The sequence below is a fragment of the Ornithorhynchus anatinus genome, chromosome 5, assembly GCF_004115215.2.
Source record: "Ornithorhynchus anatinus isolate Pmale09 chromosome 5, mOrnAna1.pri.v4, whole genome shotgun sequence".
NCBI classification, from domain to species: Eukaryota; Metazoa; Chordata; class Mammalia; order Monotremata; family Ornithorhynchidae; genus Ornithorhynchus; species Ornithorhynchus anatinus.
Genome location: NC_041732.1, coordinates 4012844 through 4153518, shown reverse-complemented (window position 1 = coordinate 4153518; position 140675 = coordinate 4012844). Strand labels below are relative to the sequence as shown.

General features: G+C 49.6%; 5 protein-coding genes, 1 long non-coding RNA gene and 1 other non-coding gene across 9 annotated transcripts; 5 read left to right on the top strand and 2 right to left on the bottom strand.

The window, feature by feature from the left end:
- Positions 1 to 23422: 23422 nt before the first annotated feature.
- LOC103167934 (carcinoembryonic antigen-related cell adhesion molecule 1-like) lies at positions 23423 to 47237 on the bottom strand. Of its 3 annotated transcripts, XM_029066858.2 has the most exons (10): positions 47040 to 47237; positions 46278 to 46625; positions 35385 to 35663; positions 34747 to 35004; positions 30318 to 30587; positions 29938 to 30219; positions 28684 to 28819; positions 27720 to 27772; positions 26929 to 26960; positions 23423 to 25921 (listed from the first exon to the last, which is right to left on the bottom strand). In XM_029066858.2, exons 1-10 carry the CDS (start codon positions 47110 to 47112, stop codon positions 25805 to 25807), a joined length of 1848 nt encoding a protein of 615 aa, XP_028922691.1. In that variant the 5' UTR covers positions 47113 to 47237; the 3' UTR covers positions 23423 to 25804. The 3 variants fall into 3 exon arrangements, with proteins under 3 accessions (XP_028922691.1, XP_028922694.1, XP_028922692.1); XM_029066859.2 differs by lacking the exon at positions 27720 to 27772 and having other exon boundaries at positions 25834 to 25921; XM_029066861.1 differs by lacking the exons at positions 34747 to 35004; positions 35385 to 35663 and having other exon boundaries at positions 47040 to 47235.
- Positions 47238 to 53788: 6551 nt separating this feature from the next.
- On the top strand, positions 53789 to 87245 carry LOC100089723 (carcinoembryonic antigen-related cell adhesion molecule 1-like). The gene is made up of 14 exons (XM_039912180.1): positions 53789 to 55154; positions 57821 to 57956; positions 58167 to 58231; positions 58533 to 58651; positions 58901 to 58944; positions 59397 to 59585; positions 71557 to 71654; positions 72965 to 73309; positions 81935 to 82213; positions 82595 to 82852; positions 85109 to 85366; positions 85464 to 85739; positions 86363 to 86528; positions 87230 to 87245. The coding sequence occupies exons 1-14, from the start codon at positions 54998 to 55000 to the stop codon at positions 87243 to 87245; spliced, it is 2406 nt and encodes an 801-aa protein (XP_039768114.1). The 5' UTR covers positions 53789 to 54997.
- A 627-nt stretch (positions 87246 to 87872) lies between these two features.
- On the top strand, positions 87873 to 89954 carry LOC114812298. Its single transcript, XR_003759956.2, has 3 exons — positions 87873 to 87929; positions 88281 to 88331; positions 89415 to 89954. It is a non-coding gene; the product is annotated as an uncharacterized LOC114812298 (long non-coding RNA).
- A 1288-nt stretch (positions 89955 to 91242) lies between these two features.
- Positions 91243 to 91380, top strand: LOC114812694. Its single transcript, XR_003760345.1, has one exon. It is a non-coding gene; the product is annotated as a small nucleolar RNA SNORA7 (small nucleolar RNA).
- Positions 91381 to 92183: 803 nt separating this feature from the next.
- LOC103167452 (carcinoembryonic antigen-related cell adhesion molecule 6) lies at positions 92184 to 98922 on the bottom strand. The gene is made up of 9 exons (XM_039912179.1): positions 98850 to 98922; positions 98205 to 98576; positions 97514 to 97585; positions 96899 to 97177; positions 94917 to 95180; positions 93902 to 94037; positions 93617 to 93681; positions 93186 to 93304; positions 92184 to 92977 (listed from the first exon to the last, which is right to left on the bottom strand). Exons 1-9 carry the CDS (start codon positions 98920 to 98922, stop codon positions 92924 to 92926), a joined length of 1434 nt encoding a protein of 477 aa, XP_039768113.1. The 3' UTR covers positions 92184 to 92923.
- A 12553-nt stretch (positions 98923 to 111475) lies between these two features.
- On the top strand, positions 111476 to 122259 carry LOC100085528 (carcinoembryonic antigen-related cell adhesion molecule 7-like). The gene is made up of 8 exons (XM_029066863.2): positions 111476 to 111705; positions 113092 to 113439; positions 118883 to 119161; positions 120314 to 120434; positions 120634 to 120698; positions 120998 to 121059; positions 121408 to 121449; positions 121822 to 122259. Exons 1-8 carry the CDS (start codon positions 111618 to 111620, stop codon positions 121873 to 121875), a joined length of 1059 nt encoding a protein of 352 aa, XP_028922696.1. The 5' UTR covers positions 111476 to 111617; the 3' UTR covers positions 121876 to 122259.
- A 5928-nt stretch (positions 122260 to 128187) lies between these two features.
- Positions 128188 to 136550, top strand: LOC100089672 (nectin-2-like). The gene is made up of 8 exons (XM_029066862.1): positions 128188 to 128367; positions 129249 to 129626; positions 130040 to 130330; positions 131340 to 131457; positions 132120 to 132268; positions 132602 to 132724; positions 134690 to 134715; positions 135738 to 136550. The coding sequence occupies exons 1-8, from the start codon at positions 128313 to 128315 to the stop codon at positions 135867 to 135869; spliced, it is 1272 nt and encodes a 423-aa protein (XP_028922695.1). The 5' UTR covers positions 128188 to 128312; the 3' UTR covers positions 135870 to 136550.
- The last annotated feature ends 4125 nt before the right edge of the window (positions 136551 to 140675 follow it).

Below are 140675 nucleotides of genomic sequence, written 5' to 3'. Positions count from 1 at the left end.
GGGACCCAAATGGAGCTCTGTGTGTGTGTGTGTCTGTGTGTGCCTGGCTGTTTCGTTCTCACATCCTGCATGTACGTGTGTGGGTGTCTGTGTGCTCGTGTGCCTGCCTGGCCATTTTGTTCTCACATCCTGTGTGTATGTGTGTGCCTGGCCTTTTTGCTCTCATACCTTATGTGTGTACGTCTCTGTGTGTGTGTGTGTGCATTCACCTGGCCATTTTGCTTTCATACCCTGTGTGTGTATCTCTGTGTGTGTGTGTGTGTGTGTCTGTGTGTGCATTTGCTCTCACCCTGCGTTTTCTCCCAACCACCATCCAGGTGGTCAGCGCAGACATCTGTCCTGCTTCCCCTCCTTCTCCCCCCTTAGAATACAAGCGCCTTGAGGGCAGGGATTACATCTCCCAACCGTGGGGTACTCTCCAAGCCTTCAAAGTCAGCGCTCAGTGAAGACCATAGATGGATGGACCCCAATCCCCACCCCGCATGAGCCCCCACGGAGACCTCACCCCCTTCTAGTAGCATTATGGCGTCCCTTCCTCCGTCCCACACTGACCCGGTGGGCTACTGTGGAATCTGTTATATCTGTCACCGCACTCAGCATGGGGCAAGCAACGGATGGCCCCCCGTGCCCCCCGAGTACTTCAGGATTCACGTGTGTTGGCGCTATCTGCTTCTGAGATGGCGCATCCGGGCTCATGAGGGCTTTGTGGGAAGCCGTGGGCCAACGGCAGTTGTGTGTGGAGAGAAAGTCATTCAGGTGGAAAGGGGTGCCCTCTCGGCTTCTCTGCAATATACCAGGGCCTTGTGCCCTTCCAAGTCTGAGCAAACAAGACTCTTCCTCTCCCCACATGAGTCACGGGGGCCCTCACCCTCTTGCAGCAGTGGCGATCAGGAATATCCTTATGGGGCCCTTTCCTCTCCCCACCTTCCCCCACACCCCTTCCACCCGGAGGTGGACTCTTGTGGAATCTGTCGTATCTGCCACCCTATTCAAGAAACTCCAGGGGTTGTCCATCTACCTCTGCATCAAGCAGAAACTCCTCACCATTGAAGTGACTTGCCCAAGGTCACACAGCAGACAAGCGGCAGAGCCGGGACTAGGACCCAGGTTCTTCTGACTCCCCAGTCTGTGGAGTCACTAGACCATATCACAATTACTGTTATTATTAACTCATTTAGGGGCAAGAGGATGCCCTCTCAGTTTTGTGCAAGCACGCCATGGCTTGTGCTTCATAGCCCGAACAAGTAAAGACTCTTCTCCTCCACGAGTCATAGGGACCTTTACCCCCTTCAGGAATGTCATCTTGGGGCCCCTTCCTTCCCCTCCAAGTCTCTGAGGTGGGGTCTCGTGGAATTGGTCATGCTTCCCTCCCACTCAACGTGGTTCTTCCGGATGAGCAATGCATGGGGTGGCCCCCACCCTTCCCCTGTACATGTCAGCATTCATGCGTATCGGCACCATCTGCGTCTGAGACCGTAAGTCCCGGGCTGGTGAGCGGGTAGTGGGGAGCTGGGGCTGATAGCAGCTGAGCGTGGAGAGGAAATCATTCAGGTGCAAGCGGGGGCCTTCTCGGCTTTTGTGCAACGCACCAGGGCTTTTCATAGCCTGAGCAAACAAGGCTCAGAGAAATTCCCTTAATCCATACGAAAATCCACCTGGTTTCTTTCCTGGTTGGGTGTGTGTGGGTGTGGAGCCAGGGGAGGGGACAGAGTGCTCTGTCCTTCCTCCTCCATCTCCTGACTGTTCTCTGAAACTGACAGCTGCGGTCCTAGGTGGTTCCTCTGGAGTTTAGGCTCCACAATTTATATATATATAGTATAAATTACTTATTTATTCATAATAACGTCTGTCTCCCCCTCTAGACTGTAAGTCTGTATGGGCAGGGAACGTGTCTGCTGATTCTGTTGATGATGATAGTATTTGTTAGGCACTTACCATGTGCCAAGCACTGTTCTAAGCCCTGGGGTATTTACAAGGAAATCAGGTTGTCCCACGTGGGGCTCAAGCAGCGTGGCTCAGTGGAAAGAGCCCAGGCTCTGGAGCCAGAGGTCATGGGTTCGAATCCCGGCTCTGCCACTTGTCAGCTGTGTGACTGTGGGCAAGTCACTTCACTTCTCTGGGCCTCAGTTACCTCATCTGTAAAATGGGGATTAATTGTGAGTCCCACGGGGGATAACCTCATTACCCTGTATCTCCCCCAGCACTTAGAACAGTGTTCTGCACATAGTAAGTGCTTAATAAATACCAACATTATTATGATTATTATTAATCCCCATTTTACAGATGAGGTAACTGAGACACAGGGAAACTAAGTGACTCACCCAAAGTCACGCAGGTGATAAGTGGCGGACCCGGATTTAGACCCCACAACCTCTGACTCCCAAGCCTGTGTTCTTTCTGCTAAGACACGCTGCTTCTCTGTTTCTGATTCTGATTTCTGATTTCTGCTTCAGTTGTATTGTACTTGTGGAAACAGCATGGTGTAGTGGATAGAGCACTGGTCTGGGACTCAGAAGGTGATGGGTTCTCATCCTGGCTCCATTACTTGTCTGCTATGTGTCCTTGGGCAAGTCACTTCAGTTCTCTGGGCCTCAGTTACTGCATCCGTAAACAAGAGGGATTAAGAGTGTGAGCCCAATGTGGGACGGATTGTGTCCAACCTGATTAACTTCTATCTACCCCAGAGCTTAGAACAGTGCTTGGCGCATAGTAAGCAAGTAATAAGTGCCATAATTATTATTATTACTCTCCCAAGCGCTTAATACAGATACTCTGCACGTAGTGAGCACTCAATAAAAACATTGATTGATTGACTTGGGGGGATCAGATAGGGGAGATCCAGGGATCCAGTGGGAGGATTTGAGGAGAGGAGAGATGAGGACTGAGTGATGACAGTGGTAAAAGATCTGTGCAGCAGCAGAGAAGGGAGAGAAGCTGGAGGTTGGGAGGCCAGAGAGGAAGCCGATGCAAGTTGTCTGTCCCGTGGTGATAAATCCAGAGAGATTTCCGTGTGAGCCCAGATGTCTCACTTCTTTTTCAAATGCCGTGGAATCTTTTCCCACCCATAGAGACTTCATGGACACACCCTCTTCAGAACATCCCATCTTCTGTCATAAAGTCCTTTTGGCATATGTATTCAGAGTTTTCTTAGTAAAGACACAGAAGTAGTTTACCATTGCCTCTGCCACGCTGTAATAACTTGAGTCTCTGCCGTTGTCTTTGATCAACATTTTGATCACTTGATTATCTGCCTCTGACTTTTTACCAGGTCGCTGCTGTCCATCACAGGTCAGTCGACTTTGTCTGATGCCTCGACTTACACCTTTCCATTCTGGGTAGTCCTATATGGCATGAATCTAAGCTTCATCAGCTTACGCAAACTCTCCTGCTACGATAAGCTGTCGATTCTTAGGTTACCCACATCCCTCCCCACATTCTGGAATTCTGCCCCCGGCAGAATGCAGTCAGATGAGACATCTTAAATCCGCTCTCTCGCCTCAGTGTCCCTCCCCTCACAGTTCACTCATTCCTTAATTCAGTCATTTTTATTGAGTGCTCACTGTTTGCAAAGCACTGTACTAAGAGCTCGGAACCAGACTGTCTTTAAGACCGTTATTTGTGAAATGCAACCGATTTCGAATAAACCGTGTTGTAGATTGACGCCGATCTCTTCACCGGTAGCAAGGTGAGTTGTTCGCTTCTGGTCATTCCCTGTCCATGCTCGGATACCAGTTTTCACATCCAGAACTGCCTTAAAAGCAAATGGGTCAGGTGTCTACGTAACAAAGTCAGCATTGTGCTTAGATGCCACCAAAACAGTCCCAGCTTTTCTGTTTGTTTTAGCTACACTCATAAGATTAAGGAGATTGACGGGTGCCCTTTTACCAAACACATTCATTTTCTAAAGCTGTCTGTGGATTTACCCTTTTCTTCAAGGGGTGTGAGGCAAACACCACCTTTCAGTATTTGCTTAAATAAAAGTCGGACATTTCTCCAAACCTCTGGTTGGCTGGGGAAATGGAGGGGGAATGTAGCAGCGAGAAGCAGTGTGGCCTAATGGATAGAGCAAGGGCCACGGAAACAGAAGGATCTAGATTCTGAACCCAGTTCTGCCATGTGACTGCTTGTGTGATCTTGGTCAAGTCACTCAACTTTTCTGTCTCGGTAACCTCATCTGTAAAATGGGGATTAAGATTGCGAGCCCCATTTGGGACAGGGATTGTGTCCTATCCTATTTGCTTATATCCACCCCTGCGCTTAGATGTGACAATTGTTATTGTTATTATTATTAATTATTAAGTGGCAGATCTGGGCTTAGAACCCAAATCCTCTGATTAAAAAGCTCTTCCAAAAGTACTAAAAAGAAGTGGTAGATTCTGATGAAGGAAGTGAAAGTCTCTATTTAAATAGAACTACAGTCTTTCTGCAGATTGTAAGCTCCTTGTGGTTAATAATAACTGGTACTTATTAAGCGCTTACAATGTGCCAGGCACTATACTCAACACTGGGGTGGATGCAAGCAAATGGGGTTGGACGCAGTCCCTGTCCCACGTGGGGCTCATTCTCTCCATCCCCATTTTACAAATGAGGAAATGGAGGCCCAGAGAACTAAAGTGACTTGCCCAAGTCACTTGCCCCTTTTATCTACCCAGTGCTTAGAACAGTTCTTGCCACATAGCGCTTAACAAATACCACCGTTATTATTATTATAACCTTGTATCTACCCCAGCGCTTAGAACAGTGTCTGGCAAAAAGTAAGTGCTTCACAAATAGCATTAAGAAAAAATAAAGGCTGTTTTCCTGCCAAAGGTCTCTAGTGGCGGAGCCTTGTGACCCAGTAGACACCCGATTCAGTGCTCCACATGCAGCAGGTGCTCAGAACATTCATTTGTTCATTCAATCGTATTTATTGAGTGCTTTCTGTGTGCAAAGCACTATACTAAACTCTTGGGAGAGTACAATACAGCAGAACCGTGCAGCACTGCTGGGTCCAGTCATTAGGATAGATGACAACCGTTACTCCGACCAGCTCGTTGTGAGCAGGGAATGTGTCTGTTTATTGTCTTATCATCCTCTCTCAACCGTGCTTTGCACACAGTAAACGCTCAAATGTGATTGACCAACTGACTTCCTCCAATTTTTACTCCCCACTCATCTTCATCCAATCAGCTTCTCTTATTAGGTATTCGGTGTAAAGGATGACTAGATAAGGTGATAAGATATGTCCTGATCTTATTCCCTTACTAATGGGAAACCAATCTGTTTCTCCCAATTCTGGTCTTATTGTAGCCTCCTGCTTGTCATACAGGTTCCGTATTAATGCAATTAAGTGGTCTGGTATGTCCATTTTCCTTAATGTTCTCCATACTTTCTCATGGTCCAGGTACTAAAATGCCTTACTATGACCAATAAAGCACATGCTGACTTCCTTTTGATAATAATAGTAATAATAATAGTAGTAATAATAATTATGGTTTTTGTTAAGCACTTTCTGTGTACCAAGCACTATATTCATTCAGTTGTATTTATCGAGTGCTTACTGTATGCAGAGCACCGTACTGAGCGCTTGAGAGAGTACAATAGAACAATAAACAGACATAATCCCTGCCCAAAATGAATTAACAATCTAGAGGGGGAGACAGACATTAATATATATTAAATCCTGAGAGGAGATAAGTGCTGGGGGAGAAGTAGTATGGTCTAGTGGACAGAGCAGGGGCCTGCGAGTCAGAAGGACCTGGTTTCTAACCCTGATCCCCCACTTGTCTGTTGTGTGACTTAACTCTCTGTGGCTCATCTGTAAAATGGGGATTAAGACTGTGGGCCCTATGTGGGATAGGACCTGTGTCCAACCCTTTCATCTTGAATCTACTCCAGTGCTTAAACAGTGCCTGGCACATAGTAAGTGCTTAACAAATACCACAATTATTATTATTAATTATTATTACAAGATAATTAGGTCCCACATGGGGCTTACAGCCTAAGCAGCAGAGAGAACAGATATTGAATCCCCATTCTGCAAATGAGGGAACTGAGGCACAGAAAAGTTAAACGACTTGCCCAAGATCACACAGCAGTTATATGGTGGAGCAAGGATTAGAATCTAGGTCTTTTGACTCCTAGGACCCTACTCTATCCACTAAATCGTGCTGCTTCTCCCCCAGCACTTATCTCCTGATAAATGGATTAGATTAGATCCCTGGATTAGAATCCAGGTCCTCTGACTCCCAGACCTGTGCTTTTTTCTATAGGCCAAGCTGCTTCATTTGCACATTCAAATGTTTGTTTTGACTACTGCAGGTGCAAATATTTTTAAATTTGTTTCTCTTTTTAGAATGCAAATTTCATGCACAAGGAATTTCTCATTTATTTTGTTCTTCCCAAGTGCCTCATTGAGTGTCCTGCAGCAAGTGGATAATCAGTAAATACTATTACTGTATGCTTATATTATTACCATTATTGCTTCTCTCATCTCCCGTCACTGGGCAGGGATTGTCTCTATCTTTTGCCGAATTGTATATTCCAAGTGCTTAGTACAGTGCTCTGCACATAGTAAGCGCTCAATAAATACTATTGAATGAATCTCTCTCCCCGCCTGCACACTAAAATACTCATCAGTTCTTTCAAGACTTCTCAGTTTGAGAAGCAATGTCTTGTCTTATGCTGTCAAAACTAGTGGAAAGCACACAGGCCTGGGAATCAGAATACCTGGATTCTAATCCCAGCTCTACCACTTGTCTGCTTTGTGATCTCCAAGTCACTTAACTTCTCAGTGCCTCAGTTTCCTCATCTCTAAAATTCATTTATTCATTCAATAGTATTTATTGAGCACTTACTATGGGCAGAGCACTGTACTAAGCCCTTGGAATGTACAATTCGGCAACAGATAGAGGCAATCCCTGCCCAATGATGGGCTCACAGTCTAATGGGGGGAGATAGGCAGCAAAGCAAACCAGAACAAAACAAAAACAAGACAACATTATCATGATAAAGAGAATCAAGGGGATGTGCATCTCATTAACAGAATAAATAGGGTATTAATCTGGGAATTCACTAGTGATTGAATGCTTTAAAGTCAATAGTGAGGAGTTTCTGTTTGATGCAGAGGTGGATGGGCAACCCTGGAGGTTTTTGAGGATTGGGAAAAATCATCCTGAATGTATTTGTAGAAAAATGATCCAGGCAGCAGAATGAAATATGGACTGGATTGGGGTGAGACGGGAGTCATGGAGGTCAGCAAGGAGTTTGATACCAGTAATCAAGTTGGGTTGATTAACATAGTAGCAGTTTGGATGGAGAGGAAAGGGCAGATTTTAGTGATGCCATGAAAGTGGAATCGACAGGATATAGTGATGGAATCAGTATGTGGGTTAAATGAGAGAGAGGAGTCAAGGATAATGCAAAGGTTACAGGCTTGTGAGCAGGAAGGATGGTGGTGCCATCTACAGTAATAGGAAAGTCTGGGGGTGGATAAGACTTGAGAGGGAAGATAAGTTCTATTTCTGACACGTTAGGTTTGAGGTGATGGGAGGACGTATAAGTAGGGATGTCTTGAAGGCAGAAGGAAACTTGAGACTGAAGAGGGGGAGAGAGATCAAGACTGAAGATGTAGATTTGGGTGTTATTCATTCATTCATTCAATCAATCACATTTATTAAGCGCTGTACTAAGAGCACTGTACTAAGCACTTGGAATGTACAATTTGGCAACAGATAGAGACAATCCCTGCCCAACAACGGGCTCACAGTCTAAAAGGGGGAGACAGGAAAACAAAACAAGTAGGCAACAAAATAGGGATGTGTGGTTCCGTGCATAAATTTCTAAAATGTGTTCATTTCCTTCACTTAACTATCTCTTATCTCTATGTCTTTCTCCTCGTCTTGCTCCCTGTTTAGACTGGAAGTTCCCCAAGAATGGGACCTGTGTTTTCAATCAGTTGTTATCTATTGAGTATCTACTTTGTGCAGATCACCGTACTAAGAATTTGAGACAGTCAGTAGAATTAGTAGCAGCGAAGGATTGTGGCCTAGTAAAAATGCACAGGACTGTAAATCATGAGATCTAGCTTATTTATAGCATTTGTTAAATGTTTACTATGTCACTCTGTGAGTCAATTGTATTTATTGAGAGATTACTGTGTGCTTGGGAGAGTACAATATAACAATGTAATAGACACATTCCCTGCTCACAGTGAGCTTACAGTCTAGAGGGGGAGACGGACATTCATATAAATAAATTACTAAGTGCTGTAGGTCTGGAGGGGGGATGAATAAAGGAAACAAGTCAGGGAGACACAGTAAGGAGTGGGAGAAGAGGAAAGGGAGGCTTAGTCGGGAAAGGCGTCTTGGAGGAAATGTGCCTTCGATAAGGTTTTGAAGGCGGGGAGAGTAATTGTCTGTCAGATATGAGGAGGGCCTTCCAGGCCAGAGGGAAAAAGTGTGCAAGAGGTTGGAGTGAGATAAATGAGATGAGGTATAGTGAGAAGGTTAGCACTAGAGAAGTCAAGTGTGTGGGCTGGGTTGTAGAAGGAGAGTAGTGAGATGAGGTAGGAGGGGGCAAGGTAATTGAGTGCTTTAAAGCCAATGGTGAGGAGTTTCTGTTTGATGAAGAGGTGAATGGCAACCACTGGAGTATCTTGAGGAGTGGGGAAACATGCCCTGAACATTTTTGTTGAAAAATGATCTGGGCAGCAGAGTGAAGTATAGACTGGAGTGAGGAGGGACAGGAGGCTGGGAGGTCAGCAAGGAAGCTAATACAGTAATCAAAGCGGGATAGGATACTATGTGCCACTCACTGTACTCAGCTCTGGGGTAGATATAGCTAATAGGGTTGGACACAGTCCCTGTACTACACGGGGCTCACGGTCTTAATCCCCGTTTTACAGATGAGGTAACTGAGGTACCGAGAACCAAAGTGACTTGTCCAAGGTCATACAGCGGACAAGTGGTGGAGTCAGGATTAGAACCCAGGTCCTCTGACCCCCAGGCCTTGGGCCCTTTCCACTAGGCCTCGCTGGTCCCGCTCCACCATTTGCCTACTGGGAGACCTTGGGCAAGTTACTTAACTTCTCTATTCCTCAGTTTCTTCATCTGTAAAATGGCGATCAAAGACCTGTACTCTCTCCCCCTTAGACTGTGGACTCCATGTGGGGCAGGGACTGTATCTAATCTGTTTGTACCCACAGCCAAGTCCAGTGGTTGGTACATAGCGAGCACTTCACAAGAACCAATTCTCAGTCTTAATGGACGTGATCCCTGTCCTTGAGAAATTTACAGTCGAGCTGGGTAGACAGACACTAAAATAATTTGCAGCTAAAAGGAAGAAGGACAAGAGAATACACACAGGAGTCAGGGTTTAAGAAATACGGTACGAGACATACATACGTCAGCATTCCAGGAGGTTGGGACACCGAAAGGCCGAAGTGGCAGATTGGGGGCTGTACCCTGGGGTGGTTCAAAATGAGTTTAAATGTTTTCTCCCTTTCACCCATCGCCTCTGCCCACCTTGGGTGCCCTGGCAATGCTCTTAAATCATTGGGGCTCTCTTTGGTGCCAGGAGGGCCTATAATAGCTGGGAAGAAGGGCATATCATAGCCTCTCCATATTTTTCCTTCAGCACAGGCACCAGATCGCAAACTGTCCTCCCTCTAACTGGTTCTTCTTGTTTGGTTTTAGGAAGAACAGCTGGAAGAGTTTTGGAAGTGGTGTCTCGAACCAGTCCTTAATCACAATAACAGTGGTATTTGTAAAGCAATTACTATGTTGCAAGAACTGAACCAAGAGTCAGGTAGATACACAATAAACAGACACTAAGTTCCTGTCCCCTTAGTAAATCCCATGTGAGGGAGAAGGAGAACAGTCATCTGCTCTACATTTTCCCATCTGGGGAAACGGAGTTTCGTAAAAGTGAAGTGACTCACCTGAGATCACTCAGCAGTCAAAGGGAGGAGCTGGGATTAGAACCCAGGTCTCCAGATTCCCTGACCTGGGAGCTATCCACTAGACCACGCTTCTGGCTGGTTCCCAGCCTGACCATTGTGGGTGGCATAAGGGTAGCCCGAACCTGCTGTCATGGCAGCATATAGGACTCCTCAAGCTGAAAAACACAGAATTGAGTCAGTAATGTCAACCTCCTGCAGAAGAACTTTCCATCATCCAACCCCAAACCCCTGAACTTTGGTGATAACAATAATAATAATAATGATGTGGTACTTGTTAAGCACTTAATATGCATCAGGTGCTGTATTAATCTCTGGGGTAAATACAAGGTGATTGGGTTGGACACAGCCCCTGTCCCACATAGGGCTCACAGGCTTAATCCCCATTTTACAGATCAGGTAACTGAGGCCCAGAGAAGTGAAGTGACTTGCCCAGGGTCACACAGCAAAGTGGCAGAATCGAGATTAGAACCCATGGCGTTTTGATTCCTAAGCCCGTGCTCTATCCATTATGCCATGCTGCATCCCGAGGGCTTACTTGCAGATCCCTATACTAAGCACTAGGGAGAGTAAAATACATCAATAAACAGTTACATTCCCTGTCCACAACATGCTTACGGTCTAGAGCTGGGGAGGCGGACATCAACACAAATAAATAAAATGACAGATATGTACAGAAGTGCTGTGGGGCTGGGATGGGGGAAGAGCAAAGGGAGCATGTCCGGTTGATGCAGAAGGGAGTGGGAGATGAGAAAAAGTGGGGCTTAGTTTGGGAAGGCCTCTTGGATGAGATGTGCCTTCAATAAGGCTTTGAAGCCGGGGAGTGTAATTTTCTGTCAGATTTGAGGAGAGAGAGCGTTCCAGGAAAGAGGCAGGATGTGGGCTAATGGTTGGTGGTGAGACACGTGAGATGGAGGCAGAGTAAGAAGGTTAATGCTGGAGGAGCAAAATGTGTGGGCTGGGTTGTAGAAAGAGAAGTGAGGTGAGGAAGAGGGCAAAGTGGCAGACTGCTTTAAAGCCAATGGTGAGGAGTTTTTGATTGATGCGGAGGTGGATGGGCAAGCATTGGAGTTTTTTGAGGAGCGGGGGACATGTTCATTCATTCATTCAATAGTATTTATTGAGCGCTTACTATGTGCAGAGCACTGTACTAAGCGCTTGGGATGAACAAGTCGGCAACAGATAGAGACAGTCCCTGCCGTTTGACGGGCTTACAGTCTAATCGGGGGAGACGGACAGACGAGAACAATGGCACTAAACAGCGTCAAGGGGAAGAACATCTCGTAAAAACAATGGCAACTAAATAGAATCAAGGCGATGTACAATTCATTAACAAAATAAATAGGGTAATGAAAATATATACAGTTGAGCGGACGAGTACAGTGCTGTGGGGATGGGAAGGGAGAGGTGGAGGAGCAGAGGGAAAAGGGGAAAATGAGGCTTTAGCTGCGGGTCCTGAGCGTTTTTGTAGAGAAAGTGATCCGAGTAGCAGAGTGAAGTACGGCCTGGAGTCGGGAGAGACAGGAGGCTGGTAGGTAAATAAGGAGGCTGATGCAGTAATCCAGGAGGGATAGGATGTGTGATTGTACTAACTTGGTAGCGGTTTGAATGGCGAGGAAAGGGTGGATTTTAGCCATATTGTGAAGGTGGGTCCGACAGGGTTTAGTATTGGATTGAATGTAATGTTGGTATTTGTTAAGCGCTTACTATGTGCAGAGCACTGTTCTAAGCGCTGGGGTAGATACGGGGTAATCAGGTTGTCCCACGTGAGGCTCACAGTCTTCATCCCCATTTTCCAGATGAGGGAACGAGGCACAGAGAAGTGAAGTGACTTGCCCACAGTCACACAGCTGACAAGTGGCAGAGCAGGGTTGAATGACAAAGAAAAGTCAAGGACACAGTCCCTGCCTCACATGGGGCTCCCAGTCTCAATCCCCATTTTTCAGAAAGGTAACTAGAGGAGCAGCATGGCTCAGTGGAAAGAGCATGGGCTTTGGAGTCAGGGCTTATGAGTTCGAATCCCAGCTCTGCCACTTGTCGGCTGTGTGACTGTGGGCAAGTCACTTAACTTCTCTGTGCCTCAGTTCCCTCATCTGTAAAATGGGGATTAAGACTGTGAGCCCCACGTGGGACAACCTGATTCCCCTATGTCTACCCCAGCGCTTAGAACAGTGCTTGGCACATAGTAAGTGCTTAACAAATACCAATATTATTATTATTATTATTATTAACTGAGGCCCAGAGAAGTGAAGTGACTTGCCCAAGGTCACAGAGTAGACAAGCGGCGGAACCTGGATTAGAACCCAGGTCCTTCTGACTTCCAGGCCCGTGCTCTATACACTAGGCCACGCTCCTTCCCTCCTCCTTCCACGGGGGCAATGTCAGGGGCTGCAGGAAGAAGAGTAACATGGGCAGACTCGGCATTAAGCAAGCGGCGAGCCCTGCCCGGCTCAACTGGGCGGGAGGAGTTGTTGACCTTTTGGTTCAGCTTTTTGGCTGCCCCTCAGAGCAGGGTCCTTGGCATGGCCAGTAAGAGTTTCCTGAGCTCCCATTTACTCTGGCTATGGTTCAGAGCCAGTTAAACATAAACAGTTCTAGGTCAGCAGGGCTGGGATCACCTCAGGAGGCAGGATTGGCTCATATCCCCCCCCCTCCACCGCTGGGGCTGGTCTGGGGATCCAGTGGGGGGCTGGGCTGGAGGCTGGGCTGGGTGCACTGGCTCCATTCCTGTCAAGGAGGCCTGGGCAGGGGCGGGGGGATTCTGTTCAAGAGGTAGCTAAAAAGAGGACGACACTAGAAGAAGAAAGAAGATGGTCAGCCAAGCAAACACTAACAGATGAGTAGAGTAAATAAAGCATTTTCATTACCAGGAAGGAAAGTAAAGAAAGGGAGAGGTAGAAATTATGTCAGAGTAAGTGCTGTGTGTGTGGTTGGGGGATGGATGGGCCTGGGCGTTGGTCTCATCACTTCCTGTTAGAGAAGGCTTCATGAAAGAGGTGGGATTCCCATCCCAACCCAACTGAGTACTGGTTTGGCTTTCAGGCTTCCTCCTGCCCACATTCCCATTTAGACAGGGGAGGGACCAGCAGGGTGGAAGTTGGGAAGTGGACACTGGAAATCGGGGGAGAGGGGGAGGTTGTTGCAATGACGTGGCAACCAGGGTCACCCACCACCGAGGCCAGGTCAGCCGGAAAGGGGAAGAGAACAGAGCAGCCAGCCCCCAGGCCCCACATACAGCCCGGATCCTGAAGCCGGGAGTGGGGCTTTTAGCTTTTAGGACCTTTTTTTGCCCCTTTCCTGTTTGGCCAGAGTTTCCAGAAATGTCAGTAAATCACATGTTCTCCTGCTCGGCTCCATCGGGACCCATCGAATCTGTTCTTTTCCACCAGCCTCGGTTCCTCTCCTCCCATTGCGGGCCTCCCTCCTGCTCCTCTGACCTCACCCCGGGGTATACCATGTTGCCCTCCTGGGATCTCCTGGCCACTTCCAGTTCTGTTCCACCTTTCCCACTCTCCTCTCCGGGCTCTCGGGGGGAGGCTGCAGAGGGAGGGACACAAATGGTGGCGGAGAGTGAGCCAGCGTGACACCCAACTTGACTTTGACCTTCTGGTGGGAAGGAGAGGATAGCAGACAGAGTGGCTCCTTTTTCTGCTCCATTTCTCCCATAGGCAGGAGTCTGTCAGTAAGTCATTTGTATTTACTGACTTTTACTCTGTGCAGAGAACTGTACTAAGCACTAGAGAGAGTCCAATATAACAATACACTGACACATTCCCTGCCCACAACGAGCTTACAGCCTAAAGGGGGAGTCGGACATGAATAGAAATATTCTAATGCAACAGATTTACAATACATTCTAAAACAAACTATAATTCTCACAAGCAGGCTCTTTCAAGAGGTCTCTGGGAGACCCCAGGTTCCTACTTTCTCCGGTCAATCCATCTATCAATCGGATTTTTTTATGGTATTTGTAAAGCACTTAATATGTCCCAGTCACTGTACTAAGGGATGAGAACAGATACAAACTAACCGGGTTGGACACAGTCCATATGCCACATGGGGCTCATAGTCTTATTCCCCATTTTATAGATGAGGTAACTGAAGCACAGAGCGGTTAAATGACTTGCCTAAGGTCACACAGCAGACAAATGGCAGAGTCAGAATTAGAACACAAGTCCTTCTGACTTCCAGGTCTGTGCCCTATCCATCAAGCCACACTGCTTCTCATTTACTGAGTACTAACTACGTGGGGAGCACTGTATTAAGCACCTGGGAGAGGGCAATATAACCGAGTCCAACTGGCCAGTGAGTTAATGTTCCACCAATAGAATCTGCTCTCAGGAAAAAGGAAAAAAGGAGGGGTGGATGGAGAGGAGAGAACACATTGTAAAAAAAGTTTCATCCCACCCCTGCATTACTTCACTTTTTTCAGTTTTCAGTGGTATTTAAGTGCTTGTTCCGGGCACTGTAGTAATCACTCTGATAGATTTTTTTTTTAATGGTACTTGTTAAGTGCTTACTATGTGCCAGGCCCGATACTACTCTCTGGGGTAGCTACAATGTAATCAGGTGGGACAAAGTAAAAAAGTTTGAGATTTGCAAGTTTAACCTTCTTGCCCTCCCCACTCCCCTACCCGACTCAACAGCCGAGCTGTCTGATTGTGCAAACACACTCACAGAGACCGGGCAGAATTTGGGAGAAAAATGTCCCTCAATCTCACTTTTCCTCTCTGACTCATGAGTTCTGTTCCCCTTTCTCACTTAAAGGAGCATTTTTCTCCCCCTTCACCGGATCAGTAAGAAGGGTCAGAGTGTCCTCGATCGTTTGGTGTGCGTGTGATGTGACTCTGCCTCTGGGCATTGGCTAGCCGAGAAGAAATGTGTTTCCCGAATTTGTTCTCTCCTCTCCCCAACCCAGGGTCTCGTAGTCATGAGATTGTAGCCACCCTCATCCTGAGCTTCTTGCTGCAGAGCAGAGGCGGACAGGGAAGTTCCAGGTAGAAACGGGGCATCTATGGGCCCAGATCTGCCTGTGGAGCTGTCACCATTCATTCATTCGATCGTATTGATGGAGCGCTTACTGTGTGCAGAGCACTGTACTACGCACTTAGGAGAGTACAATATAACAGTAAACAAACACATTCCCTGCCCACAATGAGCTTACGGTCTAGAGCCGGGGAGTCAGACATTATTAGAAATAAATAAATGACAGATAGGGACATAAAGGCAGTAGGGCTGGGAATGGGGATGAATAAAGGGAGCAAACCAGAGTGCCACAGGAGTGGAGGAAGAGGAAATGCGGGGGGCTTAGTCAGGGAAGGCCTTTTGGAGGAGATGTGTCTTCAGTAAGGCTTTGAAGCAGGATTTGTCGGATTTAAAGAGGGAGGGAGTTCCAGGCCAGGGGCAAGATGAGGGTGAGAGATAGGAAATAGATGAGATTAAGGAACAGTGTGAAGGTTAGCATTAGAGGAGCGAAGCATGGGGGCCGGGTTGTAGTAAAAGAGTAACATGGTGAGGTAGGAGGGGGCAAGGTGATTGAGTGCTGGAGTCTTGAAGACTCCACCCTGGAGTCTTGAAGTTGCTTTGTTTATTTATGTATTGGGCACATGGGGTGCTGAGAGCAGGACAAAGCTGGCCTTGTAAAGAGTGAAGGTGGAGGTGCAGTGTGGCCTAACGGAAGGAGCGTGGGTCTGAGAGTCAGAAGGACTTGGGTTCTAATCCCAGTTCTGCCACTTGTCTGCTGTGTGACCTTTGGTAAGTCACTTCACTTCTCTGGGCCTCAGTTACCTCATTTGTAAAATGAGGATTATGACTGTGAACCCCACATGGGACATGGACTGTGTCCAACCTGATTAGCTTGTGTGTACCCCAGTGCTTAGTGCAGTGACTGGCACATAGTTGGCGCTTAACAAATATCATAAAAAGTACAAAGATAGGTTGAAAACTTCACGTAGGCAGGGATTGGATCCCCTACACCTGTTGTAATAATAATATTCATAATGGTATTTATTAAACACTTGCCATGCTGAAGTAGAGACAAGATTATGAAATTGAACAAGGTCTCTGTCCCACAAGAGGCTCCTGGTTTATTTAACCCTCCTTTTAAGGATGAGGAAACTGAGGTCCAGCAAGTTTCAGGGACTTGTCCAAAACCACCCAGTAGGCCAGTGATGAGAGTTGGGACTAGAATCTGGGTTTCCTGACTCCCAGTCTCATGCTCTTCCCACTAGGCCATGCTGTCTCCCTCTTCCAACGGCTTAGTTCAGTAGGCACTTAAGTACTATCGATTGTTTGCAATTTCCAGTGCTTAGAGTAGTGCTCAGTGTTTAGACGGTGCTTGACACATAGTAAGTGCTTAACAAATGCCAAAATCAAATAATAATGCATAATAAACCTAGGCCCATTTCTTGTTTGAGCAGAATTTTTTAATGATATTTGTTGGATGCTTATTATATACCAGGCATTGTACTAAGCGCTGTGCTGGATACAAGCAAAGCAGGTTGGATGTTCCTGTCCCATGTGGGGCTCACAGTCTCAATCCCCATTTTACAGGGAAGTGAGGCACAGAGAAGTGAAGAGACTTGCCCAAGATCTTATAGTGGACAAGTGGCGGAGCCAGGATTAGAACCCATGACCTTCAGCCTCTCAGTCCCATGCTCTAACCACTACGCCATGCTGTTTCAGATACAAACTAATCAGGTCGGACTCAGTCCATGTTCCACATGGGGCTTACAGTCATTCATTCAATAGTATTTATTGAGCGCTTACTATATGGGCAGAGCACTGTACTAAGCGCTTGGAATGTACAATTCAGCAACAGATAGAGACAATCCCTGCCCAATAACGGGCTCACAGTCTAAACGGGGAAGACAGCAAAGTAAAATAGGACAAAATAACGGGCTCATGGTATTAATCCCCATTTTACAGATGATGGAGTTGAGGCACAGAGAAGATAAATGACTTAACCAAGGTCACACATTAGACAAGTGGTGGTGGCCGGAATTAGAACCCAGGTCCTTTGACTCCCAGCCCTGGGCTCTATCCACTCTGCCAGGCTGAGTGCATCAACTAAGGCATACAGGATGGACAATAGCCGGCAGTTGGATTCCATTCTCTTGTTGACGCGTTTCTCCGTCAGGGAGTCAGATTCAGAGGCTTTGCTTGTTGATTTTGTTGTGTAGGCAGGTGAGCTGCCTTCACTCCCTCTTTTCTTTCTGGCTCTCCCTTCCAGGAATCTGGGGGAGATTTTTTGGAGGAGTTGAGGTGAAGTGAAAGAGGTGGGAGGAGGTTATTCTCAGTACAAGTAGTGTTGAAGGAAGAGGCGGGGGTGGAATGTGAAAAGGAAGAAAGCATACCGAGAGCAGTTTTGTTGATTGGGGAGAGGGAGCAGGAGAGTAAGGAGTAAAGAAAGAGATGATGTGTCAGAAAGGTGGAGAGTTGAAAGCCCCGGGTGAGTAATTTGAGTTGGAGAAGGGGTGTGTCGGGGGAGCCTGTTAAGGTAGGGAATGATGATGTCAGAGAACCTGAAGGTGCAGTAGCCAGATAGGGTGGGTGCGCTGCTAAAGGGTAGGGCTGCTCTGCCTGGCCCCTCCTTTGTGGATAGAGCCTGGTCCTGGAAGTCTAAAAGACCTGGGTTCCACTCCCAGTTCCGCCACTTGTCTGTTGTGTGACCTTGGGCAAATCACATAACTTCTCTGGGCTTCAGTTACCTCATCGATAGAATGAGAATTAAGACTGTGAGTCCCATGTGGGACAGGAACTGTGCCCAACCCGATTAACTTGTATCTACTCCAGGGCTTAGAACAGTGCTTGGCACAGAGTAAGTGCTTAATCATAATCATCATCATCATGATTATAATTAGGCACACATTACAGACTTCTCATATCACCCCAGTTAGAATCAGCTTCTGCAACTAATGGCTCTGGCAGATGGGACAGGGGGTGGGGTGGGCTAGGAGCTTCAGAACAGCAGTGGCCAATTACTGCAGGGGGTGGAAAACTAGGAATTTAGAACCCCTCTCCCCACCATCACCCCCATATTCCTAATAATGAGCGCATGCCTGGGAGTCAGAAGGTCAAGGGTTCTATTCCTGGCTCTGCCACTTTTCTGCTGTGGAGCCTTGGGCGAGTCACTTCATTTCTCTGGGCCTCATTTCCCTCATCTGTAAAGTGAGGATTAAGACTGGGAGCCCTATGCAGGTCAGGGACTGTGTCCAACCAGAATTGCTTGTCTCCATCCAGGCACTTAGTACAGTACCTGGCACATAGCAAGCGTTTAACAAGTACCATAATTATTAAGTACTGTGGCCTAGTGAAGAGAGCATAGGCCTGGAGGGCAGAAGACCTGGGTTCTGACCCCAACTCCACCTCTTGTCGGCTGTGTGATCTTGGGCAAGTCACTTAACTTCTCTGTCTTCAGTTACCTCATCTGGAAAATGCAGATTACGACTGTGAGGGACTTGGTCTGTGTCCAACCTGGTTATTTGTATCTACTTCGTTGCTCCTCTAGACCGTATGCTCATTTTGTGCAGAGAACATGTCTGGTAATTCTGTTGTATTCTTCCAAGCAGTTAGTACAGTGCTCTGCACATAATGATAATAATAATAATAATAATGTTGGTATTTGTTAAGCGCTTACTATGTGCCGAGCACTGTTCTAAGCGCTGGGGTAGACATAGGGGAATCAGGTTGTCCCACGTGGGGCTCACAGTCTTAATCCCCATTTTACAGATGAGGGAACTGAGGCACAGAGAAGTTAAGTGATTTGCCCACAGTCACACAGCCGACAAGTGGCAGAGCTGGGATTCGAACTCATGAGCCCTGACTCCAAAGCCCATGCTCTTTCCACTGAGCCATGCTGCTTCTCTAATGAGCACTTAATAAATACTATTGATTGATTAGCACTGTACCTGGCACAATAGTAAATGCTTCACAATTATCAGGTAACAATAATAATAATCGTATTTATTAAGTGCTCATTATATATTAAGGACTGGAATAGTTATTCAGTCAATCATATTTATTGAGCACTTACTGCATGCAGAGTACTGTACTACTAATAATAATGTTGGTATTTGTTAAGCACTTACTATGTGCAGAGCACTGTTTTAAGCGCCAGGGTAGATACAGGGTAATCAGGTTGTCCCACGTGAGGCTCACAGTTAATCCCCATTTTACAGATGAGGGAACTAAGGCACAGAGAAGTTAAGTGACTTGCCCACAGTCACCCAGCTGAGAAGTGGCAGAGCTGGGAGTCGAACCCATGACCTCTGACTCCCAAGCCCAGGCTCTTTCCACTGAGCCACGCTGCTTCCCCTACTAAGCGTTTGGGAGAGTACAATAGAGCAATATAATAGACACATTTCCTGCCCACAGTGAATTTACAGGCCCTGGAACCACAGTCTCCAAGGGAGGGAGAACAGTTATTTCATCCCCATTTTACAGATGGCAAAACTGAGGCTCAAAGAAGTTGAGCAACTTGCCTAGGGTTACAGAGCAGACAAGTGGCAGAGCTGGGATTAAGAACTCAGGTCTCCTGACTCCCAGTCCTGTGCTTTATCCGGCAGGCAACACTGCTTACCCCTCACAGAGGTCTCTTAAGTCCCTGGGCGGTGATCAGTTCTCAGGATATTATGCAAGGCAAGGATTTTGGCACCTTCTGGAGGGAAATATGGTTGATTTTCACTAATACTAATTGTGGTATTTGTTAAAAGAAGCAGCATGGCTCAGTGGAAAGAGCATGGGCTTTGGAGTCAGAGGTCATGAGTTCAAATCCCAGCTCTGCCACTTGTCAGCTGTGTGACTGTGGGCAAGTCACTTAACTTCTCTGTGCCCCAGTTACCTCATCTGTAAAATGGGGATTAAGACTGTGAGCCCCACGTGGGGCACCCTGATTTCCCTGTGTCTACCCCAGTGCTTAGAACAGTGCTCTGCACATAGTAAGCGCTTAACAAATACATTATTATTAAGCCCTAACTATGTACCAAGCACTGAGCTGAGCGCTGGGGTAGATACAAGGTAATCAGGTCCCGCATGGAGCTCACAGTCTAAGTTGGAGGAAGAACAAGTGTGAAATCCCCATTTTGCAGATGAGGGAACTGAAGCCCCAAGGAGTGAAGTGACTTGCCCAAGGTCATATAGCAGGCATATGGTAGGGCCAATCATTCATTCAACTGTATTAAGTGAGCACTTACTCTGTGCTGAGCACTGTATTAAGAGCTTGGGAGAGTACAATAGAACAATAAACAGAAACATTCCCTGCCCACAACGATCTCATAATCTAGAGGGGGGAGACAGGCATTAATTTGAATAAATAAATTACAGATACATACATTAACAATAATAATAATGTTGGTATTTGTTAAGCACTTACTATGTGCAGAGCACTGTTCTAAGTGCTGGGGTAGACACAGGGGAATCAGGTTGTCCCACGTGGGGCTCACAGTCTTAATCCCCATTTTACAGATGAGGTAACTGAGGCACAGAGAAGTTAAGTGACTTGCCCAGAGTCACACAGCTGACAAGTGGCAGAGCCGGGATTCGAACCCATGCTCTCTGACTCCAAAGCCCGTGCTCTTTCCACTGAGCCACGCTGCTTCTCACATTAAGTGCTGAGTTGGCTGGGAGGAAGGATGAATAAAAGGAGCAAGTCAGAGCAATGCAGAAGGGAGTGGGAGAAGAGGAGAAGTGGCTTAGGGAAGCCTTCTTGGAGGAGATGTGCCATCAATACAAGGCTTTGAGGGTGGGGAAAGTAATTGTCTGTCAGATAGAAGAGGGGTTGTGTTCCAGGCCAGAGGCAGGATGTGGGTGAGATGGATGAGACTGAAGTACATTGGGAAAGTTGGCATTAGAGGAATGAAGCAGGCTGGATTTTAATAGGAGAAAAGTGAAGTGAGGTAGGAGGGGGCAAGGTGATTGAGTGCTTTAAAGCTGATAGTAAGGAGTTTCTGTTTGATGTGGAAGTGGTTGGGCAACCACTGGAAGTTCTTGAGAAGTGGGGAAACATGGTCTGAACGTCTTTGTAGAAAAATGATCCAGGTAACAGAGTGAAGTATATACTGGAGTGGGAAGAGAAAGAAGGAAGGGAGATCAGCAAGGAGACTGATAGAGTAATCCAGGCAGGGTAGGATAAGTGATTGGAATATCTGTTGGCAGTTTGGATGGAGAGGAAAGGGCAGATTTTAGCGATGTTGTCAAGGTAGAACCAACAGGTTACAGTGATGGATTGAATACGTGGGTTGAATGAGAGAGAAGAGTCAAGGATAACCCCAAGGTTATGGGCTTGTGAGACAGGAAGGAAGGTGGTGCTGTCTACAGTGATGGAAAAGACAGGGAGAGGACAGGCTTTAGGTGGGAAGATAAGTTCTGTTTTACACATATTAAGTTTGAGATGATGGGAAGACATCCAAGTAGAGATATCCTGAAGGCAGGAGAAAATATGAGACTGCAGAGAGAGAGAGATCAGGGCTGGAAATGTAGATTTAGGTCACATGTAGATCATCCATATAGATGTGTTAGCTGAAGCCATGTGAGCAAATGAATTCTCCAAGGGATTGGGTGTAGATGGAGAATAGAAGGGGACCCAGAACTTAACTTTGAGGAAGTTCCACAGTTAGGCAGTGGGAGGCAGAGGAAGAGCCCATGAAGGAGACTGAGAATGAACAGCCAGAGAGATAGGAGGAGGAGAACAAGGAGAGGACAGCGTCAGTGAAGCCGAGGTTGGATAATGTTTCCAGGAGAAGCAGGTGGTCAACAGGGTCGATGGCAGCTGAGAGGTTGAGGAGGACTAAGGGGGAGTGGAGGCTGTTGGGTTTAACAAGAAGGAGATCACCTTTGAGAGGGTGGTTTCTATGGATGGAAGGGGTTAGACGCCAGACTGGAGAGTGTCAAGGAGACATTTGGAGGAGAGGAACTTGAGAAAGTGGGTGGAGACAACTCACTCGAGGAGTTTGGAAAGGAATGGTAGAAGGGAGTTGGGGCAATAACTGGAGGGAGCCGTGGGGTCAAGGATGGGTTTCTTTAGGTTAGAAGAGACAAGGGCATGTTTGAAAGCAGTGGGAGGAAGCCACTGGAAAGCCAACAGTTGAAGATAGCAGTCAGGGAGGGAAGAAGGGAAGGGGCAAATGTTTTGATAAGGTGCAGAGGAATGGTATTGGAGCGCAAGTGGAGGGGGTGGATTTTGAGAGAAGGTGGGAGATCTCCTCTAGAGATATTGCCGGGAAAGATGAGAGAGGTGAAAAGGGACAGGAAGGGGGAGGGAATGAGGAGAGCATGGGAGAATTTAGGGAGTTGACACCTAATAATGTCAATTTTCTCAGTAAGGTAGGTGGCCAGGTCATTAAGATCAAGGATGGGAGAGGCGGGGGGGGCGGACAGGGAGTTTGAGGAGAGAGTTTAATGTGTGGAACCTAAACTAGAACCCAGATCCTCTGACTACCAGGCCCGGGCTCTTTCCATCAGGAGATGGTGGAGAGGAGTGGGAGAAAGGATGATGGGAGTGCTGTGCCCAAAGAGGAAGAATTCTTGGTGCTAGTGACTACTTATCAGAGGGAACCACCCTAGTCCTGCTTTTCTGACAGGCTGGTGGGGTAGGGGAGGGAGTATTTCTCATTGTACCTCATCTAATTAGGCCACCCCTGGCCAGTGAGATCTCCTTTCTTGTTGAAACGTTCTCCCCTCTCACACACCCTGTCTCAATCAATCAATCAATGATATTTATTGTTGGGAGGAGCAACGTGGATAAGGATGGGCCCGGGAGTAGAAGGACCTGGGTTGCAATCCCCGCTCTGCCACTTGTCTGCCATATGACCTCGGGAGAATCACTTCACTACTCTGTGCCTCAGTTCCCTCATCTGTAAAATGGGAATTAAGACTGTGAGCCCCATATAGTACAGGGACTGTGTCCAACCCAATTTGTTTGTATCCATCCCAGAGCTTAGTACAATGGTTGGCACAGAGTAAGCGCTTAACAAATGCCACAATCTTTATTATTACTAAGCACTTACTGTGTGTAGAGCACTGTACTAAGGACTTGGGAAAGTACAACACAACAATGTAACAGGCACAACAGGCTTACAGTCTAGAGAATGAGGCAGATATAAATAAATAAATAAATAAATAAATAAATAAATAAATAAATGACATATGCGTAAGTGCTGTGGGATGGTGAGTAAAGGGAGCTAGTCAGGGCGATGCAGAAGGGAGTGAGAAAAGAGGAAATGAGGGTTTAGTCAGGGAAGGCCTTTTGGAGGACATGTGCCTTCAGTAAGTCTTTTCAATAAATCTCTTTGAGGGGGCCAGAAGTTGGAGCCAGTTTGGGGGACTGGAGGTTGTCCCCATCAGCAGGAATTCAGATGAAGCTGTGCCAATCCCAAGACTGAAGTGTTGGATGGGTGGAGTGAGCAGCGTTCTTCTTACAACTTCCGGATGTTTTCTCCACCCCCATCCCCTGGAAATGGGTAACCATAGAGAACTATAGGCAGGGTGTTTGGTTTGAAATGTCAATTTTATTATAAATATAGAGCAAATCAATTTTACAAACCATTCATTTGCCAATAAGATCAAAAGGAGGCACTGGCCACACACGATTAAATATCACAGGGGGAGTTTGAGGAAAAGGCGGAACCTGAGTTTGTCATAGTGGAACGGTCATGGGAGAGGTGATTCAATGGAGAGGGCTCCCCTGATGGGTGCCTACTACAGAGGCCTCTCAGTCCGGTGTCGGATCAAGTATTGACCCCAGAACTTTCTCCACAGTGGCCCTTGGAAAAACCCATCACCTTCAGAGCCAGAGAACACTGGGCTGGGAATAGAGGTCTCGCTCTCTCCTCTTCCCCCATCTCCCATTCTGACATTCTGATTGGTCAGGGGGAGGGATTGGTCAGGCGTCCCGGCCTCCTCCAGTCCTAGTGTGTCGGAGAGAGTGAGCACCAGTGCAAGTTCCTGGGGGTAGAATCCCCCGCCCACCTCGTGTGAGTGGTAGTGCAAACACAGCCCCTCGGGGGGCTCCCAGGGACCAAACCCACCCACGCGGAGGCTGAGGCTTCCCAAGAGAAGGAGAGGAACAGACAGACCTTGAGGGAGGGGCAGAGGGGGGCTGGAGGGGAGGGGGAATCTGCAGCGCCCACCTTGGGTCTCTGGGCAGCCCCTGGGAGTCCTGTGACTGAGTCTGGTGGGAGAGGGGAAGGAACTGGGGGAAAGTTCAGTATTTCTCCCCGCCGGTGAGAGGGAGGTTGGAGTGGCTGGAGAGCTGTGGGCAAGTCAACTGATGCTGCACAGCAGGAAGCGGAAGAAATACCAAAAGGTCAAAAGGGGCAAAATCGTCCCCCACCCCCACTCAGTGTTGCCTGGGAAAAGGAGAAATTCACAAGCTTGGCACTTGGACAAGCTGTCCATTAGGTCCTCTCCCAAACTTCCTCTCGGCAGGGCACTGGTTCCCCCCCTGCATGGGGTTTCCTAGAGATGAGAACCTTCCCTTGAACGGTGCCCTCATCTAGTCATGATTTTCCACAAGCAGGGAGCTCTCCCAGCAGAAAAGTGAGAGTCCTGGGGTGTTTGCTCCTGTGAACTGCCCAGACAGGAAAAGTGCTAGCTAAAGTCCAGAAGGTCAGACTCTGTCACTGGGGACAAATGGTCCCTGCTCAAAAACAAGGCTCTGGTCTTCCTGCACTCTGCCCTCCTGCTGAAGTTATTCATTTCTCCCCCACCCCCGGAGTCTCTGCTTTCCTTTCCCCCTCCCCCTCCCCAGAGAAGGAACTAATCTTCTCACACTCACCCCTCTTAATACCCCAGTGCCCTACCTTGGGAAAGTCAATTCCCATTCAGACAACAGGGTAAAAGAGAAAAAAGATTCACCTTCTTTTCTTTGGAACCACTCACTTGTTGGGAGGGGAATAGAGACTGCACCTTTTCTAGTGGTCTTCTGCTGGCTGGGGGTCATGGAGAAATGCACATCCAAAACCAGAGCTGGGATAGAACAGATCCGGGGTGGAGGTGGGGAAGTGGTGGGGAGGTGGTGGGGAGGATCCAGGAAAAAATGAAAGGACCTCCACCTTTCTCATGCTAGATTTCAACAAGGAGGGAGATGGATTTTGGCGAGGTATTTGGATGCATCTGTTGACTATGAACCATTGCTAAGGTAAGGTCCCACTTGGGACAATTTCCCCGATCCAGCACCCTGGGAAGGAACCTCACCTCCAAGACACAGAACTCCCCAGAACTGCCATGGCATGGGTAAAGAGGAAGTGGCTGTGAGCACAGGACACACTGGGCCACCTTGCTTCCTCACACCCTGGCCCACTGCCCTGGACACCAACATAGTCCCATTTTGATCAAAGAGGTGTCCTCTAGGGCTGAGGCTGAGCCTGAGGCTAGCAAACCCCTGCCAGTTAGGCAGTGGGTCAAAGATGAGGAAAGAGGGAGGAGAGGGGAGAATTCACTCCTGTCTCCCCCGAAGGGACTCTGGTCTGGCTTCTCCAACCATTCCCAAGGGGACTCTGGGCAGCCTAAGAGTGCCGCTCACTGCTGGGTATGGAGAGGAGGTAGCGCACGGAGCTTTGGGCTGGGGCAAAGAGAAAATTTAGGGGTATAACGTCTCTTCCTTAATCACCCCCAGTCACCCCCATCTTGTGCTGATGAGGCCTGGTATTGGGATAGTTGCCTCAGGCTCCACACTCCCTAGGGCTGATTCTCATGAGAGGGATCAGGGAGCTTGGAGGGGCAAATGATATTGGAGGGAAGGATCAAGGCACATCTTCCTCTGTTCCTCCTTGAAGTGAGAAAAGAGCTGCCCAGGCCTGGAGCTGGGGGCAGGAGCATAAGGGGAATTAGAATAAATATATCAGGAGAGCAGGGTGCCGAACGTGTGAGTTACTTTTTGATTTCAGAGTAGATGATTTCTGTAGTTTGAGAGGCCAGGGGTTCGGAGGGTGGTATCAGGACAGCGTTAGCATTGAATTTCACGGTGGCGTATGGGACTTCCTCAACCTGCAAAACACAGAACCGAGTAAGTAATGTAACCTCCTGCAGAAGAGCTTTCTCTCATCTTACCCCAAACCCCCGAACTTTGGTGATAATAATAATAATAATGTGGTACTTGTTAAGCACTTACTATGTGTCAGGCGCTGTATTAATCGCTGGGGTAGATATAAGGTGATTGGGTTGGACACAGCCCCTGTCCCACATAGGGCTCACAGTTTTAATCCCCGTTCCACAGGTGAGGTAAATGAGGCACAGAGAAGTGAAATGACTTGCCCAAGGTCACACAGCAATCAAGTGGCAGAGCCAGGATTATGATCCAGGTCCTTCTGCCTCCCAGGCCCGTGCTCTATCTATCTAGGCCATGCTGCTTTCCCCTCTGTTATTCTGTTATATTGTACTCATCCAAGCACTTAGTACAGTGCTCTGCACACAATAAGCGTTTGATAAATACTCATAACTGATCGATTGATTGATTGACCACTGTCAGCATCCAGGTAGCCCCCATACAGAACCTGGGGTCCATCAGGGAATGCAGGACCCGGGTCCTCAAAGAGGAGAGTGGTATCCAAGTCAGGAGATGCCTTGTTTGCAGGCCAGCCGAGAAAGTCCAGGGTAGGGTCAGTTGACCCCAGAGTATCCAAGAGGATGGAGATTTCATCAAACAGGTCAATCAATCCATCAATGATTTTTATTGAGTATTTACTTTGGGCAGAGTATTGTACCAAGCTACACTGTAGCAGAGTTGGTAGACCTGTTCCTTGCCTATAAGCATCAGGAATCCCTATTCTTCCTTCTGCTTAGACTGTGAGCCCCACATAGGACAGGGACTGTGTCCACCTGATCCACTTGTCTTCCCCCCAGCACTTAGAATAGTGCTTGACACGGCAAAAGAGCTTAACCTATACTTTAATAATATTAATAATAAACACGTGACCTCAAAGGTCAACAAGAGCACGGATGGGAGGAGGAGGAATCTTCCATTCTTCGAGGAAGGGGAGCGCTGCCGGGCTTACCTTGTTAGCTGTGGCATCAGGATAGCCGTGATCTGGGGAGCAGAGAGAAATGAGTTAGGAAAAAAGGACAGGCAGGACGGCCGCTCTGGACAGACTTCCCTGTTCTGGATTAGTGGCTTCTCTGGGCCTCAGTCCGCAAGACGGTAGAAGCCCAAAGTCGCCCACCTCACATGGAGGACAGAAGGGAGAGGAACCAGGGGACCACCACCTTCTATGGTTTAGTAGCCCAAGAGGGCCATGGAGAGATCATTACCCCCAGGAGATCCGGGCGTCCCTGCTCCCCCCAGTGCTGAAGAATGAACTCTGCCCCACAGCCCCAGCTTCAGCATGAGCAGAGGTTAGGGAAGAAGGGACACACCAGAAAGCACAAGTTCACCAATTGCAGATTTCCCCTGAGCCCCTAAAGACTCCGATCTCCTGAGTCAGAGGAGAGGAGAAGGTCTAACCCAGCTCCCAGAGCAAACAGGAGAGCGTGAGAGCCCCCGCCCCCACAATAGAGGAGAACACTCAAATGCCAATCCCAGAGGCAGGAAGTTGGAGAAGGACAAGGTAAATTGATTGCCTCCTGGAAACAAGCCCATCGTACTGGGGCCCTGACCTGGCCCACATTTGAGAGTGAAGTCGGGGGTTAGTAGGGGGCTCTCCCCCACTGGGGCCTGGGAACCTTACGTGCTATGGGGCAACTGGGAGTGGGGTCTTTCCCTCAGGAAGTCAGAGGCTCCTCTCACTTCAGGACCCAGAGGGACTCCCTGGCAGAACCCGCCGGCTGCTCCAGCAGCGCCTCTACTTACTGTTGTTGTTGGCCGAGGACCAGGGCTCGGTATGATCGAATTGGTCACTCTTCCTAGATAAATATCAGACACCGTGTGACTGAGATTCCCCAGCAAAGGAACTCGGCTGGGGACAGATTAGGGGAAACAGGTCCTTCCCTGGGATTTCTCGGATTCCACTGCTGCTGTTGCTGGGTCCCTTTTGGTGTCTCTTTCCTCTCTTTCCCTCTCTCAGTCTGTCGTCTTTCTCTCTGATCTGCTCACTCACTTTTGCCGAACAGCTCAGTTCACCTCTAGACTTTCCTTCATTTTTCAGTGTATATGATGCCCATGTTCCCTTTGCTTTTCCTTTCCAGGGACCTCCAGGGTTCTGAACACTGATTTTCATTTCTCTATACTTTATCCCTTCCACTCTTCCAGGCACTTAGTACAGTGCTCTGCACATAGAAGCATTCAATCGATCAATCAATCAATGGTATTTACTGAGCACTTGGGAGAGTACAATACAATAGATTTGGAAGACAAGATCCCTGCCCACAAGGATCTTACCAATGATTGATTGATTGATCAATCCCTTTTGAGCCATTCCCTGCTTACTTTTGGGGCCCTATCTTTGGTTATGATGCTCTCTCCCACTCTCACCTGAACACCTAGTCTCCTGACTTTGGAGGTCAGTGGAAATTCTAGATCTCTGAATGAATTTCACATTGACAAAATCTCCCCCTCTTTCCTTCCCTGCCATCACCACCCAAGACCAATTGGGATGTGAACTGCTGTTTCCAAGAGACAGTCGGGGTGCAGAGGGGACCCACAGCCAGGAGGAAACCCAAGGAAATTAGTACTGAGCAGCAGTTATGCCCCAGATGGAAGGGAGAACCTGGCCCAGAGCTGGGGGTAGGCAAAGGGGGAGGGAGGAGTCTCACTATTCTCCTCCAGTAAAGGAGGCATACTACAGACAGAGGGGGGCCAGAGGAAATGCTGTTACCCTCCAGTATTCCTGAAGAACAGGAAATACACCAGCCCTCCGATGAGAGCCACCCCAGCGAGGACTCCAATCACGATGCCGGCAATTGCCCCAGGGGAGAGCTGGGAGCCTCCACCATTGTCTGGAGAATTCGGATCTGACAATGGAAAAGAGGCAGGAGAAAGTCCACATGTTACTGAAGTCAAGGCCTGAGTGGAATCAGCATTCTGATAGGTTGTATGCTTAAATACGGCTCCAAAAACACTGTCCTATTTGACACTTGTTGATATGTCTTCACCAAGAATCAACTCTTCCCCACATTTGGCCTATTTCTTATAGTATTTAATGTCTTTATAGTATTTAACTATTTACATACTCTCTTCTCTTCTGGTTAATGTTTGTCTCCACTGCTAACTTGTAAGGTCCTGGCAGGCAGGAATCTTGTCTACTAACTCAAGAAGCAGTATGGCCTACTGGATAGAGCATGGGCCTTGGAATCAGAAGAACTTGGGTTCTAGTTCCAACCCTATCACTTGTCTGCTGTGTGATCTTGGGCAAATGACTTTACTTCTCCGTGGTTCAGTTAACTCATCTGTAAAATGGTGAGGAGGGGTGTTTTCCTTTCCTTTCTAGTCCTCTACTACCCTGGTCAGATTGTTCTAGTTGTCCTCTGTATAGCTGTTCATTTGTCACTGTTTTTTTTCATTTATATCTATGGTCTTATACATTTCCTGTTTGAATATTTAGAAATTTATGTTTATCCCCACCATTAGACTGTGGGTCCAGTCTGCTACTCCTAATGATGCTCCTAAGATCAAATAGGTACTTGATAAATGCTCTTGTTGATGATGATGAAGATAATATGCCCTATGGGAGTAGATAGCCAAATAAATAATAATAATTGTGGTATTTTTTAAGGGCTTACTATGCACCAAGCACTGTTCTAAGCAGTGGGGTAGATACAAGGTAATCAGGTTGTCCCACTTGGAGTTCAAAGTCTTAATCCCCATTTTACAGGTCAGGTCACTGAGGCACAGAAAAGTTAAGTGGCTTGCCCAAGATCACTGAGCAGACAAGTGGCAGAGCCAGGATTAGAACCCACATCCTCTGACTCCCAAGCCTGTGCTCTTTACACTTAGCCATGCTGCTTCCTCAGGAGAATTATCAGGAAGGTGTTGACCATGCATTACAAGCTGCCTTTCCATGCCCCGCTACCCCCCGCAACCTTTTTTCTTCTCAAAGTGCATCTGGACTTGATAGGACCCCTTGACTTACCCAAAAGCTTGACCAGGACAGAAGTGGAATTAGATATATTGGTCACATTGTTCTGAGCTTTGCAAGTGTAGGTCCCCTCCTTCTCCTGGGACATATTGTGTATAACATGACTGCTTCCTGAGGTTCTCAGGTTGATGGTATCATTGAGAAACCACTCATACTGTGGAGCCGGGTGAGACTCAGCCTGGCACTTTAGAGTCACGGAGGAATTGTGTTTGACCACTATGGGGTTGGTTGGGCTGGATTCAGAGTCTCGAGTAATAGCCATGTGATCTGGACCATCTATAAAAAGAGGAAAGGAAGCAAAATTCCATACTCTGCCTGCAGTAAGAGAGGCGGGATGAGGATGCAAGGAGGAAGAGGAAACTGGAGGTACTTACAGTTTACAGTCAGGGTGACCGTATTGCTCCTGTTTCTACTGACAGGATTCCAGACTTCACACTGATATTCCCCCGCATCCTTTCGAATGGCATTGAGTATAGTGAGAGACTTCATCCCCTGGAGCAGCATCCCATTGCCGATGGTAAGGTTCTTGTTGTTGAAAATCCACAAAATGTTCGTAGCAGGGGTATCGCATGTAAATGCCACAGATCCTTCACCCTCTGTGATGTTAGTTCTGTTGCCAGTTAGGCTTGGCTCTGTTAGCAATTCTAGTGGGAAAGAGAGAGATGGTGACTGTGTCTGTCCCATTTCTGCCACCAGCCCCAGGCTCAGGGCAGCCTCGGTCAGCCCCAGGTCCTAGGAAAAGGCAGCCAATATAGGGCTCAGGCTGGGCCCTGGCCTAATAATAATAATAGTGATAATGACAGTAATAATAGTGATGGTATTTGTTAAATGCTTATTATGTGTCAAGCCCTGATCTAAGCACTGGGTTAGATACAAGCTAATCAGGTTGGACACAGTCCCTGTCCCACATGGGGCTCGCAGCCTTCACCCCCGTTTTACAGATGAGGGAACTGAGACTCAGAGAAGTGAACTGACTTCCCCAAGGTCATGCAGCAGACAAGTGGCAGAGTCAGGATTAGAATCCAGGTCCTTCCGACTCCCAGGACCATGCTCTATCCTCTAGATAATGCTGCTTCGGCTTCTCTAGCCCACACTGCCTCCTCACATAGCAACCATGCTGCAGAGAAGGACTGCGAATTGGCTCCAAGAATTAGGATTTGAGATGTTTCCCTGCCTGGGTTCCTCTCCAAAAGCTTCACCATCTTCCCCTGGGGACAACCATCAAAATTATACCAATTAAAGTTCTCAAGAGTCATACTGTACCAGGCCCTTTCAAAGCATATGGAAATCATGGACCTTGTCCTCATGGCCCTCACGTGGCTGTCTCTAGTGGATGAGATTTTTTTTTCATCTCTCTGCACCAATAGACACATTTACAGATTGCATTTGTACAGAGGTGGGTTCATCATGATTTACTTTTTAACCATTTTGAAACCTGTGGAGACTCTGTCACAGCTCAGAGACCCTGGTGATTTAGGAATTGCAGAACTGTGATTTAGGAATTAAACTCAGTCTGTGCCCCTTCAAAATCATCGACACATTTTCCCTGGCCCCATGTCTCTTTGCCAGGTCCTCCCCTCCCTCACACTCCCCTCCCTCACACTCCCCTCTGCTTCTCCCAGTCCCCTGTCTCTGGTTTAAGAATCAAAACTTCAGAGTTGCCCATCTAAAACCAAACAATGGAAAGGAAAATGCCACATATTGAATTTCTTTGATGCCTATTGCCTAATATTATTTAGACCCAGCCTGATCCCTTGTAGATTCTAGGTAGATGGATCCTTGCTTGTTACAAGCAGGTTTAGAGCTATTTCTACTCCATGTTTGAATAAGATCCAGATGATTCCCTGTCACAATAACAACAGATTTGGCACAAACCACTGGCTTGGGCCCTTATTCCTGCTTGAAACTCTCTCTCTCTTCAAATCTGCCAGATCTCAGCTCTCCCTTTCTTTAAAGCTTTCTGAAATCCCACCAGGAATGTTTCCCTTGGTCCTTCTCAAATATCATCTTAGCACTTCTGCACCACTTAGGCAAATCTACTAACTATACTATAGATTGTAAACTCCTTGACCACAGGGATTGTGTCCTTTACCTTTGTTTTCTACCAAGCACTTAGAAAAATACTCTTCACTCAGTAGAAACCAGAGAAATGCTACTGTTTGATTGATTTTTCTCTGCAATCTACACTGCAGTAAAGGTGCCATTCTATGCCACAGTCATTCTTGTGGCTGTCAGGTTGTCAGCATCAGAAGTCAGTGAGCCAAAAGAACAAGAAAGGTACTCCTTTGAGGATATGATAGCCCTGAACAAGATGATGGAGTCTAGAATGAAATTCTAGAATCAAGTCAGTCACTTAGTGTTGAAGCTATGCCCACTTCAATAGAGCAATGTTGAGTGGGATATGGAGAAAAATGAGAGTCTGCTGAATACCCAAACTGCCATATGGAGAGCTAAAACTGTGAACCTGAAAGCAAGGAAGGCAGAGGAAATGTTTCAAAGGTACACTGAAATAGCTGGAAACTGGAAGTCAATTGCCAAAGATAGATTGGCATGATGTGCTGCTATTAAAGAAACAGGTCTTTCTGAGCTAAAGCTTCATAAAGAATATATATATATATATACACACACACACTTATATATACACACATACCTATATGTGTATTTGTATGTATAATATACACATACATACCTATATAATATACATATATACCCTTGTCTTTCAGTATACACACACACTCCAGAATTATATACATATATTAATATATATAATATACATATACACACATATGTACAATATACATATACACACATATGTACATATACACTTATATAATATAAATATATACTTATATATGTATACATATCTATCTATCTAGTTCTGGAAGAACTCAGTGCCCCAGCCAAGGACACCCACACATTACCAGAAAGTTCCTCTCTTCAGGGTTGAAGACTTTATTGCAGAGGTACTAGAAGTCTTACTCTGAATGCCAGACTTCATTAGCTCCACTACTTGCTTTCAAACTCCCATTATGAGCTGCCTCAGGGCTTCCCTTTTGGACAGGCCTTCTTCTGGGCAATCTCCGCTGCTTATTAGCCCTTGGTGCCTGAAACCACATTCACTAGGAAAGGATCTTGAACTCATTACCAATCCCTTTCATCTCATTCTGAATGATGTCTTGATTTGATAGACCCAATCACCATCTACCTGAGGGATTGGTGTAGGGAGGGCAGATGATGGCCCCAAGATAGTCCCTGAAGCCAACTTTAAGTCAAAGGATACTCAGTTGTAGAGGACCCTGGGTTTTTTTTTTTCAGTTTTGGGATCTGGGATGGACCCAAGTTAGAATTCCCCTCTCCACTGGAGGCTGAACCCATTTTAGAGTCACACTAAGATATTGGAATACTCCTGGCTCACTCAGGCTGACTTTAGGAGCCCATTTTGGGTCCCCTGCTCTCTCCTCCAAAGGAAGATAAATCTCCAAGGCAGCCCAGAGTGGATTGAGCTTCTACACATCCTTTCAACCAGCTATATCCACCCATCAATTGATGGTATTTATTATACACTTAATAAGTGCAGAGCTTGGGACAATGCTTGGAGAGTAATAATAATAATAATTGTGTTATTTGTTCAGTGCTTTCTATGTGCCAGACACTGGACTAAGCGCTAAGGTGGATACAAAAAAATTTGGGTTGGATGCTGTCCCTGTCCCACATAGGGCTCACAGTCTTAAACCCCATTTTACAGATTAGGTAACTGAGGCCCAGAGAAGTTAAGTGACTTGCCCAAGGTCACACGGCAGACAAGTGGCAGAGCTGGGATTAGAACCTGGGTCCTTCTGTCTCCCAGACCCGTGCTGTATCCACTAGGCCAGACTGCTTCTCATATAACAGAGTTGGTAGACACATTCCGTGTCCACACAAGCTTGCAGTGTACAGGTGGAGAAAGACATTGACATAAATAAATAGATAAATTTGCCTTGGTAGACCATCCATCCATCCATCCATCCATCCATCAGTCCATCCATCCCCTGGACCCCCAGGTCCATTCAATCTAGGGCCATGTTCCTGAGGCTTCCCTGAAGCCCTGGTCTCACATTTGCCTCGCTGTCTTTCTATTGCAGAACTGAACAAAGGTAGGTCTAGGCTCAGATGCCTGAAGTAGAGATCTAGAATTCATTTCGGTCAGACCCCACACCAAGAATGAGCCTGCCCAGCTGGTTAAAGGAGCAAGAAGAGGAGGATGCTAGAGAATATCCTCTGGAAAAGAGCTCTTTCCCATTTTCCTCCCACTCAGCTATTTCATCCTCTTGTGGAAACAGATGGCTCAGACCCGTCTGTAAGCCCTGGGAGCATCAGTGGAACATATAAATTTGTTTAATAAATTGGTAAAGTCAAGAGAGGAGGTGATGCAAATGTGGTTTCTGAGGAAGAGCGAGGGGTGGTCCCTGCTTAGGGGACTCTAGAGTGAAACAAAGAGCAGCTCCCCACTTCAGAACAAGACCAAACCCTGACCCAGGCCACAAGGAACCACTACAATCACCTGAGGGAGGGACAAGCAACAACCTGCCCAACTCGAGTCTCCAGGCTGGAAGGACCTGGAAGCCAAAAGGGAGTATTTGTGTCCCTGTGATATAAAACAGAAGGATAATTTCCCTAAGTTTCCATCACTGCAGAGACTACACAGCTTGGTGCTGAGCACTAGTGCACTGGATGCCTAATTCCCACCTCTGTATTTTCTCTCAGTGCTTAGTACACTGCTCTGCACACAGTACGTGCTTAATAAATACTGTCACTCCTACTTACCAATCACTGTGATTGTGACATCTTTGGTGCTGTGGAGACCTGTGACTGGGTTGGAGGCATTACAGGTGTATTGTCCAGAGTGATTCCCGTGGATATTAGGGATAAAGAGGGCTGGAGTGGATTGTGCCAAGCTTCCATTGAAATACCAAGTGAACTGTGCAGGTGGGTTTGAGTCAGCAGAGCAGGTGAGATTGAGGTTTGCCCCTGCACTGTAAGAAGGAGGGTCTGAGGGGGCTATCGAGGGGACATCAGGACCATCTGGAGCAAACAGAGTAAAGTCACACGGTGATTAAGTCAGAGAGAAGGGGAATGTCCCATTCTATTACCCATCACCAAGGACCACTGGGTCACCCTGCCCCATGCCATTGTGGTCTTTTGTGCGTCTTAACTCTTTCTGAGATTGCAGTCTCTCAGTTTAAGTCTGGTATCTTCTCCTTCCCCCACCACACCTGCCCTTCCATTTGTAGGCTCCTGGAGTCAATTCTAATAGGCAAATCCCAGTAAAACCTTGTAGGAGACTGGGAGCCTTTAAGACACACAGGCCTCTACCCAGCAGCTGGGTAAATGAAATATTCCCTTTTGAAGAAGTGGAATCAGGAGTATGAGAATTCCCCCTTATAGGAACAGAGATTACTCACAGGTCACATTCAGGAGGAATGGATCACTCATATTGGAATTAACTGGGTTTCTGACTTCACACCGATATGGTCCTCTGTCCTTCCTTGTGACATTGTATATAATGAGGGTCCTGTTCTTCGCAGTCAGCTCCACTCTGTCACTGACCAGTATTTCCTGGTCATTTACGAACCATAGAATCGTTTCAACATTACCCTTGGTTTCACATGTTAGTACTATCAAGTCCTTGTTCTCCATTGGGGCAGAGTTGTTGGTTGTGATATGGGGTGGGGACAGCTTCTCTGTACAGGAATAAAAATAAAATTATTGTAAAGATTCTATTTTGTTTCTTACAGTCACAGGTAGAGTCTCTTAGGAGCTCTTAGGTCCCAGGAGAAGAGGACAAGGGGTTAAACAAGAGGAAGCATTGTGGCCTACTGGAAAGAACATGGGCCTGAGTGTCATAGGATCTGGTTCTAATCCTGCTTCCACTACTTGTCTGCTGGGTGACCTCAGGCAAGTCACTTAACTTTTGTGTACCTTCGTGTCCTCAACTGTAAAATGGGGATTTAATACCTGTTCTCTCTCCTACTTAGAATGTGAGAACCATGTGGGACAGGGACTGTTGTCTGACTTGACTGATTTGTATCTCTCCAAGTGCTTAAAACAGTGCTTGACATTCAGTAAGCACTTAACAAGTAACAAAAAATTTCAGCATCAGCAACAACATTTGGTTGGAGACAAAGAAAACCTTCTTGAGTGCCCAGGTCACTAGACGTGGTAACAATCTCCTGATGGCATCTGGAGAGCTTTAAAAATTTAACAGATTTAATTTGGTCCATTTCAGACCTAGAGATGGGGGGCTGGATGAGATGACCTTTCAAGGTCTCTTCCAGTTAGTTCTAAGATTCTAACGTAATTTGAGTCTCTGATGCCAAGGCTTAGGGAAGGGGTCATGACCAGGGAGAAAACAGTGTTTTCCTCCTGAACATTGCCACAGCTGAGAAGGGCTCACCTGTTTGTTTGGTTTTTTGTTTATTTTAAATTATATATGTTTGGCACTTACTATGTTGCAGGCACTGTACTAGGTGCTGGAGTAGGTACAAACTAATTAGGTTGGACGCATCCATGTCCCCATGGGGCTCACAGTCTTAATCCCCATTTTACAGATGAGATAACTGAGGCACAGAGAATTTAAGTGATTTGCCCAAGATGACACAGCAGAATTAGAACTCGGGTTCTCTGACTCCCAGGCCCATGCTCTATCCGGTAGGCATTGTGCAAGTTCTCCACTCTGAAAGTATCATAGCTGAGGTTTGGAGAGTCAGTCTCCCAGGGAGCGCCCTGAAGGTGGGAAAGCAGATTTGAATCTGCAGTGAATGGGGTTTTCTTGTCTCTCATCTCTTCTGTCTTCCCTCCATGCCTGCCCAATTCCAGATAGAATAGGCAGAGATTTTGTATCCAAGGATAATATTTGGAGATGATGAAAGCCCAGATTGCCATTCTCCTTTATGGGAAAGGAAAGGAATGAAGAGGAACCACTTCCCCTATCTAGGTGCTCCCTTAAGGGGCTGGGAAGAACAAGTTGAAAGATGGATATGTCAGAGTCTACCTAGGGAACCTAATGCTTGAAGCCCATTTAGTTGGAATCATTTCCTAGAGGGGCAGAAACCCATTCAACATGTGCATCCAGGTCTCTTATTATATGGCTACCTCCCCTCGATGAACAAATTGATGCTCTCAACACCACCCGCTCTACTAAACTCAACCCACTCACTCCCCTACCCCTTCACTGATCTCATCCCACTAACCCACAGCCCTATATTATCTCCAGTCTGCTGCTGGTGGAAATCTAGATATCAGACCTACCTTGTCCATTACTAGCTTATCCTTGTGTGCTTGAATTCTGCCTTCTCCTCTGCCTGGCAAAATTATTTCTCCATCTTAATCGACACCAATGCCCATTGCCCTCGCCAGCTGTTCCAGATATTTAACTTCCTCCTCAAACACCCTGCCCCCCACCTCCCCATCCTGTGCCCCTAATGACCTGGCCACCTACTTTATTGAGAAAATTGAAACTATCAGGTGTGATCTCCATAAAATTTCCCTGCCCCTCCCCAGTCCCTTCCCCTTCCTGCCCCTTCTTCAACTCTCCCACCTTTCCCAGCAGTCTCTAGAGGAGATCTCCTGCCTTCTCTCAAAATCCACCCTCTCTACTTGCACCTCCAACCCCATTCCTTCATACCTTATCAAAATTCCTTGCCCCTTCCCTTCTTCCCTCCCTAACTGCCATCTTCAACTCTTTTCTCTCCAGTGGCTTCTTCCCCACTGCTTTCAAACATGCCCATGTCTCTCCTATCCTAAAGAAACCCATCCTTGACCCCCAGGGCTCCCTCCAGTTATCCCATCTCCCTCCTACCATTCCTCTCCAAACTTCTTGGGTGAGTTGTCTGTACCCCCTGTCTCAACTTTTCCTCCTCCAAGTGTCTCCTTGACCCCCTCTAATCTGGCTCTGTCCCCTTCACTCCAGAGAAACCGCTTTCTCAAAGGTCTCGCTTTCTCAAAGGTCACAGATGATCTTCAGATGATGCCAAATTCAACAGTTTCTATTCCATCCTAATCCTCCTTGACCTTTCAGCTGCCTTTGACACCATCGACCATCCCCTTCTCCTGGAACGATTATCCAGTCTCAGCTTCACTGACACCACCTTCTTCTGGTTCTCTTCCTATCTCTCTGGCAACTCATTCTCAGTCTCTTTTGTAGACTCGTCCTCTGCCGCCCACTCCTAACTGCGGGTCTCCCTCAAGATTCAGTTCTGGGTCCCTTTCTATTCTCTATCTACACCCATTCCCTTGGAGAACTCATTCACTCCCATGGCTTCTACTACCACCTCTATGTAGATGATTCCCAAATCTACATTTCCGGCCCTGATCTGTCTCCCTCTCTGTAGTCTCACATTTCCTCCTGCCTTCAAGACATCTCCACTGGGATGTCCTCCCATCACCTAAAACTTATCAGGTCCAAAACAGAATTCAAGCACTTAGTACAGTGCTCTGCACATAGTAAGCGTTCAATAAATACTATTAAATGAATGAATTCCTTATCTTCCCCCCTAAACCCTGTTCTGCCCCTGACTTTCCCCTCACTGTAGATGGCACCACCATCCTTCCTGTCTCACAAGCCTGTAACTTTGGCGTTATCTTTGATTCCTCTCTCTCATTCAACCCACATATCCAATCCATCACTAAATCCTGTTGGTTTGACCTTCACAGTATTGGTAAAATCCCCCCATCCTCTCCATCCAAACTGCTACTACATTAATCACAAAACAAATCCTATCCCGCCTTGATTTCTGTACCAGCCTCCTTGCTGACGTCCCAACCTCCTGTATCTCCCCACTCCAGTCCATACTTCACTCTGTTGCCTGGATCATTTTTCTACAAATGATCTTTTAGGCCATGTTTCTCCACTCTTCAAGAACCTCCACTGGTTGCCCATCCACCTCTGCACCCAACAGAAACTCCTTACCATCGACTTTAAAGACTGAATCACCTCACCCCTCCTGCCTCACCTCACTACTCCCCTACTACAATACACAGCATACACTTTACTCCTCTAATAACCTTCTCACTATACCTTGATCTCATCTATTTCACCACCAACATCTCTCCCCTGTCCTGACTCTGGCCTGGAATGCCCTCCCTCCTCATATCTGACAATTACTCTCCCCAACTTCAGGGTGTTATCGAAACCATATCTCCTTCAAAAGGCCTTCCCTGACAAAGCCCTCTTTTCCTTTTCTTCCACTCCCTTCTGCATCGCCTTGACTTGCTCCTTTTATTTATCCCTCTGCCCAGCCCCAGTACATATCTGTAATCTTATTTATATAAACGTCTGTCTCCCTCTCTAGATTGTAAACTCATTGTGGGCAGGGAATGCATCTCTTAAGTTGCTATATTTGTACTCTGTATATTTGGAGAAGCTGTATAAGCTGTATATTTGGAGAAACAGCATGGCTCAGTGGAAAGAGCATGGGCTTTGGAGTCAGGGCTCATGAGTTCGAATCCCAGCTCTGCCACTTGTTGGCTGTGTGACTGTGGGCAAGTCACTTAACTTCTCTATGCCTCAGTTCCCTCATCTGTAAAATGGGGATTAAGACTGTGAGCCCCACGTGGGACAACCTGATTCCCCTATGTCTACCCCAGCACTTAGAACAGTGCTCGGCACATAGTAAGCGCTTAACAAATACCAACATTATTATTATTATTACTCTCCCAAGTGCTTAGTACAGTTCTCTGCACACAGTAAGTGCTCAATATAAATATGATTGACAGACTTGACTGACTGATGACTGGTAGGATAAACTGAACAGGCCCACCACAAATCCCTGCTCTATTCCATTAGTAGTGGAGAATGGATCAGACAGGTCCCCCTCCGCTCTGATTCAGCCAGTGCCAGCTGTGCCATCATGACATAGTCTGAGGACCTTCATAAACTTTTCAGTCCCTGCCCAAAATGGGGCTCACAGTCATTCCGATTCCCAGGTTACAGATGAGGAAATTGAGGCCCAGAAAGGATAAGTAATTGCCCAAAGTGTCCACGGGCATTGTTAGGATTAGAACCCCAGTTTCCTAACTCCCAGTCCCATGCTCTTTCTGGTTTAGGTTTGTTGCTAGTGCTCAAACTAAGAATTTGAGTACTAATTGTTTATTATTCGTGAGAAGCAGTATGGCTTAGTGGAAAGAGCCCCATCTTGGGAGTCAGAGGTGGTGAGTTCTAATCCTGGCTCTGCTATTTATCAGCTGTGTGACTTTGGGCAAGTCACTTAACTTCTCTGTGCCTCAGTTACCTCATCTGTAAAATGGGGATTAAGATAACCCAATTACCTTGTATCTACCCCCAGGGCTTAAAACAGTGCTTGGCACATAGTAAGTGATTAACAAATACCATTATTATTATTATTATTGTTATTATTTCCTCCTTTAGACTGTAAATTCCTGTGCTCAGGGAATGTGTCTACCAACTCTGTTGTATTGTACTCTCCCAAGTGTTTAGAACAGGGCTCTGCACACAGTAAGTGCTCAATAAATATGATTGATTGATTAATCACTTACTATGTGTCAAGCGTGGTTGTAAGCGCTGATGTAGATACAAGTTCATCAAGTTTGGCATAGTCCCTGTCCCACTTGGGGTTCACAGTCTAAGTAGGAGGTCCTTAATCCCCATTTTACAGTTGAGAAAATTTAGGCACAGAGAAGTTAAGTGACTTGCCCAGGGTTACACAAGCAAGCAATTGGCAGAGTCAGGATTAGAACCCAGGTCCCCAAACTCCCAGGTCCCCAAACTCCCAGGTCCATGCTCTTTCCACTAGGCCTAGCTGCTTCTATTGATTAAGAATATGCTGCCTAATCTCTGGATTGCCCATGGAAAACAGTGCTACCTGTAGCTATCTGAAGCAGGCCCCCAGGATAGCCACACGAGGAACTTGAGATAGCTGCCTAATGTTAAATGGGCCAATTAGGCCAGAGTTCAGGAAAGATGACAGAAAACTGACCAAAAACTTGGCCAATTTGGCATTTGTATAATGCAGTCTTTTTCTCCTACCCAAGTTCCTTTGCCTTTCTCATGCATTATCTGCAGCCAAGGGAAGTTGCAAGATGGGCTACTCATGTATAAACTACAGTAGTAGGAAGAAATAAAATGTGGAATAAATGCAGAGAATGGGAATTCACCCTAATGAATGAAACTGCAGTTGTTTAAATTGGTCAGAGAGGATCTAATCCCGGCTCTGCCGCTTGTCAGCTGTGTGACGTTGGGCAAGTCACTTAACTTCTCTGTGCCTCAGTTTCCTCATCTGTAAAATGGGGTTTAAAACTGTGAGCCCCACATGGGACAACCTGATCACCTTATAACCCCCCAGCGCTTAGAACAATGCTTTGCACATAGTAAGCGCTTAACAAATGCCATTATTATTATTATTATTATATTTTTGTTGGATTTAATTGAGATGAAAAGTGTGGGAAAGGGAATTAAGGACCCAAAGGGCCATAAATAAGTTATTTAGCAAACTCCCTTGCAATAGCTTTATCCAGGTCACTTTGTTAACTCGGGAAGAGATGCTTAAGTGCTACTTTTGTCAGAGACTCCTGGAGCAGTCTTATTATGTGGTGAGGGTAACAAAACCTTTCCATGTCCTCAATTGTAATGGAGGGTTGGGTGGTGATAGAGTTGGGAAGAGCTATCCTTCAGGTCAAACATGAACCTGCTGACAGTGGCCTGCATCCCTATGAGAACCAGCATTGCCTAATAGATAGAGCACGGGCCTGGAAATCCAGAAGCACGTGGGTTATAATCCCAACTCTGCCACTTATCTGTTGCGTGACCTTAGGCAAGTCATTTCACTACTCTGGGTTTCAGTTACTTCATCTGTAAAATGGGGATTAAGAGTGTTAGTCCTGTGTGGGACAGGGACTGTGTCCAACCTGATTTGCTTGGGTTTACCCCAGTGCTTAGTACAGTGCCTGGCACACAGTAAGCACTTAAATATCACAATTATAATTATTATTATTATTAACAGTAATAATAAGTATTTTGGAGAGAGAATTACTTGCACACTTTGTTTTTGCAAGTTCAGTAGTGGAGGTTTTTGGGCCCTTTGCCATTCTGGTGAGTATTTCTCAGACATCAATAGTTTAAGAGGGAGACACTCTATTATGTGGTCCTCTCATGCCCAGCGATGGGTAATAGGAAAAATGGGTCCAGTCTGTAGTCCCAGAACAGAATGTTTCTGAGACTTCAGCAGCAATCACCACTATGCCCTCACCCTATTGTAAACCTATTGTTTAGTTTGATACTAAGAGTGGTTTAGCAAAGACCTGGCATTAGGTGAGGAGTGAAGATCGTTGTTTTTTTCTAATTATTTGTCAAAACCAGGGGGAACACAAAGAAAAACCAACCACCACAGCAACAGCAAAAATCTACAGTTTTTCTGCCCATATCTAAACAGACTGAAGCCAGAAAAACACAGGTGCATCAGTTCATGGTGGAGGCAAGCAAGGGCAGTTTCAGAGAGCAACACAACACCAGCTCTGAGCAGGTTTGAAAGATTTGACCCCAACACTTGTCTAACTATAAAGCATCCTCCCCCTTAACCCCATTCTCTACTGCTCCGAAGAGGAATGACCTCTCTGACACAAGGTGCACCCAGATACAGCTACATTCAAATGGGGTAGGCATGACTTGATAGCCAAGTGGAAAAAGAGGGTTGGAGAACAAACTAGTGATTCTCAAAAAATATGTGGCTAGTTTTTGATCCTGCCTTTTGAAAAATTAGTTTTAAGTTGAAGGTGCAGAAAATAGACAAATCTAAAGTTGAGAAAATTATTTTTTTTGGTGGCTGCACTATGATTAACTGCCTTTGACAACAATTTTTCAAATGGTGACCTATTAACTGAACAACAAGGTTTCCTATTTCAATAAGGAAGATGCTTAGTACAGTGTTCTGCAAAGCGTAGGTGTTGTATAAATGCTAATGATTGATTATTATTTCTATCCTAATCCTGTTCACCATTACCTGGACTCACTTGAAACTGATGCTCCTCCTTGCCTCTTCAGGTAGCTACTGGGTCCAAACCCTCTAACCTGTTGCTTCTCAAACAGGATTTGGCAACCGATGGCTCTCGAGGCATATCTTAATCTTCTTGTTACCAGTTATGGCTTTTGAATGTAGGTATCCACACCATGGAACCATTTGCCCTCACAAACTTGGCATCATGAGGGAGGCACCATTAGTTTTAATCCCACAGCTCTTTCAACTGCAAATAACGGGCCAACTCTACCTTTTAGAAATGAAAAGGGGCCCAAAGGAACCAAGATGGCAGCTCCACTTCTTGTCCTCTCTCAGGCAGGACAGAGTGAAGTAGGGAGGGAGACTTCTCACCTCTCCTTCTTCTCCCAGCACACTGGGACCCACACATATTGCTAGAAACAGTGGTGAGCCATGCACCAGGGAGGGAAGTCCCCAGGCAGGGGGAAAGTACAGTCCTCACAGGTATTAGATTAAAATATTTCACTCTGACATGAGCCAGGTCTGGAGCAGTATAGTAACACTTGAGGAAGAAGAGTCAACAGATAGCAGGCATGGTGCTTTGCAACTCTGGAACTCATCTTCCTCCTCCTTTTCTTTCTATCCCTCTTTGTCATTTTATCTCATCTTCCTCCCCTTCTCTTTCTTCCTCTCCTCCTCTTCAGTTGAGTATTATTAATAAAAATAATAATAGCTGATTACTACATATCAAGAACCGTAATAATAATAATAATAATGATAGCATTTGTTAAGCATTTACTAGGTGCCAGGCACTGTTCTACGTGCTGGGGTAGATACAAGATAATCAGGTTGGACACAGTCCCTGTCCCCCCAAGGGCTCACAGTCTTAATACCAATTTTACAGATGAGGGAACTGAGGCACAGAGAAGTAAAGTGACTTGTCCAAGGTCACACAGCATACAAATGGCAGATCCGGGATTAGAATCCATGACCTTCTGACTCTCAGGCCCATGCTCTATCCACTAGGCCATGATGCTCCCCTCTGCACTAAGCACTGAGGTAGACAAAAGATAGGGTACAAGATAATCAGATCCCACATGGGGTTCACAGTCTAAGTAGGAGGGAGAACATCACCATCATCATCATCAATGATATTTATTGAGCACTTTCTGTGTGCAGAGTACTGTATTAAGTGCTTAGGAGAGTACAGTGTAACAGACTTGGTAGATACATTCACTGTTGACAATGAGTTTACAGTCTAGAACAGGAATTGAATCTCCATTTTTCAAATGAGGGAACTGAGGCACAGATAAGTTAAGTGACTTGCCCAAGGTCACACAGCAGACAAATGGTAGGGATGGGATTAGAACCAAGTTCTCTGACTCCCAGGCCGCTGCTCTTTCCATTAGGCCACACTACTTCCAGTGCTTATAACAGTGCTTGGCACATAGTAAGCGCTTAACAAATGCCATCATTTTGATTGAAGTTATATGACTTAAACCTTTGAATGATGGAATTTGGCTTTTTTCTGCACAAAAAAGTTGTAGATTCCTGCTCTAGAAAATTCAATGCTCAGTTATAAGACCTCATAACACAGTTAAAAAGGTCCAGCAAGCTAATACCTTGTGTCTCACTAGCAGTCCAACTATTCATCACCTTACACACACACTCGGGGCAATTTTATCTAGGAGGTAGAACATTACAACAGATTACATATTCAAAATTTAATGGGAAAAGCCATAATATTTCTGGTCTTTCTGCTCTTCCAACTACTAAGTTATTATACAGTTCATTAACAGAATCAGGAGTTGAATAACTTTCCACTCTCTCCCTCTGTGTCAGGTATAGAGCCATTGAGCCGAACATTCCCAGAGTGTTGAAAGCAAAGGGAAACCAGCAATATTTCCCAATCTGAATGCCTGAGGAAGATGGGCTTGTCTTCAAAACCACCAGGCAAAGGATAGTGCAGGCATGAGATATGGAAAGGTGACCTCCCTGCCTCCAATCTCTCCCTCTAGTCCATACTTCACTCTGCTGCAAAAATCATTTTCTAACAAAAACTTTCTATGCATGTCTCCCCACTACTCAAAACCCTCCAGTGGTTGTTCATCCCTTTCCACATCAATATAGAAACTCCTTACCACTGGCTTAAAGGCAAACAAACCACTCTCCCTCTCTTATCCAACCTTGCTAATCTACTACATCCGAGGCCAAACGCTTTGCTCCGCTAATGCCAATCTTCTCAGCTGTACTCAGTCTTTATGTCTTTCTGCCAATCACTTGCCCACATCCTCCCTCTGGCTTAGAACTCCTTCCTCCTTCATTTCCAACTGCCTGCCACTCTCCTCCTCTTTAAAGCTGCCCCTTAAAATCATATCTCTTCCAAGAGACTTTCCCTGACCGACCCCTCATTTTCTGTCCTTATTCGTCCACCCCTTTTCATTACCTCTATGCTTGCTTCTGTACCCCTTGAGCATTCTGATCCTCACCCACCCCCACAGCAGTTATATAAAATCCTTATATTCTGCCGCTCCCAGTAGCTGTAATTCCTTTTAACGCCAGTCTTCCCGACAAGAATGTAAGCTCCCTGAGATCTTGGATCGTGTCTACTAATTGTAGTGTATTGCACTCTCGCAAGAGCTGAATTCAGTGCTCGGCAAATAATAAGCACTCAGTAAATACCACTGATTGACTGACTGATGGATTGATTGTCCAGAAGAAGCTGAGAACACAGCACAGAATGGAGAACTCAGTGAAACTTTGGCAAAGGGTGAGAAGGCCGCAGTTTCTGCTAGAGTGCCTGGGGTCAGGGGACCCGTGATGGAGATTTAAAGTCTGAGGTCTAACATACTCCTGAGAATTTTCCCAGGAGTAAAGGGAAGCAGCGTGGCTCAGTGGAAAGAGCCTGAGCTTGGGAGTCAGAGGTCATGGGTCTGAATCCCGGCTCTGCCACTTGTCAGCTGTGTTACTGTGGGCAAGTCACTAAACTTCTCTGTGCCACAGTTACATCATCTGTAAAATGGGGATTAACCATGAGCCTCACGTGGGACAGCCCGATTACCCTGTATCTACCCCAGCGCTTAAAACAGTGCTCTGCACATAGTAAGCGCTTAACAAATACCAACATTATTATTATTATTATTAAAGGCCAGTGGGGTAAAACGTTGGACATGAACAACATCTCTGCTGTTTGTTTGTCCTCGGAAGAGGAAGAGACTCCCTCTGCAGCTGACACTGAATTCGGCAAACAAACCTGAAAATTTGAGAGGCGACACAGACAGCGAACAAGCTCTACAGGCTTCTAGGTAGAGGGAAAATAGCCCAGAAATAGTATCGGCTTCCTGCCACATTAGGGGAAATAACACTTACCGTAAACCTGTAACTCTCCTTCGTCTGAAGAAGAAGTAAAATCCTTGAGTACCATGTCTACATAGTAGGAACCGGTATGATTGACCGTAACGTCGGTGATGAGCAGGGAGCCATTGGAGCGTGTGGACTCGCGGCCCGTGTAGGCGGCTCCAAACATCTGATTGCCTGAGGCTGTTTGGTATTCAAAGATGAGGTTTTCCTTCACACTTGTCCCTCGGTACCATCTATAGATTCCAACTTGGTCTGGGTTTCCCCGGGCGGTCAGAGTGACGTTGTCACCGGCTACAGCCACGGCTGGTCGGACGGTGAGAGACACGGCGGGCCGGACCCCGACGGTGAGGATGGAGGCTGTGCGCAGAGCAGAGGGGAACGCTCAGCACAAGGTCGGTGACCCGTCCCAGAGGGGGCAGCGATGGGGCTGGAGCGGAGACTGTCCAGGGTGGCCCCGGGGGGCCCGGGCTGGGGGACCCCAACGAGCAGCAGCGCCGGGGCCCGGGCTTGGAAGTTCGCCCCCCGCCGAGGATCCCGGGGCCGAGCCCCAGGCTGGGGAAACATTTGGGGAGCGATCAGGGCTCCCGGGGAGGGGGCCAGCCAGTCGGGGGGCCGATGTCAGGAAGGACTCCCAGGCCCGGCAGCTCAGCCTGCTAGGAGCCCCCGACCCCACCCCAGCCCGCAGCCAGACCCCCTCTGGGCGCCCCTCTTTCCCGCGCTCCCACCCCGTCCCCCCAGCCCCCCAGCCCGGAGAGGACCTGTCCCCTTTACCTGCGAGAAGAAGGCCTGGCCAGGTAAGAGGGGCCTGACGGGGAGGGTCCCGGCCGCCGGCAGGAAAAGCCATTTTCCGGGGTCCAGAGGGGCGCAAAGGCAGTGGGCGTTGTGACAGGACGGGACTGCGGCCTCCTCTCCCCCGAGAGGACTCTGCCTCCTCACCCCGGCCCCGACGAGCCCTTTCTCGGCTTCGGCGCCAAGGGCGGGCCCGGGGGGCGGGGACGGCCGGGGGGGCAAAGGGGCTGGGGGCAGGGGCGGGGCTCCCACCTCCCCTTCTCGTCCCCTCCCTCGCCCCACACTCTTCCCGCCTCTCCCAGGGAAGGGGCAGCCGTTCCCCTTGGCCCTGGGACGGCTCATCCTCCGACAGGGGAGGGGCCGAGTCCTGAACGAAACCTGCGGACAGTTAATCAGTCAATCAATCGTACTTATTAACACTTACTGTATGTAGAGCACTGTACTAAGAGCTTGCGAGAATCATCATAAGGTATTTATCGAGCGCTTTCTATCTGCAGAGCACTGTACTAACCATTTTCTTGGAATGGTATTTGTTATGTGCGTGCTATAACAGTGCTTGACACATAGTAGGCGTTTAACAAGTACCATCATCATCATCATGTACTGTTTTAAACCCTGAGGTAGAGACAGGTTTATCAGATTGGACGCAGTCCCAGTCACACACAGGCTCACAGTCTAAATTGGAGGGAGTAGGATTTAATCTCCATTTTACAGTCGAGAAAACTGAGGCACAGAGCAATGAAGTGACTTACCCAAAGTCACCCAGCAAGCAGTTGGCAGAGTGGGGATTAGAACCCAGGTCCTTTTCCTTTGACTCCCAAATATATACTCTTTCAATTAGGCCACGCTGCTTCGCTTGGGAGGGTACAATGCAACCAAGTTGGTAGTCACGTTCCCTGCCCAAAGGGAGCTTACAGTCAAGGGGGAAGACAGATATCAATATAAATGAATGATTTATGGTGGGGGGATCAGGAGCTTCACCTTTCTTGCCCCTACATTTGGACTGTTCCCGACTGGGAGCCTGGCACTTCGCCCTGGGCCAGTTCTGTCCCTGGTCTTTGGGGAATTTCCTGACTGGGAACCTGTCACAGGGCACAGTTCTGTCCCAGATTTTGGGGTTTACTGCTCTGCCCCAGCATGGTTTTTGTTACTGTGACAGTAGTGCTGTTTCTGCTCCCAAATAGAGGGGATTTCATCTGATTGGGAGAGCTCTGGACCAGCTTGAGATATGGGGGATGGATGATGATCTCTTTGGATAGTGTCAATTTAGGGCTATTGTGGCCCCATCTTTACTGGAGGAGGGGAGGACTCCCGCGACCAGGAGAACGACAGAACAGAGCAAAGTAGACTCCTTCTGGCTCCCAAAGCAGCAAGCAGAATAGATTTGAACCTCCAACACAGGGAAATGGTGTCCTCATGATCCCATTCCATTGTGTGACTGTTCCACAACACAATCTCGTGGCCACAGAGTGAAGTTGGTTTGCTATAACTCTTCACAACTCCTGAAAAAAAGCCAAAAAAACCCAAATCAGGAGTGTATAAGGTTGATACAGAGAAAATCTAAACAGTGGTCTTCCATTCATTCATTCAATTGTATTTATTGAGCACTTACTGTGTGCAGAGCACTGTACTAAGCACTTGGAATGTATAATTCGCCAACAGATAGAGACAATCCCTAACGAACAATGGGCTCACAGTCTAAAAGGGGGAAATAGAAAGCACAAATTCTGAAAGTGAGTTCCAGCTAGTCTCACTTTTGTTGAAGAGAGAGTCAGTTTTGGTATCATGGAAGGATCAGGACCCTTCTGGGAAGTTTCATTCATCGGAAAGGCAAATTCTCTTTCTCATTCCCCCGAATCGTCAAAGCAGCAGCGTGGCCGAAGGGATAGCGTATGGGCCTAGGAGTCGAAAAGATCTGGGTTCTAATCCCTGCTTCACCACTCATCTGCTGGGTGACCTGGGGCAAGGCGTTTAACTTCTTCCATTTCCTCATCTGTTAAATGGGGTTAAAGACGGTGAGTATCATGAGGAAGAAGGACTGTGTCCAACCTGATAAGCTTGTACCTACCCCAGCATTTAGTACAATGCCTGGGGCAGAGTAAGCCTTAACAAATATCATAAAAAGTGGCATGAAGAAGCACTGATCAGGGGTGAGTAATCACCTCCTTGCGTGTCCCTGCCCCTTTTCCTCTCCCTTCGTTGCCAAACTGCACCCCAACCTGATCCCGCCCCATTCCAAGTTCTAGAGGAAAACCTCTCAAGGCAATGTATATTCCTCTGCTGCCCTCTACTGTACACTGGCCCCGTCATAGTTATTGAGGGGGCTCAAGGCTGTGGGAAGAAATATTAAGAATAATAATGATAATAATAATATTTGTTAATCGCTAACTATGTGGCAAGCACTATTCTAAGCGCTGGAGTAGATAAAGACTAATCGGTTCGGACTCATTCCCTGTCCCACATGGGGCTCACAAGGCTTAATCCCCATTTGACTGATGAGGGAGCTGAGGCATAGAGAAGTTAAGTGACTTGACCAAGGTCACACAGCAGACATGTGGCAGAGCCAGAATTAGCAGTGGGTTGGGATTGGGACAGGCTAGTGAAATATATGCAGCGTGGCTCAGTGGAAAGAGTCCGGGCTTGGGAGTCAGAGGTCATGGGTTTGAATCCCGGCTCTGCCACTTGTCAGTTGTGGGACTGTGGGCAAATCACTTCACTTCTCTAGGCCTCAGTGACCTCATCTGTAAAATGGGGATGAAGACTGTGAGCCTCCTGTGGGACAACCTGATGACCCTGTATCTACCCCAGCGCTTAGAACAGTGCTCTGCACATAGTAAGCACTTAACAAATACCAACATTATCTAAGGAGTGCTTACTGTGTGCAGAGGACTGTACTAAGTTCTTGGGAGAGTACTATGCAGTAAGGTTGGTAGACACGTTCTTTGCTGCAGTCAAGAGGGGGAGACAGACATTAAAATAAAGAAATAAATTATGGATATGTACATAAGTGCTATGGAGTTGAGGATGGTGACACAGAAGGGAGTGGGAATAGGGGAATGGATGGGCTTAATGGGTAAGGCTTCTTGGAGGAGAGGTGATTTTAATAAGACTTTGAAGTTAAAAAGAATGATAGTTTCTCATATATAAAGGGGTAGGGAGTTCCAGGCCAGAAGGAGGCCGTGAGCAAGGGGTAAGCAGAGAGATAGTTGAGATCGACAAGATAGAGGAACAGTGAGTAAATCTGTGTTAGAGGAATGAAGTGTGTGGGCTGGGTTGTAGTTGGAAATCAGTGAGTTAAGGTTGGGAGGAATGAGCTAATTAAGTGCATTAAAACCCATGGTAAGAAGTTTCTTTTTGATGCAGATAATATAAAGATAAATCTATTAGATAGAATAAATATTTTTTATAAAGAGGGGAGGCCCGCTTGTCCATCATGCTGACCCGGGGAAGCCATCGGGATTCAGAAATCCCTCCATACAGGGCTCCAAGCACCAGTTAAGAGCAGAAATTGGTGGGAGAAAGATTCCCATGCTTCAGGGTGCTGAAGGACGATGGCAATCATTTACCTTTGTAATCTCAGGTTCTCTAGCTGTGGAAGACTGGGAACCTTGGATTCTCCCAAAAACTCCCAAACAGTTCAGGTAGGAGAATAATAATTATAATAATGCTAACAATAATAATAATAATAGATATTTGTTAAAACCTTATTATGTGTCAAGCACTGTACTAAATGCTGGGATAGATACAAGATAATCAGTTTTTTATGGTATTTGTTAAGCACTATGGGTCAGAGATGACTCAATAGCATAAAACGGCGTGGCTCAGTGGAAAGAGCACGGGCTTTGAAGTCAGAGGTCATGGATTCTAATACCGGCTCCGCCACCTCTCAGCTGTGTGACTTTGGGCAAGTCACTTAACTTCTTGGTGCCTCAGTTACCTCATCTGTAAAATGGGGATTAAGAGTGTGAGCCTCACGTGGGATAACCTGATTTATCTTGTACCTACCCTAGTGCTTAGAACAGTGCTCGGCACATGGTAAGCGCTCAACAAATACAAACGTTATTATTATAAAACAAGACAGGATACAAGCTAATCAGGTTGGGCACAGTCCCTGTCCCGTATGGGACTCAAAGTCTAAATCCCCATTTTACAGATGAGGAAACTGAGGCACAAAGAAGTTAAATGACTTGAAGGTCACATAGCAAACAAGTGGCAGAGCTAGGAGTAGAACCCAGGCCCTTTGACTCCCAGGCTCGTGCTCTTTCCACTAAGACACACTGTTCCCAATCAGAACCTCTGATTTGGCATAGCAAGGTAATGCACAACAGAGGAAAAATTTGGGTTTTTTGGTTGTTTTTTTTTTTTGCTCAAGTACCCAAGTATCCTAAGGTTGGCTTCAATCCACCTCTTGTGGAGGCTGGAGAAGCATCGCTATAGGGGACATTGCACATAGTGGCAGCAGAACACCACGGGGGAGAGGCAGGCAGAGGGGTGTCTGCCCCAAACTGGTCCATCCTGCCCAATGTCATTAATGGAAATTCAATCCATCAGTAGTATTTATTGAGCACTTACTGTGTGCAGAGCACTGTACTAGCACTTGGAAGAGTGCAGTATAACAATATACCAGAGTAGGTAGACATGTTCCATGCCCATAATGACCTTATAGTCTAGAGGGATGGCATGCCATGCCCTACATGTTCAATTTCATTCCAGGTCCCTTGGAATATAGGTGAAACAAAGGAGCAAAGAAGTACGGAATCTTCCATAGACAACTGGAAGGAAACCGAGGATGGCATGGAGCTACTCAGCTTCCTGGATGATTTAATGCAGTGTGGCCTAATAATAGTAAAAAAAAATTATTATTATTGTATTTGTTAAGCGCTGACTATGTGTCAAGCACTGTTCCAAGTATGGGGATAGAGCAAGTTAATTGAGCCAGACATAGTCCTTCCTATGTAGGGCTCACAGTCTAAGAATTTAATCCCAATTTTACAGGTGAGGAAGCTGAGGTGCCTACTAAAAAGAGCATGGGATGAAGAGTCAGAAGAACCGCCTTCTAGTCCCGGCCCAGCCATTTGCTTGCTGTGTGACATCAGGCAAATAATCTACCTCCTATTGGCCTCGATTTCCTCAGCTGTACAATGGGGATAAGATCCCTGATCTCCCTTCCTCTTGGTCTGTGAGCCCTGTGGGAGATAGTGACTGTGTCAGATCTGATTATCTTGTATCCACCCAAACGCTTGGCACAGTGTGTGGCACATAGTGTTATCATTATTTATTGATTAATTAATCATTATTAATAACAACTCTTAGTTAATATAGAGAATTAACCTTTCAGATAAGAGAAATTTCTAGGAAAATTCAAGTCAATTCTTAAATAGTCATTTGGCTACCTGGTAAGGGGGAGGGGGAGAAGAGTAATCTGGAAACAGGACCAAGGAGCAGTGTCGCCTAGTGGATAGAGCTTGGGCCTGGGAGTCAGAAGGACCTGAGTTCTAATCCTGGCTTCACCACTTGTCTGCTGTGCGACTTTGGGCAAGTCATTTCACTTCTCATTAATGATTATTAATGATGTATATATATCTATGATTCTATGTATCTATTTTAATGATACATAGAGAAGCAGCGTGGCTCAGTGGAAAGAGCATGGGCTTTGGAGTCAGGGCTCATGAGTTCGAATCCCGGCTCTGCCACTTGTCGGCTGTGTGACTGTGGGCAAGTCACTTAACTTCTCTGTGCCTCAGTTCCCTCATCTGTAAAATGGGGATTAAGACTGTGAGCCCCACGTGGGACAACCTGATTCCCCTGTGTCTACCCCAGCGCTTAGAACAGTGCTCGGCACATAGTAAGCGCTTAACAAATACCAACATTATTATTATTATTATTATTCTCTGGGCCTCAGTTCCCTCATCCGTAAAATGGGGGTTAAGACTGTGACCACCACATGGGATAGGGACTGTATCCAACCCGATTAGCTTGCGTCTACCCTAGCATTTAATTCAGTGCTGGCACATAGTAAGTGCTTAACAAATACCGTTAAAAAAAAAAAAGAACAGAGATGACTGCCCTGTTCGGAGGGTAGCTGAAATTCACATTCAGAATCTGTGCTTCTGTGGATGAAGTACTTTGGTGTATGCCAGTCAGACAATCGATGGCATTTATGGAACACTTACTAAGCACTTGGGGGAGTACAGTACAACAGAATTAAGATCCTAGCCCAATATTTAGCACAGTGCTTGGCATTTCTCTGTATTGCACTTTCCAAGCTCGTAGTACAGTGCTCTGCACACAGTAAGTGCTCAATAAATACAATTGAATGAATGAATAAATGAGTTAAGCAGACATGTTCCCTGCCTATGTCGACCATACATACAGTCTAAGGGTTGAGTTTAGAGGGACATGCCATGGAGTTTTTGAAGAAGAGCGAGCTCACTTCCTCCAGGAGGCCTTCCCAGACTGAGCGCTCCCTTTCTCTCTGTCTCTCCTCCCCTCCCCATTCCCCCTACTCCCTCCCTCTGCTCTACTCCCTTCCCCTCCCCACAGCACTTGTGTATATTTGTATATATTATTTATTACTCTATTTTATTAATGATGTATATATATCTATGATTCTATGTATCTATTTTAATGATATTGTTGCCTGACTACTTGTTTTGTTTTGCTGTGTCTCCCCCCTTTTAGACTTTGAGTCCGTTGTTGGGCAGGGATTATCTCTGTTGCCAAATTGAGTACTCCGAGCGCTTTGTCCAGTGCTCTGCGCACAGTAAGCGCTCAATAAATACGATTGAATGAAGGAAAGAAGTGAAGAGCCATCCCGCCTGAGGCCATCAGCCTGCGCTGTGGGACTGTCATGGCAACGGGTCGGTGAATGGATGAAATGGAGAAAGTTGGGGAACTCACCAACCCTTCTCCCCTTCACCTCTTGCCACAGGCACCCACCACCCCGCCCGCCGTCATGGGGGGCAGGACGGAGCCTACCCTGTCTCCCCACCACAGCCTGGAGTCGGGAGACCCCCGAGCCGGGACAAAGCATCACCCTCGCCCCTTCCCTGCCTGGGACCCAGGAGAACTCCAGGGCTCAGGCCCGCCCCTCTGGGGGGGATCGGCTCCTTTGGAGAGGGGGCGGCCCGGAGGCTGAACCTTCTCACTTCGGGGCAGTGGGAGGGACGAGAGGAATGGGAGGGGACGGACGGGAAACCCCAGTCCCCTCCCGAAGGGGAGGGGTCCGATGCGAAGCCCCTGCCCTCTGACCCCAGCAGGAAAAGTCTATTCCTGCGGAGAGGGTGGCAGGGCTCCGGGAGTGGAGAGGAGAGGAGAGGCGGGCGGCGGGTCGGAGCGGCAGGCGGCGATCCCCGCCGGGCCACGGACGCGGGAGCCTCATGGCCTTTCCCCGGGGCAGCCGGGCCCCTCCCGGCCGGGCGGCGCGCTTCTGTGCCCCGCTCCTCCTGGCAGGTGCGAGGGAAAGAGGGGCGGGCAGCGGGCTGCTGGCCGCGGGCCGGGCCGGGGGCTCCTTCCCGGGGGTCCTGACCGCTCCCCAAGCGTTTCCCCAGCCTGGGGCTCCGCCCCGGGATCCTTGGCGGGGGGCAAACTTCCAGCCCAACCCTGGGCCCCAGGGCTATTGCTCGTTGGGGTCCTCGAGCCCGGACCCCCCGGAGCCACCCTGGACAGTCTCCGCTCCAGCCCCATCGCTGCCCCCTCGGATCGGGTGACCGACCCTGTGTTGAGCGTTCCCCTCTGCTCTGCGCACAGCCTCCGTCCTGACCGCCGGGGTCCGGCCCGCCGAGCCTCTCACCGTCCGACCAGCCGTGGCTGTAGCCGGGGACAACGTCACTCTGACCGCCCGGGGAGACCTAGACCAAGTTGGAATCTATAGATGGTACCGAGGGACAAATGTGAAGGAAAACCTCATCTGTGAATACCAAACAGTCTCAGGCAATCAGATGTTTGGAGCCGCCTACACGGGCCGCGAGTCCGCACGCTCCAATGGCTCCCTGCTCATCACCGACGTTACGGTCAATCATACCGGTTCCTACTATGTAGACATGGTACTCAAGGATTTTACTTCTTCTTCAGACGAAGGAGAGTTACAGGTTTACGGTAAGTGTTATTTCTCCTAATGTGGCAGGAAGCCGATTCTATTTCTGGGCTATTTCCCCTCTGCCTAAGAGGCTTTAGAGCTTGTTGCTGAATGCATTGCCTCTCAGATGTCCGGATTTGTGTGTTGAGAAATGGTTCCCCACCTACTGAAGATTATCATCTAATGGGGGAGAGAGGCAAACAGATTATATTTAGATCTGCTAGAATGGATGCGTTTGCATTACATGATTTGAATAGAATGCTATTGAGGAAATGGAAATGTCCCTCTCACTGTGTGCGACTGTCTGGTTACGACATGATCCGCAAGTCTGCACAAATAGATGTGGTGTTGGAAAAAATGGTTTTGCACGTGCAAACGGCATTGGTTAAGGCATGATTTTTATAATGTAAGTTTTCTGTAACATAGAGTTCTGCAATAACTCAATTCCAGAACTAACTGTATTTGCAAATAGTGGGAGCGGGAGAATAATAATGAAAAAAGTATATAACTGATAATGGTAAGAGTACAAAAAAAGGAGGAAGTGAATAATTAGAGTACACGTTCTCCACTCATCAAACATCTTCATTGGCGACCCATCTCCCTCTACATCAATTTAGAAGCTCCTTTACCATTGGCTTCAAGACTCTCCACCATCTTCCTCCACCTTACAGATCTCCTCTCCATCTTACCCTCCTACACTCCAGTTTTCACTCTTCATCTTTATAAGCTAACCTTCTCACTCTACCTCACTCTCGACTCTCCTGCCTCTGACCATTCATTCATTCAATAGTATTTATGCTGATCCCCCAGTCTGAAACTCCCTCTTTCCCCAGATCTGTCAAATCCCACTTACTTTCAGAGCCTTTCCCCATTAGCAGCATCAATTCAAAAGCCACCCTTATCACATGGGGTTTTAATTCCTAGCAATAGCACTCATATCTACATTACTTGCACTTTCCATTATTTATTCAGTAATTTCTTCCAGACTTATCTGTACTGATTGCTGCTAAAACCTTGTTACTCTTCCTGCTCCTACTCTTTGCAAACAAAATTTCTCTCTCCCATTAGATGGTAAAAAGACCAGGCACCAGTATCTTCCTCCTGTTGTATAAAGACATGGAGTTTAAAGATATGTACATAAGAGCACTTGGATGATGATATCTGACCTCAAACCCTCCTTCCTCATTTTGGGAACAGCAGGAAGAAGCCAGGAAGGCAACTGCCCAACGAGAATTCTTATCACAGCTCAGGGACACAGGTTTAGACTGAATGAGTTGAAAAGAGCTGTTAAAACTCCTTATTTTGGGTTCAAGGCTCTTGACCAACCCTCTCTTTTTTGCATGTTCCTGCTTCTCCCCAGCTCATGCTCTTCTGATCTCCAAAACGAATCCTTGCACTGGGCCTCGTTCTCACCTTTCCCTGAGAGTTGGGGGAGAAGGGAGGTGTCCCTTAGGTCCAGCTTCTCCCGGGTGAAAATCCAGTGCTTAAAAGATACATATCCAAATGTAGAGGTGACACAGAAGAGAGAGGGAGTAGAAGAAATGAGGACTAAGGTGAGGAAAGCCTCTTCGAGGAGATGTGATTTTATTAAGGGTTGAAAGGTGGGGAGAGTGGTGGTTTGCCATATATGAAAGAAGAGTGGGTAAGGGGTCAGTAGGGAGATAGATAAGATTGAGGAACAGTGAGTTAACTTGGCATTAGAGGAGCAAAGTGTGCAGGCTGAGTTGTAGTAGAAAATAAGATAGGTAAAATAGGAGGGGTGAGCTTTCAGGAGGGAGATGTGGGCTGAACAGTTTTTTAGAAAAATGATCCATTCAGCAGTGTGAAGAATGGCCTGGAATGAGGAGAGACAGGAGACAGGGACGTCACGGAGGAGGCTGATGCAGTAGTCAAGGGAGAACTGCTATTAGTCTCCCAACTAATGTATCAACAGCTTTGTACTCACAACTGCTTGCTGAACTTTTGAACATATTAATAATTATATTATTTTAAGTGCTTATTACATGTCAATCATGGTATTAAGCACTGGGGTAAGCACAAGAGAATCAAGTCGAACAAAGTCTCTGCCCTCATGAGGTTCCCAGTCTAGAGACAAGGGAGAACAAGCATTGATCCCCCATTTTACAAATGAGGAAACTGAGGCCCAAAGAAATTAAGTGACTCCTCCAAGACAACACAATAGGCAGATAGTATAGTCAGGATTAGAACCCAGGTCTTCTGATTCCTCTCTTTCATTCAACCCACATATTCACTCCATCGCTAAATCCTATAGATTCCACCTTCACAACATTGCTAAAATCTGCTCTTTCCTCTCCATCCAAACTACAACATTAATCCAATCACTTATCCTATCCTACCTTGATTACTATATCAGCCTCCTTTCTGGCCTCCTTGCCTCCTTTCTCTCCCCACTCCAGTCCACACTTCACCCTGCTGCCCAGATCATCTCTTTACAAAAACGTTCAGGACATTTTTTTTCATGTTCAACTCCCCCATTAGATTGTAAACTCCTGGTGGGCTGGCATTGTGTTGGGTACTTTTATGACCCTCTCCCAAGCTCTTAGTATAACAGGGGCTTAGTAAAGCCTACTGAATGGTTTATTAGTTACATGAGGGGAGGCAAGTCAAGGGAGCCCCAACCTCCAGCTAGACTCACCAACCCCTGCCCAACATGTCTCCTCTCCAGTTGCAACTCCCTCCCCGGGGGTGTCCAATCTCTCACTCTCCGGAGGGGCCATTGCCGGCATCGTTATTGGAGCCCTAGCCGGGGGATCGCTGATCATGACGCTGGGGTATTTCCTAGTCACCTTGAAGGGCCGAAGGTAATAACGATTCCCTCTTGGTTTCCAGGCAAGTGGGAAGATGCATCCCCAGCCCCCTCCTCTGCCAGCTCTCTCCTCCTGCTAGAGGTGCTGGAAGCTGAAGGTGGGGAGCCAGGTTGGGCGGCTCCCAGGCTTGAGGGATGAGGGGTGGGAGATCAGGGAAGGGTGGGGGTGGGACGGCACAGGATAAATCAGGTTGTTTTGTGTCAGGCAATCGGGGGAGCCCGAGGGAGAGCCTGGCTCAGGAGGAAGAAGGCCCCCAGTGCCCAACCCCTGTGAGTAAAACTGCTGACGGACTCCTTCCTTGGCCACTCCTCGGTAGTCTGCCTTTGGGGGAGGGGGATCCCCAGGAAGGGGCAGGGCTCCCAGCTCCAAGGGGAAGAGGCCCAAACACCACCCTCTTCCCCCCTGTCACTGTGCCCTATATCATCTGAACCCCCTTGCTGTGCCCTGTCTCTCTGCCCTCTGTGGGAGTCCCTGTCCCCTTCCCCACCTGGCCCCTCTGTGGGGTCCCCTTCCTCTGCAACTGCCCACGGCAATGGGACTGGGCCATCTGCTGCGACTTGCTCCCTCCAGGGAAGAGCGATGCTTCCTATGTTAATTTCCATCCCATTGGACCAGGCCCAGTGGCTCAGCGGGGATCTCCAAGGACAGACTCACTGGAGACCCCCACAGAGGGCAGCCAGTTCTATGAGGTGAGTTCTGGAGTCAGAGGTCAGAATGAGTCTGGGGCAGTTGGTTCTCTGGAGTCCAGCTGGAGCCCCTGCCTCATTTGGAAAATGGCATTCTCAGATTTGGTGGGGACAGGATCCCAGGGAGGGAGAGGTTGGGTCCTTCCCTGCCACAGCCCCAAGGTTGACTCAGGCTGTGGAGTGAAGACTTGTGGTTTCACTCTCCCTATCAGTGGAGCCCTCGGGACTCCTGACCCGATCTCTCATTCCCAGACCTTGGGTCCTGGAGACATGAACATTTACTGCAAGCTGACGCCGTCGGCCTAGGCTGGGAGGGCCCCTGCCTGGTCCTTCCCTCTCCCCTCCTCCTGGGGGATGCCCTTCTCAAGACAAGGCTGGACAGGACAGGGACACAGATGCCAGAAGCTGGTGGCCACGGGAACTTGTGGAATGACTGTTGCCTGATGGCCAGGCCGACCTGCTGTATGAAGAGATGGTCAGGTGACTCATCAATGCCCTGCTGTCCCCTGGGAGCCTCAGATTAGGGGTCAGAGAGCATCCCAGCGTGATCTGGTGGCATCACAGTGAGAGAGAGCAGCAGCTAACATGGGCTATTCGGCTTGGATCAGAGGGGGAAGGGGAGCCCTGACCTCTCCTCCCTGGGCTCTCTGGCCAGATGGGAGGATCTCTCTGACCCCATGCTCTCCCTGCCATGGCAGAGGTGGGCACCCTGCTGGGCTGGCCCTGTTCCTGTGTTCCTCCTGGTCAGGTTCGGGACCTGCGGAGTCACCTTGGGGCAGGTCCTGACCCCTTTCTCCAGGCCCAAGCCCACAGCCCCCAGGAGCCTCTTAGATGGACCTGCTCTGACCTGGACCAGGGAGGATTTGGCTCTCCCTCTCTGGATCAGCACTGACGGGCACCCGAACCTGGAGGAGAAGGAACAGCAGGCCCAGTCTAGGTGGGGTGCATGGGCAGGGACGCCGGACTCAGCTACACAGTCTGAATCGTTCTGTCGTGTCCACACCCAGTGGCTAGCTCATAGTGAGCACATAATAAATATGAATCCATTGTTCTCTCAAGTTCTTGTCACTGTATCTCCCACCTCAGGGAAAAGGTGGCCGCTTGCACATTCCTGGGACACCAGGGTGACCAGGAGGTGACCAAATCCTGCTGGACAGAATCCTCAGGCCTCGGACATAAACCCACTGGGAGGAAGGACAACAGGGAGGAGGCTTGAGGAAGCCCTAAGGGAGGGAGCTTGGGAAGAGGGCATCGCCCCATGGCCAAAGTTGGAAACTACCCCTCATGTTCCATCATGTTCCACTCAGGGAATAATAATAATAATAATAATGATGATGATGATATTTGTTAAGTGCTTACTATGTGTCAAGTACTGTTCCAAGCCTGAGGTAGAATACACTAATCAGGTTGGACACAGTCCCTGTACCACATGGGGCTCCCAGTCTTAATCCCCATTTTCAGATGAGGGAACTGAAACATAGAGAAGTGAAGTGACTTGCCCAGGGTCACACAGAAGACAAGTGGAGGAACCGGGAATAGAATCCATGTCCTTCTGACTCCCAGGCCCATGTTCTATCTACTGGCCATGCTGCTTCTCAGCATGGCTAGTGGATCGAGCACGAGACTGAAAGTCAGAGAATCTGCTGCTCTACTCCATCACTTGTCTACTGTGTGACCTTGGGCAAGTCACTAAACTTCTCGGTGTTTCAGTTCCCTCATTTACAAAATGGCCTTTCGATACCTGTTCTCACTCCTATTTAAACTTTGAGACCCCTGTGGGTCCTGTTTATCTTGTATCCACCCCAGAACTTAGTACAGTGCTTGGCACATAGTAAGCCCTTATCAAAAAAAAAATGTTATCATTTATTTTCTAAGATGGGTGGTGCATGAGGAAGAGTCCCCAGATGCTGAAGAGCAGGCGAATGAGACTCCAGTTAGGGCGATTCCTTTTCTGACCCTCCATGGTGGGTCAGGGCCGAAGTCGATTAAGTTGCCTCTGTGGAGCTTCTTCCAGCCTCCGTGCCCAGGGGAAGCTTTCTCTTTGCTCACACCAGGTGCCTGGAGGAAGCTGTTCACCCAGCCTCCTCCTCCCAGGTCTCTGCCCAGACTCCCGGCCCACAGAGGATAGCAAGACTGAGTGTCATTGACGCTGGGAGGTGGCTCTCAGAGGGCAATGGGGCAGGGAGAGAAGCAGCTGGTTCAGGATGAGAACCAGGAGAAAGGAAGGTAGGTCATTGTCCAGAACCAGGGGCTCAGAGCAGGGTATAAGGGGCATCACTTGGGCACTTTCTAAGATCGTTGCCATTTCCTTTCCCCATAATTGAGTGAATTAAGCAGTTTGGATCCTTCTGAGACATCTCGTTCATCCCTTCCCTGTCTTTCATGTAGCTATGTGGGCTTAATTTCTCAATTGGAGTATGAGTCCTGTGATGGCAGGGATCTACACCTTAGCCTTCTTCTGCCAGTCTCCCAGCCCCTAACCCATGGCTTTGCTCCCTGCAGGGGATCCACAAACCTTAGTTTAAGAAGGGAAAGTGCAAAGCCCAAAGGAAGGTTTGTGTGTGGTTCCAGGATTTGCTATTTGCCTGTTTGACCAGATACAGAGACACTCCTGCCAAAGGGGACCTTGTGAGTTCCTTGTCGTCAGGGAATGTGTTCCTTTTCTTTTTGGTGTATTCTCCCCTAGAGCCATGAATTGGTTATAATGGGATGGGGCTTACAGATATGCTGCTTTCCAATGTTTCAAGAATGATCACAGTATCGCTCAGCAACAGGTCATCAGTGGGTCATTAGCATTGCTTACGGAACTGATTGCAACATCATCACCACTACTGTTTTTTGGAAACTAAACTTCAAGATGTTGCAAATTGGTTCCCAGTGCGCCGCTGAGGAACCTGAAATGTGTCTGAGTATCAGAAGTTGTTTTTCTCATACCTTCTTGAATTTCACCAGGTGAGACAGAGGCCATGTTCTTTCCCTATTGTTTTCAATCATGTTTCCCACACACCCTCATTTTCCCCATGAGACACTGGGTGACATAATGGAATAGTTCAATACCCTATGAAAGAGCACAGGAAGGGGAGTCAGGAGTCGGGGATTCTAATCTTAGTTCAGTCACTGACTCACTGTGGATTTTTGGGCAAGTCACTTAAGCCTTTTTCCTCACTTGCAAAAAGAGGAAGAGACCTGCTCTCTCCACCACTTAGATTGTGAGCCCGTGTGGAACAAGGGCTGGGTTCTGATCTGATGATCTGTATCTATCCCATCACTTAGGACAGTGCTTTGATCCCTAGGAAGCGTATAATCAATCTCATCATTAACTTGGACTTTGGCAGACCTGCAGCTGCTGTGTTGTAGTGAGAACGACTGTATACTTATATCTCAGGATGCACTGGTTTAGACTCCCTTGGATCTGTGGCTGTCGAGAGCTTGCATCATAACGGACGTGTCCCCAGGAAGCATGTCTGCGGTGGGGCTGGGGGAGAGTGGCCTGAGGTAGAGAGGGTCAGCAGGTGGGTGTGGGGGAGTTTTCTCTGTGGGGGCTTGTGGCTCAGTCCTGAAGGGTCCCATGTAGAGATAGTGGTGGGGAATTTGGCGTCAGACTGAGTCCTAAGAAATCCTCCGAATCCCACATTAGTCTAGGGGACTTACCTAGACAACATCAGCCACATCCCCATCACCAAGGGATCCAATGAGGGCCGTCACCTCTTGGCTGCCTGCTGTCTCTGCGCTGATCTGGACCTTGGATGGGAAGACAAGTAAGTGGTTATAGACCTGCAGTGTCCCAAAGTGCAGGACCTGGGGCAGAAAAGGCGCTGTTCAGGCTACCCGCTTCCTGCCCCATCACACACACACCCCCACAAACATACCTTGGGATCTGGTCCTATATTCTGAGTTCAGGATGGCAGCCCAGGGCCCCGCTGGCTAGGGGGCAGTGGGGGAGCTGAGTCGGGAGTCCCGTCAACCAGAGCCAGGACCTGGTAGAATAGCCTATGCCACACCACTGCTTGTTGATTAACATACACACATACACACACACATATTCACACACCCCAGCATGCAGGGACCACAAACCAGGAAGGCCTGCTGGGTTGGTGACACCTCACAACCCTTCACACCGGCAGACGGGGACCCAGAGCCAGGAGGGGCTGCTGGGCCGGTGTCCGCTGGCTGAGCCCCCCTCCCCTATTCAGTGAGCAGCCCCGATCCAGTCCCGTCCCCCGCCGGGGCCGCACCTGGTTGGGGTTTTCCAATTGATCCAGGACTGAGCTGGAGAGATCCAGACCCTGTGGAAAATGACGGGTCCTCAGTGTCCCCCTCTCCCAGCCCGAGATGCTCGGCACCCCCGACCATGTCCCGCTGAGGAAGGGGTCTGCTGGTCCTGGGGCTCTGTCCCCCACTGCCCCCACCTTCAGCTGAGCCCCCCGCCCCCCACCAGGGTCCCAGAATTGGGCGACACGGCCACAGTCACCCTCGGAGCCCACGGTCACCCACCCACAGCCTCCACCCGGACCCCGCCTGCCACCGCCGGGATCCTCGGACTGTCCCCCCGCACCCCACCCCCGGGGCAGCCGCTGGGACTGGAGGAACCAGAGGTCCAGGCCCGGGACCCGGGGAGGGGCTGAGGGAAATACTCGCACCTGCAGTCCAAGGAATTTGGCGTACCCTAAGGCCTCCACCTCTGGGGAGAGAAAGCAGACATGAACCACCCTCACACCGCCTTTCGGGCCGGGGAATGTGAGGACCCTTTCCAAAGACACCCACCCGTTGCCTACCCCACGACTCCCACCGCCAAGCCTCTCTTGGTGTCCCCGCTCACCACCATATGGGACTGGCGATTCTCCTCCTCCTCCTCTTCTTTCTCGTCCTTCTCTTCCTCCAGCCCTGGACTCTGCTCTCCACTCGCTCAGGACCCTGAGAGAAGGGAGGGGGTCAGCGACCACCCCTCAGGGCCCTAGATAGGGACATCGGGGAAGCTGCAGTCCAATCGGGGTATTTTAATAATAATAATGATAATAATGGTTTTTGTTAAGAGCTTAGTATGTTCCAGGGACTGTACTAAGCACTGGGGTGGGTATAAGCAAATCGTGTTGGACACAGTCCCTATCCCATGTGAGGCTCACAGTCTCAATCTCCATTTTACAGTTGGGGTAACTGGGGCACAGAGAAGTGAAATGATTTGCCCAAAGTCACACAACAGACAAGTGGCAGATCTGGCATTAGAACCCATGACCTTCTGACTCTCAACCCAGGCTCTATCCACTATGCCATATTGCTTCTCTAATGAACTTAGAGCTGGGGGACAAAAATGCACCCCAGCCAGGGCCTGGGAGGGAGCCATAGAAGGGGTCCCCGAGTCTGGTCAATCCCTTCCTGCCTTGCACCCCCAGAGATGGGAACGGCCGCAGACGGGCTGGGGGCGGCAGGGACGGGCATACGTATGGGGCTCTGAGGCCCGGACTCCAGCGCTCCCCCACTGGGTAGGGGCCATGATCACCTTCTGTTCTTCCTCCTGGCCAAGAGGCAGGTCGCTATCCCGGTGGCAACCCCCAAGGCCAGGAGTCCAGTCACGATCCCAGCTGCCATCCCGGTCCTGGCATCTGTGGAGAGGAGAAGCCTATTTCTCCAGCTGCCGCCGAACTGCTTTGTTGGGTAAGAGGGTGAGAGCTGAGGGAGGGGGTGCCAAGACCCTCCAGTGCCCGGAGACCCAAGAACCGGTCACTGCAGGGTTCCTTGCTGTAGCCCAGCATGGTAGGATGAAGGGAGAGGCGGCTGACAGCGCTGTATGATGCCGGAACGGTGCTTCATCCCCGAGGAGACAGGAGGTATTTCAGGAAAATCATTGCCATTTCAAAAAAAAAAAAATTAAAAACCCTCTTTAAAAGGCAAACCCTGCTTCTACCTAAATTAAATTAAATTTAACCTGATAACCACCAACCCCAGATTGTAGATTTTTTTTAAACCTGATTTCTCACAGCCCGGTAGAGAAGCAGCGTGGTTCAGTGGAAAGAGCCCGGGCTTGGGAGTCAGAGGTCATGGGTTCGAATCCCAACTCTGCCACTTGTCAGCTGTGTGACTGCGGGCAAGTCACTTCACTTCTCTGTGCCTCACTTACCTCATCTGTAAAATGGGGTTTAACTGTGAGCCTCACGTGGGACAACCTGATTACCCTGCATCTACCCCAGCACTTGCAACAGTGCTCTGCACATAGTAAGTGCTTAACAAATACCAACATTATTTTTGGTATTATTAGGAGTTATTTTGAGGGAGGAAAAGACAATTTCATTGCTCCTTCATTTGGAGAGAAAGGAAAAAAAGAAAAGTAATTACCTGCCACCCCCACCCCCCAAACTCCTAAGTCTACTTCAGGTCGTTTCTGAGTGTTTCTATGTCTGCCTGCACCTGGGAGTGCTAACCACTGGCCTTTCTCATCTAGGGTGGCCACTGCCAGCTCCCACAGGTACCGGAACCCTTTCGCTGGTTGTGCCTGCCCATTAATGGCAGCCATGTGCTGTGACATGATCACACTCTGCTGAACTTTCTGTGGAAATCCACAGAACCCTGAGAGGGCCCAAGGGGATTCCTGACCTTCAGGCACTGAATCCAACGTCATTATCCTCCCTTCCAAGGAGTCCATGAGCATGGGCTTGGGTGTCGTCTGGAGTTGTGGCAGTGAGGGTGTTGGCACTGAAAATAACGACACAGGACATGAAGGAGTTTGGTGGGCATCTAGGCTAGATCTGGACTAGGTTCTCTGAGAGTTGGGCTGTCTGGTATCTGACTGGATGAGTGGCCACACTGCCCTGTCTTCCCACCCAGCAGTGGGGTCCCGGTCCCTCTTGTGCTCTCTGGAGGAGAAAAGGTTCGGGCTTTGGGGATTGAACACTTCCGCCGCCCCCCCCGGGCTCTACCGACCCCGAATTCGGGTGAACATAAGCCATTAGAGTGGGGAGGGGTCAGAGAAGCTCAACTGGTGACTCTGCCAACCCAGAAACCCGATGGCACATGACCCGGTGAAGAGATTTTCTCTAGACTGAGGAGGACCCTCAGACCAAGCTAAGGATGGGGGTCCCTCAGATCAGGCTAAGGACGGGGGCATCTGTCCATGAACCTCTTACTCAGCACCAGCCCATAAGTCCATCCCTGTTCCACGACATGTTAATTTTACCAAGTTCCTCACTTGACTGCTGGAAGAGAAGATACTGACTCAGACTGAGCAGTGGGCACAGAGCAGGCACACGATTGCGAGGGTCAGTGGGGCCCTGGTTCAGAGGGAAAGAGGGGCCCCAAGTTGCAGTGGGACCTCGGGGAAGGACTTGCCAATTGTTTTAACAAGGAATAAAGCCAAATCAGTCCTATTGGTTGCATGGTTGTGGATTATGCAAGTGTAATTGTCCTTGCTTTCCCAGGACATCCTGACAATAGTGTTCCCAGGGCCTAAGTCGATGCCATTATGAAACCAGCGATACTAGGGTTCTGGGTGAGACTGAGCCTGGCAGTTTAGAGTCATGGCAGAACTGGGTTTGATCACTATAGTACCGTCTGTGTCGGATCCTGGTTCCAGAGTGATGACCACGTGCTCTGGACCATCTATAAAGAGAAGACAGGAATCAAGTTCCAGTCTCTGCCCTCGGCGACAAGATGTGGGAATGAGGAAGGGGAGTCAGAGGGGAGGGAGTCAGAGGAACTCACAGTTCACAGTCAGAGTGACAATGTTGCTTCTGTTTGTACTGATTGGGTTCTTGGCTTCACACTGATAGTTCCCTGCGTCCTGCCGGGTCACATTGGGTAGAATGAGAGTCCTGTTTTCCTCAGACAGTGTCCCATTACGGATGGTGAGGTTGTTCAAGAGCCACAAAATGTGTTCCCCAGTGACATTACATGTCAATTCCTCAGATTCCTTGCCTTCTGTCACATTACTTGCATTGGCAGTGAGGATGGGCATGGGAACTGGCTCTGCACCAGAGAGAGAGAGATTTGGTGGACAGAGCACAGGCCTGGGAGACAGTAGACCTGGATTCTAATCCTGGTTCTGCCAGTTTCCTGCTGTGTGAACTTGGACAAGTTTGTTTGTTTTATAGTATTTGTTAAGTGCTTACTGGATGTCAAACACTTTTCTAAGGACTGGAGCAGATGGAAGTCAATTAAATTGGACACAGTCCCTGTCTGGAATGGGGCTCATAGTCTAAGTAAGAAGAAATACAGGTGAACTGATGCACAGAGAAGTTAAGTGACTTGTCCAAAGTCACATAGCAAACAACTGGCCGAGCTGGGATTAGAAACCAGGTCATCTGACTCCCAGGCCCATGCTCTTTCCATTCTGCTTCTTATTGAACTTCTCCATTACTTCATCTGTTAAAGGGGAGAATGCAAGTTTCAGTGGGGCCCTGGTTCAGAGGGAGGGGGCCTTCCCTAATGTCACATAGCAGGTAAACTGTGGAATGGGATTAGAACCTAGATCCTGTGGCTCCTGGGCCTGTGATTTACAATAATAATAATAATAATAATAATGATGGCATTTCTTAAGTGCTTACTATGTGCCAAGCACTGTTCTAATTCACTAGGCCATGCTGCTTCCCTATAAATTCCACAGATTCCTTGTCCTTTATGACACTAGTTGCATTGGATGGGTGTGGAACCCTAGCTCTGTTCAGAGCTACAGAGACAGAAGCGGTGTCACCCAGTGGAAAGAGAAAGGGCCTGGGAGTCAGAGGACCTGGGTTCTAATCATAGTTCTCCTTTCCAGCTGCGTGGCTGTGGACAAGTCTATTAACTTCTCTATGCCTCAGTTTCCTCATCGGTAAAATGAGAATTCAATACCTGTTCTTCCTTCTTAAACTGTGAGCCCCATGTGGTGAAGGGATGGTACTTAGTACTGTGTTTGGGAAATAGCACTGTAAGCTCATTGTGGTCCTGGAAACTGTCTACCAACTCTGTTATATTGTACTCTCCCATGTGCTTAGTAAATGTTCAACAAATACGATTGATTTTTTTCTTTTATCTAATTGCATTTGTTAAACCCTTACTATGTTCCAAGCACTATACTAAGTGCTGGAGTAGATAGAAGCTAATCAGGTTGGACACAGTCCATGTCCCACTTGGGACTTCCAGTCTTAATCCCCATTTTACAGATAAGGGAACTGAGGCCCAGAGATGCTAAGTGACTTGCCCAAGGTCACACAGCAGACAAGTAGAGCAACTGATAATAGAACCCAGGTCCTCTGCCTCCCAGGCCTTTGCTCCTTCCACTAGGGAACACTGCTTCTCCTGTTGTTCAGCAATCATGACAATTACTATTAGACGATGACTGTTCCCAGAAGGCATGTTGGAGGAGAGCAGGGGATAGGCGGACCCATGGAACTCCTGGTTTCTCTCCATCTTTCTAATCTGAATTGAGGGAAAAAAAGGTGTGGCAAAGGGATCCCAAGGCCAGGTCTATCACCTGAGACCCCGCTAAAGAGAGTTGACTCAGAGTCAGTCAAAGTCCCAAGGCTTCTGTCCACTATGTTCCCAGGGACCACAGATCCTGACTAGTCACTAAAGGCCGGCCTCGGGGCCTTTTTCTACCTCTCTCACAGTCCCACAGCACAGAGCGCGGGCTTGGGAGTCAGAGGTCATGGGTTCTAATCCTGGCTCCGCCGCTTGTCAGCGGTGTGACTTTGGGCAAATCACTTAACTTCTCTGTGCCTCAGTTCCCTCATCTGTAAAATGGGGATTAAGACCGTGAGCCCCTCGTGGGACAACTTGATCACCTTGAATCCCCCCAGCGCTTAGAACAGTGCTTCGCACATAGAAAGTGCTTAACAAATACCATCATTATTATATCCGTAATTTATTTACTTATATTTATATCTGTTCCCCCTCTAGATTTTGGGGAGGGAGCGTGTCTGCCAACCCTGTTGTACTGTCCTCTCCTAAGCCCGTGGTCCAGTGCTCTGCACATAGTAAGCGCTCAATAAATACGATTGGCTGATTGAATGGTTCAATCTACGTGCTGCTCGGCCTGTCAGAGAAAATCCCCGCCTGCGGACTGCTCTCGCCATAGACTGCGACTATTTTACCGTGGGAATCGGGCCGAGGCGGTGGCGGCAGAAGGTTCCGGACTCAAGGTGAGCGAGGAGGGAAGGTCGAAAGGTTAGAGAAGCAGCCGTTCACCCCGTGCAGCTCCTTTCCGCAGGTGTGGGAGGTTGGAGGGGTGGGGGCGTCCCAGCTATGCGCCCCGGGAGCAGCGCTGTCCGAGGGAGCTGCCCAAACCGCGCAGAAAGTGCGGAGCGCAAACCGAACGGGCAGCCGGGTTCCATCCCGGGGCCACGGGGAGACTCAGTTAAGACCGAATCCCTCCCTCTTCGTATCCGACGAGCGATGACCCTCTCCATCTTCAAAGCCTTATTAAAAGGACATCTCCTCCAAGAGGCCTTCCCCGACAAAGAACTCATTTCCCCTTCTCCTTTTCCTTTCTGCGTCTCCCTTGCATTTCGATTTGCACCCTTTATTCACCCCTCCCTCAGCCCCAGAACACGAATGTACATGTGCGTAATTTATTTCACTGATATTAATGCCTGTCTCCCGCTCTGGACTTTAAGCTCGTGTGGTAAAGGCAGGTGTCTACCAACTCTGTTATACTGTACTTTCCCAAGCCCTTAGTGCAGTCCTCTGCACCCAATACGCGCTCATAAATACCATTGATTGATCTTTGGGGGGGGGGGGGGATCTTACCTCCAATGACCCGCTCCCCATACGCACACATACACACACACAACTGCAGTCGATTCTGAACTCATCGCACAAACCCGGACATCAGAGTGGAGAAACGGACAGCAACAAACTTTACAGACTCCTCAGCAGAGGGAAAATGGTCCAGAAATCCTACCAGCTTCCTGGCTCATTAGGAGAAATAACACTTACCATAAACCCGTAACTCTCGCCCTGAAATAGAAGTCACATTATTGAATGTGACGTTTATTAAGTAGAGTCCGGTATCGTTGACGGTAACTTCGGTGATGAGCAGAGAACCATTTGGACGCACGGACTCGCTGCCCGTGTAGGCGTTTCCAGATGTCTGAATGTCTGAGGCCGATCGGTGCTCAGAGATGAGGTTTTCCTCCAGACTTGTCCCTCGGTACCATCTATTATAGAGTCCAACTTGGTCTGGATATCCCTGGGCGGTCAGAGTGACGTTGTCCCCGGCTACAGCCACGGCTGGTCGGACGGTGAGAGACACGGCGGGCCGGACCCCCGCGGTGAGGACGGAGGCTGTGAGCAGAGCAGAGGGGCAGCGCTCAGCACAGCGTCGGTCACCCGCCCCCGGGGGGGCAGCGATGGGGCTGGAGCGGAGGCTGTCCAGAGTGGCCCCGGGGGGTCCCGGTTGGGGGACCCCAACGAGCAATAGCCCTGGGGCCCGGGGTTGGGCTGGAAGTTTGCACCCCGCCAAGGATCCCGGGGCGGAGCCCCAGGCTGGGGAAACGCTTGGGGAGCGGTCAGGACCCCCGGGAAGGAGCCCCCGGCCCGGCCCGCGGCCAGCAGCCCGCTGCCCGCCCCTCTTTCCCTCGCACCTGCCAGGAGGAGCGGGGCACAGAAGCGCGCCGCCCGGCCGGGAGGGGCCCGGCTGCCCCGGGGAAAGGCCATGAGGCTCCCGCGTCCGTGGCCCGGCGGGGATCGCCGCCTGCCGCTCCGACCTGCCGCCCGCCTCTCCTATCTCTCCACCTCCGGAGCCCTGCCACCCTCTCCGCGGGAATCGGACTTTTCCTGCTGAAGTCAGAGGGTAGGGGCTTCTCATCGGACCCCTCCCCTTCGGGAGGGGACTGGGGTTTCTGGCCGGTCACCTCTCACTCTTCTCGCCCCTCCCACAGCCCCAGAAGAAGAAAGTTCAACCTCTGCGGCTCTCAAGGGTCCCTTCCCCTTCGGAACGAATCCCCTGAGAGGGGAAGGACGCACAGGGAGTTGGGGGCCTCCCAACTCCAGGGAGGTGTGGGGAGACAGGGTAGGTCCCGTCCTGCCCCCAGAACAGAAAGTACTCAATAAATATCAGTGTGCATATCTGTAAATTATTTATATCAATTTACTTATTTATATTAATGTCTGTCTCCCCCTCTAGACTTTAAGCTCATTGTGGTCAGAGAACGTGTTTGTTTATTGCTTTATTGTACTCCTCTAAGTGCTTAGAACAGAGCTCTGCACATAGTAAGCATTCAATAAATACGATTGAAAGAAGAATGAATGAATGTTTCTCCCAGCCGCATAGTACAGTGCTCTGCACAAAATAAGTATTAAATACGATTGAAAGAATGAATGAATGATTCTCTGTCACATAGTACAGCGCTCCGCACATAGTAAGCGTTCGATAAATACGATTGAAAGAATGAATGATTTTCCCACAGTGTTCTGCATATAGTAAGCGGTCGATAAACAAGATTGAAAGAGTGAATGATTTTCCCAGTCACATAGTAAGGACAGTGCTCTGCACTTAGTAAACGTTCAAAATAAACACGGTTGAAAGAATGAATGAACGAGTGGTTCAGTCGCGAAGTACAGTGCTCTGCATACAGTAAGCGCTCGATAAATAAGATTGATTGATTGATTGATTGATTAACTGTCTGCAAGTTTCATCCAGGGCCCCTGTCAGAGGATGTCATTCCAGGGCCAAGGGGAACGGCTGCCCCTTCCCTGGGAGAGGCGGGAAGAGTGTGGGGCGAGGGAGGGGAGGGGAAGGGGAGGTGGGAGCCCCGCCCCTGCCCCCTGCCCCCTGCCCCTCTGCCCCTCTGCCGTCCCCGCCCCCCGGGCCCGCCCTTGGCGGCGAAACCGAGAAAGGGCTCGTCGGGGCCGGGGTGAGAAGTTAGAGTCCTCCCGGGGGAGAGGAGGCCGCGGCCCAGTCCGGTCACAACGCCCACTGCCTTTGCGCCATCCCCGAGGACGAGCCCCTCTGGACCCCGGAAAATGGCTTTTCCTGCCGGCGGCCGGGACCCTCCCCGTCAGGCCCCTCTTACCTGGCCAGGCCTTCTTCTCGCAGGTAAAGGGGACCGCTCCTCTCCGGGCTGGGGGGACTGGGGGGACGGGATGGGGCGGGGTCTCGCAGGGCAGGGAGGGGGACCCAAAGAAGCAGCATGGAGTGGAGAAGCAACACGGTGTAGTGGATAGAGCACGGGCCTTGGGAGTCGGAAAGTCATGGGTTCAAATCCCGGCCCAGCCGCTTGTCAGCTCTGTGACGTTGGGCAAGTCACTTAACTTCTCGGTGCCTCAATTACCCCATCTGTAAAATGGGGATTAAGACTGTGAGCCCCACGTGGGGCAAGCTGATCACCTTCTATCCTCCCCAGCGCTTAGAACAGTGCTTTGCACATAGTAAGCGCTTAACAAATGTCATTATTATTATTATTATCATGGGTTCTAATCCCAGCTTCACCACTTATCTGCTTGTCTGCTGTGTGGCGCTGGGCAAGTCCCGTCATTTATCTAGGTCTCAGTTACTGCAGCTGTAAAATGGGGATTAAGGCTGTGAGCCCCACGCGGGACAGGGACTGGGTCCCACCCGATTTGCGTGTATCCATCCCAGCTCTTAGTGCAGTGTCTGGTATATAGTAAGGGTTTAACAAATGCCATTATTATTATTATAGTAGTACTACTAATTATACTAATATTAATGAGAAGCAGCGTGGCTTAGTGGAAAGAGCACGGGCTTGAGAGTCAGAGGTAGTGGGTTCTAATCCTGCTCCTCCACTTGTCAGCTGTGGGACTTTGAGTAAGTCCCTTCTCTTTACCTCAGTTACCTCATCTGTAAAGTGGGGTTGAAGACTGTGAGCCCCATGTGGGACAACTTAATAACCTATCTATCCCAGCACTTACAATAGTGCTTGGCACATAGTAAGCGCTTAATAAATACCATCAACATCGTCATAATGAGGGATGGCCGGGGGGCCTGGGGAAATAATAATAATAATAATAATGGTATTTATTAAGCACTTACTATGTGCAAGACACTGTACTAAACTCTGGGTCTCCTGGCAACGCAGCAGCTGCAGAGGCGGCTTCTGGGACTGTGAGTCCTTCTTGTCATCGGACCCTAGCTGGCTGTCCCCCTTCCTGTGGTCCCTGACCACTCCTCAAGCATTTCCCCCCAACCCCTCCCCCGCCCCCTCGGAGTGGAGACCCCCCAGGGGGCTTCCCAGCCCAACCCCTGGCCTCAGTGCTGCTGCTTGGCGGGGTCCCCCTGCCTAGACCCCTCCCGGGGCCACCTTGGGCATTTTCCGCTCCAGCCCCATCGCTGCACCCCCAGGGTCGGGTGACCCTGTGGTGAACGCTGCCCCTCTGCTCTGCGCACAGCCTCCATCCTCACTGCCGGGGTCCGGCCCGCGGAGCCTCTCACCATCCGACCAGACGTGGCTGTAGCCGGGGACAACGTCACTCTGACCGCCCAGGGAGACCTAGCCCTCGTTGGACTCTGTAGATGGTACCGAGGGACAAGTCTGGAAGAAAGCCTCCTGTTTGCATACCGAACAACTTCAGGTCAGATACTTGGAAACGCCTACACAGACCGTGAGTTTTTGCTCCCAGATGGCTCCTTGCTCATCACCAACGTTACAGTCAAAGATGCCGGTCCCTACTTTGTAGACATCGTATTCAAGAATTTTACTTATTTGTCAAGCCACGGAGAGTTACAGGTTTATGGTAAGTGTTATTTTTCCTAATGTGCCAGGAAACTGATCACATTTCTGGAACTATTTCCCTTTGCCTAGTGACCTTGTAGAGCTTGTTTGCTGTCCGTGTTACCACTCAGATGTCCAGGTTTCTTTGATGAGTTCAGTATCAGCTGCAGAGGGGGGTATCTTGACAGATTAAAGCCACCCAATACACCAGCTGCAGTGGATTTCCTGAAGGGGTAGGACAATTTATTCCTAACTCTAGCCTCTTCTCTCTCATTTTTTTAATGGAATTTGTTTAAACGCTTATCATGTGTCAGGCACGGTACTAAGTACTTGGGTAGATACAAGCTAAACAGGTTGGACACAATCCATGTCTCACAAGGAGCCCACAGTCTTAATCTTCATTTTACAGATGAGGTAATTGAGGCAGGGAGAAGTGAAGTGACTTATCCAAGTCCCACAGCACACAAGCGGCAGAGCCGGGATTAGAACCCAGCTCCTTCTGATTCACATTAGGCCATGCTGCTTCTCTCCTGTTTGTCCTCTCCTGAAGGCAAACAGCGGAGATGGGTCTGTCTCTGCTCTTGACCTACCTCTGATCCCACTAGCCTCTATCCCTGGGGAAATTCTCCTCAGAAGTAAGTTGGACCTCAGTCTCGAAATTTCCAGCTTGGGTCACCTAACCCCAGGCACCCTAGAGGAAGCTGGAGTTTTCTCTCCTTCTGTAAAACATTCACTGAAATCACCCATTCAGGGCTGCGCTCTCAACTTCTCCTGGACAGTCAGTCAGTCAATCAATTCATGATATTTATTGAGTGTCTATTGTATGCAAGCACTGGACTAAGCTCTTGAGAGAGTACAATACACTACAGTTGGTAGATATGATCCCTTATCTCAGGGAGCTTACAGTCTTGTTGATGAGACAGGCATTTAAAGGAATTGCAGCTACTGGAAATGGCAGCATACAAGGATATGTAGATATTATTATTAATAATAATAAATATAATTATATAACATTATTATAATGTCTGTGAGATTGGGTTGGGTGAGGAACAAGGTGTTCAAGGGGTACAGAAGAAAGTACATAGACAATGCAAAGAGGTGGGTGAATAAGGAGAAAAAATGAGAGATCAAGTCAGGGAAAGTCTCTTGGAGAAGATATGATTTTAGGGGGCCTTCGAAGATGAGGAGAGTGGAGAACAGTTGGAAATGAAGGGGGAGAGAGCTCTAGGCCAGAGGGAAGATGTGGGCAAGTGGTAGGTCGCAAGACATAAAGACTGAGTACAGCTGAGAAGGTTGGCATTAGAGGTGCAAAGTGTTTGGCCTCGGTTGTAGTAGATTACCAAGGTTGGGTAGGAGAGGGAGAGTGGATTGTGTGCCCTAAAGGTGATGGTAAAGAGTTTCTGTTTTTATGTGGAGAGGAATGAAGAACCACTGGAGGGTTCTGAGGAGTGGGGAGACATGCATAGATTGTTTTTGTAGAAAAATGGTCAGGGCAGCAGAGTGAAGTGTGGACTGGACTAGGAAGAGACTGAAGACAGGGAGGTCACCTTTCCAAATCTCATGCCTGCACTATCCTTTGCCTAGTGGATTTGAAGACAAGCCTACCTTCTTCAGGCACCGAGATTGGGTAATATTGCTGGTTTCCCTTTGCTTTCAAAACTCAGGGAGTCTGTCGTTAACTGTGGAGTTTTCAATTCAACAGTTCTATACCTGACAGAGAAGGAGAGAGTGGGAAATTAATCAACTCCTGATTTTGCTAATGAACTGTACAATATGTTGGTAGTAGGCAGAGCAGAAATTGGAATGTAATTTCCAATTACATTTTGAGCATGTTGTAATCTGATGGAGAGTTCTCTCTCCTAGATAAATTTGTCCTCTGTGTGATGGTGCTTGAGTAATTGGGCTGGTAGTGAGACATAAGGTATTAGCTTGCTGGACCTTTTTAATTGGGTTATGAGATCTGATATAATGGAGGTCTGCATTTTATAGAGCAGGCATCTGCAACTTTTGTGTGCAGAAAAGACAAATTCTGTCATTGTTATCAAATGCCATCGAATCGTTTCTGACCTATGGTGACTTGTGGACATATCTTCTCCACAACATCCCTTTTCATCTGTAGTGGTTCTGGTCTGTAGTCCATAGAGTTTTCTTAGTAAAAAATACAGAAGTGGTTTACCACTGCCTTCTTCCGTGCAGTAAAAAACTCGAGTCTCTGCCATTATCTTCAATCAACATTTTGATCACTTGATCATCCACCTTCGACTCCTTCCCATGCTGCTACTGCCCAGCACAGGTGAATCGGTTTGACTGCTTCGGCTTAGACCTTTCCATTATGGGAAACTCTGAAGAGAGAATATCTCTCAGTGTCATAGCTCTTAGCTTCATCAGCATACGCAAACTTTCCTGCTGTGATAAGGTGTTGATTCTTAGGAGAGAAACTCCATCATATAAAGATTTAAATTATTCAACTTCAGTCATGAGAAGCAGCATAGCCTAGTGGATAGATTACAGGCCTGAGAGTTAGAGGACCTGACTCTAAACCCAGCTTTACCACTTGTCTTCTGTGTGACCTTGGGCAAGTCACATAACTTCTCTGTGCTTCAGTTCCCTCATTTGCAAAATGGAGATTCAATACCCGTTCTCTAGTCTTTAAACTCGCTGTCGGCAGGGGCTACATCTACTAACTCTGTTATACTTCCCTCTCCCAAGCACTTAGTACAGTGCTCTGCACACAGCAAGAGTTCAATAAATACCACTGATAATGATGTTCTCCCTGCTACTTAGACTGTGAACCCCATGTGGGACCTGATTATCTTGTATCTACCTCAGTGCTTAGTATAGTGCTTGACACATAGTAAACACTTAACAAACATCACTATTATTATTATTCAACTGAAGAGAAGGAAGAGGGGAAAATAAGGGGAGGAAGAAGAGAGAAATAATAATGAGAGAGAGAGAGAGAGAGAGAGGAGGAAGGTGGGTATCAGAGTTGCAAAGCACCATGCCTACCATCAACTAACTCCTTTTCCCTCATGTGGTACTGTAGTGCTCCAGACCTGGCGCATGTATGGGGTGAAATCTTTTTCAGCGCCTTGAGGGCTGTACTGTCCCCTTGCCTGGTCACTTCCTGGCCTTGTGTGGTTTACCACTGTTGTTATCAGTGTGCGTGCACCTCTGTGTTCTGGGTGAAGAGGGAGAGGTGAGAAGTCCCCCTCCCTACTTGACTGTGTCCTGCTTGGTAGAGGACAAGAAGTGGAGCTGCCATCTTGGTTCCCCAGGCCTCCTTTCATTTCTAAAGGACAGGGTGGATTGACTACTTCCTGCCCCAAGAGCTATGGGAGTAAAGCTAATGGTGCCATCCTCACGGTGCCAACTCTATGAGGGCAAATGGCCCCATGGTGTGGACACCTTTGTTCAAAAGCCATATTGTGTGATCTTGGGCAAGTCAGTTCACTTCTCTGTGCCTCAGTTACTTCATCTGTGAAATGAGGATGGAGATTGTGATCCCTCATGGGATAGGGACTATGTCCAACCGATTTGCTTGTATTCACCCTAGTGCTTAGTACAGTCCCTGGAACATAGTAAGCACTTAACAAATATCACAAAAAAAAAAGAAAAGGAAAGAAGAGTCTGATATGGCTCAAGAGGTATAAGTTGCCAAACCCTGTTTGAGAAGCAACAGGTTAGAGGGTTTGGCCCCCTTAGCTACCTGAAGAGGAAAGGAGGAGCATCAGTTGCAATGAATTTAATATCTGTAATTTTTTATGTATTTAGGCATTTATTTATTTATTTATATTAATGTCTGTATCCCCCTCTAGACCGTGAGCTCATTGTGGGCTTGGAAGGTGTCTGTTTGTAGTTGTATTGTACTCTTCCAAGCACTTAGTATATGCTTTGCACACTGTAAGTGCTCAATAAATACGATTGAATGAATGAATGAATGAATGAATGAATGAATGAATAAATGGTATTTGTTTTTGTTAAGCGCTTACTATGTGCAAAGCATTGTTCTAAGCGCTGGGGGATACAAGGTAATCAGGTTGTTCCATGTGGGGCTCGCAGTTTTCATCCCCATTTTACAGATGAGGTAACTGAAGACAGAGAAGTTAAGTGACTTGCCCAAAGTCACACAGCTGGCAAGCGGTGGAGCTGGGATTCGAACCCATGAACTCTGACTCCCAAGCCCGGGCTCTTTCCACTGTGGCATGCTCCTTCTCTAATAAATGAGTCCAGTTGATGGTGAATAGGTGTAGGACAGAAATAATAATCAGTCGTTAGCTTTTATAAAACACCTTCTCTGGACAGAGCACTGTACTAAGAATCTTGTTTACTGAATTTGAAAACTTTGTTCAGTTAATTGACCACTAATAAATCATAGTGCAATCACCTAGTTGCAGTCTAGCTTACTTCTAGACTGTCAGTTCGTTGTGGACAGGGAATGTGCCAGTGTATTGTTGTAGAGAAGCAGCGTGGCTCAGTGGAAAGATCTTGGCCTTGGGAGTCAGAGGTCATTGGTTCGAATCCCGGCTCTGCCACTTGGCAGCTGTGTGACTGTGGGCAAGTGACTTCACTTCTCTGTGCCTCAGTTACTTCATCTGTAAAATGGGAATTGACTGTGAACCTCACGTGGGGCCACCAGATTACACTGATTATCCCAGCGCTTAGAACAGTGCTCTGCACATAGTAAGCGCTTAACAAATACCAACATTATTATTAGTATTATTATTATTGTACTCTCCCAAGAGCTGAGTACAGTGCTCGGTACATAGTAAGTGTTCAAAAAATATGATTGAATCAGTGAACCACCAAAAAAAATTTTTATCAAGCTTAGATTCATCTAAATTCTTCACCTAAAACTTAAAACTAATTTTAAAAAGACAGGGTGAAAAAGTAGCCAAATATTATTTCATTAATTCATTCAGTTGTACTTATTGAGCACTTACTTTGTGCAGAACCCTGTACTAAGCACTTGGGAAAGTACAGTACAACAATAAACAGTGACAATCCCTGTATACAATGAGCTCACAGTCTAGAGGGAGGGAGGCAGACGTCAATACAAATAAACAGACATCAATACAAGTAAATACAAATACAGATATTTACATAAATTCTGTGGGGCTGGGAAGCAGGGGAAGAGCAGAGGAAGCAAATCAGGGCAATGCAAAAGGGAGTGAGAGATGAGGAAAAGAGAAGCTTAGTCTAGGAAGGCCTCTTGGAGGGGATGTGCCTTCAATAAGGTTCTAAGGAGGGGGAGAATAACTGTCTGGGAGATTTGAGGAGGGAGGGCATTCCAGACCAGAGGTAGAATGTGGGCCAGAGGTCGGTGATGAATCAGGCAAGATCGATGCAGAGTGAGAAGGTTAATCCCAGAGAAGCAAAGTATGTGGGCTGGGTTGTGGCAGGAGAGAGCGAGGTGAAGTAGTAGGGGGCAAGGTGATGGACTGCTTTAAAATCAATGGTGAGGAGTTTTTGTTGGATACAGAGAGGGATAGGCAACCACTGGAGATTTTTGAGGAGGGAGATGACATGTCTTGAATGTTTCTGTAGAACGATGATCTAGGCAGCAGAGTGAAGTATGGACTGGAGAGGGGAGAGGCAGGAGGTTGGAGGTCAGTTGGAGGAGGCTGATGCAGTAATATAGGCAGGTTAGGATGAGAGATTATATTAACGTGGTAGCAGTTTGGATGGAGAGGAAAGGGTAGATTTTAGTGATGTTGTGAAGGTGGGACCGACCAGATTTGGTGACGGACTAAATATTTAGGTTGAATGAGAGAGAGGAGTCAAGGGTAATACCAAGATTATGGAGTTGTGAGATGGGAAGGAAGGTGGTGCCATCTTCAGTGATGGGAAAGTCAGGGAGAGGTCAGGGTTGGGTGGGACGATAAGGACATGTTTATCCTTTTGTTTTGGACATGTTAAATTTGAGGTGACAGGAGGACATCCACGTAGAGATGTCTTGAAGACAGGAGGAGATGCGAGCTTGGACAGAGGAAGAGACATCAGGGGAGGAGATGTAGATTTGGGTATCATCTGCATAGAGATGGTAGCTGAAGCTGTGGGAGTGAATGAGTTCTCTGAGGAAAAGAGTGTAGATGGAGAATAGAAAGGGACCGAGAACTGAACCTTGACAGACTCTCACAGCTAGGGGGTGGAAGGCAGAGGAGGAGCCCACGAAGGAGACTGAGAATGAGCGGCCAGAGAGATAAGAGGAGAATCCGTAAAGGACAGAGTCAGTGAAACCAAGGTTGGATAATATTTTCAGGAGAAAGGTGTGGTCCACAGTGTCAAAGGCAACTGAGAGGTTAAGGAGGATTAGGATGGAGTAGAAGCCGTTGGATTTGGCAAGAAGGAGATCGTTGATGACTTTTGAGAGGGAAGTTTCTGTGGAGTGAAGAGGACAGAAGCCAGATTGGAGGGGGTCCAGGAGAAAATTGGAGAAGAGGAATTTGAGACAGTGGTTGTAGATGGCTCACTCATTCATTCATTCGTATTTATTGAGCGCTTACTGTGTGCAGAGCACTGTACTAAGCACTTGGAAAGTACAATTCAGCAACAGAGACAATCCCTACCCAACAACGGGCTCACGGGATCACTCAAGGATTTTGGAGAAGAATGGTAGGAGGGAGATGGGGCGATAACTGGAGGGAGCGATGGGGTCAAGGGAGGGTTTGAGATTCACTATTTTAGTTTGTTCCCCAATTCTCTTTTAATAATAATAATAATAATAATGTTGGTATTTATTAAGCGCTTACTATGTGCCGAGCACTGTTCTAAGCGCTGGGGTAGACACGGGAATCAGGATGTCCCACGTGGGGCTCACAGTCTTAATCCCCATTTTACAGATGAGGTAAATGAGGCACAGAGAAGTTAAGTGACTTGCCCACAGTCACACAGCTGACAAGTGGCAGAGCTGGGATTCTAACTCATGACCTCTGACTCCAAAGCCCATGCTCTTTCCACTGAGCCACGCTGCTTCTCTGGTTATCAAGTCACTTCTACCCCTTTCCAATAGAGCTGGGGTGTGGGTTCACCTGATGCCGGAGAGGTCATTTCTCATTGGAGCAGTAGCAGGTGAGGGGGAAGGGAAGGATGTTTTATAGTTAGGAAAGTACTGGGATCAAATTTTTCAAACCTGCTTAGAGCTGATGTTGCACTGTTCTCTCAAGCCACCCTTGCTTGCTACGCCCTGAAACGATGCTCCTTTTGTTTTCTGGCTTTGATCTGTCTAGCTGTGGGCACAACAACTGTGAAGATTTTTTCTGTTGCTGTGGTGGTTGGTTTTTCTTTGTATTCCCCCTGTTTTTCACAAATAACTAGAAAAAAAATCCCCAATCTCCACTCCCCACTTCCCTGCAGGCCTTTGCTAAGCCACTCAGTATCAAACTAAACAATGGCTTTTCTAAATGGGTGAGGGCACAGTGTGATTGCTGCCCCTGAAGCCTCAGAAAGATTTTATTCTGGGGCCACAGACTGAACACATTTTCCCTTCTACCCATGTCACATTGCATGTCGGTGGGCATAAGAGGACCATGTAGCAGGGGGTCTTCCTCTTATTCCATTGAAATCTCAGAAATGCTCACCTGAATGGCAAGGGGCTCCCAAAACTCCACTACTAAGCTTCCAAGGATAATGTGTGCAAATAATTTCCTCTCCAAAATACTTACTGAAAGGTCACTGTCAGCAGGGTCATCTTTGACCTGAAGGATAGCTCTTTCCAACTCTATTCACTCCTCCATTCCAACTAAAGACACAGAAAGGTTTAGGTACCCTCACTATATAGATAGAACTGCCCCAGGAGCCTCTGACATAAGCGTGGGGCTTGGAGCATGGTGTAGAGGATAGAGCATGGGCCTGGACTGTCCAGTATGAAACGGGAGCGAGTTACAGGACAGAGGGAGGATGTGAGCAAGGAATCAGCAGCAGGATAGAAGAGATCAAGGTACAAAAAGAAGGTTGGGATTAGAAGAGTGGAATGTGCAGATTGGAATAGAGGAAATCAATGGTATTTGTTAAGTGAATACTACGTTTCAAGCACTGTTCTAAACACTAGGATAGATACGAATCAATCTGGTCAGAAACAGTCCCTGCCCCAAGTAGAGCTCACCATCTAAATAGGAGAGAGAACAGGTATCAAATCCCCATTTTGCAGTTAAGGAAACGGAGGCACGGAGTAATAATAATATTGGTATTTGTTAAGCGCTTACTATGTGCAGAGCACTGTTCTAAGAGCTAGAGGAGATATAGGGTAATCAGGTCATCCCACGTGAGGCTCACAGTTAATCCCCATTTTACAGATGAGGTAACTGAGGCACAGAGAGGTTAAGTGACTTGCCCACAGTCACACAGCTGACAAATGGCAGAGCCAGGAGTTGAACCCATGACCTCTGACTCTGAAGCCCAGGCTCTTTCCACTGAGCCACGCTGCTTCTCTGTAGTAGTTAAGTGATTTGCCCGAGGTCACCCAGCAGTGTAGTCCAGGATTAGAACCCAGGTCCTCTGACTCTCAGGCCCATGCTCCTCCCATTAGCCCATACTGCTTCCCCTTGTTCTCTTCTCCTGTGTCCTAAGAGCCCCCAAAGCCCCTACCTGTGACTGTAATAAATAAAAGCAGACATTTTACAATCATTTTATTTCTATTTCTGAACAGAGAATCTGTCCCCACCCCATATCACAGCCAACAACTCTGCTCCAGTGGAAAACAAGGACTTGGTAGTACTAACATGTGAAACCAAGAATAATGTTGAAACGATTCTATGGTTCATAAATGACCAGGACATCTTGGTCAGTGACAGACTGAAACTGACCATGGAGAACAAGACCCTCATTATATACTCCATCACAAGGAAGGACAGAGGACTCTATCGGTGTGAACTCAGAAACCCATTTAATTCCACTATGAGTGACCCCTTCCTCCTGAATGTGACCTGTGAGTAATCTCTGTTCCTATAAAGGGGAATTCTCATAATCCTGATTCCACATCTTCAAAAGGGAACCTTTCATTTACCCTGCTATTGGTTAGAAGCCTGTGTGTCTTAAAGGCTCCCCATCTCCTAAAATCAAGGTTTTACTGGGATTTGCCTACTACTACAGTTGACTCCAGGAGCCCACAAATAAAAAGAGAGATGTGGTGGTGGAAGGGCAAGATACCAGCCTTAAAGGCTGCAACCTCAGAGAGAGTCAAGACACACAAAAAAACAGAATGGTGTGGGGTGGGGTGGGGGGATCCGGTGGTGCTTGGGGATGAGTTATAGAATGGGACATTCCTCTTCTCTCTGAACTAATCACTGTGTGACTTGGTTTGCTCCAGATGGTCCTGATGTCCCCTCGATTATCCCCTCAACCCCTCCTCCTTACAGTGAAGCGGAAAACCTCACTCTCACCTGCACTGCTGACTCCAACCCCCCTGCACAGTACAGCTGGTTTTTCAATGGAAGCTTGACACAGTCCACTCCAGACCTCCTTATCTCTAATATGCATGGGAATCACTCCGGACAATACACCTGTAATGCCTCCAACCCAGTCACAGGTCTCCACAGCACCAAAGATGAAACAATCACAGTGATTGGTAAGTAGGGGTGATAGTATTAATTAAATGCCTCTGGTGGGCAGAACACTGTGCTAAGTGATGGGAGAGAATTAAGCAGTCAGTTCACTACCACTCAGCATTGAGTTTTGAGTCACCACTGTTATGATGGAAACTCCAGGAAATTATCTTTGGACCTTAGATCACAGACACATATACTCCTCCTCTGTTCCTGGTTCCCCCCACCCCAGTAGATTCCAGTTGGCAAGGCTGTGGCTTGTCTCTCCCTCAGGCAATTGCACTGGTTCCTGGGGGCCTGGCTCAGGGTTTTGGTCTCATTCTGAAAGGGGGAGCTGCTCTTTGTTTTACTCAGATTACTCTAAGCAGGGACCCTCCCCCCTCCCTTCTTCCACAGAAACCAGCTTTATGTCACCTGCTCTCTTCGTTTTCCCTATTCCTTAAATGAATTTACATAATACCAGATGCCCCCAGAGCTTACCGACTGGTCCGAGCTCTTATCTGTTCCATCGAGAGGATGAAATGGCTGGGGGAGGAAAATGGAAGCGAGTTCTCTCTGGGGAACTTTTCCCAGCCTTCCCCAGGCTCACCCCTGGTGTAGGCTCTGACTGAAACGCATTCTCAATCTTCCCCTCATACACACTTGCGTCCGCTTTGGGATGATGACATCTGACCTCAGACCCTCTTTTCTTCAGTTCCATGTCAGCTGGAGGGAGGCAAATGCCAGTCCAGAATTTCAGAGCAGGCTCAATATCACACAGGTCCAGACTGAAGGGTTGGCATTGGTTGAGAGGATTTTTAGAAGCTCAATCCACCCTGGGCTGCCTTGGGAATGCGGGTCCTTGCAGAGTGGGCTGGGGGTGGGGGCACTATAAGAGAAGTCCAAGACCACCCTAGATCCCCAGAGTCAGCTTTGAAGGGATCCAAAAATCCCCAGTGCCACAGTGTGGCCCCAATCTGGGCCCAGCCTCCAGCAGAGAGGGGCATTCTGATTTAGTTCCAGCCCAGATTCCAGAATTGGTGAAAGGGGACAGCATCTCAGGCCCCTTCCCAAAGCTGCCTTATGATCAAAGGAAGAGAAGCACTCCTCAACCCCTGCCAAGCTTCAGAAAGTGATAGGCATTTTACAATCATTTTATTTCTATTTCTGTACAGAGAATCTGTCCCCACCCCATATCACAGCCAACAACTCTGCTCCAGTGGAAAACAAGGACTTGGTAATTCTAACATGTGAAACCAAGAATAATGTTGAAACGATTCTACGGTTCATAAATGACCAATTTCCTTAGAGAATATGACAACAAGCGTCATGTAAATTCAGTATAGTCAAGGTTCTGCCAGAACACGTCTTTACTACACACTTGGGACTGAACACAAGAGCACAGTGAGAGTACATTTTTCAGACGAACATCAGGATAGAGCTTGACACAGTGTGTGCACAATGGGTGTATATGTACAAGTGAAGGGTGCAATATAGTATTCTGTATACTACAATGTAAGTATTCCTTAACCCAGGGCTCTGTAAGAATACCATACTTGAATTATAGAGCTGGGAGTTCATTTCCATTCTTGTTTAGGCTATCATGAGAATAGGTTTAATAGGGGGAACTCTGAAGCAGATGGTTACATTTTTACTTCTGGTGAAATGAAGGTTCAGTAGAAGCACTAGCAGTATGAGGCTGGAGACGTGGCAAAGGGAAATGAGAACATGGCTTATGCAATTGTGGTGGCCTAACAATTTTTGAAAGGCTTGTCTACACCCCTGGACATCTGTGATTCTGAAATCTCCAAGGACTCTGGATTGAGCCATTCTCTTCCCTAGTCAGAGTTCCCACCCATCTCCATTGGCCCAGTCTATAATGGCTTCTGCTCTGGGAGAGTTGAGGAAATCCTATCTCTTGTAGAGAGGCCCATGTGAGTCATTCTGACAGATTCCCCGTGTGCAGTGGGTCTGGTACAATTTCCCATTCCAGCAGACGCTAAATCTCAGTTGATTATAATGATGACTAGGGTTGTTTCTAGGGAAAGACTGTGAAGCCTCCAGAAAGAAATGTGTGGTCCCAGTGTTCAGACACAATTCCTGGCCCTTTCCTTTAGCACGGTAGTTTTGTGAGCTGGCAGTTTCTGTTCTGAGGGCCAGGACCCAACCTGAGCCCTACATTGGCTCTCTTTCCAAGGGACCTGAAGCTGACTGGGGCTGCCCTGAGCCTGGTGAACTGGGAGAGAGAGTCACCCTTTGTCTCTCTGTCTTTGTCTCTGTGTCTCTCCGAACGGAGCCAGTTCCCACGCCAGTCCTCTCTGCCAATGCAACTAATGTGACAGAAGGCAAGGAATCTGTGGAATTGACCTGCAATGCCACTGGGGAAGACATTTTGTGGCTCTTAAACAACTTCATCATCAGTAATGGGAAACTATCTGAGGAAAACAGGATTCTTACTCTACCTAGTGTGACCCGGCAGGATGCAGGGAACTATCAGTGTACGGCCAAGAACCCAATCAGTATGAGCAGAAGCAACATCGTCACTCTGACTGTGAACTGTGAGTTCCTCCTACTCCTTCTCCTTCCCCATCCCCAAGTCCTGTCTCTTTCAATGAGTGCAGAGACTGGAATTTGATACCTTTCTTCTCCTTATAGATGGCCCAGAGTACACGGTCATCACTCCAGAACCTGAATCTGGCACAGATGGTACCATAGAGATCCAACCCAATTCCGCGGTGACTCTAAAGTGCCAGGCTCAGTCTCACCCGGATCCCGAGTATCACTGGTTTCACAATGGCTCCGATTTGGGGCCTGGGAACAAATACACTATTGTCAAGATGTCTTGGGAAAGAGAGGGCAATTACACGTGTAAGACCTGGAACCATGTGACTGACAGGTCTGATTTAGCTTCATTCCTTGTTAGAACAATCGGTAAGTCCTTCAGGGTGTCCCTCAGCAACCTGATGCCCCATTCTAAATCGGGGCCCCACTGAACCTAGCAGTCATGAGCCCCATCCTGTGCCAGGTCTGTGCCCGCTGCTCTGGCTGAGTCAATAACTTGTCTTTCCCAAGTAGAATGAGGAACTCGGTAGAATGTATGCTTCATGGATCAGGGATGGGCTTGGAAGAGCAGAGGGAGAGGTAACTCTGGGATCCATGAAGAGCTCCTTCCCCTCTTGGGCTTGGCAAGCTTTGTTGCATGGGCTAGAGGTTGTGTGAGAGGTTTATGGACAGATGCCCCCATCCTTAGCCTGGTCTGAGTGCCCCCCAGCCTTAGCCTGGTCTGAGGGACCGTTTGGCCTGGAGAGAGTCACTCCAGGGGGTCACTTGCCCTCGACTTCCTGGGCTCGTGGAGACACCACTTAAGTCTCTTTGCCCCCTCCCCACTCTAATGGCTCCCATTCCCCCAGAATTGGGATAGGTAGGATCCCGGGTGCAGCAGCAGTGTTCAATCCCAGGAGAAAGTGAAGTCCAGGACCCCACTGTTGGGGGGGGGGGCTGGGGAGGCAGTTTGTCCACTCTTCCAGCCATATGCTGGACAGCCCATCTCTCAGAGAGCCTGGTGCTGGCCCGGCCCAGGTGCCGCACCAAACTCCTTATGTCCAGTGCCTTTATTTTCAGCGCCAACACCCTCGCTGCCCCAATTCCAGCCAGAAACAACATCCATGTTCACGAAGAACTGGAAGGTGATGACAACGACCCGGGAGCCAGTGACCGGAGGTCAGGAGTCCCGGGGGCCCACTTGGGGTTCTGCAGGTTACCACAGAGTGTTCTGCAGAGTGTAATGATGTCACAGCACGTGGCTATTGTAAGGCACAGATATGACGTCCTTTTGTCTCTCTGGGCCATTAAAGGGGTGTCTGGTGCCTGTGGGAGCCGGCAGTAGTCACCTTAGATGAGAGAGGCCAGAGATTAGCGCTCCCGAATGCAGGCGGTCATAGAAATACCCAGAAATGACCTGAAGGACACTAAGGGATTAGGGAGGACAATTAAGTTTCTTTTTTACTCTCTCTAAAAAAGGAGAAGTGAAATGATATTATTGTCCTTTCATCCCTCAGAATGACACCTAGTGTCCAGGCTGTGAGCTATCAGATTTTTTAAATTTACAATCTGGTGGGATGGGATGGGGAGGGGGGGCGCATATCAGGTTCAATTTAATTCAGGTAAAAACAGCGTTTGCCTTTTAAGAGGGTTATGAATTTTTTTTTCCATGGCAATGAATCCCCTGGAAGGCCCTGTCTCCTAGGAGATAAAGCGCCCACCGCCACTGTCCCGACACCGGACAGAGCCCTGGGCCGCCTCTCCCATCGCCCCGCCGGACTGGGCTGCAGCACGAACCGGGCGCTGACCTGGTCTTGGGTCTCCCTGGGTTGGAGGGTCTTGGCGCCCCCTCCCTCAGCTCTCACCCTCTGGCCCCGCAGGGCGGACCGGAGGTAGCCGGAGTCAAAGCCCTCGCCTCTCCGCAGGGGCTGGGGCCGAGACCGGAGCCGGGACCGAGACATGGACCAAGACCGGAACCGCGACCGGGACCGGGGCTGGGATCGCGGCCGGGATCGTGGCCGGACTTCTGGTCGTGGGGGCTGCTGTCGGGGCCGTGGGCTACTTCCTGGTCAGGACAAAGAGCAGAAGGTGATCACGACCCCCCGTTTCCTCCTCGCCACCCCCTCGTCTGCGGGCGATCCCGTCTCCGGAGGTGCGGGACAGGGAGTCTGGCCAGCCTCGGGGACCTCTCCTTCGGCTCCCTCCCAGCCCCGCGTCTGCGGTGCGTTTTCGTCCCACAGTTTTGAGAACCTCCCGATGCGGCTACATCTTCCCCAGTGCCCCTGTCTGCGTCCCAGGGTCATGTGGTTTAGGAGAGGAGAGTCCAAGGCTGGAGGAGGAAGAAGAAGAAGAAGAGGAGAAGAATCGTCAGGCCTCGATGGTACTCAACGGGGACACCAAGAGGGGCTTAGCGGTGGAGGTTGGGGGCTGGGGGCGAGTGTGTGTGTGAGGGGGGTCCCCACATTCCCCGGTCCGGAAGGCGGTGTGAGCGTGGTTCATATCTGCTTTCTCTCCCCAGGGGAAGGAGTCTCTGTCTATGCCAACATCCCCGAGCTGCTGGGAGATGCCCCGTCTGCTCAGGTGCCAGTGTATCCTGCAGCCCCACCCCGGGCCCCGAGCCTGGACCCCTGGTTCCTCCCGCTCCGGCCCTGCAGACCCTGGCCTGATGGTTGGGTGGGAGTACGGGGGACCTGGCCGAGGAGCCCGATGGTGTCGGGCGAGATCTGAGCAGAGGCTAGGGCAGCGAGGGTGCCTGTGGCCTAGGGTGCCAATTCCGGCCCTGGTGGGGGGCGGGGGGCTCGACTGAAGGTGCGGGCAGTGGGGGACAGAACCCCAGGACCATCAGACCCCTTCCTCAGCGGGATGTGGTCGGAGGCGCCGGGCATCTCGGGCTGGGGGTGAGGGACGCTGAGGACCCCTTGTTTTCCGCAGGCTCCGGAGCTCTCCAACTCGTTCCTGAATCCGTCGGAAAACCTCTACGAGGTGCGGCCCAGCCCCCAAGGCGGACCCCGGCCCATAGCCCCTCTTGGCTCTGGGTCCCTGCCTGCCAGTGGGATGGGGTGTGAGGTGTTGGGGGGGTGTGAGTGAGTTATCACCAGCCCCGCGGCCCTTCCTGGCTCAGGGTCCCCGCCTGTGGGTGTGATTGGTGTGAGGTGTGACAAGAGGGTGTGGGGTATGAGAATGGGGTGTGAGTGTGTATGTGTGTGTTAGGCGGCGGGTGTGTCACAGGCTACTCCATCAGGTGCTGGCTCGGGATGAAGGGGCTTCCGACCCAACCTTCTCCTCCCCCCGCCCCCCGGCCCTCAGCACCAGAATCAGGTGCTCTCGGGTTGCCAATTCAAACTCGGAATGTGGCACCAGATCCCGGGACGGGGTGGTAGTGATCACTGGTCCGAGCTCGCATGCATCGGAGATGGGAAGAGGCCGCCGGATGGGGGAGGGTAGTTCGGACCCCGAGGGAGCAGCTTCGCGGCCGGATTGCAGGAAGGTGTGGGGGATGAGTCTCCGAGGTCACGGGAACGGAAGAAGTGCGGGCCGGGATGTCCAGACGGCTGAACGACGACGGTTCACTCCTCCTTGAGCTCAGAGCCTGGGACCCCCGTCCCCCGGAGGGAGGGGGAGACCAGACCTTCATGGGGCTGGGAGGGACTGAGAAGCCGGACGAGGCGGGGCTGCTGTCTGCACCCCAGGGCCTGGCGTCTGCAACCCCTACGGGGGTCTGGGTCCCTGTCAGAAGCAGTCCCCCACCCCCATCCCCGAAGACCAGAGCAGAACTAGTTGCCTAGGCTCATCACTGCCCCAACGTCACCGGGGCAACACCCTCACCCCTCCCCAGAACAGGCTTAGCCCTGAAGGTCAAATGGATCGGGCCCTAGGGCCCACATGGGAGAGTCTCCAGGAGGCCAAGAACCGTCCACCCCCAGGAGGGGTGCGAGGGGCCGGTCAGCAGGGAATTCCCCAGGCTGGGGTCTGTGCGACGCACAAGGAGACTGACAGCATCTTCTCTGCCCCAGGCTCTGCAGCTCGGGACGTTGGAGGTCTATGACAACTTACTTATCTTTGCAGCCAAAGACGAGACCAGCGCAGAGACAGCGAGCGGCCCAGAGGTTTCGGCCCTCGCTGGGTCCCTCGAAGATGGGGATGTGGAAGGTGTTGCCTAGGCAAACCCCTGGACCAGTGTGAGATACGGGAGATTTCTTGGGACTCAGTCTGACCCCAAAGTTTCCACCACTATCTCTGCATGGGACCCTTCAAGAATGAGCCACAAACCCCCACGGAGGAAACATCCCCACACCCACCTGCTGACCCCCTCGACCTCAGGCCACTCTCCCCCAGCACCCCCAAAAATGCTTCCCGGGGATACGCCCGGTACGGCACAAACTCTCGACAGCCACAGATGCAAGGGACCCTATCCCAGGGCATTCTGGACACAAGCGTCCAGCCGTTCCCGCTACAACGCAATAGCTATAGGTCTGCCAATCCCCATGTTAATGATGAGCTTGATTACAGGCTTCCTATGGGTCAAAGCAATGTGCTTAGTGCTGTGACAGGTACAGTTCATCAGATCAGATTTCGTCCCTGTTCCACACAGGGCTCACAATCTAAGCGGTGGAGGGAGCAGGTCTCTTCCTCATTTTGTAGATGAAGAAACAGAGGCTAAGTGAGTTGCCCAAGATCACACATTAAGTCAGTGGCTGAACTAAGATTAGCACATAGGACTCATGCCCTTCCCGTGATCTTGCAGATGGTATTGAACTATCCCATTATGTCACCCAGTGTTTCAGGGGGAAAGAAGGGTTGGTGGGGAAGAAGGTTGGAAAATGATGGGGCTAGAACATGACCTGTCACACCGGGTGAAATTCAACAAGTGTGACCATGAGAAAAAGAGCTTCCTGAAGCTTGTTCCAGGGTCTGAAAATTAGACACGTTCTGGGTTCCTCGGCACTGCACTAGGAATCAATTTGTAGCATCTTCAAGTTCAGTTTCCAGAAAACTGTGGTGACAAAGATGCAATCAGTTCCCTGTGCAATGTCGATGACCCACTGATGACCTGTTGCTAAGCGATCCTGTGATCATTCTTTAAACAGCATACCTGCAAAGTCCTATCCTATTATAACCAATTCATGGCTGTACTGACAAGATCCCCTTTGGCAGGAGTGTCTGTACCCAATCAAACGGGCAAATAGCAAATCCTGGAACCATACATAAGCTTTCCCTTGGGATTTATGCTTTTCTGTCTTGAACAAGGGATTGTGTATCCCCTGCAGGGAGCAGAAGCCTGGGCTAGGGGCTAGGGGACAGACAGAAGAAGGTTAAGGGGGAATTTCCCACCTTTACTGAACTCACGCTCCACTGGAGAAATTAAACCCACATAGCTGCAAGAAACTAAAAGCATGAACAAGGTGTTTCAGAATGATCCAAACTGGAAACGTAATGGCAGTGATCCTAGAAAGTGCCCAAATGATGCCCCCATGCCCTGCTCTAAGTCCCCGGTTCTGGCCAGTGACCTACCTTCCTTTCTACTTCAATTGTCCTTTGATCTGGTTCTCATCCTGAACCCAGCAGCTTCTCTCCCAGCCCCATTGTCCTCTGGGAGCCACCTCCCAGCTGCCCATGATACTCAGTCCTGCTCTTCTCTGCTGACCTGGGATTCCGGACAGAGCCCTGGGAGCCAGGAGCCTGGACTAACTGGAAAGGAATCGTCCTTACTGGAGTTGTCTCCAGCCCCACTCCCCTGCTCCTCAGCTCCTGGGGACTTTTCCTTGTGCCCCAGCAGTCTTAGAAAATAAATAATAATGATAATTGGGGTATTTTGTTAATTGCTTACTGTGTGCCAAGCACTGTACTAAGTGCTATGGTGAATACAAGATAATCAGGTCCCACATGGAGATCATCTCTCTCGGTGTCGCACCTGGAGAGTTTCCAGTACTATACCAGTCTCTACTTCGGGAGGGAGAGTCAAGCAGAGGCCTATCCATTCCATTCCTAGCTTGAGCTGTGGCTAGTGAGTGGAAGGCCATCTGTTACAAGTCAAAGCTCACCTGTGCTGGGCAGCAGCGGCATGGGAGAGAATCAAGGGCAGAGGCCCAAGTTGACTGCACGGAAGGAGGCGGTGATAAACCACTTCTGTACTTTTACCAAGGAAACTCTTTGGATCTACTACCAGAACGATTGCTGATGGATGGAGGTGGGGCGTTCCGGGAGAGATGTGTCCATGGCATCTGTAGGGGTCTGAGATGACTTGGCAGAGTAAGACATGGAGATCACAGTCTAAGTAGGACTGAGGACGGGTATCAAAAACCCAGCTTGTAAACGAGGGATCTGAGGCACCAAGAAGTTTAGTGACTTGCCCAAGGTCACATAGCAGACAAGATGCAGAGCAGAGCAGCAGATCCTCTGGCTCCCAGGCCTATGCCTAATCCACTAGCCAGGTTGCTTCCCTGAGTGGAATATGATAGAGTCTGAGGGGTAATTTCCAACTTCGGTCACGGGGCAGCACCTCTCCCCAAGCTCCCTCTATGTCCCTTGGGACCCCCTCAGGCTTCCTCCCTGCTGTCCTCCTCAGTGGATTTAAAGTTCATTCATTCTTTCAATCATATTTATCGAGCACTTACTGTGTGTAAAGCACTGAACTAAGCGCTTGGGAGAGTACAATATAGTATAACAATAAAGAGACATATTCTCTGCCCACAACGAGTTTACAGTCTAGAGATGAGCTATGTCCGAGGCCTGAGGATTCTGTCCGGCAGATTCAACCACCCTCTGTCACCCCAGAGTCCCGGGTGTGTGCTCGCATTGCACTGAAGCAGGAGAGGTGGTGAGAAGAACTTGAAATAATGGATTGATAACGTCATTTATTATGTGCTCGCTGTGAGCTAAGAGCTGGGTATGGACACGACAGAATGATTCAGATTGCGTAGCTGAGTCCAGCATCCCTGACCACACCACCCACCCTGGCCGGGCCTGCTGTTCCTTCTCCTTCAGGTTCAGGCCCCCCATCAGCACTGACCCAGAGAGGGAGAGCCAAGTCCCCAGTCCAGGGCAGGTCCATTTTATAGGCCCCCCGGGGACTGTGGGATTGGACCTGGAGATGGGGAGTCAGTACCTGCCCTGGGGTGACCTGGCAGATCCTGGGCCTGACCAGGAGGGACAGAGGAACAGGGCAAGCCCAGCAGGGTGTCCACCTCAGCCAGTGGCAGGAATGGCACTGGGGTCAGAGAGATCTTCCCATCTGGACAGAGACACTGGGGGGAAGGATCAGGGCTCCCCCTTCCCCTCTGACCAAGCCCCCAGTAGCCAATGACACCTGATGCTCCCCCCATGAGGTCACCAGGTCACTCTGGGACACTCTCTGACCCCTAATCTGAGGTTCCCAGGGGACACCAGGCATTGATGAATCACCTGACCATCTTTCCATAGAGTAGGTCGGCCTGGCCCTTAGGCAACGGTGGCTCCCAGAGTTCCCATGGCCACTGGCCTCTGGCATCCATGTCCCTGGTTGGCCGGGCCTTGTCCTGAGCAGGGCTGCCCCCAGGAAGAGGGGGAGGGGAGGACCAGGCGGGGCCCCTCCCTGCCTAGGCTGATGGTTTCATCTTGTAGTAGGTGTTCATGTCTCTAGGACACCAGTTCTGGGAACAAGAAACCAGGTCAGGGTCTCGTGGGTCCCGTGGGTCCTGTGGTTGAGCCCGTCTTGGGGCTGCAGAGAGTGAGGACCCAACACCCATCCTTGGAATCCTGTCCCCACCAAATCTGGGAAACACCACTGTATGAATGATGGAGGGGCTCCAGGGAACCAACTGCTCTGGACTCATTCTGACCTCTGACCCCAGAACTCACTTTGTAGACCAGGCTGCACTCTGTGGGAGTCTCCAGCGACGAGGCACTCAGAGACCTTCTCTGTGCCGATGGGGCTCGTTCAATGGGATGGAGGTTTATGTAGAAAACTTCACTCTTTGCTGGAGGGACACAAGCCACAGGAACTGGTTCAGTTCCACTGCCATGGGCAAGTCCAGAGGAAGGGGCCCCCACATAAGGGTCAGTGGGGAAGGGGACAGGGACCCCCCCCCTTCTCACAGAGGGCAGAGAGTTTGGGCCCAGCGAGGGTGTTCGGGGATGATGTAGAGCACAGTGATGGGGGGAAGAGGGTGGCATTTGGGACTCTTCCCCTCGGGGCTGGGAAGCTTGCCCTTTTTGGGGGATTCCCCCTCCCACAAAGGCAGACACCCAGGTAGGGCCCAGGGTAGGGGTCCGTCAGCGGTTTTACTCACAGGGGTTGGGAGCTGGGAGACTCCCTCCTCCCAGGCCAGTCTCTCCTGTGAGCTCCCCCATTTGCCTGACACACAACAACCTGACTTGTCCTGTGCTGTCTCACCCCCACCCCTCCTTGACCTCCCACCCCTCAGTACCCTGGCCCAGGACCCAGAAAGGGTGGGATCCAGGCAGCCCGGCTCCCGGCCCTCAACCCCCAGTGCCTCCTGCAGGAGAGTTGACAGAGGAGGGGCCTGGCACATGTCTGCCCATTGCCCCGGTCACTGAGAGGACGTCACCATTACCTTCGGCCCTTCTTGGCGACCAGGAAATAGCCCAGCGCCACCATCAGCAACCCACCAGCCACGGCTCCGACGGTGATGCCAGCAATGGCCCCTCCAGAGAGTGAAGGATTGGAGACCGTCAGGGTGGGAGCTGCAACTGGGCAGGAGACAGGACAGGCAGGGGTTGGTGAGTCTGGCCGGAGTTTGGGGCTCCCCTGATCTGCCCCCCCCCCCAAGCAGCAGACCCCAGATTTTCTCACCCCTGGGACTCTTAGCTTCCACTGATCCTGGGGCTGGACTTCACTTTCCGCTGCACAAACCCTCCCCATCTTGATGGACTCCCCCTGGGGGAGCAGCTCCAGTCTCAAGCCCCTTCCATGGAAATGTGACCCGAGAGAGTGATATGATAATAATAATAATAATAATAATATTTGTTTAGCACTTTCTATATGCCAAGCACTGTTCTAAGCACTAGAATAGGTGCTCAAGAGAAGCAGCGTGGCTCAGTGGAAAGAGCCCGGGCTTGGGAGTCAGAGATCATGGGTTCGAATCCCAGCCCCGCCACTTGCCAGCTGTGTGACTTGGGGCAAGTCACTTCACTTCTCTGTGACTCAGTTACCTCATCTGTAAAATGGGGATTAAAACTGTGAGCCCCACGTGGGACAACCTGATCACCTTGTATCCCCCAGTGCTTAGAACAGTGCTTTGCACATAATAAGCACTTAACAAATACCACCATAATAATACAGGTAGTCAGGTTGGACACAATTCCTGTCCAACGAGGGGCTCATAGTCTTAATCCCCATTTTACAGATGATGTAACTGAGGCATAGAAGAAGTGAAGTAACTTCCCCAAGGTCACAAAGCAGACAAGTCGGGAAGCTGGGATTCAAACCCAAGTCTTCTGACTCCCAGACCCTTGTTCTTTTCACTAGGCCATGCTGCTTCCCTTGATCTGTGGGGGGGTCCCAGGGGGCTAGCTCAGAGGGCCTCAGAGAGGCCCGGGAGTCAGCTTGGGACAGCCCGCAGCACTCACCAGCCACGCCCAGGAAGACGGATGCTGAGGCGGCTCCCTGGGTCCGGTGGTTGTGAGCCAGGCACGTGTAGTTGCCCTGGTGTTGCCAGGACATGTGGAGGATGGTGTGACAGTTCTCGAGACTTCCCAGGCTGGTGCCATTGACAAACCAGCGGTATTGAGCGGCTGGGAGGGATGGAGCATGGCACCAAATGGTCACTGTGGACTCGAGTTTGGCCTCGATGGGTTGGGGCTGGTTGAGGATCACCACACTGTCAGGGCCATCTGTGGGGAGGGAAGAGGAGAGACCGGGCTCAGGCTCAGCCCAGTGAAGAGGAGTGAGGAGCAGGAGTTGCTCTTGGTCCCAGTCAGGGAGACATATCATTCATGGCCACTTTCTCACTCCTAACTATAGTACACTCCTCCACTTATGCCTCCTGTCTCCCTGTAAGACTGTTTGCTCCTCAACGGCAGGGGACATGTGTGTTGCTGTCTTCAGGATGCCCTAGTGGAAATAGCACAGGTCTGGGAGTCAGAGGACACTTGTGTGTTGTGTGTCCTGGGGCAAATCCCTTGACTTCTCTGTGACTCTGTCACTTCATCAGTAAAATGGGGATTAAGACTCTGAGCTCCATTAAGATTATGAGCTTCACGAAGGACACGGACTGTGTCCAACCTGATTAGCTTGTATCTACACATAGTGAGCACATAGTGAGCATTTAACATACACTATTCAAAAAAAGCAGCTCACAGTCTGGATCTACAGTCTACAGGCTGAATGACAAGAAAGCCCTGTCCCTGGGAGAGGCTGGGGGCTGTGACTGGGCAGATCTGGCTGTGCTGACATCACCGGGCCAAGGTCAGTGTCCTCGGGGAGGCCCACATCGGTATCGGCCTCTGACTCCTTGCCCCGGTGGAGGCGGACAACCTGTCGGCTGCGTCCTGGTTTGGGGCAGCCCTCCAAGAGGAAAAATGAAAGGTGAAAAGGTTAACAGTGGAATCTCTCAGGTTTTTGGGGCTTTCCAGGCTTGGAAACTTCCTCTCTTTCTGGACTCAAAGGAGTTGTTGTATTGTACTCTCTCAAGCGCTTAGAACAGTGCTCCGCACACACTAGGTTCTCAATAAATATGATTGAATGAATGAATGAGATTCATGCCTGAGTTCAGCGGGTATCTCTCTCCCCTGGTGACAGTGCCAAAGGGCCACCAAGCCCTGGATATGCCAGGCCTCCCGTGGGCTCTGTCCTGCTCTACGGTTATTCCTGTGGGCACCTCTGAGCTGACCCCATTGCATCTCTTCACCAACAATCTAGTCAGCCTCTCCTCATTTCCCAGACAAAAGGCTTGTTGACTGACAGAACTGAGCTGGGGCCTGTGTCCCACCTGCTTCTCTGCTCCATGGCCACCAAAGGTCCCCTTCGCAGCCCCACAGCACTTATGTATATATCCGTAATTTTATTTATTTGTGTTGATGTCTGTCTCCCCCTGTCTAGACTGTGATCTTGTTGTGGGCAGAGAATGTCACTGTTTATTTTTGTATTGTACTTTCCCAAGATTTTAGTACATTGCTCTGCACACAGTAAGTGCTTAATAAATACAATTGAATGAATGAATGAATGAATGAATATAGCATACTCTGTTCCAGGTATTGTACTAAGTGCTGGAGTAGATACAAGCTAAATAGTTTGGGCACAGTCCATGTCCCCACTGTAGGGGAGAGTACAAAATAACCAAGTTGGTTGACCCAAACAATCATTAGTTGGATTCATCAGTTGTATTTATTGAGCACTTTCTGGGTGCAGACCATTTTCCCTGACCAGAAGGAGATGTGAGAGACCCCTAGTACTGGAGCTGGTGAGTTAGAGCCCAGCACCCCACCAGTGTGGAGAGCTGCCTGAGCTCCTTTCAGATTCCCCAGATATGTCCAGTGGTTCAGGACTTCCCATGGGGTAAAAAGGAAAAGAAACTGGGAGAGGGATCAAACAGGGACCAGGCATGACTTACAGCTGACAGACAGGGTCAGGAGGTTGCTCCGCTGGGCATTGACCATATCACGGGCTTCGCACTGGTAGGTGCCGGTGTCTCCACGGGTGATGTTGTGCACAATGAGAGTCCTGTTGCTAGAGCACAATTCCAGCCTGTCGCTGGCTGTCAGGGCCGTGTTGTTCACAAACCAAAACACGCTTTCATTTGGATCCCCGGGAAGGCACCAAAAAGTCACCGAGTCCTGGTGCTCCAAGGCATCAGAGTCGGAGGCCATGAGGCTGGGCTGAGACACCCGCGCTATTTGGGGACGGAGGGCATTAGTGGGCAAGGCCTGGTTGGTCACTCCTGGTCCCAGCCCCTGACCTCTCAGTCCCTCAGGAACCCTCTGACCCCCCATCATCAACTCAAGGAAAAGTCAGACCCGGGAGAAGTCAGACCCAGGGAACACCTCCCCTCTCCCCCAACTCTGCAGGACAGGTGAGAGCAAGGCCCAGTGCAAGGATTCACTTTGGAGATCTGAAGAGCATAAGCTGGGGAGAAACAGGTGAAGAAAAGGAACATGCAAGAAAGAGAGGGCTGGTGAGAAGCCTTGAAACCAAAGGTAAGGAGTTTTACCAACTCCTTTCAACTCACTCAGTCTAGACCTGTGTCCCTGAGCGGTCCTGGAAATTCTGGTCTGGATATTGCCTTCCTGGCTTCCTCCTGCTGTTCCCGAAATTAAAAAGGGAGGATCTAGTGTCAGATGTCATCATCCAAACTCTCTTAGGTACGTATCTTTAAACTCCACTTCTTCATTTGGACGGGTCTACCATTTGCATAAGTGGTGTTGGAACCACCACCACCAATTGATCATATTTATTGAATACTGTACAGAATGCTTGGGAGAGTACAATATAACAGAGTTGGGAGACATGCTGATGAGTGGGAAAATGTGTCATCTAATTATTCATCTTTTCATTTATTTTACATTTGCTATCACCAATTTTATATATGTACAAACCGGTCATGTCCTATCCAGACAATCACACATTGTGAAGAGAAAGTTTTCCACTTCCTCATAGTGCTCTATTCATATCAAGTAATGAAAACACAATAACTGCAGATCTAACTAAAATCTGTGTATGCCTCTCTCCGCCCCCCCCCCCCCCCCGCCCCCCGGCCCACTGGATAGTAAACTTTATGAAATCAGAGACCACTTCTCAACGTACAGACCGGGACATCTCAGAGGCGACACAGACAGCAAGTCCCAAGGCTCCTAGGCAGAAGGGAAATAACCCAGAAAATATGATCAGTCTCCTGGTACATTAGGAGAAATAACACTTACCATAAACTTGTAACTTCACCCGGTCTGAAGTAAAAGTAAAATTCTTAAATATGATGTCTACGGAGTAGGGACCGGTATCGCTGACTGTCACTCTGGTGATGAGCAGGGAGCCACTGGGTTGCACAGACTCTCTGCCCGTATGTGCTTTTCCAAGGGTCTGATTGGGTGGGGTTGTTAGGTATTTACAGATGAGGTTTTCTTCCACACTTGTCCCTCGGTACCAGTTATAGACCCCGACTTGGTCTGGGTCTTCCCGGGCGGTCAGAGTGACGTTGTCCCCGGCTACAGCCACGGCTGATCGGACGGTGAGAGGCTCGGCGGGCCGGACCCCGGCGGTGAGGATGGAGGCTGTGCGCAGAGCAGAGGGGAACGCTCAGCACAGGGTCATCCACCCGCCCCCGCGGGGCAGTGATGGGGCTGGAGCGGAGACTGTCCAGGGTGGCCCCGGGGGGTCCGGGCTGGGGGACCCCAACGAGCGACAGCCTGGGGCCCGGGGTTGGGCTGGCAAGTTCGCCCCCCGCCAAGGATCCCGGGGCGGAGCCCCAGGCTGGGGAAACGCTTGGGGAGCGGTCAGGACCCCCGGGAAGGAGCCCCCGGCCCGGCCCGCGGCCAGCAGCCCGCTGCCCGCCCCTCTTTCCCTCGCACCTGCCAGGAGGAGCGGGGCCCAGGAGCGCGCCGCCCGGCCGGGAGGGGCCCGGCTGCCCCGGGGAAAGGCCATGAGGCTCCCGCGCCCGGAGCCCGGAGGGGATCGCCGCCTGCCGCTCCGACCCGCCTCCCGCCTCTCCTCTCCTCTGCACTCCCGGAGCCCTGCCACCCTCTCCGCAGGAACCAGACTTTTGCTGCTGGAATCAGAGGGCAGGGGCTTCGCATCGGACCCTCCTCCTCCCCCTCCCCCTCCCCTTCGGGCGAGGGCTGGGGTTTACCGTCCGTCCCCTCCCACACCTCTCGTCCCTCCCACTGCCCCGAAGTGAGAAGTTTCAGCTTCCCGGGCGCTGGAAACGCCCCCTCCCCCAAAGGAGCGGATCCCCGGAAAGGAGAGGGCCCCGCAGGGAAGGGGGCGAGGGCGACGCTTTCTCGGGGCTTGAGGGTCTTCCGAATCCAGGGTGGTGGGAGGAGCCAGTGTAGACCTCCTCCTACCTGCAGAGGCAACGAGCAGGTTGGTTTGAGTCTCTGGCAAACTGTAAATGGGGCAAGAGTTAGAGAGTTCTCCACTTTTCCCCCATTTCATCAGTTCACCAACCCATGTGAGTATTATTATTATTATTGTTGTATCTGTGAAGCAATTACTGTGTGGCAGGCACTCTTTCAAATGCTGGGGTAGATACAAGATCATCGGGTTGGACAGAGTCCATGTCCCACATGGGATTCACAGTCTTAATCCCCATTTTTACAGATGGGGAAACAGAGACAATGGAAGTGAAGTGACTTACCCAAGGTCATACAGCAGACAGATGGCGGAGCCGGGATTAGAACCCAGGTCCTTCTGACTCCTAGGCCCGTGCTTTTTCCATTCAGCCACGCTGCTTCTCGTTGCATGACCATCCCACAACACAGGTCGGTGGCGTCGGTGGGGACGGCTCAATGCAATCTATTATTTCTAGAAAAACTCATCTGCGTGTCCCACTGGTGTACACCGAAGTACTTATCACGCAGATGCACAAATTCATTCATTCATTCAAATGTATTTATTGAGCATTTACTGGGTGCAGAGCACCGTACTAAGCACCTGGGAGAGCGCAGAACAACAAAACGGACACATTCGGTGCCCACAACGACCTTACAGTCTGAATTCGAGTTCCAACTGCGTTCCGAACAGGGCATTCATCACTGGTCTGCCTCCAGAAAGCTCTCCTCCCCCTCCTCCATCATATCAGGGAACCAATTGGCTATGTAAAGATTCATTTGAATTTTCCAAAGAAACTTCACTTACGTGAAAGGTGAATTCTGACTTAAACGAGTTATCAATAATTAATTTATTAACTATAATTAATGATTATACTATATACCATACACCTTGCCAAGCATTTGGGTGGACACAAGATACTCTGCCAAGAGTTTGGATGGACAAAAGATAATCAGATTTGACACCATCTCTATCTCCCACAGAGCTCACAGTCCAAGAGGAAGAGAGAGCAGGTTTCTTATCCCCAATGTACAGATGAGGAAACTGAGGCCAGTGGAGCGTAAGTGATCTGCCCAGTGTCACACAGCAAACAAATGGCAGGGTCGGGACTAGAATCCGGGTTTTCTGGCTCTTTGTCCTAAACTCCTTCCAGTAGGTACTTTTCTGTGTCTCAGTTTCCTCATCTGTAAAATGGGGATTAAATACCTGTTCTCTTTTCTACTTAAACTATGGTTAGGAGTTTCTATTTAACATTTCTTAGTGGATAGAGTACAGGCTTGGGAGTTAGAAGGACCTGAGTTCTAATCTTCTGTCTGTCACTTGTCTCCTGTGTGACCTTGGACAAGTCACTTCACTTCTCTGGGCCTCAGTTACCCCATCTGTAAAGTGGGGGTTAAGTCTGTGAGCATCATGTGGGACATGGACTGTGTCCAACCTGATTAGCTCATATCTATCCCAGTGTTTAGTACAGTGCCCAGAACACAGTAACCGCTAAACAAATGCCCCTAAAAAGCAACAACAACAAAAAATACAATGCAACCGAATTGGTAGACAGGCTCCCTGCCCAGAAATGTTAGATTCAGTGTATTTCCTGGGGAGGCGGCCTTCGGCTTGATTCGGCCTCAGCAGAGTCTTCCTGTGGCCCAGGGACAGATCCCGGCTGCCCGTTCGGTTTGTGCTCCGCCCGAGGACAGAAGCCTCGGGGCTTTGATTGATTGATTCATTCATTCAGTAGTATTTATTGAGCGCTTACTATGTGCAGAGCGCTGTACTAAGCACTTGGAATATACAATTCAGCAACAGATAGAGACAATCCCTGCCCAGTGACGGGCTCACAGTCTAATTGGGGGAAACAGACGGACAAAAACAAGACAACGAAATCACGATAAATAGAATCAAGGGGATGGACAAAATAGAGTAATAAAAATATATACAAATGAGCACAGTGCTGAGGGGAGGGAAAAGGAGGGGGGAGGAGCAGAGGGAAAGGGGGCTTAGCTGAGGGGAAGTGAAGGGGGGAAGGGAGAGGGAGCAGAGGGAGGAGGGGGAGCAGAGATGGAGCAGAGGGAGCAGAGGGAAAAGGGGAAGCTCAGTCTGGGAAGGCCTCTTGGAGGAGGTGAGCTCTCAGTAGGGCTTTGAAGTGGGGAAAAGAGTTTGGTGGAGGTGAGGAGGGAGGGCATTCCAGGACGTGGGCCAGAAGTCGATTCTGAGTCATCTCTCTTTGGGGGGGTCGGGGGTCCTCAGGTGGTAGACCTGGCCTTGGGATCCCCCGCCCCACCCTCTTTCCCCTCAATTCAGATGATAAAGCTGGAGGAAAGCCTGGAGTTGCGTGGATCCGCCTATTCCCTGCTCTCCTCTAATATGCCCTCTGGGAACAGTCATCCTTTAATAGTAATTATCATACTACAGGAGAAGCAACAGGAGAAACAATGAGGGCTAGTGGACTAAGCAAGGGCCTAGGAGGCAGAGGACCTGGGTTCTAATCCCGGCTCTGCCACTTGTCTGCTGTGAATTTGGGCAAGTCACTTAGCTTCTCTGGGCCTCTGTTCCCTCATCCATAAAATGGGGTTTAAGACTGTGAACCCCATGTGGGCCATGGACTGTGTCTGATCTGATTTGCTTGTATCTACCTCAGTGCTTAGTACAGTGCTTGTCACAAAGGAAGCGCATAACAAACACCATTTTAAAAAAATCAATCGTATTTATTGAGCACTTACTATGTGCAGGGCATTGTACTAAAAGCTTGGGAGTTGGTTGACACATTCCCTGCCTTCAGTGAGTTTACGATGTTCACTATTTCCTAAACACTGTACTAAGCTTTGGCACTGACCCTTCACCAAATGGAGTTCACAGTTTAAGAAGGAAGAACAGGTATTCAATTCCCATTTTATGGATGAGGAAACTGAGAGACAGAGAAGTTAATAGACTTGTCCACAACTACATAGCAGGGAAATGGTGCAGCTGAGATTAGAACCCAGGGTCTCCGGCTCCCAGGCCTGTTCTCTTTCCACTGAGTGACATTGTTTCTCTCTTTGTTTCTCTGGCCTACTGGATAAAGCACCTGCCCGGAGGGCCAGAGGACCTGGGTTCTTCTCCCAGTTTTGATGCTTATTCCCTCTGAGTCAGGGCCCCTCTGAACGATGCAGCTGTGTGCCCTGTCCTGTGCCCGTGCTGTGACCGCTGCTCAGGCTGAGTCAGTAACTTGTTTTCCCCTGCCGAGAGAGGAACTCGATAAAATGAACCCAACGAGGGAGAGGGATGGGCTTGGAAGAGCAGCGGGTGGGGGAGGTTTTATCTTTTAAGAAGGATTAAATTCGACTTTTATGGCAATGATTCCCCTGGAATCTCTCCTGTCTCCTCAGAGAGAAATCCCCCACCGCCACTGTCCCTGGCACGGTACAGAGCCCTAGGCTGCGTCTCCCCTTGCCCCACCGGGCTGTGCTGCAGCACGGAACGGGGTGGTGACCGGGTCTTGGGTCCCCCGGCATTGGAGGGGCTTGGTGCCCCCTCTCAGAGCTCTCGCCCCCTCCCCCCTAAAGGCGATCTGGTGGCAACCAGACACATAAGGCCTCTCCTTTCCGCAGGGGCGGGGGCAGGGACCAGAGCTGGGCCCGAGATCGTGGCCGGACTCCCGGCCTTGGGGGCTGCCAGCGGGGCCGTGGGCTTCGTCCTGGCCAAGAGGACGAGCAGAAGGTGATGACCGACCCCGCCTGGTGGGGACGCGCTGGAGTCCCGGCCTCGGAGCCCCGCATCCCCCCTCCCCTGTCTGCAGGCGTTCCCGTCTCCGGGGGTGCGAGGCAGGGAGGGGCTGGCCAGACTCGGGGACCCCTCCTTCAGCTCCCTCCCAGCTCCCCGTCTGCGGTGCGTTTTTGTCCCCCAGCTCTGAGAACCCCCAGACCCTCCTGTCTTGGGCCCTAGGGGTAATTGTTGACCCCAAGGACACCTCCCCTGTCCCAGATCCCTGAGAAGGAGGAGGACGACGACGAGGAGGAGGAGGAAGAGAAGAGGAGAGTCGTCAGCCATCTATGGTGGTGAGCGGGGACATGGAGAGAGGTACAGCGGTGGGGATTGGCGGGGGAGGATTGGGGGGTGAAGGACAGGGGCGGGAGTTTGTGTGAAAGGTCTCCACGTGTGTGAGCATAGCTTCTGTCCGCCTTCTTTCTCCAGAGGAGGCGGCCACCGTCTACGCCAACATCCTTGGGAGCCTCCCCGTCTACTCAGAAACAAGAGTTTCCCGGAGCCCCGCCTAAGGACCCAGGCCTGGACCCCTGGTTATCATTAGTAATAATAATTATTATGGCATTTGTTAAGCGCTTACTATGCGCCAGGCACTGTTCATTCATTCATTCAATAGTATTTATTGAGCGCTTACTATGTGCAGAGCACTGTACTAAGCGCTTGGAATGTGCAATATGGCAACAGATAGAGGCAATCCCTGCCCCGTGACGGGTTCACAGTCTAATCGGGGGAGATAGACAGCAGAGCAAAACAGAACAAAACAAAAACAAGACAACATTATCTTGGATCTCCCGGCATTGGAGGGGCTTGATGCCCCCTCTCTCAGCTCTCGCCCCCTGCCCCCTTCAAGGGGATGTACACCTCATTAACAAAATAAATAGGGTAATAATTAATATCTACAAGTGAGCACAGTGCTGAGGGGAGGGAAAGGGGGAATGGGGAGGAGCAGAAGGTGGGGGGAGGGGAGGGGGAGCAGAGGGAAACGGTGCTCAGCTGAGGGGAGGGGAAGGTGGAAGAGAGAGGAGTAGAGGGTGGAGGGGGAGCAGAGGGAAAGAGGGGGCTCAGTCTGGAAAGGCCTCTTGGAGGAGGTGAGCTCACTCTTCTAAGCGCTGGGGGAGATACAAGGTGATCAGGTTGTCCCAGGTAGGGCTCACAGTCTTTATCCCCATTTTACAGATGAGGTAACTGAGGCACAGAGAAGTTAAGTGATTTGCCCAAAGTCTCACAGCTGATAAATGGCAGAACCAGGATTAGAATCCACGGCCTCTGGCTCCCAAGCCCGTGCCCTTTCCACTAAGCCAAGCTGCTTCTGACGCCGTTCTCCCAGCTCTGGCGCCCACCCGCCCAGTCCCGGCGGCCCCAGTCCTGGGGGTGGGGAAGGTGGAGGGCAGTGACAGGCGGGGTCTGGGGGGAGGCTATGGTCCCTAGGGTGACCGCGGCCGCGGGTGCCCAATTCCGGGCCCCTGGTGGCGGGGACGGGGTTCGGCAGAGCCCCAGGACCGGCAGACCCCTTCCTCAGCGGGTCGTGGTCGGGGATGCAGGGCATCTCGGCCTGGGGATGGGGGACACCGAGGACCTGTCGTTTCCCGCAGGCTCCGGATCTCTCCAGCTCAGTCCTGGATCCGTCGGAAAATCCCAACCAGTTGCGGCCCTGACCAGGGACAGAGATCCTCCCCCGCCTTACATCCCCTCCAGCGGCGGGGGACCGGACGGGATCAAGGCTGTTCACCGAATAGGGGAGGGGGGCGCGGCCAGCTGACATCGGCCCAGCAGCCCCTCTTGACTCTGGGTCCCCGCCTGCCAGTATGGGATGGGATCTGAGCTCCTTATCTTCCCTCCCAAGCCCTGTCCTCTTCCTGACTTCCCTGTCACTGAGGATGGTACGACCATCCTTCCCGTCTCTCAAGCCCACAACCTTGGTGTCATCCTTGACTCAGCTCTCTCATTCACCCCACACATCCAATCCGTCACCAAGGCCTGTCGGTCTCACCTTTACAATATCGCCGTGATCCGCTCTTTCCTCTCCATCCAAACGGCTATCATACTGGTACAGGCTCTCATAATATCCCGGCTGGATTACTGTGTCAGCCTTCTCTCTGATCTCTCTTCCTTCTGTCTCTCTGCGCTCCAGTCTATTCTTCACTGCGCTGCCCGGATCATCTTTCTGCAGAAACGCTCTGGGCATGTCACTCCCCTCCTTAATAACCTCCAGTGGTTGCCTATCAACCTCCGCACGAAACAAAAACTTCTCTCTCTAGGCTTCAAGGCTCTCCATCACCTTGCCCTTTCCTACCTCTCCTCCCTCCTCTCTTACTGCCCACCCCACACGCTCCACTCCTCTGCCGCTCACCTTCTCACTGTCCCCCGTTCTCGCCTGTCCCGCCGTCGACCCCTGGCCCACGTCCTTCCCCTGTCCTGGAATGCCCTCCCTCCTCACCTCCACCAAACTAACTCTCCTCCCCTCTTCAAGGGCCTACTGAGAGCTCACCTCCTCCAAGAGGCCTTCCCAGACTGAGCTTCCCCTTTTCCCTCTGCTCCCTCTGCTGCCTCTCTGCCCGCCCTTCACCTCCCCTCAGCTAAGCCTCCTTTCCCCCCTTTCCCTCTGTACCTCCTCCTCTCCCTTCCCCCCCACCCCAGCACTGTGCTCATTTGTATATATCTTTATTACCCTATTTATTTTGTTAATGAGGTGTACATCCCCTTGATTCTATTTATTGCTATTAGGTAGTCTTGTTTTTGTCCGTCTATCTCCCCCGACTAGACTGTGAGCCCGTCAATGGGCAGGGATTGTCTCTGTTGCCGAATTGTACATTCCAAGCGCTTAGTACAGTGCTCTGCACATAGTAAGCGCTGAATAAATACTATTGAATGAATGAACGAATGGGGTGTGAGGTGTGTGTTGTGTGGTGTGAGTGAGCTGTCACCAGCCCAGCAGCCTTTCCTGGCTAGTGCTACCCACCTGTGGGTGTGATTGGTGTGAGGTGTGAGAGGGTGCTGTGAGGTATAAGAAGTGAGTATGAGTATTTATGTGTGTGTCAAACGGCAGGTAGTGGTGTGACACAAGCTACTTGACTAGGTCCTGGCTCGAGCTGATGGCCCTCCCGACCCGACCCCTTCCCCCCTCCCCGCCACCGAGAGTGGGATGGGTCCAGATTGGCAGTCCGAACCCGGAATGTGGCACCACATCCCGGGACGGGATGGTAGTCCAGCAGGCCGGAGTGACCACCGGTCCGGGCTTGGCTGCACCGGAGATGGGAAAGGGCAGCCCGAGCCCGGGAACGTCTCCTCGAGCCCCAGAATTGTCCACCCCTAGGAGGGATGCGAGGTTCCGGTCAGCAAGAGATACCCAGGCTGGTGTCTGAGCCACGCACACGGAGCCTGACAGCTTCTTCTCTTCCCCAGGCCCTGAAGCTCGAGAGAGTGGTCGTCTATGACAATTTGCATGGCTAGTGGATAGAGCACTGGCCTGGTGATGGGTTGTAATCCTGGCTCTGCCTCTTTTCTGCTGTGTGATGTTGGCCAAATCACTTCACCTCTCTGGGTCTCAGTTACTTCATCTGTAAAATAGAGCTTGAAACTGTAAATCCCACCTGGGACAGGGACTGAGTCCAACCTGATTAGCTTGTATCCACACCAGCACTTAGAACAGTGTCTGGCACATAGTAAGCACTTAACAAATACCATAATCATTACTATTATTATCATTATTATTACAACTTGCCTGTCTTCCCAGCCGAAGCCCAAACCACTGACTACCTTGTATCTACCCCAGCTCTTAGGACAGTGCCTGGCACATAATAAGGCTTAACAAATACCATTAAAAAAAAGACAGGGATATGGGGATATTCCGTGGGACTCAGTCTGACCCCAAAGTTCCCACCGCTATCTCTGCATGGGGCACTTGAGGACTGAGCCACAAACCCCCACAGAGGAAACGCCCCCACCCCCACCTGCTGCCCCCTTCAACCTCAGGCCACTCTGACACATCCAGTACAACTTCTAGACAGCCACAGATCCAAAGGACCCTAAACCAAAGCATCCGGGGACACAAGTGTCCAGCTGTTCTCGCTGTAACAGGAATTTGTAGGTCTGCCAAATCCCCATGTTAATGATGAGCTTTATTATATGCTTCCTATGGGTCAAAGCACTGTGCTAAGTGCTATGAAAGATACAGATTATCAGATCAGACTCCACTCCCTGTTCCACACAGGGCTCACAATCTAAGAAGTGGAGAGAGCAGATCTCTTCCTCATTTTGCAGATGAAGAAACAGAGAATAATTTGAGTTGTCCAAGATCACACAATAAGACAGTGGCTGAACTGGGATTAGAGCCCAAGATTCCTGACTCCCCTTCCCGTGCTCTTTCATAAGGTATTGAACTATTCCGTTTTGCCACCCAGAGTTTCAGTGAGAAGAAGAGTTGGTGGGGAAGATGGTTGAAAATCAGCAGGGACAGAACATGGCTTCTGTCACACCAAATGAAATTCAAGGTGGTGTAGGAGGAAAAACATTTCCTAAAGCTGGTATTATGTCTGACAATTATGCAGACATATCCCAAGTTCTTCAGCTCTGCATTGGGAAACAATTTGCAAATCTTGAAGTTCAGTTTCCAGAAAACAGTGGTTACTAAGTTGAGATCCTTTCCCAGTGCAATGCTAATGACCCACTGATGGACCTGTAGCTAAGCGATCTTGTGATCATTCTTGAAGGCATCCAAAACAGCATTCCTGCAAAGGCTCATCTCATTATAACCAATTCATAGCTGTTGGGGAGAATACACCAGAAAGAAAAGGAACACAACCCCTGACCACAAGGAATAAACAAGGTCCCCTTTGGCAGGAGTGTCTCTATATCTGGTCAAACCGCCAAATAGCAAATCCTGGAACCACCCACAAGCTTTCCCCTGGGCTGTGAACTTCTTTTTCTTAAACTAGGGATTGTGGATCCCTTCCAGGAAGTAGAATTTTTTGGGCTAGGGGTTGGGGGATAGGCAGAAGAAGGCTAAGGTGCACTTGCCTGCCTCAGTGGAAAGAGCCCGAGCTTGATAGTCAGAGGTCATGGGTTCGAATCCCAGCTCTGCCACTTGTCAGCTGTGTGACTGTGGGCAAGTCACTTAACTTCTCTGGGTCTAAATTCCCTCATCTGTAAAATGGGGATTAACTGTGAGCCTCACGTGGGACAACTTGATTATCCTGTATCTACCTCAGTGCTTAGAACAGTGCTCTGCACATAGTAAGTGCTTAACAAATACCAGCATTATTATTCAAAGGCCTCGCACTCCAGTGGAGAAATCAAACCCACAGAGCCGCATGAAATTGCGTGGAATGATGAATGAGGTGTCTCAGAAGAATCCAGACTGGTTCATTCACTCAGTTATGACAGTGACCCTAGAAAGTGCCCAAGTATCACCTTCATGCCCTGTTCAGAGCCCCTGGTTCTTCCCAGCAGCCAGCTTTCCTTTCCCCTTCAATGTCCTCCGACCTGGTTCCCATCCTGAATAATAATAATGATGGTATTTGTTAAGCATTTACTATGTGCCAGGCACTCTACTAAGCGTTGGGGTGGGTACAAGCAAATCAGGTTAGACACGGTCCCCGTCCTACTTGTGGTTCACAGTCTCGGTCATTTTACAGATGAGGTAGCTGAGGCCCAGAGAAGTGAAGTGACTTGCCCAAGGTCATAGAGCAGACAAGTGGCTGAGCTGGGACTAGAACACACGACCTTCTGACTCCCAGGCCCTTGCCCTATCTACTACCGCCATGCTGCTTCTCCTGAACCCAGCAGATGATCTCCCTGCCCTATTGCCCTCTGGAAGCCACCTCCCAGGGATCCATAACACTGCTCTCCTCTGCGGGTCTGGGAGTCTGGGCAGAGCCCTGGGAGGAGGAGGGAGGATGAACAGCCTCCTCCAGGCACCTGGTGTGAGCGGAGAGAAAGTTCCCCCGAGGCAGACAGGCTGGAAGATGCTCTGCAGAGACACCTGGATGAGCAGATGCCGGATCAGCCAGGCAAGGCTGCGTGCCCACTCTGTGCCAGGGTGGGGTAGAAGAAAGGGGAGAATGTTCTCTCCCAAGAGCTTCTCTGCACAAAGTAAGCTCCCCCCGGCCCCCGGGGCACAGATGAGGCTGGAGGCACCGAGGGACAAGTCTGCTTTAGTGGCAAAGCGGGACTGGTATGCTATGTTGGTCATCCGGCATTGGGGTGAAAGATTCAGGGAGACAAGTGGCTTGGAATCCTTCCCTCTCAGCGTCACCAGCCTCCCAGAGCTAGTCGCGTCTCTCAGCAGCCCCCGCTGTCTTCTAGGGACCCTGAAGAAATCCCCCTGCTCTGAGACCCTCCTCCCCCTGTCCCCTGGCCACCCCCCCCACCATTTCTGCACCTGAAGACCCTAAGTAGTAACACATGTATGACCCTACAGCGCCGACTTCTGGACAGCAAGAATCTTCTGGGGAAATAGTAATATAAGATCTGGATTTTTTTTAATTATTATTATCAAGTACCGTCGAGTCGTTTCCGATTCATAGCGACTCTATGGATATATTTTTTCCAGAATCTTCTGCCATGATCCATAACCTTTCTAACAATTCTTCCGTTACCGTTGTTGTGGTCTCTCATTAACAATGCTACTTAACAATAGTATTTGTTGAGTACAGTGAACGGCTTTGTACTAAGCGTTGGGGTACGTAAAAGATCATTGGGTTGGACACACTCCGAGTACCACATGCTCATAGTCTAAGGGAGAAGACGTACTGAACTCCCATTATACTCTCTCCTTCAAAGGCTTAATGAAGGTACATCTCCTCCAAAAGGCCTTCCCTGATTAAGCCCTCTTTTCCTTTTCTTCAACTCCCTTCTGCGGTGCCCTGACTTGTTCCCCTTAATTCATCTCTCCTCCCTGCCCCATAGCATTTATATAGATATCTGTAGTTTATTTATTTATATTAATGTCTGTCCCTCTAGACTGTAAACTTGTCGTGGTCAGGGAATGTGTCTGTTTATTGTTATATTATCTTCTCCCAAGTGCTTAGTACAGTGTTCTGCACACGATAAGCTCTCAATAAATATGATTGACTGATTTTACAGTTGAAGAAGCAGGGTCACTGAGAAGTCAAGTAGACTTGCCCAAGGTTACACAGCAGGCAAGGGATAGAGACAGGATTCTAAATCCGACTTTCAGGCCCATGCTCTTTCCACTAGGCCACAGGGGCACAGCAGCCTCTGCCCTAGGGTTCTTAGAAAGAGCATCTCACCCTCAGCATCTCATAGCCCCTTTGGGTTTAACACAATCAACTGTATCTATTGAGTGCTTACCGTGTGTAGTGCATTATTCTAAATTCTTGGGAGAGTACAATATAACAGAGTTGGTAGACATACTCCATGCCTGTAATGGGCTTACAGCCTAGAGGAGGAGACATGCATTGATAGAAATAATTTATAATATATAATCAATCAATCCATATTATTTGTTGAGTGCTTACTGTGAGCAGATCACTATACTGAGTGCTTTGGAGAGTATAGTAATAATAATGATGGTATTGTTGATGATTATTATGATGGTATTATTAATGATAAGCATTCACTATGTGCCAGGCACTGTAGGGAAGCAGCGTGGCTCAGTGGAAAGAGCACGGGCTTTGGAGTCAGGGCTCATGAGTTCGAATCCCAGCTCTGCCACTTGTCGGCTGTGTGACTGTGGGCAAGTCACTTAACTTCTCTGTGCCTCAGTTCCCTCATCTGTAAAATGGGGATTAAGACTGTGAGCCCCACGTGGGACAACCTGATTCCCCTATGTCTACCCCAGCGCTTAGAACAGTGCTCGGCACATAGTAAGCGCTTAACAAATACCAACATTATTATTATTATTATTATTACTAAGCGTTGGGGTAGATACAAAATAATCAGGCAGCACATGGTCCATGTCCCACATGGGGCTCACAGACTTAACCCCCATTATACAGATGAAGTAACTGAGGCATAGAGAAGTGAAGTGACTTCCCCAAGGTCACAGAACAGACAAGTAGCAGAGCCGGAATTAGAATCCATGACCTTCTGACTGCCAGGCCCGTGCTCTATTTGACATGTTCCCGTCCCACAACGAGTTCACAGTCTAGAGGGGGGGACAGACATTAATATCGCTCTGGGATTTCTCCTATTCCTGCCTTCCGGGCGGGACCTCATGGAGACGGGAATTGCGCACGGCTCAGGGAACAGTCCGTCCCTGTCCAGGGGCGTTAGTGTCTTCCAAGGCAAAATGGGGTGCGGGCATCGGGCCGGAGGAGAGGGGTGCGGCCGGCAGAGCCCGGTTCTTCCTCTCGGGAGGGAAACCACGTGCCCCCCGGAGCCCAGCCCGGGCTGGGCACTGGGATCCCGGCTGTGGAAAGCAGGAAGCAGACACCCGCAGCCACCGCCCCGAGAGAGAAGTACGGTGTCCGCACCCTACCCCGGGACTGCCCTTGGGAGCTGGCCGGGCCGGGCCGGGCCGGACAGGGAGGCCACTCTAATCCCAGCAAGAAGGAGGAGGAGCAGGAGTCGCTTCGGGATTGGGAATTCGGATGGCGCAGAGATGGGAATCTCTTCCCTCGGGGGTTCGCGATCCGCCCACCAGGGGGCGCTGCTCCTGGACCGTTCTTCTGCTCAGAGGTGAGAATTTTGGGGCCTCAGTGGCTGGTGGTGGTGGTGGGGAGGGTAATAATAACAATAATAATAATAACAATGGTATTTATTAAGCACTTACTATGTGCCAAGCACTGTTCTAAGCGCCGGGTTGGATACAAGGTAATTAGGTGGTCCCATGTGGGGCGCACAGTCTTAATCCCCATTTTACAGATGAGGTAACTGAGGTACAGAGAAGTTAAACGGCTTGCCTAAGGTCACACAGCAGACAAGCGGTGGAGCCAGGATTTGAACCCACATCCTCTGACTCACAAACCCATGATCTTTCCACTAAGCCACGCTGCTTCTCCACACTGCTTGGGGAGTGGGCATGGATGCACCTCAGAAAGAACTGGGGGGAGAGGTTGTGGCGGGTGAGATGATAATGATAATGATGATAATAATAATGATATTGTAAGCTCTTACTGTGTACCTAACATTGTACTACATGAAGGATAAGTCAGGCATGGTCCCTGTCCCTTGTGGGGCTAAGGGAGAGGGGAAACAGGTATTGAATCCCAAAGTTTTACAGATGAAGAAACAGAGGCACAAAGAAGTTAAGTAGACTTGCCCAAGGTCACACAGCAGGCAAGTGGAAGAGCTCCAGATCTCCTGACTCTCAGGCCCATGCTCTTTCCACTAGCCCACCCTGCTTCTCTCTGACAATGCAGGTACATCAAGGCCTGGAGATATGGGAGAGCTGTGATGGGGTGCTGCTCTTTCAGGTTTTTTTAAAATGTGATTTTATGGTATTTGTTAAGTGCTTACCATGTGCCAGACACTGTACTAAGCTTTGGGAGAGATACAAGCTAATCAGGTTGGACACAGTCCAGCATGAGGCTCATATTTTTAATCCCCATTTGATAGAGGAAATACCTGAGGTACAGAGAAATGAAGTGACCTGATCACGGTCGCACAGCAGAACTGTGGCAGGACTGGAATGAGAACTGAGCTCCTTCTGATTCCTTCTGACTAGACCACACTGCTTTCCACAGGTTGTCAGTCCTAAGGCTGCACCCTTGACCTGGAGACTTTCCAGTTCCCTGACTTTGGAGCAGTGAAGCCCCTCAACCCTATTCCACCTCCAAGATTGCCCCTGCGAACAACTCCTCTAGACTGTAAGCTCTTTGTGGGCAGGGAATGTATCTCTTTATTGTTCTGTTTACTCTCCCAAGCACTAAGAACAACGCTCTGCACACAGTAAGCACTCAACAAATGCTACTGAATGAATGAACAAACAAGGAGAGTCTCCCTTGTCCCCTGGGCCGCCATTTCCCAGAGGTCTCCACCCCAGCAGGACTTTGGGCCTGATGTTTTCCTCTCTCTCTCTCTCTCTCTCTCTCTCTCTCTCTCTTTCTCTCTCTCTCTTGCTAGCCTCCCTGCTTTGCTTCTGGATCCAGAGTGCCCCGGCCCACTTAACCATCGTTCCCTGGCCACAACCCGTGGCCCAGGGTCAGGACGTGACACTGACAGTCCAGAGAGTCCTTTATCGTCCCTTCTCCTGGCACCGTGGGACAGACACATCACACCAATCCATGATATTCAGACATTCCAGAGCCCAAAATCTAAAAATGGGCCCAGCTTACTCGGGTCGGGAAACGCTGAAGCCGGATGGCTCCCTCAGGATCAAAAACGTGACGCTGAGTGACACAGGCAGCTACACCTTGTCATTGTCGACTTTTCCTTTTGGAACACTGGCCAAGGCAGATATCCAAGTCTTGGGTAAGTGTGTCAAGTTTCCACAGTGCAGAGTGCCTGCCTTCCCCTGGATCCGGCCAGAAGCTGTGCTGATTCTGCTACGTTCTATTAGGCCCCTTAGGATGGAAACTGAGCTTGGTTTGGGAGTCTGAGTGCAGAACTGGGTTGGGCCAAGCCCCTTCTGCCCTCTGTGCTCCTCCCTTCTCTCTCTGGAGCGCTAATAATAATAATAATTATGGTGCTTGTTAATGGCTTACTATGTGCCAAGCTCTGTTCTAAGTGCTGGGGTTGATATAAGATCATCAGGTTGGACACAGTCCCTGTCCCACATGGGGTTCACAGTCTTAATCCCTTAATACCTCAATTCCCTCATCTGTAAAATTGGGATTAAGATTACGAACCCCATTTGGGATAGGGACTGTCCAACCCAATTATCTTGTAACCACCCCAGTTCTTAGAACAGTGCCTGGCAGAGAGAAGCAGCGTGGCTCAGTGGAAAGAGGACGGGCTTTGGAGTCAGAGGTCATGGGTTCGAAGCCCTGCTTTGCCACTTGTCAGTTGTGTGACGGTGGGCAAGTCACTTCACTTCTCTGTGCCTCAGTTACCTTATCTATAAAATGGGGATTAAAACTGTGAGCCCCACATGGGACAACCTGATTCCCTTGTGTCTACCCCAGCGCTTAGAACAGTGCTCTGCACATAGTAAGTGCTTAACAAATACCAACGTTTTGAGGAGCAGCGTGGCTCAGTGGAAAGAGCACGGGCTTTGGAGTCAGAAGTCATGGGTTCGAATCCCAGCTCTGCCACTTGTCAGCTGTGTGACTGTGGGCAAGTCACTTAACTTCTCTGTGCCTCAGTTATCTCATCTGTAAAATGGGGATTAAGACCGTGAGCCCCACGTGGGACAACCTGATTCCCCTGTGTCTACCCCAGCGCTTAGAACAGTGCTCGGCACATAGTAAGTGCTTAACAAATACCAACATTATTATTATTCCATAGTAAGTGCTTAACATATACCATAATCATTATTATTAATCTCCATTTTACAGAGGAGGTAACTGAGGCACAGAGAAGTGAAGTGACTTGCCCAAGTTCACACAGCAGACATGTGGCAGAGCCTGGATTAAAACCCATGTCCTTTGACTCACAGGCTTGTGCTCTTTCCACTCGGCCATGCTGCTTCTCACAACCAGCTGTCTCACAGCCAGCCCTGTCGTTAGACTGTTGACCTCTTGACTTGACACTGGGCCCAGTGTCTTAGGCCCTGGTGGATGAGGGGAGGAGTTGGCCAAGGACTGACTCTTTCCTAGCTGCCCCCTCTTCAGGGTGGTCTCATTCGGTCCTCTGTCTGTCAATCCCTGGATAGGCATTGGGGCTGAGTGTGGAGGGGGGAGTGGGAGGACTGGGGACAGATAAAAATAATAACAATGTTGCTATTTGTTAAATGCTTACTATTTGCCAAGCACTGTTCTAAGCACTGGGGTAGATACAAGGTAATGAGGTTGTCCCACGTGGGGCTCACAATCATAATCCGCATTTTACAGATGAGGTAACTGAGGCACAGAGAAGTTAAGTGACATGCCCAAAATCATACATAAAGCTGACAAGTGGCAGATTTGGCCAGGAAGGGACAGGGACATCCATCCCCACCCCAAAGTCCTACTTTCCCAGACCTGATGAGGCCAAGAATCCAAGACAGCCCCAAGGAAGGGTGGACATGGGAATAGTTACCCAGGCCAACCACAGAGCCTGTGCACTCCTGGTTTCCTTCAAATGAGGCTCAGTTCAACCCAGCTGGTCTTAGCTCAGACCTATCCCCAGCACCCCCAGTCAATCAATTGTATTTATTGAGCACTTACTATTTGCAGGGCACTGTACTAAACGATTGGGAGGCTATATTTGTTAAGAGCTTACTGTGTGCAAAGCACTGTTTTTAGTGCTGAAGTAGATACAAGGTAATCAGGCCAGACACAGTCCATGTCCCACATGGGGCTCACAGTCTTAATCCCCATTTTACAGATGAGGTAACTGAGGTAAACAGAAGTTAAGTGATTTGCTCAATGTCACACAGCAGACACGTGGCAGAGCTGGGATTAGAACCCATGTCCTCTGATTTCCAGACTTGTGCTGCTTCTCAATACAAAAATATTAACAGGCATATTCCCTGTCCACGAGGAGTTTACAGACAAGAGGGGTAGGCAGACATTAGTATAAATAGGTAAATTACAGCTATATGTGTAAGTGCTGTGAATTTCCAGGATTGCTCCACTTCCCTTTGTGGCACAAATTCATTGGGAACATCAGAAAAGAGAAGTGGAGAGGGGCCGGGGAACAGGCTATGACAAACCCAGGTTCCCATTTTTGAGCCATGCTCATCTTCCCCATACCATCCCTCCTCGCTCTCCAACTCGGAGCAATTTCAACAACTGCAAAAGTGGGGGAACCTGGCCACTCTCCAAATCAATCACTCAATCAATGACATCTATGGAATTTTTTCCGTGTGCAGAACAGTCTAATAAGCGCTTGGGAAAGTACAATATGATTCAGTTCATTAGACAAGATCCCTGCCCTCGAGGAACTAAGAGTCTACAGAGGGAAATAGGTATTAAAATAAATTATGCATAAGGAAAATAGTATAAGAAAGTGTACATATGTGCTGTGGGGCTGGCTGTGGTTGAGTATCAAAGCCTTTGAGGGGTTTAGGCCCAAGTGCATAAGTGACACACAAGGGCAGGCCAGTAGGGTGGAGTAAAAAGAGATTAGTCAGGGAAGGAGGAAATATGATTTTAGTAGGGTTTTGAAGATGGGGAGAGTGGCAAAAGGACGATGATGAGAGAGACGAGATTGAGGGCCAGTGAAGATGGTGTTGGAGGAGCGAAGTGTGCGGGCTTGGTTATAAGAGGGGAATTAACAAGATTAGGTAGGAGGCAGAGCTGACTGAGTGCCTTAACGCTAATGGGAAGGAGTTTCTGTTTAATGAGGAGATGGTTAGGCAACCACTGGAGGTTTGTGAGGCATGGGGAGACGTGGGTGAAACTTTTTTTAGAAAAAATGATCCCGGCAACAGAATGATATAAGGATTGGGGTGGGAAGGGACTAGAGGCAGGGTGGTTAGTGAGGAGGCTGATGTGGGAGTCGAGGTGGGGTAGGATAAATGCTTGGATCAATTAATCAACCGTGTTTATTATAACTGATTTTTATTATCAATTATTTATTTATGTATTTTTATGGTATTTCATTCATTCATTCAATTGTATTTATTGAGTGCTAACTGTGTGCCGGGCCCTTCACTTAGCGCTTGGAAAGTACAATTTGGCTAGGCGCTTACTATGTGCCAAGCACTGTACTAACCACTGGGGTAGAGAAGCAGCATGGCTTAGAGAAGCAGCGTGGCTCAGTGGAAAAAGCCCGGGCTTGGGAGGCAGAGGTCATGGGTTCGAATCCCGCCTCTGCCACTTGTCAGCTGTGTTACTGTGGGCAAGTCACTTCACCTCAGTGACCTCATCTGGAAAATGGGGATTAACTGTGAGCCTCACGTGGAACAACCTGATGACCCTGTATCTACCCCAACGCTTAGAATGGTGCTCTGCACATAGTAAGCACTTAACGAACACCAACATTATTATTAGATACAAGCTAATCAGGTTGGACACAGTCCTTTGTCTCACAAAGGACTCACAATCTTAATTCCCATTTTACAGATGAGGTGACTAAGGCACAGAGAAGTCAAGTGACTTATCGAAGGTCACACAGCCAATATATAGCATAGCTGGGTTTAGAACCCGGTTCCTTTTTGACTCTCAGACTTGTGCTCTATCCACTAGGTCAGGCTGCTTCTCATTTATTATATTTATTATTAATTTGCTATATTTGATTTATTGGGTTTAATTCATTTATTAGCAATGTATATATTTATTATCAATCAATCAGTGTAGTAGGAGTCTAGGTGGAGATGAAGCTCTCCATCACCTTGCCCTCTCCTACCTCACCTCCCTTCTCTCCTTCTACTGCCCAGTCCGCACACTCCGCTCTTCCGCCGCTAACCTCCTCACTGTGCCTCATTCTCGCCTGTCCCGCCATCGACCCCGGCCCACATCCTGCCACTGACCTGGAATGCCCTCCCTCCTCACATCTGCCAAACTAATTCTCTTTCCCCTTTCAAAGCCTTACTGAGAGCTCATCTCCTCCCGGAGGCCTTCCCAGCCTGAGCCCCCCCTTTTCCCCCGCTCCTCCTCCCCTCCCCATCGCCTCGACTCCCTCCCTCTGCTCTACCCCCTTCCCCGCCTCACAGCCCTTATGCTTATTTGTACATATTTATTATTCTATTTATTTTATTAATGATATATATATATAATTCTATTTATCTATTTTAATGCTATTGATGCCTGTTTACTTGTTTTTTGTTTTCTGTCTCCCCCTTCTAGACTGTGAGCCCGTTGTTGGGTAGGGATTGTCTCTATCTGTTGCTGAATAGTACTTCCCAAGCGCTTAGTACAGTGCTCTGCACACAGTAAGTGCTCAATAAATATGGCTGAATGAATGAATAGAACTGACGGGGTTTGATGACAGACTGAACATGCAGTTTGAATGTGCAGATGAATCGAAGATACAGCCAAGGTTACGGGTTCCCGAGATCGGTCTCCACGGCTCCAAGCTATAAGCTCGTCCCAAAGTGGCCACCGGACACATTCATTCATTCAATCGTGTTTACTGAGTGCTTATTATGTGGAAAGCACTAAACTAAGCGCTTGGGAGAGTGCAGTTCAACAACAAACAGACACATTCCCTGCCCACAACGAGCTTACATTCCAGCTGTTCCTGAGCACGAGACCCCAGCTGTGGTATAGAGAAGCAGAGTGGCTTAGTGGAAAGAGCACGGGTTTGGGAGTCAGAGGATGTGGGTTCTAATCCCGGCTCCCCCTCTTTGGGCAAGCCACTTAACTTTTCTGTGCCTCAGTTACCTCCTTTGTAAAATGGGGATTAAGACTGTGAGCCCCACGTGGGACAACCTGATTACCTTGTATCTACCCCAGCACTTAGAACAGTGCTTGGCACATAGTAAGCGCTTGACAAATACCATTATTATTATTATTATAGGCTCTCTGCCCCCGGATGGGGATTCCCTGTCTCCTTGATGACACTGGAGGTGTAGCCCCCTTCCCCCCGATGCCTTCCCTTTGTGACTGCCTGAGAAGTCCCCGCTCCCCACAGGTCTCACCCCCTGCCTGGCCCAGCTCCTTGCTCTGGGGTGGGAAATTTCATCCTAGGAGCTGTGGGAGGCTCTGAGGACAGTCCCAGAATCCCACCCTCCATACGGGATCCTGGGCTTGGGTCTGGCCTCCCCCGGGCTGCTTCTGAGCAGGTGGGGGGGGGGTCAGAGAGCCCTCGAGGGGTGGCGAGATCAGGGGCTGGACCGGGGGTGTGGCCAGTCAGGCCTCGCCTATTAATGCCCTCAGTCCCCACACAGCACGGGTATCCCGACCCAACCTCATGGCCTCCAGCACCAACACCGTGGAGCTCCAGGACTCGGTGATCTTTTGGTGCCTCCCTGGAGACCCAAGAGAAAGCGTGGTTTGGTTTGTGGACAACAAGGCCCTGAGGACCAGCGCCAGGCTGGAGTTGTCCCCCAGAAACAGAACTCTCACCCTGTACAACATCACCCGTGGGGACATCGGCACCTACCAGTGTGAAGCCCGGAATCCGGTCAGCGCCCAGAGGAGTTACCCCCTGACCCTGACTGTCAACTGTGAGTCACACCTGTCCCCTCTCCCCGCTTGATGGGCCGGATCCCTGGGCATTTCTGGGGAGTCCGAATGGACTTCAGGCAGCACTTCCCCTCCACTGAGAGCCAGACTCCCTCCACAATGAATGACCGCACATTGGGCTCCACCTCACCCAGCCCCAGTGCCAGCAATTCTCATGCCACTAGTCACTGTCTCACCATTATCTAGTATCCTGGCCCACTCAGAAGCACACCCTGGAGAGAGAGAGATAGAGAGAGAGAGAAAGCCCCTTCCTCGTGGAAAAAGTGCCGGCCTAGAAGTCCTCTGACTCTGAATTCTAATCCTGGCCTTTTCACTTGTCTGCTCTGTGACCTTGGGCAAGTCACTTAACTTTTCTAGCCCTCAGGTTTCTCATCTGTAAAATAAGGATACCTGTTCTGATTTAGACTGTGAGCCCAATGTGGGATAGAGAATGACTACAACCTTATTATCTTCTACTTACCCCAGTACTTAGTACAGGCTTTGGCACATAGTAAGCACTTAACAAATTATATTATTGATTTCATTATAAGTATTATTATCCAAGCCCCCCTTCCAACAACACACACAGACTGAGAACAGCCATGGTTTGGAAGCAGCATGTCGTGGATAGAGCACAGGCCTAGAAGTCAAAAGGTTAAGGGTTCTAATCCCGGCTCCACCACTTGTCCGTTGCGTGACCTTGGACAAGTCACTTCACTTCTCCGGGCCTCAGTTACCTCATCCGTAAAATGAGGATTGAGACTGTGAATCCCCTGTGGGACAGGGACTGTGTCCAACCCGATTTGCTTGTATCCATCCCAGCGCTTAGTAGAGTGGCTGGCGCATAGTAAGCCCTTAACAAATACCACGATTTCATTATTATTATCTCTCTCACGCCCTCTTGAATATGGGCGGGGTTGGGGTCTATACTGTAGCTGTCTCCTTGGAGGGGCTGGGTCTCTGAGCGCCCATTCTGGAGCCCAGCAGAAAGCTTCCCCCCCACATGTCCTGCTTTCCGGGTGGTTTCTCCCGGCGCGTGGAATTTGGGTCCCAGGACGGGGGGTACCCGGTTTCCGGGGAGGGGGTCGGCCAGGCTGCCCCAGCGGTACAGAAGCAGGGCTTCGGGCGTCTTCTCGGGTCTCTCCCTGGGATAGATCTCTCTCCGACCCACACTCCATTCGGAGCGGCCAAAAACAGGAGTCGCAGCTTCGCCCTGGCCGGTGGAGCGCTGACCGCGGTGCTGGGATATTTCCTCGTCACCAGGAAAGGCCGAAGGTAACGACGCCCTCCTCTGCCAACTATCTCCTCTTGCTGCCGGCGTTGGGAGCCTGGGGGGGGGGGGTAAGCCGTGCTGCCTGGGTCCCACCCTCTTCGGCGGTCTGACTGGGGGGCTGAGGGGTGGGAGGTCAGGGGAGGGTGGGGCCGGGCCGACGCGGGAGGAGTCTGGTTGTCAGGTTGTCTGGTTGTGTGTCAGGCGGTCAGGGAAGCCCGTGGGAGAGCCTGGCCTGGGAGGAGGCAGCCCCCCAGCGCCCAATCCCAGTGAGTAAAACCGCTGACGGACCCCTACCCAACCTCCTTCGCTTTCGGGGAAGGGACTGCCCAGAAAGGGGCCCCGAGGGGAAGAACCCCAAATGTCATTCTCTTCCCCGCCCCCATAGCTGTGCCCTGCATCATCCCACCCCCTCGCTGTGCCCGACCCCTCGGCCCTCTGTGGGGATCCCTATCCCTTCTTCCACCCTGGCCCCCGCTTCCCACCTTTATCCAACCCCGATCCTCTCATCATTCCCTGCCCCTGGCAGTAGAACTGAGCCTCCTCCTGCCTGGTTCTCTCCCTCCAGAGAAGATCGACGTTAACTATCTAAACGTTCTGGAACCCAGTAGATCTGCCCCATGGACACAGGTAGGGTCTCGGTAACCCTCACCGACCCACTACCCACTCAAGCCCCCCGGGGTCCCTGACTGTCCCTGGCAATCCTCTCCCTTTGGGCCTGGGCTTCTTCTCCAATTCTCCATCTTGGGAGTAACAATGTGTAGGATCTGCCCCCTGTGGCTCAAGGAGACTCCTAGGGGACCATCTGGGGGTAACCAGGTAACGCACGCGAGGTGGGGGGTGGGGTGGGGTTGCGGTGTCAGAGGGTAGGAAGAAGGTGGCAGAACAAGAATGGAGAAATCGAGGTGGGGTCCCGCGTCATCCTGGGCAAGGACCGCCAGGGACCAGTACAGAATCGCCCCTTCTCTGTCTGCACAGATCGCCCTGGAGATACCCCCGGAGCCTGACCCCAACTATCAGGTACATTCTAGGGTCAAAGGGCAACAAGGGCTCAGAATAACCTCTTCTCGACTTCTGCCCCTCAACCCTCAGGGATGATGTTGAGGGTCTCAAGAGGAATGAGATGGGGGGAGGATCATGCTGGGGGAGAGGTAGTATTTGGGGGGAGAGAATATGATGGAGGAAAGGGATGTGGGGTAAAACTGGATGTGGGGAGGGTTGGGATTGGGTAAGAGATGGGATTGAGGGTGGGATGGGAAGCAGGGATACTTGGAGTCTGAGATTCCCCACTTTTCCAGCTTGGGTTTGGACCAGGGCCTCAGAGCATCTTAGTCTTGTTCTCCTCTCCTGCTCGGAGCCCAAAAACCCTCACTGTGACTCTCTGACCTCCAGACCCTGATCTCCAGAGACATGTACGTCTACGACCAGATCCGTCCACCTGCCTAATAGAAGAGGCTCTGCCTGGTTCACATTGGCCCAGGGTCTGCCCCCAGGGCCCCTATAAGGTCTGATGTTGCCTCTAGCAACACCCCCAGATTGTTGTAGCCTCAAAACAGAATGGGAAGTCTACAGGCTATTCCAGCCAAAGGTGAAGCTTGTCCTGCCTGCCTCAATGCTCTGTGTTCTCTTCTGGAATAATTTTGTGTTAAAAAGGGCCTGGCCTCCTCACTGTGGTCCCCTCCATCTCCTCGCTCCTGATAGGTGTGTTCCTCCACGAATGGCAAACTTCTTGAGGGCAGGGATCATGTCTATGAATTCAACTGTACCCTCCCATATGTTCAGTCCAGTGCTCTGCACACTGTTGGCACTCAATAAATACCAGTGATTGATTTTGTTTGTTCATTCATTCATTCAATTGTATTTATTGAGTGCTTACTGTGTGCAAAGCACTATGCTATGCACTTGGGAGACAGATACATTCGCTTCCCACAAGGAGCTCACAGTTTATGTGGGTCCCTGGGCTCTCTCGTTGTCCTGGCAGGAAACTGTGCCTGTGGCTTCTGCCACGCTGTCCTTCCTCAGGTCTATGGAGTTCTTGGTTTCTTGGATCCAATTAAAACTCTCAAACTACACCTCGAGATCACACAGTCCACTCTTCCAAACCCTCTTTACGTAGCTGTCTTTCTGCTCCTCCCAAGTAAATTTGCTTGGGGCCCAGGGCAGTGAGACAAGAGTGGGCAAATGGGCCAGTGGGCAGCTAGCCATTGGGGGTCAGAGTGTCCAGAGAAGGGGAGGCAGGGGACTGTATGTCCAGAGCACAACTGCTTGCCTGCTGTAGGTGGGAGATTCTGCTTTCCAAATCACACAATTCCTGCTTCTCTCTCCATACCCTCCCCAGGCTATAGGTTCAGTCAGTCTGTCACCAAATCCTATTGGTTCTACCTTCACAACATCCGCATGAATCCGTCCCTTCCTCTCCATCCAAACTGCTAACACGCTGCTCCAAGCACTAATATCCTGTCTTGAGTAGTGCAAAAACCATGGGTTCTAATCCGGATCCTCCACTTGTTTGCTTTATGACCTTGGACAAGTCACTTCACTTCTCTGGGCCTCATTTACCTCATCTGGAAAATAGGGATTAAGATGGTGAGTCCTATGTAGGACAGAGACTGGGTCCACCTGATTATCTTATATCTACCCCAGCGCTTAGAACAGTACCAGGCACATAGTAAGCACTTAAGAAATAATTTTTTAAAAAAGCTCCATATGGGCAGGAAACACCCAAGGGCTTAGTACTCTTCTTCAGATTTTTCGAGTCATTTACAACCAGTAATGACTCCATGGTTACATCCTTTTCAGAAGGTCCCATCTTATGTCATAAAGTTGTTCTGGGATATGTAGGCATAAGGTTTTCTTAATAAAGATACGGAAGTGGTTTACCATTTCCTTCTTCTGAACAGTAAAAAACTTGAGTCTCTGCCTTTATCTTTGATCAACGTTCTAATAATCACTTGATCATCCACCTTTGACTCTATCCCATGCTGCTGTGGCCCAGCACAGGTCAATCGACTTTAATGCTTTGGCTTCACCTTTCCGTTATGGGTAGTCCTATATGGCATAGCTCTAAGCTTCATCAGCATCCACAAACTCTCCGCCTCTATAAGGCTTTGATTCATAAGAGTGCAGCAAGCACTTAATAAATACCAACCTCTTCACTGACCTCCCTTGCTTCCTGTCTCTCCCCAGTCCAGTCCATATTTCACTCTGCTGACCAGATAATTTTTCTAAAAAAAACTACTCAACTTCGTTCTTTTCTATCTTGCCATTGACACCTCACTCTAGTCCTCCCTCTAGTCTGGAACTCCCTCCCTCTTCATATACGACAGACCACCAATCTCCCCACCTTCTAAGTTCTCCTAAAATCACTTCTCCTCCAAGAGGCCTTCCCTGACAACTGCCCTCCCATACCATTTTCCCTACTTCCTCTCCCTTCTGCATCGCTTATGCATTGGATCTGAACCCTTTAAGCTCCTGATATTCACCCCCACCCTACATGCACATATGTAATTTATTTTAATGTCTGCCCCTTTAGACTTTAAGTTCCTTTTGTGCAGGGAACGTGCCTTCCAACTCTGTGGTTTTGTACTCTTCCAAGTGCTGTGGTATTGTACTCTTCCAAGTACAGTGTTCTGCGCATGGTAAGCTCTTACTAAGTACCACTGATTGATTTGGAACCCCTAAATTGTCCTGATCCACCCTGTCCTCCGGATAGCCCGTTTTATACACATGGACACCTCATTTTTGAACTACCCCACCCATGGTGGCGGGTGTGGGGATGGCCAGAAGGGGGCACTGCAGCCTTCCTCCCACCCTGTCCAGCATTTTCTCTCAAGGGAGATCGCCTTCCTCCTCTCAAAAGTCACTCCCTCCACCTGGGCATCCGACCCCATTTTTTCGCACCTTATCAAAATCTCGGGCCCACTCTTACTCCCTCCCTAACAGCCGTCTTCAACTGCTCGCTCTCCACTGGTTTCTTCCCCACTGTATTCAAACATGCCCATGTCTCTCCTATCTTAACCCCCTCCTTGATCCTACTGCTCCCTCCAGTTTCGCCCACTTCCCTCCTACCATTCCTCTCCAAACTCCTTAAGCGAGTTGTCTACACCCGCTGTCTCAAATTCCTCTCCTCCAATTCTCTTCTTGACCCCCTCCAATCTGGCTTCCGTCCCCTTCACCCCACAGAAACCCTCCTCTCAAAGGTTAACAACGATCTTCTTGCCAACGGCCAATCCAACGGCCTCTACTCCATTCTAATCCTCCTCGACCTCTCAGATGCCTTCGACACTGTGGACCACCCTCTTCTTCTGGAAACGTTATCCAACCTTGGCTTCACTGACTCTGTCCTCTCCTGGTCCTTCTCTTAGCTCTCTGGCCGTTCAATCTCGGCCTCCTTCGCAGGCTCCTCTGCTTCCCACCCCCTAACTGTGGGGCTCCCTCAAGGTTCATTTCTGGGTTCCCTTCTATTCTCTATCTACACCCACTCCCTTAGAGAACTCGTTCACTCCCATGGCTTCAACTAGTACCTCTATGGGGATGATACCCAAATCTACATCTCCAGCCTTGATCCCACTTCCTCTCTGCAGTTTCACATTTCCTCCTACTTTCAGGACTCCTCTGCTCGGATGTCCTTCCGTCACCTCAAGCTTAAAATATCCAAAACTGAACTCCTTATTTTCCCACCCAATCCCTGTCCTCCCCCTGATTCTGTCATCACTGTAGATGGCACCACCATCCTTCCTGTCTCACAAGCCCATAACCTTGGCATTATCCTTGACTCCTCTTCCTCATTCAAACCACATATTTAATCCATCACCAAATCCTGTCTGTTCCACCTTCACAACATTCCTAAAATCTGCCCTTTCCTCTCCATCCATACTGCTACCACTTTAATACAATCTCTCATCCTATCCCGCCTAGATTTCTGCATCAGGCTCCTTGCTGAACTCCCAACCTCCTGCCTCTCTCCTCTCCAATTCATACTTCACCCCAATACCCAGATCATCTTTCTACAGAAACGTCCAGGACATGTCACCCCCTTCCTTAAAAAACTCCAGTGGTTGCCCATCCACCTCTGCATCAAACAAAAACTCCACATCACTGGCTTTAAAGCACTCCACCACCTGGCCCTCTCCTACCTCAGCCCCCTCCTACCTCATCTCGCTACTCTCCTTCTACAACCCAGCTCACACACTTAGCTCCTCTAGTTCTAACCTTCTCACTGTGCCTCGGTCTCACCTGTCTCACAACCGACCCCTGGCCTACGTCCTGCACCTGGCCTGGAACACCCTCCCTCCTCAAATCCACCAGACAATGACTCTCCCCGCCTTCAAAGCCTTATTGAAGGCACATCTCCTCCAAGAGGCCTTCCCAGACTAGGACTTCCCTTTCCTTTTCTCCCACTCCCTTCTGCGTCGCCCTGACTCGATCCCTTCGTTCTTCCCCCCTCCCAGCCCTGCAGTACTTATGTCCATATCTGTAATTTATTTATTTGTATTGATGTCTGTCTCTCCCTTCTAGACTGTAAGCTCGTGGTGGGCAGGGAATGTTTCCATTTATTGTACTTTCCCAAGCGTTTAGTACAGTGTTTTGCGCACAGTAAGCACTCAATAAATACGAATGAATGAATACTTCTTCAGGCCCGGAGGGAACCTCCCTCCCCGCCCCCGCGGGGTCTGATGAGTAGAAGCTCCGCCCTTCACCAAGACATCCAAACCCGTGATCGCCCTGTGATTTCTTCGGTTCTTATTGCTCTAGAGGAGCTACGCACCGGCTGCCGTTCCGGGCTGGGGTCTTCCCCGAAACCTCAAGGCAGGTTTGGCTGCGGTCAAGCCTGAGGGCTCGGTGGTCGAGGGGGCCTCAGTGCCTGGGGTCCCGGAGGATGACCTTGGGAGGAAACCCGAGCTCTCCGATTCGGCCAGGACTTGACACCCCTTCCCCCGTCCCGTTAGGGCTCCAGAGCTTCGTTGGGTGGCAGCGGACGAGAGGAAGTGGGAAAAGGGGAAGAGTTGTGAAAAGCAGCGTGGCTCAGTGGAAAGAGAACGGGCTTGGGAATCAGGGGTCATGAGTTCGAATCCCAGCTCTGCCACTCGTCGCTGTGTGACTGTGGGCAAGTCACTTAACTTCTCTGTGCCTCAGTTACCTCATCTGTAAAATGGGGATTAACTGTGAGCCTCACGTGGGACAACCTGATTACCCTGTATCTCCCCCAGCGCTTAGAACAGTGCTCGGCACATAGTAAGCGCTAACAAATACCAACATTATTAGGAGCGGGAGAAGAGGGAAACCTCGGTCGCCACTCTGCGGGGGCTTCGGAGCCCGAGTGTCTGCCTCGGGGGTCCCTGTGGGGGAACAAGAGGGGAGAGACGCCTCTCGAGGGGGCGGGGAATGGACTCCATGTCAGAAGCAGGGCGGCGGCCAGAGTCCTCGCCCGACCTTGGGCGGCGGTGGTATCTCTAATTCGGTTCTGTGTCGAGGAGAGAGTGCTCACAGAACCAGAGGCCGTGTCCCTCCGGCGAGGGGACTCCTCCCTTGCCCAGCTCTCGGATTCTCCTCGCAGTAAGAAGGTCGGCTCACCGAGGGCTGAGGGGCGAAATCACTGGAGTTCCTAGGGGGGAGTTTGTTTAAGGGAGCCTCCGTCTGGGCGGGGGAGAAGGAGGGTGTAAGGACTCTCTCATTCCCTTTCCTGCCCGTTCCCACTGATCCTGACGCTCCCCACTCCAACCGCTAAGCAAGAGCTTGGCACCTGTGCCCTTTCTGCCTCCCGCTGGAGAGTGGAAGATTCTCTATCCTCCGGCCTCTGTCCATCTGTGCCTCTCTGTCACACTCTAGCCCCTTGTTTGCGAAAGTGGTTCCGTGGTCGGTGAAATTCCCCCGTGGAAAGTCCCAGGTGGGACGAACGCTGCGCTGATGCAGCATCTAGCGCTGTTGTTTTTTTCTTTGATCTTTAAAATGGGACTTAGCGCTGGGCTAGTTGCAAGATAATCAGATTGGACACGATTCATGTCCCTCATGGGACTCGTTTTACAAATGAGGGAACTGAGGCAGCGTGGCTCAGTGGAAAGACTTGGACTTGGGAGTCAGAGGTCTTGGGTTCTAATCCTGGCTCTGCCACTTGTCAGCTGTGTGACCTTACTTAACTTCTCTGTGCCTCAGTTCCCTCATCTGTAAAATGGGGATGAAATCTGTGAGCCCTACGTGGGACAACCTGATTGCCTTGTATCTTCCCCAACGCTTAGAACAGTGCTCGGCACATAGTAAGCGCTTAACAAATACCAACATTATTATTATTAAATGAAGTGACTTGCCCAAGGTCACACAGCAGACGAGTGGTGGAGCCGCAGTTAGAACTCATTAATGTCTGTCTTCCCCCTCTACACTGTAAACTCGTGGGCAGGGAACATTTCTGTTTACTGCTGTTCTGGACTCTCCCAAGCGCTTCATACCGTGCTCTGCGCATAGTAAGCGCTCAATAAATACAATTGAATCAATGATTGAATGAGCCTCTCACTGTTTTCGGTGTTTCCTCTTCGGCTCAAATGCCTCTGGCTCTGATTTAGATTGTGGGATTACGTAGAAAAGCGGGGGGGGCTTCTTGGGGGGATGAGAAAGGGCAGAGGTCGAGAGTTTCAAGAGAGAGGGGATCTCCACGGGGAGGTTGAGGACCGTTGGGAGGGGATGGAGGGGAAGGGTTAACCTTCTGAAAGCTTAAGTCGTGGGGAGGGGAGGGGAGGGCGGGGCCGGGCCCACGAGGTCAGTCGAGCTGAAGAGTCCAGACAAACCGAGGAAGAAGGATGATGTGTTCTCTCTGATCCGGTTCAATTCTATTTTGAGTTGGGGGCTGGGACTGACCGAGACAGGGCTGAGGGAAGGGAAGAGACACGGCCATGACTGGAGCGGCCACTCTGATCTTGCTGCTGCTGTCCACGCTTCCGGGGGGCGGTGAGTACCCCTCTCCCAAGTCCCGGGAGAATCCACCTCCGAGTCCACCCCAAAACGACCCCCGCCCCGTTTCCCTACGCTGTCCGACTCCATCTACCTGCTCCTCGGCTGACAAACCCCAGCCATGACGCCCGCCCCCACCCACGTGGCAAGCCCCGGTACCCCAAGTGCTTAGCGCAGTGCTCTGAACACGGTAAGCGCTCAATAATTACCATCGTCCGATTGATCGATCCGTTCCCCACCACCCCCACCCCCGGACTGAGGGTTGAGCTAGCCCCGTTGGGCTCCCGTTGGGAATGGGGTTGGGAGGGAGGAACTACTGAGAAGGACCCCTCTTTCTCAGAAAGGGAGAGGTAAGGAGCGAGAGACACAGCTGTGCTTTCACTTTCATTTTTTGTAACTCGAGGACCCCCAGAAGGAGGTAGAAAAGGGAGCAGTCAGGGAAAACTTGGTGGGGGTGGGGAATGGTAGGGGTTGCCCACCGCCTCTTGGGAACCCAAAATCAGTCCACTGAGGTCGGGAGCTTCCCCGGGGAACCCCCGGCTTAGAGAAGCAGCGTGGCTTAGTGGAAAGAACACGGGTTTAGGAGTCAGAGGACGTGGGTTCTAATTCAGCCCCCGCCCCTTGTCTGCTGCGTGACTTTGGACAAGCCGCTTAACTTCTCTAGGCCTCAGTTACCTCATCTGTAAAAAAGGGGATTAAGACCCACGTGGCCCAACCTGATTACCTTGTATCTACCCCAGCGCTTAGAACAGTGCTTGGCACCTAGTAAGCGTTTAATAAATACCATGATTATTATTATTATTCTCTCTCTCCCCCTCCTCTCTGCTCCTCCCCTCCCTGCCCATTCACCCAAATCCTTCCCCCCGCCCCCAACTCAGGTGCCCAGAACGTGCGAGTGGAAGTGATCCCCGTGGTGCGGGGGCGGCTGGGGGGCACCGTGGACCTGCCGTGCCGCCTGCTGCCCACGGGGCCGGATGTCAAGGTTTCTCAGGTGACGTGGGTGCGCTGGGACAGGGTCGGCAGGAGCTACAGCGTGGCCGTCTCTCACCCCGAGCACGGAGCCAGTTTCCCGGACCCCGAGGCCGATGGACGGCGGCTGAAGTTCCTCTCGGCCGGGTCGGTGGGTGAGGCCGCCCTGCGCGATGCCACCCTGCAGGTGCGGGAGCTGCGGGCTCAGGACCAGGGCAATTACACCTGCGAGTTCGCCACCTTTCCTCGGGGCAACAGCAAGGGGGCCACCTGGCTCAGAGTGGAGGGTAAGTGGGGGGCGGGGTGCCGAAGGGACGTGGCCCCATCGTCCGGCTAGGGGTGTCCATCGGGGCGAGGGGTGGGCGAGGGTCCGGGTAGTCACGGGGCCTAGGCGGGAGCGATTTTCCTGGGTTCTAGACTAGGAGCTCATCGTGGGCAGGGGTCATATGGGTCCCAGGTGCAACGTTCTGTGCAAAGTGAGTACTCGACAGATATTCAATAGCAATGATTATAATGAATAAGGGACGGGACAAGGGTGGTGGGGCTGGAGCAGGGGCTAGGCTGGACCCCTATGTTACAGTCTAGAGGAGGAGAGGGTCCTGGAAAGGAAATTGAGGCTGGGGTGATGAGCAGGCTGGACCCCTGGGTTCGGGGATGAAGTTTGCGACATCTTTCGGGACTTCCCCTGCCTCTTGTCCAGCTGCACCCCAGAACCAGGCCTGGACCCAGGAGGTGACCCAGAGCTCTGCACCTGCCCCTGTCGCCTTCTGTGTCTCCACCGGGCTCCCGGCCGCCCGCCTCTCCTGGTCCACATCCCTGAACCACGAAGCCAACATCACCCAAGAAGAGCTGCCTAATGGCACCATCACTGTCACCAGCCAACTCAGCCTGCTGCCCACCCGGAACGTCCACGGGCAGAGCGTCACCTGCAAAGTGGAGCATGAGACCCTGCAGGAACCTCAGATGCTGCCCGTCACCCTCGCCATACGCTGTGAGTGACCACTGTCCCAGGCGGGCACTGACCATGTCAACTTCCAGGCACTAACCTCCTCCCTGAGCACCGCCCATGCTGACTTCCCATGCAAGTGCCCTTATCTCCTGCCTTCCTTCTCTCACCCTCTCCCATACACTCTGAGCCTTTCTCGGGTGGCTGGTATGGAAGAAAAACTTCACGGACTCCGCATTGTGTTTGAGCGGGTATGTCAGAGACAAATTTATTTCAATTAGTGCTGGCTCTGTGTCTGTTTACTATTGCATTGTACTCTCCCAAGCGCTTAGTACAGTACGCTGCACCCAGTAAGCACTCAATAAATATGATTGAATGAATGAATAGTAGGGAGAGGCGCAGGATCCTCTGATATCAAAGCCAGCTCTGCTCTGAGTAATTCAGAGCTTCTTTTATAGAGTAGAGCATTTAATTTAATCAGAGAGTACAATACAGGTTAAATACATAAGGATAGGCAGCAATAACTCCTTGGGTCAGGGTTTTCCATCCAGCCCCTCACCTTGTTCTCAAGGTGATTAAACCCCTGCCCAACTCTACTAAAAGAGTAGCTTCATCTTGTTTTTGGCTACTCCTTTCAGAAGACCTAGAGAACAAAGATGGGTTGTGCAGTTGATTGTCTTGTCAACCAAGAGCACCCAGAGGTGACCAAGCAGGCCTAGAGCTGCAGTGGCTCAGAGGGAAGTTGGGGGCAATACAGGACCTTGGCCCTTGTGCTTCCACACTGGATAAGGCAGACTGAGGAAGGAAGAAGCCTCAAGCCTCATGGACGGTTGGTTTGGGGGAAAGGGGGGATGATCCTGGCTGGGAAGCCAGGCTCCTGGGTATGCTCTAATATTTTCTCTAAGTTCCTCAGTTTCCCTGGGAAGGTCCTCTACAGAAGGAGGTTTCTCCCTTTGGAAGTCTTCTGTGAGAGGAGGGGGTGACTCTCTTGGAGAGTCACCTGCATGGAGAGGGGCGTCTCCCTGCCTCTTACCCCCTCCTCTCCCTCTGGCAGACCGCCCCGAGGTCTCCATCTCCAGCTACGACGATAACTGGTTCATCGGCCGCAGCGATGCCATTCTGAACTGTGATGCCCAGAGCTACCCAGAGCCCACGAGCTATGAGTGGAGCACGTGAGTTCCCTGGCCCATTGTCTGCCCACAGTGTCTAGAGGGGGAGACAGATATTAATATAAATAAATAAATTACAGATATGTACATAAGTGCTGTGAGGCTGAGGGAGGGGGGAATAAGTTTGTCCTCTAGACAGTCAGCTTGTTGTGGGCAGGGAATGTGTCTCTTATATTGTTCTCTCCCAAGAGCTCAGTACAGTACGGGGAAGCAGCGTGGCTCAGTGGAAAGAGCCTGGGCTTTGGAGTCAGAGGTCATGGGTTCGAAGCCCTGCTCTGCCACTTGTCAGCTGTGTGACTGTGGGCAAGTCACTTCACTTCTCTGTGCCTCAGTTACCTCATCTGTAAAATGGGGATTAAGACTGTGAGCCCCACGTGGGACAACCTGATTCCCCTGTGTCTACCCCAGCGCTTAGAACAGTGCTCTGCACATAGTAAGCGCTTAAATACCAACATTATTACAGAGCTCTGCACACAGTAAGTGCTCAATAAATGTGGTTCATTGAAAAAAAAGAAATATGATTGAAATCCAAGTGTGACGCAGAAGGGAGTGGGAGAAGAGGAAATGAGGGCTTAATAGAGTATGACCTCTTGGAGGAGATGTGCTTTTAATAAGGCTGATGATGATGATGATCATGATGATGACCTTTCTTCCCCTCTCCTCAGGCTGTCAGGCTTTCTCCCCTCCACAGTCAAAGCCCAGGGCTCCCGTCTTATGGTTTACAACGTGGATAATCTCGTGAACACGACCTTTGTATGCAAAGTCACCAATAAGGAGGGCAGCGGGTTTGCCCAGCAGACTATCCTAGTCAGAGGTGAGAGGTCCATTGATTCATTCAAATTCTGCTGTTTGTCCTTGGGCAAGTCACTTCACTTCTCTTTGCCTCAGTTCCCTCATTTGTAAAATGGGAATTGAGACTGTAAACCCCATGTGGGACATGGATTGAGTCCAACCTGAATAGCTTGTATCTACCCCAGAGTTTAGAAGAGTCCTTGACACATAGTAAGTGCTTAACAAATACCATTATTATTATCTAAAACATCCTTGATAGGGGTCAGTCCCAGCCATATGGACCTTGGGGCCGTGGGAGGACCTCAGCTGAGGCCAGCTTGGGTGAGAGCCCCCTCAACCTTCCCTTTCTCTCCAGAAACTTCTCTTGAGACAAAGCACCTGCTCTCTGGAGGAGCCATTGTCGGTATCGTGACTGGGGTCCTGGCGATGGTGGGGCTAGCTGCAGCGCTGGGGTATTTCCTGGTCATTCAGAAGCTTGGTGAGTCCTGTCACTTTCCCCTCCCTTCCCTCCTCTCCCCAGGATGTCCAGGTCCCTTCTCCTTGAAGCTGGGGTAAGATTGGGTCTGACTCCAACCCTCTGGCTCACCTGAACAACACCTGAATTCCAGGGACCTGAACTGATCATCACTCCAGCATCCTGTGATTTGGGTCACCAGGGTTGGCCTGTCTCCCTGGAGGCTGCTGGACTTTGGGGGAGAGGGCAGAGGCTGGACTGGCTCCACTCTGACCCCTGAGAACCCAGGGTTGGTTTCGGGGAGACTGCAGGGGGATTCGGCCCCTCACGTCCCTGGCCATTTCCTGGGGGAGATGTCAGAGGAAGCAGCTGGCCTGGGGGCAGGCAGAGTTCCTGTTAAGATGCTGCCACACACGAGGATGAGTGTGGGAGGTGCCTGGGAAGAGTTGCGCATGGGTGGAGCAAGAAACAAAGTTAGGGGTTCTGGGTGGAGCTGGAGCATATGGCCAGGGGCTGGAGTGGGCAAGTGAGGAAACAGAGGGCCAAAGGTCACCCCTGAAGAGAAACCAAGTAGTTGCTTGGTTTATTAAACACAGACAAGCTTGAGGATAGGAAACGGTTGATCAGGCTGAACGGTGACAGCCAACAGACCACCTCATGGCATCTGATGGGCTTGGCACCCACAAAGCTCATAGCCTTATTCTAGGTATTAGGGGTCCATAGGAAAGAACAGACATAGACCCTGCCCTCCAGGAACTCCCAATCTAATGGGGGAGATGGGATAGACACTCAGAAAACCCCTGTGGACAGACACAGTTGTGATGAGAGCAGTGTGGCTTTGGGCGAGTCACTTAACTTCTCTGTGCCTCAGTTACCTCATCTGTAAAATGGGGATGAAGACGGTGAGCCCCATATGGGACAACCTGATTACTTTGTATCCACCCCAGTGCTTAGAACAGTGCTCGGCACATAGTAAGCGCTTAATAAATACCATAGTTATGAGAGGGACAGGAAGAGGGAGAGTGGTCGTGGGGGGCAAGGGGAGGAGATTGGCAAGCTAGAAAGCTGGTAAAGCAAGGAGGGCTTCCTGGAGGAGGATTTGCATAAGCAGAGGAGGAGCACTGGGAAGAGAAGCAGCATGGCCTAATGGAGAGAGCACAGGCCTAGAAACCAGGAGGCCTTGGGCTCTAACCCCCACTCTACCATTTATCTGCTGTGTGACCTTGGACAGTCACTTAATTTCTCTGTGCCTCAGTTACCCCATCTGTAAAATAGGGATTAGGACTGAGAGCCCCATGTGGGACATGGACTTTTCCAACCTGATTAGCTTGTATCTACCCCAGTGCTTAGTACAGTATCTGGTACATAGTAAGTGCTTAACATATACCATTTTTTTAAAAAATGGAGAGGGGAGGTGTTGGGTGCATTCGGTGACCAGAGGAGGCCATCATTTCATGGCCACAGAGCAGGGGTGGGAACAAGGAGCAGTGTAAGGAGCTGGACTTGGTGCCACTGCAGTGGGTTTGCTCCTCAAGCCAGTTCCTTCATTTATTCAATTGTATTTATTGAGCACTTACTGGGTACTAAGCACTGTTCTAAGTGCTTGGAGAGGACAATATAACAATAAACAGATACATTCCCTGCCCACAACGAGATAGGGACTAAGCCAGGGCAGGGCTCAGGAGCAAATGTTTCCAGACTTGGTCCCAAGGGAGTAGATTTGGGAAATGAACTTATTTGTAGTGGCACTGCATCCTGCTCCTTAAATCCTCTTCATCCCCTACTTGGTGGGATGCTGGTCGGCAGGAGACCGGGGGAGGGACAGGGGACTGCCAGCGACTGCTTTCAGTCACTCTGTGGGCCTATGGAGGGAGACCTAGGTTGGGGGGGTGGGGGAGGGCTGGATGGAAAAGACTGGAGGAGCTGGTGGCCTGCAGGGGAGCCCTCTGGGAGGGCACCCAGAATAACATATCTTTCTCTGCTCTCCAGGCTCAAAGGGCAAGGATGCCAATTCGGTAAGGGCAGTGGGGGGTAGGGAGTGGGAGTGGGGGGGTGGAGAGGGTAGGCCCCCGGGGTGGGTGAGGCTGCAGTGGCTAGAACGTGGCCCACTGGAAAGAGCACGGGCTTTGGAGTCAGAGGTTTGAACCCCGGCTCTACCACTTGTCAGCTGTGTGACTTTGGGCAAGTCACTTAACTTCTCGGTGCCTCAGTTACCTCATCTGTAAAATGGGGATTAAGACTGTGAGCCCCACGTGGGACAACCTGATTTCCCTCTGTCTACCCCAGCGCTTAGAACAGTGCTCGGCACATAGTAAGCGCTTAACAAATACCAACATTATTATTATTATTATTAGAAGCAGGGGGTCATAGTGCTGGGGTTAATCCTGGGCTAGACTGCTAAAAATGTAAACCACACCCACCCCCCTCTCCAGTCCCTAATTCCCTTTGGGACCAGCGGAGCTCAGATTACCTGCCTGGAACCCACGGCAAAGGGCAAAGAGACATAGACATCTCATTCCTAAAGCAGAAAACAGGAGAAGCAGCATGGCCTAGTGGATAGAGCATGGGCCTGGAAGTCAGAAGGACCTGGGTTCTAAACCTGACTCCTCCAATTGTCAGCTGTGTGATCTTGGGCAAGTCACTTCCCTACATTGTGCCTCAGTTACCTCATTTGTAAAACGAGAATTAAGACTGTGAGCCCCATGTGGGACATGGACTGTGTCCAACCTGATTAACTTGTATCTACCCCAGCACTTAGAACAGTGCCTGGCTCACAGTAAATGTCATTTAAAAAGGGGGTGTGGGTCTCATTCTGGGAAGCAGTCTCCATTTTGGGGGGGCAGGGAGGGGATATGAGAGATTATGCCCCTCCCTCAGCCCCATTTTACTTGGTTGGTCTGAGTCCAGCCCCCTGATTTCCGATGCCCAACCTGCAAAAATCAGAGGTGAGAGGGTGGAGCCCCCAGGTGACCTGGCTTTCAGGGTGTCTTGTAAACTAACGTGGTCTCTGCCCTGCTCCCTGCCTCCTAACCCCCAGACAGCTGAGACCCCATCATCAGCAACATCAGGAGAGAAGCTTCTCTTGTATAGACTACTTCCGGATGCCCTGGACAACCTTCATGCCAAGCCCGATAACTCCCGGACACCTTCCAACACCAGGCCCGCCTAAGCCACAGTTCATCCCTTCCCCAGCCCCAAGACCACCAAAGACTTCTGAAGCAAGAACCACAAAGCTGAACCAAGGAACTCTTGGAGTAAAGATTCTCGTATCTACCCCCAGAATTGAGACCCTAGCCTGAGGGTCAACTGACGAACTAAGGAGCGACGGTTTGAGGGGAGAGGATGGGGCTGCCTAGTGGGCCATTTGCCAAAGTGCCAAGCTCCCGACTTTTTCCTTTTCCAAGGGGACATTGAAGTGGGGGTGATTTTGCCTCTTCTGACCTTTCAGTACTTCTTCCTCTTCCTGCTGTGTAAGATCAATTGGCTTGTCCCCACCTCTCCAGCCACTCCAACCTCCCTCCTCGCTGATGGGGAGAAATAATGAACTGTCCTCCTGATCCTTCCCTTCCCCCACGCACTTAGTGACAGGACTCCAAGGGGTTGCTGAGGGGCCCAGGGTGGGTGCTACAGATTTTCCCTTCCCCACAGCCCCCCACCCCTCCCTCAGGGCCTGTCTGTTCCTCTCCCTCTCTTGGGAAGCCTCAGCCTCCGTGGGGGTGGGTTTGGTCCCCAGGAGCACCCCCGAGGAGCTGTGTTTGCACTACCACTCACACGGGGAAGGAGGTTTCATTCATTCAATAGTATTTATTGAACGTTTACTATGTGCAGAGTACTGTACTAAGCGCTTGGAATGTGCAATTCTGCAACAGATAGAGACAATCCCTGTCCAATGACGGGTTTACAGTCTAACCGGGGGAGACAGACGGACAAAAACAAGACAACATAATCACGATAAATACAATCAAGGGGATGTACACCTCATTACCAAAATAAATAAGGTAATAAAAATATAGACAGATGAGCACAGTGCTGAGGGGAGGGGAAGGGAGACAAGGAGGAGCAGAGAGAAAGGGGGCTTAGCTGAGGAGAGGGGAGGTGAAGGGGGGAAGGAGGAGGGAGCAGAGGGAGGAGGGGGAGCAGAGAGGGAGCAGAGGGAGCAGAGAGAGAGCAGAGGGAGCAGAGGGAAAAGGGGAAACTCAGTCTGGGAAGGTCTCTTGGAAGAGGTGAGTTCTCAGTAGGGCCTTGAAGAGGAGAAAAGAGTTAGTTTGGCAGAGGTGAGGAGGGAGGGTATTCCAGGACAGCAGTAGGACGTGGGCCAGAGGTCGACAGTGGATTAGGCGTGAAAGGGAGCCAGTGAGGAGGTGAGCGGCAGAGGAGCAGAGCGTGCGAGATGGGCAGTAGAAAGAGAGAGGGAGGTGAGGTAGGAGGGGGCAAGGTGATGGAGACCCTTGTAGCCCAGAGTCAGAAGTTTTTGTTTCGTACGAAGGTTGATAAGGCAACCACTGGAGATTTTTAAGGAGGGGAGGGACATGCCCAGAGCGTTTCTGCAGGAAGATGATCCGGGCAGCGGAATGAAAAATAGACTGGAGTGGGGAGAGACAGGAGAAAGGGAGATCAGCGAGAAGGCTGACACAGTAATCCAGACGGGATATTATGAGAGCAGTATTAAGTGTTAAGCGCTTACTATGTGCCGAGCACTGTTCTAAGTGCTGGGGTAGATACAGGGTAATCAGTTTGTCCCAAGTGATGCTCACAGTCATAATCCCCATTTTACAGATGGGGTAACTGAGGCACTGAGAAGTTAAGTGACTTGCCCACAGTCACACAGCTGACAAGTGGCAGAGCCAGGATTCGAACCCCTAACCTCTGACTCCCAAGCCTGTGCTCTTTCCACTGAGCCACGCTGCTTCCCGTGTTTCTGACCCCAGGAGCTTACTAGGGCTGGAGGAAATTGGGATGCCTGATTAATCCTTTCTCCTGAACAATCAGAACATCAGGATGGAAGACGGGAAGAGGAGAGAGATGGTTCTTCCAAATCCAGTGTTCTCTGGTTTTGTTCCTTCTTTTTTGTGTCGGTGTATTTATTAAGCACTTACTATGTGCCAACCACTGTACTAAGCACTGGGGTAGATAAAACATAATCAGGAGATTATGAGAAGCAGTATGGCCTAGTGGAGAGAGCATGAGCCTGGGAGTCAGAAGGTCATAGGTTCTAATCTCGGCTCTGCTGCTGGTCTGCTGTGTGACCTTGGGCAAGTCACTTCAATTCTCTGGGCAGTTCTCTCATCTGTAAAATGGGGATTAAGAATGTGAGTCCCATGTGGGACAGGGACTTTCTGATCCAATTTGCTTGTATCCACCCCAGCCTTAGTACAGTGCGTGGCACATAGTAAGCACTTAACAAATATTTTTATTATAATTATCATTATTATTATTATTGTTAGATTATCTTGTGTGCGAGAGGTGGGTTTTCTAGGTGGCTATTCTAGGTGGGTTTTCTAGGTGAAAGAAAAGTGGATAGATTTAACACTTGATCTCTCATGACTGTAAACTTTTCGTGGGCAGGGGACATGTCATTTCTTTATTGTGAATAGGTCAGCACATTGTATCTAATAGGTGCTTAATAAATGCCATTACTACTACTCAAAGGGTATACCCCAACATGAACCCCAGAATAGTGTCATCCTTCTTGTCTGATACTTAATTTATTTTTAATTTAATCTCTCCCTCAGCAAAGACACTACTGAACTATGTAAAAGTTGGCAAGGGCAGTGAGGATTAGTGGAAAGCGTGTAGGACTGGGTGTCAGGGGACCCAGTTATAATCCTACCTTATCATTGAGATCCTGTGACTCTGGGCAAGTCACTGAACCTCTCTAGGCCTCAGTTTCCCCATCTGTAAAGGGGTGATAAGAGGCCCTTCCTGAGCCAGGAATGGGAGAGGGACCCGGCCTGATTTTCTTGTATCCACTTCCCTCCCCATCCTTTGCTCAAGTGACATTGTATTTAATAAACATCAATATTTAAAACAAGATAATTATCCAAACATGAATGCAAAGGGCCTGGGGTGATGGGTGGCATGTCACGTCTGTTCATATGTGGAGTGGCAAGCAGACAGGGAGGCTCAATTAATGATACTAATAATAATAATGATTATGGTATTTGTTCATCGCTTACTGTGTGCTGAGCACTGTCCTAAGTGCTGAGGTATATACAAGGTAGTCAGGTTGGACACTGTTGAAGCATTCTGATTCCCTCTCAGTCACTTCCATGTCATAGTATTTGATGAACCTCTGGGTCACACCAGGCTGGATTTTCAGTTACAATGTTGCACTGATGCTGACTAAGCCAGAGAGGTTTCTGACCTCTATTTCACCAGAACTAGGAAGCCAGGCTGATGACCAAAATATATTTTGTATATATTTTTATTACCCTATTTATTTTGTGAATGAGGTGTACATCCCCTTGATTCTATTTATTGTGATTAAGGTTTTTGTCTTATTTTTGTCCGTCTGTCTCCCCTGATTAGACTGCAAGCCCATCAGTGGGCAGGGATTGTCTCTATCTGTTGCCGAATTGTACATTCCAAGTGCTTAGTACAGTGCTCTGCACATAATAAATAAGCGCTCAATAAATACTATTGAATGAATGAATGAATGACCACTGGGATAAATGCTTGAAAAACTATTCAAGATATAGAATATGTGCAGTCACTGTTAACTCCCAAACGTTTAGCATTGCGTGTCCTAGTGAATAGAGCACAGACCTGAAAGTCAGAAGGTCCTGCATTCTAATCCTCACTCCGCCCCTTGTCTGCTGTGTGACCTTGGACAAGTCACTTCACTTCTCTGTGCCTCAGTTACCTCATCTGTAAAATGGGGATTAAGACTGTGAGCCCCCTGTGGGACAGGAACTGTGTCCAACCTGATTAGCTTGTATCTACCCCAACGCTTAGAACAGTGCTTGACACAGAGTAAGTGGTCAACAAATGCCATTATCATTATTGTTGTTATGTGTTCAGTAAGTACTGTTGATTGGTTAGGGTTTGGAAACTTTCAATCAAGGATAGATGAGCACTGAGTAGACCTACCAACAGCTGTTTTTGAATATTTGCGACGTTCAGAAGGGCCTCTGAGATGAAGAAAAGCAAAAATGCATTGAATGAAATTAAAGGGCAGGGCCAATCTTGACAACACAGATGGTGAGCTTAATCTTGATAGAGAAGAGAACTGATCAAATCTAAGGTTTTCCAAGACCAGCTGTGGCAATGACTCAGCCTGGAGTCTGGCCTGTGGGCTGAGACTGGGGGTGAGTCACACCTGTGTGGAAACCTTTGGTCGGCCATCTTAGTTGCCGGCCAGGGTGCTTTCCGTGGGAATTGGTAAATGTGCTATGCTGAGGGGTGGTCTATGTGGCACTGGCCTTAGGTGCCCATTTAGGGTGTGATCAATTAATCAATGGTATTTATTGAGCGTTTACCATGTGCAGAGCACTGTACTAAGTGACTGGGAGAGTACAACACAATAGAATTAGCAGATATGAACCCTGCCCATAATGAGTTTACATAATTATAATAACTGTGGTATTTGTTAAGCACTATGTGCCAAGCACTGTTCTAAGTACTGGGGCAAATACAAGTTATTCAGGTGCGGCACAGTCCCTGTCCCACATGGGGCTCACTGTCTTAATCCCCATTTTACAGATGAGGTAACTGAGAAACAGATCATTTAAGTGACTTGTCCAAGGTCATACAGCAGAAATGGGGTGCTCCTGGGATTAGAACCCACATCCTCTGACTTTCACGCCTTTGCTCTTTTCACTAAGCCACACTGCCTTTCTAGAAGGCAAGGGAAGGTCATAATGCAGGGATATCACTTCTTCATTTTGTGGGATGGGGGGAAGGGGAGCATGCAGGAGGATTTTGATGTGGGCGGCGACCCTGCAAGCCCCCTCTCCCTTCTCCCCACCCCCCGCCC

Coding starts and splice junctions, on each gene's coding strand:
- LOC100085528 (XM_029066863.2), top strand. CDS start 111,618: ATGGCGCAGAGATGGGAATCTCTTCCCTCGGGGGTTCGCGATCCGCCC. Junction 121,060..121,407: donor GATCTGCCCCATGGACACAG/GTAGGGTCTCGG, acceptor CTGTCTGCACAG/ATCGCCCTGGAGATACCCCC. Junction 121,450..121,821: donor AGCCTGACCCCAACTATCAG/GTACATTCTAGG, acceptor TCTGACCTCCAG/ACCCTGATCTCCAGAGACAT.
- LOC103167452 (XM_039912179.1), bottom strand. CDS start 98,922: ATGGCCTTTCCCCGGGGCAGCCGGGCCCCTCCCGGCCGGGCGGCGCGC. Junction 93,682..93,901: donor GTCGCCAAGAAGGGCCGAAG/GTAATGGTGACG, acceptor GTTGTGTGTCAG/GCAAATGGGGGAGCTCACAG. Junction 92,978..93,185: donor AGTGCAGCCTGGTCTACAAA/GTGAGTTCTGGG, acceptor TCTTGTTCCCAG/AACTGGTGTCCTAGAGACAT.
- LOC100089672 (XM_029066862.1), top strand. CDS start 128,313: ATGACTGGAGCGGCCACTCTGATCTTGCTGCTGCTGTCCACGCTTCCG. Junction 128,368..129,248: donor GTCCACGCTTCCGGGGGGCG/GTGAGTACCCCT, acceptor CCCCCAACTCAG/GTGCCCAGAACGTGCGAGTG. Junction 130,331..131,339: donor CGTCACCCTCGCCATACGCT/GTGAGTGACCAC, acceptor TCCCTCTGGCAG/ACCGCCCCGAGGTCTCCATC.
- LOC103167934 (XM_029066858.2), bottom strand. CDS start 47,112: ATGGCTTTTCCTGCCGGCGGCCGGGACCCTCCCCGTCAGGCCCCTCTT. Junction 46,626..47,039: donor GCCAGGCCTTCTTCTCGCAG/GTAAAGGGGACA, acceptor CTCTGCGCACAG/CCTCCATCCTCACCGTCGGG. Junction 35,005..35,384: donor ATTCCTCCTGAATGTGACCT/GTGAGTAATCTC, acceptor TGTTTGCTCCAG/ATGGTCCTGATGTCCCCTCG.
- LOC100089723 (XM_039912180.1), top strand. CDS start 54,998: ATGTTTGGAGCCGCCTACACGGGCCGCGAGTCCGCACGCTCCAATGGC. Junction 58,945..59,396: donor ATTTACTGCAAGCTGACGCC/GTCGGCCTAGGC, acceptor CCTCCTGGTCAG/GTTCGGGACCTGCGGAGTCA. Junction 85,740..86,362: donor ATTCCTTGTTAGAACAATCG/GTAAGTCCTTCA, acceptor CCCATCTCTCAG/AGAGCCTGGTGCTGGCCCGG.